The 144179-nt window shown below is 36.4% G+C and overlaps 4 protein-coding genes across 11 annotated transcripts in view; 2 read left to right on the top strand and 2 right to left on the bottom strand.

Annotated features, from left to right (window-relative positions):
- Nucleotides 1-15415, top strand: part of LOC127811500 (probable serine/threonine-protein kinase At1g54610) — a 21771-nt gene extending 6356 nt beyond the window's left edge. Inside the window, exons 4-9 of the mRNA XM_052351423.1 lie at nt 1-300; nt 6073-6300; nt 12935-13035; nt 13495-13609; nt 14130-14609; nt 14793-15415. The exon at nt 1-300 is cut by the window's left edge and continues 18 nt beyond it. Of these exons, the coding sequence (XP_052207383.1) occupies nt 1-300; nt 6073-6300; nt 12935-13035; nt 13495-13609; nt 14130-14609; nt 14793-14996 (1428 nt within the window). The 3' untranslated portion in view covers nt 14997-15415. The remainder of the gene's footprint in view (nt 301-6072; nt 6301-12934; nt 13036-13494; nt 13610-14129; nt 14610-14792) is intronic.
- A 40826-nt stretch (nt 15416-56241) lies between these two features.
- On the top strand, nt 56242-113274 carry LOC127811432 (protein SPA1-RELATED 3-like). Of its 6 annotated transcripts, none has more exons than XM_052351293.1 (8): nt 56246-57843; nt 82092-82249; nt 83869-84835; nt 84939-85085; nt 85219-85512; nt 85647-85706; nt 101274-101359; nt 112554-113273. In XM_052351293.1, exons 1-8 carry the CDS (start codon nt 57028-57030, stop codon nt 112687-112689), a joined length of 2664 nt encoding a protein of 887 aa, XP_052207253.1. In that variant the 5' UTR covers nt 56246-57027; the 3' UTR covers nt 112690-113273. The 6 variants fall into 6 exon arrangements, with proteins under 6 accessions (XP_052207259.1, XP_052207253.1, XP_052207255.1 ...); XM_052351295.1 differs by having other exon boundaries at nt 56247-57780; nt 112554-113274; XM_052351298.1 differs by lacking the exon at nt 112554-113273 and adding an exon at nt 106829-112535 and having other exon boundaries at nt 56247-57843.
- Nucleotides 60233-64856, bottom strand: LOC127811433 (uncharacterized). Its single transcript, XM_052351300.1, has 4 exons — nt 64502-64856; nt 64303-64421; nt 64022-64205; nt 60233-60373 (listed from the first exon to the last, which is right to left on the bottom strand). The coding sequence occupies exons 1-4, from the start codon at nt 64848-64850 to the stop codon at nt 60261-60263; spliced, it is 765 nt and encodes a 254-aa protein (XP_052207260.1). The 5' UTR covers nt 64851-64856; the 3' UTR covers nt 60233-60260.
- A 26720-nt stretch (nt 113275-139994) lies between the features above and the next one.
- Nucleotides 139995-144051, bottom strand: LOC127812262 (beta-glucuronosyltransferase GlcAT14B-like). Of its 3 annotated transcripts, XM_052352652.1 has the most exons (6): nt 143839-144051; nt 143391-143467; nt 142322-143053; nt 142140-142215; nt 141932-142047; nt 139995-140818 (listed from the first exon to the last, which is right to left on the bottom strand). In XM_052352652.1, the coding sequence occupies exons 3-6, from the start codon at nt 142896-142898 to the stop codon at nt 140316-140318; spliced, it is 1272 nt and encodes a 423-aa protein (XP_052208612.1). In that variant the 5' UTR covers nt 142899-143053; nt 143391-143467; nt 143839-144051; the 3' UTR covers nt 139995-140315. The 3 variants fall into 3 exon arrangements, with proteins under 3 accessions (XP_052208612.1, XP_052208611.1, XP_052208610.1); XM_052352651.1 differs by lacking the exon at nt 143391-143467 and having other exon boundaries at nt 143806-144051; XM_052352650.1 differs by lacking the exon at nt 143391-143467.
- Nucleotides 144052-144179: the final 128 nt, after the last annotated feature.

Below are 144179 nucleotides of genomic sequence, written 5' to 3'. Positions count from 1 at the left end.
CAACTTTTATGTGGACTTGATCATTGTCATAATCGCGGTGTTCTCCATCGCGATATAAAAGGCTCCAACCTTCTAATTGACAATAATGGCATTTTGAAGATTGCAGACTTTGGTCTAGCAAGTTTTTATGATCCTCATCAAAGTCAAATCCTGACAAGCCGTGTTGTGACTTTGTGGTACCGACCACCAGAGCTTCTACTTGGTGCTACTCATTATGGGACTGCTGTGGACTTGTGGAGTACTGGTTGCATCCTTGCAGAGTTATATGCCGGCAAGCCTATTATGCCTGGGAGAACAGAGGTATCATTTTATTAGATACAATTCAGTGAAAGATGAATCCTTGATGGCTTTGTCCTGTCTCTAATTTTCTATAAATGCTAATTGGTGCAGCTAATTTGGTAATTTCTCGTCACTGAATACCAGTTCAAAAGAATTGCAAGTTACAACTGTTTATATTGCTTGCAAGCTTCAATTAGATTCTTGGTTTGAAACTAGTGTTAATTGTGTTTGCTTTGTGACATGCAAATAAACAAGGATCGACTTTTATTTCAATGCGTTGTTTTAGTTTGCTCTGAAGCAGAAATGTTTTGGAGCTTTTAGGGAAATGGTAAAAGAATTGGAAGCATTGAGACATTTGGTATTAGAAACTATATTTGTAAAAATGTTGTATAATCTTAATGACTGAATAATGGAATAGTTCTTTTTGAAGTATATATGTCTATCCCCATAAAGGTCTCACAATTATATACTTCAAATGTAAGTTCCACCCATTTAAAAATAATTCTATAGATCACAAGTGCCTACGCATTAAATATGAATAAAATTCCATCTAATTAAAATTTACAAAGATAACAGACATAATTTGTAAGCAAATGCTAACAAATTTCAACGTTTCAGAGGTACTTAGTGAGACATGGTTAATTTGTGTTTTTCCCCCTCAACAACACAGAATAAAATTCAATACTAAGAACCTGTAGTCAAAATTTGTACTTACTTTTGGAATATTGTTCATAGAAATTGTAGATTCTAATTAGTAGTACTGTAGTAGGATAAAAAGAAAAATTAACGATTACATTTATATATAAAGGGACCCACTCGCAATAACAAGGAACGAGAATAAATAATCCCCAATTTATCTTCTATTCTATATTTCTTATCTACTTAACATTTTGTCAACCTTTTTAAGGCACGTCTCAAATTTTTTTTCCTATTCTCAAATATATTCTTGTATTGAATTCGTATCTGTCCTCATATCATAAAAAAACAAGTAATTATTTTGGTGTGTCTTAGGGGCTGTTCAGTTGTTGAAAATGGCCTCAGTTTTCCAAAAAATTACTCCACAGAAAATGGAAAACTAGAAGACTTGTTAAAATACCAAAATTTTTCAAAAGGAAAATGGAGATTTGGAAAAACATGGTTTTCCAAAATTAAACTAAACTTGGAAAGCTACTAAAATGAGTTTTCCTTGTTAATTTGGAGATTTGGAAAGCATGATTTTCCAAAAAAATTCCCCAAATTATCTTCATCTCATTCTCTAACACAAGTTACATAACAAAATTAAAACACCTCTCTTTTTTTTGAACATTTGTTTTGATTTTCTAAATTAGAAATGATTTTCTGTATTTCTAACATTTGAACACATTCTGCAAATTTTCTATGGAAAATGAAAACTAGAGATTTTATAGAAAATTGGAGATAAAAACTGGAAATCATTTTCCACAACTAAACAACCCCTTAATGTTTCCATGTGTCTCAGAATCTTTTGATGGAAATATTGGAATTTAGATTTTCAAGTAAAGTTTTGTTTGTTTCCGCTAAGCAAGTGGAATTGTTCCAGTTGTTCTGATGGAAGCAATATGAAATTTTTTTCCTTGAAAGTAAATTGAAATACTGATCTCTTTATGATTTATGCCACACTTGTGCAAGTTTTATTCACGGTCAACTGCCTGCTTGTGTTTTCTGCTCGGTGATATTAGTTTGTGAACGTTATATATGTTCTTGATAAATGATTTGCTATCACACCGTAATGACAGTGGTATCGCTTTGTTCTGGCTTGAATATGTGATAGATTATCCCACCTACTATACATAGTTTTTTTTTTTAAAATTCTGAATTAGTGTATCCTATATCCAAAGTCAAACCTGTGACTGTTGCATGATAGTATGATACCCAAAAACTGAGGATAGATATGACTTATCAGTCAAGTTCATTTCATCATTTAGTTTTATCTTTTTTTTTTCTAATAAATAAGTCCTTTAAATTTAATATTATGACTTAATCTAAACTGGCCTTTATTTTATGGAGAACATAATTCTCCTATCTGATTCTAGTGGACATATAGAGGGGTTTGCTGTGTGCCTAATCTCTTGCTGTGCAATGACTAATTCTTCTTGGTCTTTTCTTGGATTCAAACAAAACACACACACACACACACACACACGCTGTGTGGGAACACAGACATAGGCATACAAGGAATTTACAATAGGAGGAAAAAAGACTCCTGATAATATATGTGATCTTAGGCTGCAATAGTGGAAGCCATTACCAATTTCTTGTTTATAGTATCATAATAGAGTTTAGAATTGGAAAATGTTAATAATTAAAACCACCTTATTGTTGTACTCATAAAAAAATAAAAATCAGAAGCACCCTTTTCCTTCGGTGCTTGCTGAAGCCTGATATCTAAATATCTTTGATCTGTCAAGTCCAAACTTTTCCTTTTTTGAGAACCAAGTTTTTGTTGGATAAATTATTATGTTTTCCAAAAGAAACTGCCAAAAAATGGGTAATCCTATACAAAGAAAATGAAAACAAATGAAACCAATGTACTTTCAAGGAGAGGCTAGTGAAATGCCTTCAGGTCAGTCTCCTTCCAAAATATCCCAGAAATACAAAAGGGAATTGTTTTGCTCACACAAAGCCTGTTATTTGGGCAAGCTCAACTCCACGACTCCAAAAAAACTGATCAGTGTAGGTGGCATCACCATTGTCATCCACATTTGTGCTCTATTAGCACATGCATGGTAATGAACTTCTGGCAGTGACCTGCAAACTGCCAAGTGGACAATCTTTCTGGAAATATCTGGTGTTGCTGGATGCTGAAACCATTATATCACTTCAGCTAAGCCTCTATTGATGCAACCTGGAAGCAAGAAGAGAAGTATAATTTACTAATATGACTTTCTAGTTCTTCAATCTTTGATGTGAAGTTGGATTCCCGAGGACACCACTGAAGGAAACTGGAAAGAGTGATAAATCCATTTTGTTAACATCCTAACTCCATGGGTGAAATGGCTTAGACCATTTTCAACAATTGATCTCCATAACAAGTATCTAAATACTCCATTTATAGATTCTTTGCCTTTACTCCTTTCAAGGTGTTATAGCAAAATTTAGTGGCCCTTTTATCAAGTAAATACCACAAGGTCTTTGAATTTCATTATTTAAGCTTGGGGAGAAGTTCCTTATTTTGCCTCACTGAAGAATCCCTCAAGACTCTTGACTCTCTATAACACCCCGCTTTTTGATGCTTCATTGCCAAAAAATTAGGGATTTTTTTTTTTTTCAAAAATTGCACCCAAGCCTCAAAAAATACTCCATTTTCACAAAAATCCTATTACCTAGAACTGGCAATTTAAACAAAATCCTAGAAAAATTAAGCAATAAATACAGAGCATAGCACGGAATATAGTCCAAATCAAGCCTAATTGAGATACCCATAACAAAAAATTTGACACTAAATTTAAATAACCAAGTTATTGTTACGCCCCAAATTCAGGTCCAGTCAAATAAATGAAACTAATGGCATTGTGGGAAAATTTAAAGTATGGAAACATAAATACAAAGATTTTATCTCCTACTTGACATTTTATCTTTCCATTTTGATGTGCTCAGATCACTTGTGACATGTTTGAATATGTTGAATTTGGTGATGAACCACCAAGTGACACTTTGGAAATGATTTTTCATGCATATGAACAAATACATGATATGCATAAACTACTTACACCCTTTACGACCAACAAGGTGATAATCGTCGTTTATTATTTATCAATTGAACCTATGCCATTTGGTTTAGGGTGAACTGTCGTCCTTTGATAATAATGTATCCCCTCGTTTATCTGCCAACTCATAAAGTGCAATGATATGGCCATATATGCATGTGTGCGACTAAAACAGGTTTTAATGCAACAATCATAAACTTCACATTTCTGCATAAATTTCAGGGCTAAGTGCAATTTATTCCAATTGAATGGTCTCATGCATAATAAAATGTAAATTGCAGGGTACTGATGCAATTTGACAGAAAATGGAGAGCATATGCATAATAAACAGGACATTATGGGTCTAGGTGCAATAACATGAAAGTTAGGTAGAAGTGTCACCTTATGAAAGTCCCACACTTTTGAAAATTGACACTCACGAACCCTTCTTCTTAGTCAGTGTTCCTTGCCGCCAACCAGCCTTCGACCATGCTGTCACTGTCGTCGCTGCTGTTGTGCTCACTGGACCCATCGTACACCGTCATTGACCGCTGCCCGTCTCCCTGCACCATGGCAAGCAGTTGGGAATAGCACCTTTCATTGTTGTTGCTGCGTTGCAAGTTCGCTGGGGATGACCCTCCGACCATTGCAATCAGCTCCAACCACCTCTCAGATGCCATGCGCTGCCTAAGTGTTGATCGCTACATGCCCGAAAACAGTCGCTGGAGCTTGCTGCTGCTTTGCTGTAGATAACCAATCCATCAGCGACTGGTTTTGCAGCCAAAACCTCTCCAAACTTTCTCAAACTCACTCTCACCTTTTTCTTGCTTTGTGTCAATATCGAAGAAAAGGCTCTGTTATTGTAGCCCAAAGTTGCCATTCTTTTTCAATTTGTTTCCATACATATACATATATACATTGTATACAAACAACAATTCTTGCCAATTCTGGCCGAATTTCTATCTTTTTGATCAAAGGCAATTCTGAAATCTTTCCAAACTGGTTTGATTACTGATTTGGAAGGGTTGTAGAGATTCATGGGGATTTGAGGTGATGTTTCGTGAGTTTTTTGGTCTGTTTTCCAGGTTTGTGTTGCCATTTTTAGCTTCCTGTAATTTCATTGTCGATTATTGGAAATACATGTCGAAATTGTTGGGTTACTCTCTTCCATGTTGTTTGTAAGACTTTGTCAAATGGTTCGATTCAATCCTTGTGTGTTTCAACCAACTTTGGGTTCAAATAACTCTTAATTTGCATGATGATTTCTTGTGAAATTGGGTCCCTTGGATTCATTCCAATCTCATAAATGAAGCCCAATATTGGGCTTGGCCCAATTTGATTTAGTTTGATTGAATTTTGCGCTCAAAGTTAACTCCTTAACTTAGTGAAATTAGCCTATTTTATTAATTTTAACAAATTACACTTAGGCCCAATTCTTCATGAATTCACATTTCAGTCTCTTGGGTTCCTCTGGCAGCCCGATAATTCATCAAATTATTGTTAAGCCACCTTTTGGGTCTAATTTCAATTAATTCAAAAATAATTTTTAATATCCAAAAATCCCTAAATTTTTTGGATTATCTAATACCCCCTTGAAGGAATGTCATCTTCTAAATTTCCTAGGCTTAATTCTTATAGCTTTTTTGTTAAAAATCTGGGGTTTACTCTCCATGCTTCACTGATGAAAATTTGTTTGTTGTTCTTATATATCTTCTATACTCTATTTTATCCTCTATTTTCTTCTGGAGCAGGCCTTATTCCATAATTGGAGGATAATTGAGCTTCTGCTATCATTCTATTTGATGGAAAGTTTATTGGAAACCTATTTTTCCTTTGTTATTTTGACATTGAGATGGATTTTAACAGCTCCTAAAAAGAGAGCCAGACAACCCTCTCTAGTTGAGCATTCCTTTGATAAAACATATAGTTGGCAGTGGGATTCTATTGTTTTGCTATATGGTGTTGCAGAATGCATTTAACACTTGGATGCATTTACCTATCTAGTGCCTACTTCTTTCATTATCCTATCTTTGTTCTTGTCTTTTTAAGAAACTAATGGTGTTTATAAGTTTGTACTCTGTGCTTGTAGGTTGAGCAGTTACATAAAATTTTCAAGCTTTGTGGCTCACCCTCTGAGGAATACTGGAGAAAGTCTAAGTTGCCTCATGCTACCATCTTCAAACCCCAACAACCTTATAAGCGTTGTGTTTTAGAAACATTTAAGGACTTTCCTGCACCAGCGTTAGGGCTTATGGAGATCCTACTTTCGATTGATCCTGCTGATCGTGGATCTGCGGCTTATGCCCTAAAAAATGAGGTATGAATTATGACCTAACTTAAAAAAAGCGATCATCCAGAATTGCATTGAAGATTACCTTTCTATTACAGCTGAGCAATTATATATCTTCCCTATTTGATCCCAGCATCTCTTCCCTTCCTCAGGCCTGAATAGAAATCTGATTTTTTTTATGGAAGATACAATCATATACCATGATGTAATATGAGTTATAAAGGTTTTACCAAGATATGGCCATGTGTAGAGATGATTGTTGGGCTAAAATTCACATAGCTGAATCTAGTGGGATTAAGGCTTGATATGATGATGATGTTATAGAAAATGAAATCAGCAATCTACACAAATCAACCTAGAGTCCTGTCGAATGCGCATAAGTTATTTTGATTACGCTATATATGAATTTTCTTTGTCATGCTTGAAATGACTTTATCCCGTTTTGGATTATTTATGCCTTAGAGATGAAGAAATAGACGTCTGACATAGATATGGATAGAAACACTGAATATTGTGATTTAAGAAAAAAATGATGATATGGGCATGACAGGGATTATGCCGAAAAAGAAAACAATAAAATAATAGTAGTAAAAACTTTTTTATATTTTTTTATTAGCAATGTGTGGTTAAAAAAAATATCTAGACACTAATTCAACATGTAAGATATGATTTAATTCATACATATAGCATCATCTAACACACAAAAGTTACATTATTACATCAATCATATGTAATTCTTGCATGACTGTAAAAACCATTTAAATTTAATTGACAATTAACCATAAAAGTATAGGTTAGTAAGTCAAAGAAGAGCACAGGCCAATCTATCATTAGAATTTATAATCGCCAGCACAAAACACAAAAGCAAGCATTCCCCAACTTCAACTGAAGTTATTGCACTGAACTTTCATGTTGCCTATCATGTAACCATGAAGTATTTGTGTCAAATGCCTATCAGATAACAAATGCTTCCTAGCCTACAGAGCTCTCACTAGATGTCAGAAAATTAATTGGACACTAGCTGGGACTGAACCTCTTAATATGAAAAAGATAGACCTTGCATTCTTGGAAAGTTATAACCGTTAACCTGAAGTCTCCTCCAATCTGTTTTTCATGCATTTACTAAGGTGTAGACAGGGAAGTTTAAGTCAAAAGATTGTCATTATTCTTAAGCAATAAAGAACTGAGGTATTTTTTCTATTTTCTTCTGTCCATGATCAGAGAACATAACCTGCTTGATCTTATGCCCCACATTGTTAGAAACTTGCAGCATGATGGCCATTAATCCGTAGAAACAAAAGAGTAGTTTACCTTTTTGATTTATTTTTCCCCTTAAAAATAAGGCAAATATGGAAGATGAAAACATGAAATGTCATGCAAGGAGCAAATCAAGCAAAGTGAATGGAAGGAGGCCCTCTGAGAAAACACAAGAAGGGAACCATTTACAACACAGAGTCCTAGGACAGAGCAAAAGAACAAGCCAGACACTTGAGAAAAACCGACTTTATGCTCTGGATGAAGAACATCCAGACCAAAACTCTCTTATCAACTAACAGAAGACACAAATATAACTCTTGGGAGCTTCCATTTCTGCTGCAACAACATAATGGTTTAAGTCCTTTTAATAGCTTGTGGGCATGCAACTGACTTATGGTATTATCTCCACTCTCCTTAATGATTGTGTTGATGTTGCTTTTGTCATTTTGAAGGAGCCTAGGATTCCTCTCCTTCCATATGATCAGAGGAGTTGCAACAATGAATTTTTCCATCCTCTTGCCCCTCATATTTTGGCTAGTTCATAGGATATGCCTTGACCATGTTAGTTGAGGATAAAGCACTGCACCTTGCCTCAAGAGCTATGACAATTGAAAAATGAGTGGGTATCAGGGCTTACTGAAATTTAGCTGCGTTTTTGAAACTTTAGTCTTGGTGTACAACTTCTCTTGGAGAAGCAGCCCAAAGACTCAAGGCAAGATAGAAAACTGATTTTGTATCCTGCACCAGCTTGCACTGTTTAAATGCACAAGCCATTTTAAGTTTTCTCTTTTTTAAAGCTTGAACTAATACCAGAGCATTATCTTCCACTATTAACTGCATACATCCTACATAGATATCCAAAGGAATCATAAGTTGAATCTAGATTGCATGAGATGCAGTTATTAACATTCTAATCCACAATGTGCTTAAAAAGTTGAAACTAGATATAATCACTTGTAGGGCATTTCGGAATGCCTATCCCTAATAGCGAAATATCATAATTTGTAACCACTATCTGATCTAAAAACTTAAGATGGTAGATAGAGAGTTAACTTTATCTTTCATATTATTAGTTTTACTCTCAAACACTCCCCCTCACATGTGGATAGGCTTTATTGTATTACTGGTTTGGACACATGTAATTATTTAAATATTAGGTTATCGGTGAGGTTTGAATGCAGGACCTTTGTTTGGTTTGATACCATGTTAAGTTGTTAACCACCATCTCTTCTAAAAGGTTAAGCTAGTAGATAGAGAGTTAATTATCTTTTGTATGATTAGTTTTACCCTCAAACACAAATGACTACTCTCAAATCTAGACCCATTGTATGCTGTGTAGCCTGAGATTTTCTACCAGCACCCAGCCCACCAGCATATTGTCATGACTTAGTTACACCTTTGAGTAACTCTTGCCATGCTTAGCTAGAACCAAGTCCTCTTTGTAGCTAAGTACCTAACCTAATGTGCTTCCTGCTTCACATGCAACTAAGAAAAGAGCTAGCAAGCTAGAGAGAGAAGTGGGCATAACTTGGAGAATGCTTCTATTTCTCTAAGGATTGGAGGATGAATTACAAATGAGGGGAGGGGAGATATATAGTCTACCAGCATCTTAGCTGATGGCTTGATCCAACAGCAAATATCAGCTTCTGAAATTCTCTACCAAAATGTTCTAGATATCTCTTGCTACACGGGGACATTTGGAACCTTATGTGATTGTTTATTTGACAAAATATTTCTAAGAGATTTAGAATGCCCAAGTGTCCATTTGGCATTGTTGTGAAATTTTTGCAGTCATGATAATTACTTTTGTAAAAAGCACCTGTAGAAGAATCACTTTTAAGGAAGAACAGTTTAGTGTTTGATCTGATCATTTGACAAATGCTTTTAATGTTATTATATGTGTTTGGCCAATGATTGAAAAAAGTGATTTTAATAATAAAATTACCAAGAAAGATATTCACAAAAAGTGTTTATGTAATATGAATTGATAAGTAATGTTTGCGATTTTAAATGTTGATTGGAGGTAATTTTGTCTAAAAATAATTATATTTTTTGCTTTTGTTTCACAGAAGAATGTCCCACCATGAAAGCATCCAACCCCAAACGATGATGAGGCCATAAGATTCCTATCTGGCAACTGCATAGACTATTATGTGGACTAGGCGTATCCTGTATTTTCTAGAATGTTGTAGAATGGTCTATAACATTTTCACCTGTTAGAGGGATTTGATTGCCACCCTTCATTGAGGAGGTGGAAGGCCTATATAGGGTGATCTTTTATGTAACTCACTTCATTATCAACAAGTAATACAAGTGCAAGGCTTCTCTCTCTCTCTCTCTCTCCCCCTCTTGTGTTCCCAAGAGCGAAGTTTGACATAGCCATCACTAAGAGGGTGAGAAGTGCTAACTGTCAGCCAGGTTGAGTTGGAAGAGCCAAGGTTGTGACAAGAAGCTCCAAATTTCTATTTCTACTTGACAACAGAAAAATAGTTTTTGCTGTCAGTAAAAACACTTTTGTAATTTTGATCACACCAAAAAACCCACAAGATTGCTTTTATTCTAAAAAAAAAAAAAACTTTTCTGACTTCTCATGAGCACAACCAAACAGTCCCTAAGTGGTGTGTCATAGAGCCCCTTATGTCACATTGTCATCATGCCCGTTGGCACTTGCATGGCTTTTGGCCTCTATATGTCGAGACATGGCACTCTCCCCACCTATTTGTCTGACATTTATATCGTCTTCCTATCTTTGTAGTGTTGAAGGTTTCTAGTGGTGTTGAGTAGTGAGCCTTTACTGGAAAGTGATTCTCCTTGCATTGTAGACTGCCTTGTTTTTCTAGCCTTCTGTTGACGTTTCTTCCTATCCTTGGCCTACCTGTGGACCTCCCTAGTGACATTCTTTGCAGCAAGTCAACTTAGCCTTGTTATCCCGTGGTATGCCTGTCACCTACTAGCTACACCTAGCTTGTTTACTTGCATGCCTTCTTCTTTTGCTTTGATGTCCAAAAACTTGCACGTTGTGGCTGCCCTTGCAGCTCTCTTACTCCATGGTGAATCACCTCATCTAACTCCTTGGTGGAGGCTTTGCACCCAACTTAAGTGTCTTCTTATTGTCCACTTATTTGCTTTGGTGGCACTTGATTAGCTGTTGAACTGTTCTCTCCTCAGGATGGCTTTCTTTTCTTTCACTTTTGGCTAGGTATTTGGGATTATTTTCACTAACAGCAGCACAACCCAATTCTACATCGATAATCTATTTGAGAGGTCTTAAGTATATTATTTAATCTCATGAACTCAATAGTCCTTCAAATAGTACCTTTTGCCCTTGTGGGCACCCATGCTAGCAGATGGCTTGTGGCTCTACTTGTGTCCTTGCCGCTAATCCTTGTCTCCCACACCATTGGCAATACCATACTCTATATGGTGCTTTGACATGAGGTATTGGCAATACCATACTCTCTTGGGCTTAGTGTAGTCTACTAATGGTTTGGCAATGACAAAAGCAAGATCTTGCACTCTACTTTGCCATACCTCATGTCGTGCCCACGACTAATCCATCTATAAAGTTGAAAAGTAGCTTTGTTGAGGGCTCTATTTTGAAGTATGAGTCTGAAGGATGAGAACTCCTTGATGTACTCCCAATAGACCCATTCTATTGTAGGTTTTTCAGTTTCCTTTGCACCAAGACTCTTGAGTTTCCTTTTCAACTCGTCTTACTTGGATGGGGCCACCACTACTAGGCATGTGCCACCATAGCATTGCATCATTAGTTCCACCTTGGTATCTCTCTATCCCACCACAGGACCTCAAGCGAGTGCCTCCTTACCACCCAATTCTTGTGCATCTCATCCAACTGAGTTTAAAACTATTGAGTATTACTATCGCTTTCTCTTGGAAGTTGTACTGTTCTTGATGAGCTTGACAGGTCATCTCTAGCACCAAGCTCCTACACATGCTACTCTATCTCATGCTCTAGAATGTAGGCATGCTCCTTAGCATCTCTCATAGCCACCTCTACCCTCATGATCGTACCTTCTAAAGTCCCTATAACATCTTGGGAGTTATCCTTGCAGCCTTGCCCTTCTCTAATCAAGTGTGGGTGTCCCTCTCCTGTTAAGGTAAGCTCTAGCACCTCGATGGCAGTGGTGTTGTCTAGGTCCAATAATGCACTTTCTTGTAGCTTTGCCCCGCACAGCCAAGCTTTGATAACAATTGTTAAGACCCTATTACTCTCCTAAGTTAGTTGTATGACACTTACCTAGAACTAGGGATGTAAATGGGGCCCTAATTAGCCCCACTTACATGCGTGCTTTAATAAATATTCAAATAAGCCTCATGCTTATATCCCATTTTTATATGCTTGTTTTAATTTTAAATGGGATAATTGGGACCCATTTATACCCCTAGCTAGAACCAAACCTTCTTTGGTGCTAAAGAAGCCTATGGTGAGTGACTATGGAAAGCACAAGAAAGCTAGAGAGTGAAGTAGGCAGAACTTAAAGAATGCTTGTTTCTCAAATGAGTGAAAGGTTCTACAAATAGAGGAAGGGGAAGTTTGTATAGCCTACCACATCTTTAACTAATGATAAGAATCTAATTGATCCAATTATTGATATTGTCTTCTAGAATATTAGAATTCTCTACCAAAATATCCAAGATAATTTCTTGCTACACAAGGACATTAGAACATTGCACGACTCTTCATATGACAAAATATTTCTATAGGATTCTTGAATGCCCAAGTGGTATGCCATGCAAGCTTATGCTGCATCCCTGTCATACCTGTATGGCCTTTAGCCTTTCTGTTTTAGGGCATGATATTGTGCTCCCTCAGGGCACAAAGAGAGAAAAAGGTTATTTGAGAATAAAGGCTGCATGGTTGTAATACATGTTCCTAGATTCAAAGGGACTTTCTTAGTACACTCCCTTTCCCTCATTGGTATTTCCAGGATAACGTTCTGCTACAGAAGCATGGTTGCCTGTGCCAACACATATGGAACTGGCCTTGTAATCAAAGTCGTGTTATCTCTCTTCAAAAGTTTGAGGCTTTCAGCATAATTTATGAACCAGCAATATCTACCATGCATTTGGTGAAGAACTATTATGCATTCTAATGTAAACTGTAGATATGAACTCTAAAGATGTATTTATCAAGGGGAAGAAAAGGTATGTCCTAGAAATAGTTCTAGGATGCTATGAAGTGACTGTTTGTCTAGAGCTCTGAGAGCTTTGCCCTACATTGGAGAATTTTTTTTTTTTACCAAAATATCTCTATTTTAGTCATTTCTGGTTCATATTACTAAATTACAACCACTTTTTCCCTTGACCTGTATTTCTCTCATTGTGAAACTTGTCTGTTTCTTTTTGGGAACTTCTTTGATATGTCTGGGTTTATTTTCTCCAGTTCTTTACAACAAAACCACTGCCTTGTGATCCTTCAAGCTTGCCGAAGTATCCTCCTAGCAAAGAGTTTGACACAAAAGTACGGGATGAAGAAGCTCGAAGGTGCATTTTCTGATTTTAGATTAATCAAAGTATCCTCCAAACCAGCTATACTGCCTGTCACATTATTTGCTATCTTGAGGATTTTTCCTCTTTCTAAATTTCATGCTTTGAACTGTTTTAGTAGCTGTACTGCCTTTTTATGCTAACCTGTTGTCACGGTGTTGAAAACATGGCCACACAACGCTTAGACCATGTATGACATCAGTGCATTAATTTGACAATCACCTCTAAATATCTGTATTATTTCGAAACTAATCATTGCCAGATTATCCTTCTTGGCTACTGATTTATTTTTGGTAATTAAGATTCTTGGATAAAATAGCCTTCATTACACACTATAATCATGAGTTCTTATCTGATTTCTGGTACATCTTATGCTCTGTATTTCCAAGCCCTTTTGCTACAAAGTGAGTAGCCATATTTTCTATATTGACAATTTGTTACTGTTGGAAACTGTAGAAAAGCGGCAGCAGGAAACAAGGGCCACAGGTATGACCACGAAAAGAGAGGAACACAAGAGTCTCGAGCAGTTCCAGCACCAGACGCCAATGCTGAGTTGGCCTCATCCATGCAGGTAAAGTTTTGTCGTCAATGTTAGTGTTCCTCTTGTTATCATCATCATAAGTCATAATTCCATAGTCAGTTTCATAGATTCTAGTTCTCCAATCATCTTTGTCTAGCATCTATGTTGGAAAGACCGGCAATTTTACATTGACTGTTGACTAAATTACACAACCCTCTTCCTTCATTTGAATTTGGGACTGACTATGATGAATAAGAACACCTTTTAACAGTAAAATATTGAGGGAATTACTCATCCATAGGTGAAGTTTTTAGTGTTCCTCTTGTATGTAGATTCTGTTCTTGCTGTTAATACCCTAAAGCATTTTGAGTACTCTGATCTGTGTTTAGACATGAGCACATCCATGCATACTTATTGATACTCGTAGATCCTTGTGACTATGACCAGTACCATCGTGAATGTGTCAGACTCTTCTCTGCCACTCTGCTTACCCACACATTATTCTGTTAAGTTTGAGTATGTTCTACTTTTCTGCTACAAGTATAAATAAAGTGATGCATTATGGTGGCAGAAACGGCAAGGTCATTCCAATTCAATGAGCCGGAGTGAGAAGTTCAACCCTAATCAGGAAGAAGTTGCTTCTGGCTTTCCAATTGACCCTCCTAGACCATCTCAAGCAGTGGAAGAAGCAAGTATGGATCCCCATGGCAATCTTCATAAGAGAGGCTCTCATTCAGGGCCACTGGTTAACCGAGCTGCATGGTTGAAGGCTGGGAAAAACATGGACGAGGCTCCAAAGATTTCAACTGGGGTCGACTTATCAACACTGTCTGGTTTAGTAGCGGCAAGGAGGAGTTTATTGTCTGATGATACAATAGATAAATCTGGAACTTATCGACAAGAAGTTCCGAAATTGATAGGCAGATTCCCTGGGTCCTTCAAGGAAGCTTCTGAATCCTTGATAAAACAGGATCAAAAGATTAACGTGCAGGGTGTAGCGTGTCCCCATCAAAATGAAGAAGGAAGGAAGGCTAGCAAAGATCCTCTTCTTGTAAGTAGTAGCAGAGATGGTTACTGTACAATCATATCACACCTCATTTCCCACAAACACAAACACACGCCAACCAGTCAGTTATGAGAAGTGGGTTGGAAACGAATCCTGAATCGTAATCATAAAGCTCTTGCTTCTACTTTATATTTATTTACTTATTTTTCTTGGTTTGAATTGCTACAGTTTGGTTCTGGATCGAAGGGCAACAAAATTCACTACTCTGGACCACTAGTTCCATCAGGCAAGGTGGATCAGATGCTGAAGGACCACGATCGCCACGTCCAGGAGGCAGTAAGACGAGCACGCCTCGACAAGGCAAGGGCCAGAAAAGGCCAAATGGAGGAGACCCAGTTTTCAACCAATTCATTATTTGTTTCTGGTCGTTGAGCCAGCTTTAGTAAGTCCGCCATCAAGAAGATAAAGCAAGAGAAGCGCCACTTGAGAGCAATCAATAGTGATTTCTCTTGTGAAATGAATTTGGGGTCTTTTTTTGTATAGAGGTTTGATGCACCAAGGAAAGCAGATGGCCAATTTTAGTTAAATCGTATTATATAATAGTTGTCTAGGAAAAACTCTCCTCCTGTCTATCAAAGAGCAACATGGCAAAGTGTATTTATTATGGTTGTACCTACTACTTTGTGGCTACGATTATTGTATGATGGCCCATTCATGTAGAGCTTATAATTTATCCATAAGCTGTAGAGTTATCTCAGACGAGATGCCCATTATTCTATCAAATTGTACCGAGGATACCACTGTTAATTCACTGCAATGGAGATGCCAAGCCTAAAATTAGGTATTTGTTTCGCGCTTTGTTGCTCCACAATTAAGAGTCCTTTTTGTCTACTTTCTGGTGATTAGGGTTGTGCTTTTTTGTTATGATCACGATTGAATCAGGCATAAAATGGACGGGACGGTTCCTTCTTTGACTTCCAAGGCAAATTTGGATCATTCCTTCTACCTATTGCCCGTTTGGGACATGAACCAATAGGAGGTATGATAATCTCATGTTTGGGATATCATATCACGTTCTCGTGGGATTATTTATTCTCATTTTGATGGGGTTAAAAGTGTTGCACTTTATTTTTATCCATGATATTGAAGTTCATTTTATGCCATTTCTTCTCTCTCTCTCTCACCGTCTCAGCCATTCATTACACGTCGACTTGACTTTGACCCATTCAGTTGCTGACGATTCTCACCACTATCTACCAAGGGAGAAACTTCTAGAATTAGGAGTACAACTCTCATGGTAGATGAACAACCACCATAGTCAACAGTGAGTTGGTTGTTGGCGATGTCGGAGTTGCTGGCAAGTCGTAACTCTGACCATATCCTGCAGCGGCAATGGATTGACTTGATGCATGGGTAAAATAGTCATTTAATAATGAAACTTCATTCATATTTCATTTCAATTTATTATTTCACAAATATAGGATGCTATTACTTAAAAGTTATATATTATTTAGGGGCAATGCTATGTTGCCCATTGCGGGGCAACATAGCATTTGCCCGACAGCAAAGGGGGGGCCCGAGCCCCATGCACGTGGGGCCATGTGTAGGCGCGGGTCCCACGTGCATGGGGCCCGTGCCCCCTTCACTGCCAAGCAAATGCTATGTTGCCCGACAGTGGGCAACATAGTAAAGCCCATATTATTTAATCATATAACTATTTTATGCCATCTCTAACTCGAAAATTATACGTTTCATGTAACGTCCCACATTTAGCGATAGGAAGGATCGGAACAACTTACCGCATCGAGCGATAGGAAGAACTAAAACAACTTACCCTGATGGGATTACACGAATTTTCTAAGAGGTCATTATTGAGCTTTCCCAGCTCAAACACGCTTAATCCGGGAGTTTTTTGCCAATATTTAGTTCAAAAGATATTCAGGTAGTGTTGTTTCCTTTCTTACTTATTCTCGATATATACTACCCTTATATGGACTCTTGGGGTATTACATCTCACAAGTTTCCAACTAAAAAATTCAACTCACAAATTAGAGAAAAGGGTTGTCTGGGTGAAAAATGGATTTACAGAGTTTGTAATTTGTTTAAGAAGATTCTCAATAATAGAGAACACACAGTTATATGCTTGTTAGGTATTTCTCTATTAAATCTTTTAACTTTTGCAACAAAATGTCTAAATTGACAAGAAAATGCATGCCTTTACGATGAATAACTACAAAGTAACACTATATACATAGTCCTCGATCATGCACCCTCTGTCTTAGCCTCTTCATGATTGAAGGCGCATGCTAATGCTTTCGGGCAATGATTCCCCCCTTCTCAAAATTCTTTTTGACGTGATGGAATAATGTGGAATTTTTTTTCATGATATTTAAGAGTTTTTGGTATTTGAGGATATTTTATCTAATATAGTGTTGTATATAAGAGTCATGCTACATGTACATCATTTTTGTACATCTTGGGCTACACAAGGTGTATCAATGACAAAAATACCCTGCGTCTTTCCATGCGCCTCACGCGCCTCTATGCGCCTCAGAGAGATTTTTGTCATTGATACACCTTTATGTAGCCCAAGGTGTACACAAAGGTGTACCAATAGCATTTTTCTTTATATAATATAAATATTTGATGTATAACAAAAGATATATATTATATAAAAATTCTCAATGTTGTGCAACATTGTCTTTTGTTTTTGTTTTTAAAGTTTTAGAAGGATAATTAAAAATTAAAAACAAAAACTGTACCACACAGACCCTAATAAAATAATTATTAGATTAGTCAAAGATCTAATAGTAAAAACGCATCTTGCCATCTAAGAGAAACTTCTTTAGTTTTGCCATAGAACCAGAGGCGGATTTATTAGTGACCTGCCCTGTGCTGAAGCCCAGGGCAGCTCACAAGAATTTTTTTTTTATAATGTAAATTTGCTAATTTTTTTGGTAATAGTCCACCCCTAATTTAGCCCACTTTTAATTTTGCCCAGCCCAGCCCATTTTACCTGGCTGGATCCGCCCCTGCATAGAACTAATCCTCATTTTGTTTACAAAAATGCAAGGCTGATACTTTAAGTTGATACTTAGAACACTCAATTCAAACACCCCATTCTTCCTTCTTTTAGTGACCAAACACCCTTAACCTAATTCCCCTAATTACCCCTCCAAATCTACCCAATTTGCAGACCCATGTCTAAGAAATCCTTAACCCACTTTCTTTTGAAAAGCCTAGTCCTCTTTTGCCTTATTGTTGGCTCCCTCACCTTGCAATCAACGAGTCCTCTTCCCCATGCACCCTAGCCCATCGCCGCCCACCGTCTTTGCCTCAACCACCTTGCCTCTTGTCATTGCATTCTCTACACCCCATCTCCAAGGAACCTTTTTTGCTAGAGATAACCAATCATCACTTGAAATCCCTACCTTATCACTGGTGAGTCCTTGTCCCCAAGCACCCCCAATTTTTTGTTCCCAAGTATCTTTGCCACACCCATTTTCTTCCTCATAGTCAGTCACTTCTCATTGTTGATTACTGTGATAATTATGATTCAAATTCTAATTCATCTGTGATTGAATTTTCTAATTTGACCGATATTAATATTTTGAATTTAACTGTGTTTAGGATGTTATATTCGATTTTAACTGGGATTTATCTCTTATGGAGAAATATTCTCTTAGCTTATCTTATCCGAAGGAATATTCTTATGAATCATCTTCTAATCAATATTGAATTTTATGTGTACATTTATAGATGATTTTTAATTTATAAACAGGTGCCCATGTCATTAGAATTAGTGTGTCAATATCACTTTTGTAGTAGTAATATCCGATTAGTGATATTTTATTCTTTTTAGCCATGATTTTTTTCGATTTGGATTTTTCACATAAAATTCTATGTCTGTGTGTGTGGTTGATGGTTTGTTCGTGATTTATTTTCAATCCAAATTCATAACAAACTGGTATTAGAGCCATTGGATCAATATCAATGTTTGGATTTTCCATAGCCAAGTTACAAGTTACCCAACTGCCCTAGGCGTCGTCGCAACCACTATTATCACTGCCGCCACTGCGGTTCGACTGTCGTCACCAGGCCACTGTCATCGTCAACTGAGCACTCTTGTCGTTGTAATCGCCATTGGAGAGCCCAATTCTAGTCATCGATTTCTGCCTCTATTCGACCATTTTTCAAAACCATTGCCAACGGCCTTTGCCTCCCTCACCATCAGTCCATTCATCCCTGTTGCCAACCGCCTTCTACCCCATTAACCGCCTTTGTCTTGCTTCGCAGTAGATCGGATGGCACCCTCCTTCCTAGAGATCGATCGTGCACCCTAACTTGGAAATTGCCTTGCTCCGTGCCTCACCTAGCAATGCATTTCGCCGGCCGCCGTTCTAGCTTCTTTGTCACGATCCATCCTTGCAAGCTTTTTCCATTAAAGAAGCTTTAAGCTTCTCACCCATATCTTGCTTAGATCTAGCCAAATTTGACCTGCCCAGGTACAACCTACTTCAGATCTGTTCAGCAGAAAGTTAACCCATTAAACTAAATCCGACCCCCTTCAAATCTAGTCAGCCAAATTAACAGATCCAAATCTTTTTTTTTTAAACCCAGATTTGGTATTTTTGGTTGGTTTTAATTGGGTTTCTTAGTTATAAATTATTTGATATTATTTGGGGGTTATTTGATGACTATTTTGAAGTACAATATTCCTTTATTGGATGGAAATATTAGATTTTTGCTATGGTAGGTTAATATGCTTGATACAAAAGTTAGCTTAAGAGGGGTGAATTAAACTTTTTTACTCTTTTGTAAAATATGAACTTAAATAAAAGGAATTAAAATAAGAATGTTGTAAATAAAATAACAAGAGCATGACACATAATGTAAAGTGGTTCAACCTCAATTGCTTAATCTACTACCTTAGTTCACAACTAAGGATTTTGCAAATACACTCACGAAGGTATTATATTACTTTGTAGTTTTTATAGGCTCAACAACAAACCTATACAGTTGGCTTTTTACAAAAGGCTTAGCGACAATCATTACCTTTTCACAAGATCTAGCAGAGCCTATCACACTTGACTTTTTACACTTGGCTCAACCAAAACCAATACACTGCATTTATACACTTCATTTTTAAAGGATCAGGCATAACATTTATAGAGTTTAACAAAAGTTGTGAAGGATTTCTCAAGAGAAAAATATAAATGAAACAGTAAGCACTAAAGCTTTTTTTTTTTTTTTTCTTGATAGAGAGAGTTACAAGATATAGAATGAAGAACACTCTTTAAAGAAAGTTCTCAAAGAAAGATTTAAAAGGAAAGCTCGTGAGAAGTAGGAGAATTTGAATAAGATTGCAGAAAGCTTGTTGGAGATAGCTTTAGAGTTTTGTACTTGGTTCTTCTAACCTTTTCCAAGCAGGTTCATCTCCTATTTATAGATTTCCTACATTGAATGTTTGCTGACATGGCAAAATATAATTTGAATATTCAATTTGTCTCACAACTACCACGTTTTGTCTATATAAACATTAAACAATATTTATTAATTCATTCATTCAAGAATGCCCATGTTGTCTGAAATGCATTAAATGAACTAAAAAGTTAAGACTGTTGAGCATTTAATATGTCTAACGACTATATTTTTCAAAGTCTGACAATAGTTACTTGACTAATATAAGAGTTACTTGACTAATATAACATTTACTCAATTGGAATTTTCAAGTAATTGATTATCTAGAGAGCTTACTCGAGTGTGACCAAATCATTACTCGACTTACTCAAAGACCATAGAGACCTTGCATTACTTACTAGTTTACTAGGCTAAGAATACTCGAATAATGCATGAAAATTACTCGAGTACCAACATTAAATACTCGATTGCTTTTAAATTCAGAGACTTAGCTAGAGACAAACCAAACTTTACTTGACTAACATATATTTACTCGATTATCAAAATACATTAGTTGATTGAAAAGTAAGCTTTACTCGATTGAAAATATGCTCAGATTTCATAGCTTTAGAGATACTTAATTTTCAAAAAAGGCTTACTAGAGTGATGAAAGATCATTACTCGATTATAAAAGCACCATACACGATTTAGCTTTAAGAAAATAGAGCATTTGCAAAACATACTCGAGTAGGAACTTATAATAGTAGATTGAATCAATTCAAATACTCGATTGTTTTTGAAAACATACTGAGCAATACTCAATTGATTAAATCAAAAGGTTATTTCATACTTAGTCGATTTTTCATAAATTTTCTCACAAGTTTTACAACATACTAGACTAATACAAAACCATACTCGACTATTTTGAAAGAGATATATGAGCATGGAGTTCTCCAATTTAAGAGAATTATAAAATGTTTTGGAAATTATCAATAAACCAAATTTCTCAATAGCATGCAATTTTAGCATAGATGGATTTAGATGATACACTTTTGGGCTTTGAAAAAATGCCAAAATCATAGAGTACTAAAGAAAAACAACGTAAAGATCCTAAGGCCTTATCTCTGATACATCTGCATTTATCGAATCAAATTTTGCAGAATGTTTTGAAAGAAAAATCGCAGCCGCTCTATGGTTGAAACTAGAACACATGTTTATAATGAAGACCTTGACCAGTAAGTTGCATCTAAAGCAAAAAATATATTCTCATCGAATGGCAGAAGGTGCGTTGATTGAAAGCCATTTAACAGCTTTTAAAGAAATTATTTTTGATTTGGAAAGTATGGAGGTTAAGTATGATGACGAGGATTTAGGTCTAATTTTGTTATATTCTTTACCAACCTCGTATTCAACTTTTAAAAACACCATACTCTATAGTCGTGATACTCTCACCCTAGATAAAGTTTATGATACTTTATTCTCGAAAGAAAAAATTAATAAACAGTTATTGGAGAATTATGAAAATCAAGGAGAGGGTCTGTTGATTAGATGAAGAACACGTGACAGAAATTCTAGTGGTAGAGGGAAAAGTAGATCCAAGTTTAGAAATAAAGAAAAAATATGTAATTATTGTAAGAAGAAAGGACACATAAAGAATGAACGTTATAAGCTACAAAATAAACTTAAGAGACAGGAATCTGATTAGAGAGGGAAATAACCTGAAACCTCATGTGAAACTAATGTTGTTAAAAATAACAATAGTGATAGAGAACTTATGCTGGTAACTAATGAGATCATTAAACCTAGTGAAAATTGGATTCTCAACACAGCATGCATGTTTCATATGTCTCCTAATAGGGATTGATTTTTGATATATAAAACTTTGACTTCTAGTGATGTTAATGGGTAATAATTCTTCTTGTAAAATTACTGGCATTAGAATAGTTAAAATTAAGATGTTTGATGGTATTGCTTGAACTTTAATTGATATAAAAAATGTTCTCGATCTTAAAAGAAATCTTATTTCATTGAGTACTATTGATTTAAATGAGTACAGGTTTATTGGTGAAGGTGGAGTTATTAAAGTTAGTAAAGGTGCTCTCGTTGTAGTGAAAGGTAAAAAAGAGTACAATCGAATGTATATTCTACAGGGTTCTACCATTACAAATGATGTTTCTGTTTCTACTTCTTCTTTATTTGATACCGATATCACTTAGTTATGGCATATGCGTCTTGGACATATGAGTGAAATAGATATGGTTGAATTAAGCAAAAGATGACTTTTTGAATGGTAGAGTACTGGAAAATTGGAGTTCTGTGAGCACTATGAAAGACAATGAGGGCCCAGGCCAAAAATCAACCTTTGGTGGATCAATGCAAGGGTTTTCAGGTTTTAAAACATTTTCAAAACCAAATAGGAAAATTCTATTTGTAGCCACCCATTTTTGCTCTCCACAACCACCTTTCAATATACTTGAAATACCCTTGTTTGAAAACCCATTTTTACCCTCACTATTGCAGCCACTTTCTTCCTCAATGAACTGCCCCCCATCCATACACGGTCGCCGATTCACGCTGGAGATGATGCGACGAAGAACGCCAGATATGATACGACGAAAACAAAAAATGAATGGAAATACAGGAGTAGAAGAACGGTTACATAAACACACACATTTATACACACACACATATATACATATACAGTCACACATACACACATATATACACATATACACACATCCCCGCATACACAAACACACACACACACACACACACATACACGTAGACACACACGCACACACATATACGCACACATACATACATATATATACACATAGACACTGGATAATCGGAGATGGCCGGGGAAGCGGCCATGGCGTTCCCCATACTTGCTGGCAGTAACCCCTTCATGGCCCCTTGAACGACTGCCCCCATCGCAGCCACACCCACACCTACACAACCTCCCTTTAATTTTGTAATATTCTACCTCTTATGAAGCTCGTCTTCATTGTAAACACTGACTGATGATTCGAGTTGTTGGGGTTTGAGGATGTGTTTCAGGGATGACTGTGTGGGGATGGCTGTGGCTATGTGTGATGGTAATAGAAGAGGATATTTTTGAAAAATATTGGCTGTAAAAAGTTATTAACGTGGCTACAAAGATTAAAAGGGGGAAAGTGGGTTTCTACTGGTTGCGAAGAGTAAAAAAACTAACTGCAAATAGAATTTCCCAACCAAATATTATACACAACGAAAGTAAAAAAAAACCCTTGTAACATACGATATTAATCATCCATATGCATCCAAAACTGAAAACCATCCATAGGGGGATAAATGGTATACCTCCATAAAAGTTTCCACTACCAGTTATCCAATGAACCTTATCCTCATTACTTCTGAATCTGCTCCCACGAACTTGGAACTCGGGTGACCAACCCACCTCCTCAAGTGTGGAGGACCTAATTGGTCCACACTTGAGACACCTTAAAACCCTCCATTGAAGTCTTGCTAGGACCTTCTCAATGAAGGTGAACTAAAGCTGTTCTAGGGTTCTGAAAGATTACCCAAGAGGGGGGTGAATTGGGTATTTTGACTATTTTTGTAAATAATGAAAATATCATGAAATATTATGATACAGTAAAGTTATTTGAATTTTTTTTTTCTTAAACTACAAACAAGTGCAGCAGCGAAAAATGCAAGCACACATGTACGCATCATAAATGATTTCTCATAAAAATTCTTTTGAAAGATTTTGATCTTTTGATAAACATATATAAGAGTGTTAGAATGTATTTATTTAAGAAAGCAATTTTATATATATAGAAGAGATAGTTTGAAACATATCAAATTAAATGTTTATATGAGAAATAAGGTTACATAGTTAGATTTTAAAATGCTATTTATGTATGCAATGAAAACTCATGCTTATAACACTTTTATGCAAGACTTAAAACTAAAATTGAAATACTTAAAAAGATAGTTTAGAGAAAGAATGCATGTGTGAAGATAAGAAGCTATATGTTAAATAAGAGAAATAATAAACAATTATGAAGATGAAAGAGAATGCAATTTTTAAGAAGATTCCAACCAAGGCAGCATTGGAATAATAGTTCAAAAGAAATGCAATGAGGTGAGTTGATGCATTAAAAACATTTTATGGGAGATAAGAACAATACATTTAAAGACAAACTATAAAAGCAAGCACCATGAACACAACAATATAGAGTGGTTTGACCAATTGCGTAGTCCACTACCTTAGCTCCTCATTAAGGATTTGAAAACATCCACTAAGGATAGTAGTTTTTACAGATGTAACTATAACCTCCATTTTTATGGGCTAAGTAGAAACCCTCACTTTTACAGGCGAAGCAATAATCTTCACTTTTAATAAGCTAAGTAGGAACCTTCGCTTTTCACAAACTAAGAAGTAACTTCCACTTTTACAGGTTAAGTAGGAACCTCCACTTTTCATAGGGTAAGTAGGAACCTTTACATGAGACTTTTTATGTAACATCCAGGAATTTTGGAGATAAATAATAATTATTGATTCCGGTGCCTGAGGTGATTATTGAATATTTGGGGATTTAAGGGAATAATAATAATAATAATAATAATAATAATAATAATAATAATAATAATAATAATAATAATAATAATAATAATAATAATAATAATAATAATAATAATAATAATAATAAAGTAATAACAATAATAGTAATAATAACTAATAAATAAATTAAATTAATTGAATTCTGGAATGTTTGGGGGTGTAAGTGGAATAAGGGATAAATGAAGTGTGGAGTGTAGGAGTTGGTTTTCGAAAGTTTTGGGGCGTGGGTGCTATTATGGGAAGTGGGTCGTGAGCCTTTTTAAATATATTTGGGTGTATATACATGTTGAAGGGAGCAGCTGGCGCGGGCGGTCAAGCGCAAGGGTGGCCGAGCGAGGAACTCGGGTTCGATTCCGTGGGAGGTTGCGAGCGAGGCTGGGGGATTTTGGCTGATTTTATTTCAGCCTTCAGGTGCAAAAACGACTTCGTTTTGCTAAGGTGGTAGAGGTCACATGGAAATCATTGTGTAACACCTCAATTTTTCTTTGGTATTATAATTATCAAAATATTCGTTTTAAGAAGCCTAATTTAACTGTTGCCAGGTATTGGGAGTCAGTGATGGGTTGCCCGAGAAATCGATGATTTTATCCGAAAAGCCGGGTATGTAGATTTCTTGTTTAAATTACTTTCAATAACTTATGTAAAATTTTTGGGTAAAATTTGGGGATAGTAAATCTTGAGTTAGTCTACATGTAGTTGAAAATGAAAAAGATGTAGGTTGAGAGCTTGGTGGAAAAGTCTAAGCTAAAGAGTAGAATGAGAGATGTGGAAAAGTCTAAGTCAAGAGTAGGAAGGAGAGGTGTGGAAAAGTCAAGCATGAGAAGTTTGAAAAGTCAAAATGGCCAAATGAGGATTGAGGAAGTGGAGTTCTCAAATGGCTTGAGAAGGCAATTGAAGGGAGCTTCTGGAAGCATGAACTTGATGAAGGAAAAGTCAAAACTTAAGGGCCAAGGGAGAGACCATCTAGAATCAAGGATTAGAGGTGATGGTCTCAAATGTAGAATAAATATTAAGTGTTAAAAGAGAGAAAAATTGTGTGGTTGGAAATTAGCCAAAAGAAAAGGGGAATTAGTGGGAAAATATAAAAGGGGAGCAATATGAAAATTTGAGGAAAAATGAAGCATTTGGCAAGGAGTCTCGTAGGTCTCTCTTCTCTCTCAAATCCAACTTTCTTCCTCAAACATCAAGCTTGAAACCAACCCTCTTAAAGCCTTAAAATCATCAAGCATTTGAGAAAAGGTGTAAACAAGGCAAGTTTCTTCTATTTTCTTCCATTTCTAAACATTAAAGTTCTTTTGGGGATTTGGTTTGGGGGTTTTGAGAAGGGAGGTGAGATGTATGTAGAGTTATCGAAAATGAGGGTTTCAAGTGATGGTATAAGTTTTGGAAAGAAACTCAAGGTATTGAGGGGTAAAAGGGTTGTGAGTTGTGATTGTTAAACTTTTGGTTTAAACCCTTTTGGAAGCTTTTCTTGTGACCTACTTGGGGTTTGTTTCACCCCAAACTTCTTAAAGGAATGGTGATGTTTGTTTAAGGTATGCATGGTGAAGATTTTGGCCTCTCCCATGCCACTTTTGCTTTCATTTCTGGTCTTGTAGCTTGAATAGTCAACTTAGCCCAATTTTAGTCGACTAAGTGTGTCTAGTCGACTTAAGAAAGCCTTAGTCAACTTACCATGAGTCGATTATCCAAAAATGTATCCTCTATTCAGTCAACTAATCCAACCTCGGAAGCCCAGTCCAAAAACCAATTCTCAATCCAGTCGCCTAAGCCAACTTAATAGTCGATTAAACCCAACCCTCAGTCGACTCACCTACATCCTTAGTCGACTAATTTGATAAGAATTTAGAAAAAATGTTCTGATTGGTTCCAAATTTAATCTTATCATGAATCCAAGTTTAATCAACCTTCGAATGGGATAAAAGAGGACATTTAGCCTTGCTTGTCAAGAGAAAAAGTTTATGATACCATAATTGTAAACCTTTAACAAGGCATGACTTGAAATGTGTGGTATATGTGCATCATGGGAATGACACGGTGCAAGCATAATGATGTCTATATTGGGCATACGTGAGCATTAATTATGAATTTTTTATTGTTACACGAGCATTCATATATGTGAGCATGAAAGTGATGCACTGCATTGCATGGTACGTTAATGCGCACAAGGTGAATGATTCCGCAGGATATATCCCCCAAAACTAGTAGGCTTATGTTTGACTGGGGTTTTACGCTTTTCGGGTGACGACCGGGGGCGTGCCCATTGGTGACGACCATGGGTAAGATTATGTGGGCCCTGAGATTTGTTACTATTTTGCAAATTGCAGATATTCAAAAGTAGGTCGATATGTATAATTATTTATGTGGGCTGATTGGCCATATGTGTTTACCGGTATATATTTGCATGATGTACGACACATTTATAGCATAATGTTTCATGGGTGGGTGAGTGGAAGTTATGTAAATGATTTGTTCTACCTATATTGATTATCTCCCACCATACCCACTCCATGCCATGTTTCTAGCTATGCTATTTTCATTACTTTATTCTTGCTGAGCCTCGTGGCTCATACTTGTATTTTTTGCCATTCCAGGTAAGGGTAAAGGGATCACTAAGGAGAGTCCTAGTAAGGTTGACGGTTAGATGTGTGTGCCGAGGCATTCTCAGACAAAAGATCATGGGAGTGGATTTTAAGAAGTCAATGTATATTTTACATGTTTTTGCTTCCTTCATGGTGAATGTAATAGTAAAGGAAGGGACAAATGTTTTGGCATGTAATGTAAATACCCTATGTATGTCTTAGGATCTTTAATGAATGAGATTTTGATGTGTTGGCATGTGTGAATGTACATTTTCTTAAGTGTATGAATGTTTAACTTTTTGGCTCTCAAGCCTCTTGTGGTTGCTCTAACACTCCCTTTCTTGATCTTTTCGAGGAGTTGGGTCAGGCGGGGGAGGGGGTGTTACACACTGGTTAGCCATGTGGTAGCCCTTAGACCACCCATTCACCTTGCTCTCTAAGCAGTCGTTTTGTTGCATATTTAAAGACAACATTTGGCCATTTTGGTGCTGAAACAAAGACGAAAAAGGGGAGAAATGAAGGAGGAAGAAGGAGGACACGAGTAGCTTGGGAAGGAAGAAAAATAAAGGAAAAAGTGGGAGGAAAATAAGAGATTTTGGGATTATTCAAAGATTTAAGTGGCTAGGTAAGTGGGTAAAATTATTAGAAGCGTCGTATGTTTAAATTATACGTTTTACATGGTCAGATTTGATGATTATGAGCCACAATCTTATTATTTTTCGTAAAAAAAATTACTTCACATTGGGAGAGTGAGAAAGGCGAGAATCAACCATTTAAAGGCAAGCTCTTAACTATCTTCTCACATTCTTTAATCCCTACACAAGTCTCTGTTATTTTCCATATTTTATTCCCTCCCTTGCCGTGACTCGATTCCAAGCATTAATAATATAAATTCGTGTGGCAACCATTCTAGGACTTGTGCATTATTGATGGGTCTATTGTCGATAGAATAAGTTAAGTAAATGATTCCTTGGTGTTGTTGATTACGTCGATCATAGGGCTTTGTATCGCTCTGCTTTTTAGGAATGATGCCGAACCCGTTGGGGCTAAGTTCTTAGAGAGGTGGTTATGGTCAAATTTATTAGGTTATGTTAAGAGTCTTAATGAGAAGAGTGCAATGTTCAGTAATATGTATATCGAGATAGTTTCCTATGTATGAGAAAAGGCAAGAAGTAGAATGGTATATTGATGTCTATGTTGCTAAGTGCATGAGGAGTCATAGGGAAAGCTTACAAAATGCTAAGTCTAAAGTATATAAGTCTAACGTTATCTATGTGTGTTTAAGGGTGTGGGGTACAAAGCTACTGACTGTTGACCATGGGTCGTGGCAGTCAATGGCTAGATGTATGAGCGCCAGTCATTAGCTATTGTGATAAGCTATAGACGAGTCAGGCGAGTTGGTACTGCTAGTCACCCACCTTGACTTTGTCCATGTCATGATATTGTTGTGATGCATGGGGATTGGGTTGCATTCATTTGGGAGGGACATGTTATGTGTGTGTGGGGACGTATGCACATTGGCATGACCCAGTTAGCTTAACTGCCGACTTGGGTATATTAGATGAGCATATGCATTTAGAACATTTCACCTATGTGTGTTCCTATGTGGGCGTAGCATGGCCTCATGCTTGGTTTATGGGGGCATTGTCATCACGTTTTTGTTATAAAAGCCATTGCATTTCTTATATGTTGCATTGCATAGTGAGAAGGAGTGACTATGAGAGATGAGAGAGGCGTGTAAGACCATGAGGGTGTGACCCACGACAACTACATGTTATGATGATATGTTATGTTTGAGGGCATGAAATGTTAAATGATGTGATAAAGAGGATGTTAAAAGTAATGATATGGTAGCCTATACTAGGTTACTAATAGATTTGTATGTGAGACTTAGGTGCCAATGTGTGTGTCTTATGTGGGCCCTAAGGACCTTTTATGTGCAGTTTACTTTAAGTTCATGCATCTAATACTAATGCACGTACTGTTCATGGCATGTTATGTGGCTGCATTGGTATGAAACACATGTGGTATGGGAAAATCTTTATTGTTAACCTATTGCCATTCCTTCTTATGCTTGCTAAGTCTCGCGACTCATCCTTTGTTTGACCATCATTCCAGGTAAAGGGAAACACCTGAGTTGCCATGTACGTTTCGTGGGGTTGGGTCCAGATCATTAAGCTGCGGTAGCATGTGCAAAGTTCTCCTGAAAGAAGGGTCCTAGGTGTAGTTTTGGTTTGTCAAGTTGATTCCTTTCCGTTTTTAGGAGTGACACATGTTATATGGTCGCAAGTTGTCTTATGATGTATATAGTTGCACAAGGTCTTAACCCGTGTATTCATGTGGCTAGTTATGTAAAGGTGATTATGAAATGTCATGTGATGTAGTCTCCCTTGCCAGATGATGGGTGAGTATTATTCTATATCATTCAAATAATGACCCTTTCACGGATCCTCTATGCTAGCACGAGCTTCGGGAGGTGGGCCGTTATATTTTATTTGTAGGCTAAGCCATAACCACTACATTTTAAAAGATAAGGTGTAACCTTTACAAATTCACAAAATTGTAAAAGAATTTCTCAAGAGAAAATATAAGATGTACAAAGATATCACTTTTCTCTTAAACAAAAGAGAGTTTGAAAGTATGAATGAATGAAACACTCAACTCTCTTTAAAAAATCTAGTTTAGAAAGATATACAAATAATCTCACCAAACAAATGCTTAAGAGTGATTAAAGATAAACTAAATAAGCACTCACTCAAGCATAGAAAAATAGCCTGAAAAGAATTAGGATTGCTGTGATTGGGTTTGCGTTATGTTGTTTGAGCATAAGCACCCACAACAATGTCAATAGCATAGGCTTTTTTGATGGCTCAACAACAACTTGATCATTCACACATCTTGGCCTTATATAGAAGCTTGATGGTCAGATTCAACATTGAGACCTGCACAACTTACAACTTCTTTGATTTGACCATTAATGGTTAAATTAGTTAGAAATATATGCATAATATATATGAGAAGTTTTAAATACTCTTGCATAAATATATTTTAACATTCTTTTTATAAGAGAACACTGTTAGACGACTTGGAATAAAGAAATAAAGTTTTAACGATCAAAACTGTCATCTTTTATCTTTTTGAGTAATGGTTATAAAATTTAAAATCAAATTCCAGTTACTCAACTAAGTCCTAGAGATACTTGACTAATAAAATGCATACTCGATTGGACATTTCTTGTAATCCATTATATATAAGCCTCACTCGAGTAAGACCAAATCATTACTCGACTAACTCACAAGGCACATATACTTTGTATTAAGCACTCGACTACTTGGCTAAGCTCACTCGACTAACATAAGCATATACTCAAGTATAGATAATTAATACTCCATTAAGATTAAGCTCAAAGAATCTACCATATTCTATCCGATCTTTACTTGATTAAAAACATCCTTACTCGATTGACTTTGAAAATATAGAGAGCTTATATGAAATACTCAAGTAGAAAATCTTAATAGTTGATTGAAATAAAGTTTTGCTAAAGCACATAATCGACTTATTTGAAAGCAACATAGAGAAATACTCGACTAGAAATATGCTTAGATTTCACTAGTTATAAAAATTGTAACGCCCTGCATCTTAAACTCATAAAACAATACTAATTACACAACAAAATCGTGAACCAATTACATTCAAACTTTGCCAACGGGAGCAAAGGATTGAACCTAAAAGCTTAACCACAAGCTAAGTAATTAGGGCTTCCACTATATGTTCTTGATACAAGTACATCACAACACACCCTATTGCAAAATAGGAAGCTAAGGACTATACAGGACCTATTTTTCTTACATTGTTCTTGTAATACAACACTTAAAGTACAAAAGTATACAAAGATGGGACACTTTTACAACAGAACTTAAAGAAAGTTAAACTAACCATGGACCACCTCCTTGCCTTTCCTTTGGCTTATCCCTAGGGTACTTGGCATGTTGAATATGCTGATAGTAAGATATGAACATCTTAGTAAGTGACTCAGTAAAGAAAATTCATGCATGTAAATGAAATGCTTAAGTATGTTGTGAAACCTCCCATGTGGTAGAGATGTCGAGGTGTTGTAATCACCCCCGCTGATCCGTCATGTTCAAACTCCTCACATGATGGCTCCTTGATCCAACATGATGGCCCTAACGTCAACTAGCCACACACACCACGGTGATGCATGACAAAGTAAAGAAATATGCTCAGGTAAAGGAAAAGTATGATATGCAAGTTAACACCCTCACCTAAATGAAACCAAAATGACCGAGATGAAGTAAAAGCATGCAAGAACCATTTACTTTGCTAGTTTACCTTGATTGTGCACTGTTCACAATGAGCGGGATTGGGTTTTTACAAAAAACATAGGTTTTTGTAAACCAAACTTTCAATGTTTTTACATAGGGTTGCAGGAAAAAATTAAATGAGCATAATTGGAAAATTACAGGGCAAGGGGATCCCACACGCTCCCTCATACGCCCAAAGAAGACGACCCATGCACTTGTACGCACTACCAGCAGTAGCGCGTGTAGGTGTCTTCTTCGGCGACTATGACGCTGTAACTTCATTTTTTAGCCATATCTCCTTCGTTTTAGCTCCATTTCGACCCTTTTTGAACCTACGAATTCATTTTCCTTCTCTCTACCCGATTATAAGAAAAAATTGGACTTACCTCACTATTTTGTTGATGTTTGGAATGATCTTCGATGGAGGCCTGAACTTTTCGACGAGGCTTTTTCTCCCCCGTTCTTAGTATAATCTTTTCCCTCATTTTTGTAAAATATTTCCTCTCAAATTCCTTACCTTTCTATCTTATTGAATGCCCAAAAAAATCTCTCCCAATAGCCTTTTATTTGTAGACTTCTTCAGTGAATCGGGTTTCGCCATGTGTTGCCTCGAGATAAGAGCCCCATCATGAGTTTTACCCATTTGCGTCACTTGCCCCTTGAGATTAATGCCTCATCATTACTCCCCCAACTGCCCGTTCACCCCGTTTGGTTATTCTAAGAATTTAGTTGTAAGTTTTCAAAGAATTATGCTTTGGCTCAAAACACTTTGCCCTTTATCAATCAAGCCCTTGGATTTGCTTTAAATCTTCCAAATACCATTGGAATAATGGTCTCGTGCATTCATTCCCAAAGTTTTGGGGAATTTACACTTGTTCTCCGAATTTTTTCATCTTCCAAAAATTTCTCTTATACCCCAGGGCCCCTAAATTCAAGAGATACTCTATTTCTTTAAGAACAATATCTTACAAGGATTTTGAGTATTACGAAAATACTCGATTATAGAAATACCATACTCAATTATAGATTTGAAGATATAGATCTTATACAACACAAACTTGAGTAGGTTTTTGAGACACTAGATTTAATCTAAAAAATATACTGAGTAACACTTGATTGATTCAAAAATAATTTTGGATAGAAAATCAGTGTAAAAGCTTTAAAAGAACTTTTGGCTACTTTGCCTTTAAAAGCTTCAAAATACCTATATTGAGTTTAGGAAAAAGGCTTTTAATACATAGTTGATTTTCAAAATATTTTCTTAATCCTTTTACATCAAGCTCGATCATTTCAAAACCATGTTTTTCTATTTTGAAGAATATAATAATATATGAGCATGAAGTTCTTCAATTTAAAGAAGAATATATTTATAATCTTCAAAATCATGCATTTCATCATGCTCGACTTATACAAAATACATTTTGATTATTTTGAAAGATATAACTACATACGAGCATGAAGTTTTGTAGAAAAAAATATTTTATAGAAAAATATTTTGGAAATTATCTATAAATCAAGTTTACTGAAAATATATTTTTCAAGATTATTTTCTCCATAAATTAAAATACAAATTTCTCAACAAGTTCCTTTCGATTGCAACGTGGTTGTCCAACAGCCGGATCTAAATGGGAGAAACAGAAAGAGAAGCTGAGGCTAAGCTTGGAGCAAGAAGAAGTAGAAGCCCTTAGCAATGGTGGAAGGAGAAGAAGTAATGAAGTAGCAAAGCAAGAAAAAGATGACGAAGAAAGGAGTTGCCATGAAGCTCTCGGCCTTCTCTCAAATCCTCTCTCAATTTCTCTTCTGCAATTGAGGCTTTCCGTCCAAGCTTCACATGCCAGCCATCCCTCCAAATCTCTCTCTTATCATTCACTGCATAATAGCATTTAATACTCTGATACGATAAAGTGGGAGAGCAAAAAAGAGGTAAATGATTGACCGCATGATAAAGCGGTCGGCCACTACATGCTCTAGTTGACCGATTCTACAAGCAAGTCTCCAGCTTTTCCATATTGTACTTGGCCCCGTTATTAATACTTAATAGCCTTTCCACTAACTCTTAATAAAACCAAGGCCCCTGTCAACTCTTGATAGTGTGCCCCGCTAACTCTTAGTGGTCTCCCATATCTATAGATCCATATAGCTAACTCTTAGCCGCAAATGGCATCACTAACTCTCAGTGACAAGGAACACATTAACAACAACAGTTCACTAATCTGATACATTACTCAGTATGTGCATGACTTTCTAGGTTCATAGCCATGTAACAATCAGGACACATCAATTCCTTGACACCGACCAAACACTTCGACCTACTAAGAGGATCTCTCCAAAATCCTAGAGCACCCTAAAAGATTATGAGTATCCTCTAGTCAGGATTCAGGACGATTCTGATGGCAATAAAGTCTGAACTTTAGATGAACCTATTAAGACTCTTCGATTACCGTGCACTATAATCCTTTCACTGAATAACATCCCGACCAAGTGAGAGTCATGGATTGATTAAACTCACAAGACTCGATAACTATGCCAGATCCAGTACGGTGTAATCGAGGCAGTATTTCAGAACTCTTTAGATATCAAAAACTCTTTTTGATCACACTCACCCTAGCTAGGGGATTTTCAATCATAACTAACTTAGATCACATAGGATGTTCACCCCCATCTAATGGAGGTTAATGGATTCCATCAGCGAGTATCTGCCTCCATACATTACTACATAGAGACCACAGAGAAAGCTTCCCCACCCCACACCCAATGGTTTTGCTCAATGGAAAATCTCCGACAATAGTGCACAAGAAAACTCTTTTGCTCTTGGTCAAAGGGCTAGATACACAATCGAAAACTAGCAACATATCATTAATCCTCAAAGCAATGTGATCTATCGCAGACGTCACATTCAGTAGATGTTCATCTAACACCCACCCACATGTCTATTATATGCATCCCATGCATTGTGGCATGTGACTCACCACACCATCTCATTAGCATCTCATGCTAAACAATGGTAGCATTCCATGTGCCAATCCATAATCGATAAACCATATTCCCCTTCTGATAAATTTGAGGATTGATAATACCTTTAAGAAATCTTGAACTAAAGATCCTCGCCACATTATTCTTAACACTTAAGAATAGGATCTCTACCAAGAAATCTAGGGACTCAATCATAAAGGAAAGATGGAGAGTTATGAATGAAGATATGACCTTTTATTAATTATCAAGAATACATCATAAGTGTCACTCACATACATCTCATGTAGTGTAAGTCTATCATATAGGGTACTATCACTAACACATTGTGTTTTCGGTAAGCAAAAATGAGTTAGATTTAATAAAGCCATTCACAATACTAAAGGTATAATTGACTATGTCCATTCTGATCTCTGGGGTCCAGCTAGAGTACCTTCTAAAGGTGATGCCAGATACATGTTGACTTTCATAGATGATTTTTCTAAGAAAGTTTGGGTATTCTTTTTGAAACAAAATACTAATGTTTTTTCTACTTTTAGGGAGTGGAAGACTATGATTGAGAAACAAACCAATAAACATATTAAACATCTTCGCATTGATAATGGTTTAGATTTATTTTCACATGAATTTAATGATTTCTATAGGAAAGAAGGAATTCTAAGGCATTTAACAGTTTTAGGTACACCATAGCAAAATGGTGTAGCTAAGTAGATGAACAGAACCTTGATAGAAAAACTATGATGTATTTTGTCTAATTTTGATTTATCTATGTTTTTTTGGGTCAAGCTTGCTTACATGGCATGTTTCCTAGTTAATCGGTCTACTTCGTTCACTATTGATAATTGTTGTACAACCCTAAAAGGATTAGAAGAACCTCTCGTTCTTCTTTTGGGTAAGAAGAACGAGAGGTTCTTTCTGGTGAACTAAAAGAAGATAGCCAAAGGAAGGGATAGATCATCCCCAAAAGACCCTTTCGGGTATCTCCCAAAAGAAATTTAAGGAAATGTATGCCACATACCCCTTTCAAGATTCATGCCCTATAAAATCTAAGCTACAGGAACATAGAGAGGACTTTTTGTGACCACTGGGAAAAAACCACCCTAACTTACCTTTTTTCTTTCCAAACATTTACTACTTTCTTTGAGAATTACCTTCATTCATTTCTGACACTGACTTAAGTATCGGAGGGTCTTCGCGGGTGAGTACTCCTCCGAGCTTTCTAACCTATTTTCACCTTTGTAATTCTTTACAGAAGAATCACACTTTCCCCGAGAGAAATCAGAGCCTATCTTGGGGTACAATTCTTTCAAGACTCAGTTCTTCCAGGACACAGTTCTCTCGAGGCTCAATTCTTTCAAGATTTACCTCTCTCAGGACATAGTTTTTTCGAGACTCAGCTCTCCCAGGACATACCTCTTTTGGGAGCTCAACTCTCTTGGGACACAATTCTTTCAGGAACCCCGATTTTCTCGGGAACAAACCTTTCAGGAAATTCTTTTGGGAAAAAGGTAGCTTTTGGAGATTATTCTTCTCACTCTCTCCACTGTGTGTTATAACCTCACACGGCAGTTTATCCCACTGAGTAAAATTCTAATTGTTGTATTTTTAGTAACAACAATTTGGTGCCGTCTCTAGAAAATGAATAAAAAGCCAACTCTTACATAAGATGCCGAGGGGAACTAGATCAACCAGCTTAGTGAACCCACTTAATCCCACATGAAGGAGCATTGAACTTGAATAAGAGTCATAAAAGATCCCAGTCAAGGACACCCTATTGTAACATCCCGCATTGAGCGATAAGAATTACTGAGACAACTTACATTGATGGGTTTACGCAAACTTCGTAGGAGTTACCCATCCTTAAGCTTCCCTATCTCAAGTACACTTAACCCGAGAGTTCTTTGCCTACATTCAGCCCAAAAGGTATTCAGCTGGTGTTATTTCCTTCCTTACTTATCATCAATATATACTACCCATCTCTGGGCTCTTGGGGTATTACATTCTCCTCCCCTTGAGCACATGACGTCCTCTTCATGCGACCTTATAACTGGTTCCAGGTCTTCTCCCCTTAAGGGGATGCCATCCTAGAAGCCTGCCAGAAGCCGCTCCTTGTATAGGCCCTTAACCCCGGTGCCATTCCTCGCCCTCATCGGACCGTCTTCACCAAGGGTTGGCTCTAATACCATTTGTAACATCCCTCATCGAGTGATAGGAAGGACCGGGATAACTTACTCTGATGGGCCTACGCAAACTTCCCGGGGGTCACCCATCCTTAAGCTTCCCTAGCTCAAGCACACTTAACTTAGGAATTCTTTACCTACATACAGCCCAAAAGGTATCCCAGCTGGTGTTATTTTCTTCCATACTTATCCTCAATATATACTACCCTTCTCTGGGCTCTTGGGGTATTACATTCTCCTCCCCTTGAGCACATAATGTCCTCATTATGCGACCTTACAACTAGTCCCAAGTCTTCTCCCCTTAGGGGGATGCCATCCTAGAAGCCTGTCAGAAGTCGCTCCTTGTACAGGCCCTCGACCATGGTGCCACTCCTCGCCCTCGTTGGACCACCTTCTGCAAAGGTCGGCTCTGATACCACTTGTAACATCCCGCATCGAGCGATAGAAAGGACTGGGACAACTTACTCTGATGAGCCTACGCGAAGCTGCGAATTCTTAGCTCAAGCAAGCTTAACCTGGGAATTTTTTTCCTACATTCAGCTCAAAAGGTATCCAGCTGGTATTATTTCCTTCCTTACTTATCCTTGATATATACTACCTATAATACCCAGTATTTAATATCAAGATTATTTCAAAAATTACGAGGTTAAACTGAAATTTAGCAAAGTTTTGGGCCTACGTGTAATATTCAAAACATGAATGAAAGGCAAAAGTTCCATGTCAAAGCAAGAAAATGAAGGTAAAATTTCCCTAATAAGTGATATTTGAAAAAACCAAGAGAACTGCGAAGGTTTGAGGTCAAAAACACACAATTAGGGGCATCCAGGAAAAAGTATAGATAACGTAAACTACCTGGGGGAGGTTGAATCGATGAGTTTTTCATAAATTCTTGAGGGAAATGAATAAATTGGAATTAGAGGGTAGTATAGGAATAAATGAAAGGTTTAGGGGCATCAAGGAAATGGAAGAAATGCATTTGGAAATTAACTGGGGATGAAAATGCAAAAACCAAAAGTTGGTGGTGTGAATCCGACCGTTTCACATGGCTGCCGGCTAGCCTCCCTGACGCATCAAGAAGCTCGCCTAGAGGCTCGGGGATAGCTTCCAGGTGATGATGAAGTGAGTGGGGCTTGCCATTGGCCGAAAAAAGCTGTCATGGGATCAGTTTTAGTGGCGGAGGTGACCGCCGATATGGCTAAGATTTTTGAAAGCTTTATCTCATGTTTTAAGGCTAGTTGATTGGTTTGGAAGCTAGATTTGGGGCTTAAGGGATAAGAACAAATGAGATTTGGTGGGAATTCATGTCGAAAATGGGTATAAAAAGGGGTAGATGGCCGAGAGTCCAAAAGAAAAATCGGTTGAGATTGCTCTCATTTTAGCTTGAATCGAGCCTTAGGAATAAGGGGCTTTTTTTCATTGAGTTCTGGGGATCATTTCTGGAGAGTTTCAAGGAGTTTCGAGTGAGTTCCTTGGAGTTTTAGAAGCTGGCCAGAAAAACGAGTGCTCACCGGACCGTGACCTGCAATCGTGTCTTAAAACATTTTTCAATGACTTTTTTGACCATCTGAAGGTTCCATCAAGGTCGCCTCGTCAAGTACTTCAAGGCCTTGTAGACGTTTGGGGCATCGGAGACCATTGCCGGTGATCATGGCGGAGAAGACAGCCCGCGCGTGTGCACGCGTGGACTTCAGCCTCACCCACGCACCAGCGCGTGAAGCCCAGGTTTTCTGTGAAATTAATTTTATAATTTTTGTAAAATTATTTTAGGAATGTTTATGCAAAAAATATTTGGAGAAATTAGGTGTTTGGTATTTATTATGATTTTTCAAATAGAATAAATGTTGGAAAAATAGGGAAAATTGAGAAAATTATGGGAAAAATAGAAATATTGAATTCTATAGTCATAATGGTAAATAGGAGACGACTGGACTGTTAAGGAGAAGGATTGCATGATTTTCGAGGTACGACACACTTTTCAAAATGAAAATCGATCTTTTTTGAATTAAGGTGAATGGTTTGATTCTAGTCTTACCCTTGTTTTTGAAGTTTGTTGGTGTGTGTGCAGTGAATTCAGGTGAGCGGTTTTACCCTCCCGAGCTTAGGTTATACGTGAATGAACCAGTTCAAGTGAGCGATTATACCCTCCAGAACTTGGGATGCTATGCATAGGCATTTACTTATGTACTTATGGCATAATTTGCATATTAAACATGTGGTATATTGCATCAACTGTTTTTAACTTGTAAAAGCATCGGTGCATGGCATGTGTTTTTTTTCATATCATTGGGATATTGATTTTCGTGTCGTTATTATGTCCATGGGGGACGGGATGGGGTCTTCTTGAGAATAGGGCAAGGTTAATCCAGTGATTGGGTGACATGGTAGGACACTCGAGGATTAAGTATGTCATGGTAAGGTTAACCCCAAAGGTGTGTGGAATGAATTTTCCACGGGAGGTTGAGTATGCTAGGGAGATTTCTCAAATTAGATGTGTTGCATGTCATTGTGGTCTGTATATACCATACTCGTATGTCTTTCATGCATTCAGTAAACTGTTTCATGCCATCACTTAGATGTTTTATCATCTAATCTAGGTTATGCCCCTAGTACATTCAACGTTCTAGCCAGGGACTACTACGAGGGCGAGGATGTGGCCAGTTGAGGGCCAACGGTGTTTAGTATGATAGTCATTGTATCATTTTGAGGCGATGGTATTTATTTTGGTATATGAATGAACGGTTATATGATAATGTCGTTATCATTTGGTAGTTTTGTAATACGTATTTCAGTGTGGGAACACTTTGTATGAAACTCATGGTAGGCCACGATATTTTGATGTTATTTAATCCGCTGCGTTATACTATGTCTCGTTTAGTTTAAGATTATTAATCTTGTTTGTTAAACAGGTAAAATCGGGGTTCTCGGGATTTTACCTGCATGTGAAGATTGTTCTTGAAATCACTGCGGATGCCGGCCATCGTATGTGTCAGGCATGTTTTCTACATGTGAAGATTGTTCTTGATACACCGCGCATGATGAACTTGGAAAAAAAAAAGAATTCCAGGAATTGCCTTATAATGACATGCCTGGCGAGACGGGGTGTTACAATTGATATCAGAACCCTAGGTTAAAACCCTAGGATGGTTAAGTTAGGGTGTTGAACTTAGCATGGTTAGAACTATTGAAGGAGAACTTAGAATAAGGTTATGGATTCTAAGAGACATATGGAAACTTTAGGAAACACACGTTTGAGGTTTTTGAGTAAAATTTATGTGTTATTAGTAACAATGGTGGATCAAGTGTTGTTATCACACTGGGTGCAAAGGATCGAAACCCAAGGCAATCCGCCAAATGAGGATATGATTGTGTTTCTGAACACAATGTAGGAAATCATTGATGATGTACCTCCAACCTACCGACAATTGATGGATCTGACAGACTACCAGATCGACTACCTAGTCGGTATAATGGTGGGGGAATGGAAGACATATGCCCAGTGGATATGGCAACACTTGGATTTTCTAACCCTAAGCGAATTCTGCGCAAGGATTCGAGATCAGCATGGGGAGTTACAAGGGGAAGCTATGGATGAGGAGGATCAGGAAGATGGCGTTGCAGAGTCCGAAGCAGAAGATGATGTCATCAACATCAGTTCAAGGGCCTTGCTAGGCTGAGTCGAGCCACGGACCACAAATCATTGGCCTGGCATGACCCGTCTGCTATAGTATTGGGCCGGGCCGGGCTAGGTGATGGGTTGGCCGAGTGGGCCCATTGTCTGCCCATCCCATTTGCCAACTCTAACACCCATCAACCTACTTCCAATTTCCCCCACAAATCCATTATGACTATTCAACCCATTTAGTTTTTGACTTTTCCACTGTTTCCTTTTTTATTACTTAGATTTTTCAACACACATAAATTTTCATTTCATTTTGACTTATAACACTTATAAAATTAATGAAAAATGTCCTAGACCCACTAATGCATCATTATAGTTTCTCCCCTCTAATAGAATTTGGTCCTATAAATTCGTACCTGGTCAATCGAATAACTGGGGATAGAGATGCCTCATTTCTTTCTCTCATTCCCATGTAGCATCGTTTGGAGAATGATGCTGCCACTAAACTTTTATGAAAGGGATTATTTGATTTTTTAGCACATTTTCTTTTCGCTCTAAAATATTCATGAGCATCTCTTCATATGATACATCCCCTCCAACCTCAAGATTCTGATAGTCAATGATATACTAAGGGTCTGGCACATATTTCCTCAACATCGACACATGAAATACATTATGGACATCGACTAATTGAGGAGGTAGAGCTAGTCGATAGGCTAAGGATCTTATTCGCTCTAATATCTCAAACGACCCAATATAACGGGGACCAAGCTTCCTTGAAACACCGAATTTGTGTACTCCTTTTACAGGCATTACTCTCAATAGTATATAGTCTCCAACAACTAATTCCAAGTCACGACGTCGTCTATCCGCATAGCTTTTTTGCCTATCCCGGGCCACCTTCATTCGAGCTTTAATAATTCAAATTTTCTATGATGTTTGCTCAATAATTTTCGATCCCAACAACGCACTATCTCCAATCTCCTCCCAACACACAGGCGACCTACACGACCTTCCATAAAGTGCCTAATATGGTGGCATTTCAATGCTAGAATGATAACTATTATTATATGCGAATTCCACCAATGATAAATTATCATCCTAGCTGCCATGAAAATCCAGCACACATGCTCACAGCATATCCTCTAAAGTTTGGATGGTCCTCTTAGTTTACTTGTCAGTCTGTGGATAAAATGCAATACTGAACTTTAATCTAGTCCCCAGGGCACCGTGTAAAGCTACCCAAAAATGAGAAGTAAATCTGGGGTCACGATCCGATACAATGCTCAATGGAATGCCATGCAATGTCACGACCTCCTCAATGTACATCTTTGCCAAGTGATTCAAGGAGATGGTCTTCTTAATTGACAAAAAGTGGGTTGATTACGTCAGCCTATCAACTATCACCCATATAGCATCATGTTCATTTGCCGTTCTAGGCAAGCTCGTCACAAAATCCATAAAAATATGATCCCATTTCCACTTCGAGATCGACAATAACTATAACAAACTAGTAGCCTTCTTGCGTTCCGCTTTAACTTGCTGACACATTAAGCATTGTGAAATAAATTTCGTCACATCTTTTTTCATCCCATCCCACCAGAATTTACGACGAATGTCCTGATACATTTTTATCGTATCGGGATGAAAAATATAGCGCACCTTGTTAGCCTCGGATAAAATCTCCTGCCTTACCCCTCATCATTAGGTACATAAATCCTTCCCTAAAACAACAGCAGGCCATCGCCCCTCTAACTATAACCCAAACGAATGAATTTCTCGATATCTACTAAAACTTATGCCAGTTTTACATCATTTTTCTGTTGGACTCGGATCTAATCAGTTAACTCAGATTGCACCTTCATGTAAGCACAATACACCACATGGCCCTCTTCAAAATTTGAAATAGATAGCTAAGTCATCTGCTCCAGTAGTATCCATTCCTGGGCCATTAAGCTTCTACTGATACTTCCCACCTACTCAATGCATCAGCCACCATATTTTCCTTCTCCGAGTGGTATAAATTTGTACAATCATAATCCTTGAATAATTCCACCCAACACCGCTACCTCATATTTAACTCCTTCTGGGAGAGAAAGTATTTTGAACTCTTATGATCCGTGTAAATCTCCATTTTTTTCCCATATAAGTAGTGTCTCCATATTTTAAGTGTAAATACCATCGCCACTAACTCCAAGTCATGAGTGGGGTAGTTCATCTCATTCTTCTTCAATTTTCTAGAGGCATATGCATTAACACGCCCATCCTACATCAACATGAAAGTAAAGCAAGATCGCTACGGGGTAAGCAGCGTAGTTCAAAAATTTTTGAACCTTACCTCGATCCCGGCGATTGGATCAACGTCTAAATCAAACAATCACATACATAATAAAGTAAATCTAACCTTTAGATTTTTGAGTCGTTTGCGGATTCGAGCTGTCCAAGTATCCGACCTCTAACTTGTGATACGTGGCGCGCATCCATTGGCGAGGAGAGCGGAATGGGAGTGCTAGCTCCTTCTCCTAACAAGGCTTATGAATGGACGAGAAAAGAATCGATTTTCAACTCTTGAAAACCAACAAAATAAAAGGCTTAATTTGGGCATCCCATAAAGGACTATTTATAGAGAAGCAACCTCCTAGGGTTTCCCAAACCCTAATGGACATGGATTGGGCTAGCCCATTAATTTTAGTCCAACTAGAAATTAAAGTGGCCCAAATCTAATTCAAGCCCAAATATTTAATATTTAATATTTAATATTTGGCCCAAATCTAATTTAGCCCAAATATAATATTTATTATTTAATATTTGATCCAAATCTAATTTAGCCCAAATATTTAATTTAATTTAATATTTGGCCCAAATACTTTATTTAGCCCAAGTATTAAATTAAGCCCAAATTATTAAATTAGAAACTTCTTTCTAATTTAATCATTAAATTAGAAACTTCTTTCTAATTTAATCAATTGTTATTTTAGGAAACTCTTTCCTTTATGACGACTCTTCGTCACATTGACGTCAATACGTTTGTTTGTTCTTTTCCCGTGAGAACCTACGACCGCACAATTTCTTGCTGAAGTGTCCCACTTAACCATACGTCCGCTTTCCTGGTTTATGCCAGGGACCGTGCCTATTGCGTATGACTCATTAGGCTCCCAAATATGTTGGCAATGTGTCGGTACGAACACATAAGACAAGATTAGCCTCTAGCAAGGCATCATGCCTATCGAATTATTCAGAAGGATTCATAATCCGCAAATAACCTTTCACGAGCATGGTTACGTTGTAATTCGATCCTCTCGTTAATGTATCCTATGTGATCTCAAGTTGGCAATGTGTTGCTTGATTATGATCACATAAGTCTTTCTTCGGTTATCCGGATATCTTCACTTAATAGAAAGTGAATCAATAACTCCTTATTGATCTCTTTCACCATGACCATGGATTTAAAGTGAATATCCACCGAATGCGCCTTAGATACATCATCTTCTATCAAGGGATAGGCGAGTCCCATCTTGGTTACGCACCCATCTCCATAAGCCTCACGATATGCCCAACGATCGCCCACGTGCAGCCTTTATCTAGGCCCATCGAAACGATGTCAAAGCATATCGGTCTTCTTATGAGATGACCGTGACAACCTCAGGTCCAAGGATTAGTTACACCTATCTCGTATGAGAATTCCATCAACATATAACCAAAATGGATTCTCATGGTGTGTCATGTCCAGTGACATGTTCTCCAACATTGGTCACTTATGTACTTGTCTAGGCATCCCCATGCCTATGGGTGTGAAACTCCCATTGCTATCACATAGCAAAAACATAGCACATACAAGTCTTATCGCAATTGTCAATGTCCATTCTTGACATTGCTACGACTTGGGACCTTTAATGATGTCGAGAAACTGTGATGCATCATCTCACATCTTTATAGATTAATCACAGTATACATCATATGGATTTCTATCTAGTATCATCCGATCATTACATTAATAATAATAAACTAATATAACGACTTCTTGTAGAATTAAATAACTCTTTATTCAATATGAAATATGATTACAAATGTCAGTGTACAATTTGTCCAATCTAATTGGGTCTAGAGCACCTACACTAACACAACACGCATTCCAGTCCAGTATACGAATCACTATAAATGGTAAACTTTTCTCCACTCCTCGAAATAGCCAATATAGGAGTAGTAGTTAGCTTTTGCTTTAATTCCCAAAAGCAATTGTCATAAGCTTCATTCCACTCAAACTTAACTCCCTTTCGCATCAATTTGGTCATGAGTGAGGATAAATGGGTGAAACCTTCTATAAATCTCAAATAGTAACCTATCAGTCCTAGAAAACTCTAGATCCCCGTTACTGTAGTAAGCCTTAGGTAATCAACCACAACTTTTATTTTCTCGGGATCAACTGAAATGCCCTCACCAGAAAGTACATGTCCAAGAAATCCCACTTGCTAAACTTAACATATAGTTGCTTCTCCCTGAGTCTCTGCAAGACTATTTTGAGATGGGCCTCAAGCTCTTCTAAACTTGGAGAGTAAATTAGAATGTCATCAATGAATACAATAACGAAGCAATCTATAAACTCCCTGAAGACCCAATTCATTAAGTCCATGAAGACCGTTGGAGTATTGGTCAACCCAAATGATATGATTACAAATTCAAAGTGTCCATAGCATTTTCGAAAAGATGCCTTCTGAGTATCTTCTTCTTTAACCTGAACTTAGTGGTAGTCAGATTTCAAATCAATCTTAGAAAAGACTGAGGCTTTATGAAGTTGATCTAGTAAATTATCTACACGCAGGAATAGGTACTTGTTCTTCAACGTCACTTGATTCAATTTTCGATAATCAATACATAACCGCAACCACCCATCCTTTTTCAACACAAATAATACTATAGCACCCCAAGGTGAAGCATTAGGATGGATAAATCCCTTATCAATCAACTCTTACAACTAGGTCTTTAACTCATTCAATTCGTTCGGGGCCATTCTATAAGGAGCCTTAGAGATGGGGTAAGTATCCAGCATCAATTCAATCAAAAATTCAATTTCCATTGGGGATGGAAAACTGGGTAATTCCTTTGGAAACACTTCCCGAAAATCCTGAACTACTGGTATCTTTGACAACTCTAACTTGTTCTCTGTGCTCTTGGTCACAAAGGTGAGATATACCTCTCAACCATGGCATATCAATTTCTTCATCTTCATTACCGATATCATAGGGGTTGAGCTCATCGATTTAATACCTTAATACACAATAGTTGATTCCTAAGAAAGCTCAAAATGAATTATCTTTCGACGATAATCGACCTTGGCATAGTGTTGAGACAACTAGTCCATGCCTAGGATAAGGTCGAAGTCTTTTATATCTAACACCACTAAATCACCTGGTAATTCCTTATCATGCACCATAATTTTGCAATCTTTAAATAGTTTACTACCCATCAAGATGACATCTCCCGGCGTGGTTACAACTAAGTAATACGACAATGAAATTCGAGAAACAAGAACACAACATACCATCTGAGGTGCAATAAAGAATGGATGGAACTTGTGTCAAAAAGTACATGCGCATCAATATCATATAAGAAGAGAATACCTTGAATTGTATTTGTAATACCCGAGAATTTTCAAAGGACTTAGAGTAATTTTAACTTGGGTCATAGGTAGAATTTTCAAAAGATTTGGGGCTTAAGTATAATCTCTTACAGATATTAGTATCGAATCGACTATAGGGAGTGCCCTGGAGCCTAGATACCCTAGGACAAAGGTATCTCATTGATGAGCATTTCGAGATAGGATTATGGTATCGAAAGAAATCAGAATCGGGATAGTTGTTGGTACAACTTTGGTTTAGGCTGAAAAATCAAATTGTCTTATGGGACCTCTGGGAAATCAACGGAACCTTGAGAGGGCTTCAATTTTTTGTAAGGATCAACCCTAAGGTGGTTTTGGGATGAAACAATAATCCGATGAAGATGCGGAGGGAAAAATCGTCCTTATCGAGTAGTTATGGAGTTATTAATTTTGCGTTTTCGGTATTGTAATGCAAATTAATTTAAGGTTTCAGGATATAATTGTAATTAGAGATTTTTCCAACTGAAATTAAGAGTAAATTTAGGGGGTTAATGTGAAATTTCCTTTAACTTAGAGTGTAATATATAGTTATATATATATATAAATATTTGTATGTGTATACTTGTGTGCGTGGAGCTTCTGTGAAGCTTCAAGATTGTGCAAAATGGAGGTTCTGTAAGCTTCAAGAATGATCTTCCAAGCTAGATGGCAAGGATGCTTCAAAAAGTGGTGGCAAGGTAAGTTGGAGGCGGTGAAGTCTCTATAAATAGAGGAGATGGACAGATGGAAATGAGGGAGGAAGTGGCCAAGAGTTGCAGCGAGAGAAAGAGTGGCCGAGAGCTTGAGGGATCAAGAGAGAGAGCTGGGAGCAGTGCTGGTGGCCAGAGGTAGCTGCGAGGATGGCTGGAGGCAGCTAGGATGGACTGCAACAGTAAGCGGTAGCCATGGCCGCAAGTTGTTACGACTGGGTAGTGAGCAGGGGTGGCCAGCAACGGCCGCAGCGATGGCGAGCAAGGTGCTGCGGTGACTAGCGGGTTTAGTGGAGGTCCGGAAGGCTGTCGATGTGGGTGAAGGTGGCGACAAAAGGGGTGCGGCGGCTACACATGGTCGTGCACGTAGGGAGGAAGAAACAAAGAAGAAGAAGGAGAAAAAAGAAAAAGAAAAAAAAAAGGAAAAGAAAAGAAGAAAATAGAGGAAAAATAGGGAAAATCTTTCAAAAAATCCTAGAAAATTTTGTGAATTAATTTGGAGCTTGAGGATCATGTCAAAGCCAGGAAATTATTTGAGCACGCATTTCAAAGTCAAGACATGCATACCGAGGAAGCCTATGAGGCTAAGTTAAGGTGAGTGGTTTGATTCAATACTTAGTTTGATTTCGTAAATAATTTTGGCATGTGGTTAGGTAGTTCCAGTGAGTGGTTCTACCTTCCAGAACTTAGACTGATCTTTATGAATGTTTGTCAATTGCTTTTGATTGTCAGCATATTGTGCATATTGAATTTACTATGTATTGCATCAACTGATTATGCTTTGAAAAATACATGGCATGTGAGTCTTTCATGACATTGTTATTTCCGAAATCATGCCGTTATTATGATGTTCGGTGGGACGGGATGGGGTCATCTTGAGAATAGGGCAAGGTTAATCTCAGCTAGGGGTGACGTTGATGTGCACCCAAAGGTTAAGTATGCCATGGCAAGGTTAATTCAATATCGTATGATGTAGAATGTATTCGTATGATGGGAAATGGAATTTTCCTAGGAGATTGTGGATGTCAGGGAGATTTCTCAGGGTTGACGTGTTGTGTCATTTTTACATGCCATACTCATGAACATACATGCATTATGTAAATTGTTTTTATTCCATCACTTAGATGATTTAACATCTAATCTGGGTTATGCCCCTGGACCATTCAAACGTTCTAGACGAGGGTTGCGGTAGGGGCAAGGACATGGTCAGTTAGAGCTGATGGAGTACGGGCAGGACAATCGTAGTTTACTTTTTTAAAGTTATGTAATTCTTGTTTGATGAGAAGACGCTATGTATGAACGATTGTAGTATTTTCTGATATTCAGTAATGTTTTTATCCGCTGCGTAATATTATGCCTTGTTTAACTTAAGTTTATTGACCTTGTTAGTTAAACTGGCATGACTGGGGTTTTTATGGGCTTTCATGAGCATGTGAAGATTGTTCTTGAAAAACACCTCGTGTGTTGTGCTTGTGTATGAAAAATAAGAATCCCCGTTAATCCTTTATAGTGGCATGCTCGGTAAGGCATGGTGTTACAGTATCGTTCCCTCTTTCTGCATCTGTTGTCGTCAATGCAAATACTCTCTCCTGAACATGGGGTTTATCAGTAATAGTTGGATGCTATCGTCAATGCAAATACTCTCCCCTCTTTTGGGATGCCTTTGTTTGACAAATTTGTGATTCCATTTCGTCCTACTTTTCTTATTAATCCCTTTGTCTGACATTTTACACATCTAATGGTGAGTTCTTGGTTAAAAGCAAATATCACTTGGCTTTCTTACTTTCTACTCGGCATTCTCTGTTAACCTTTGGATGTGATATGGAAATGCATTGTTTGCATGGAGATTAGTTACATTCACATGCAATCAGTGCACATACGAATGTGTTTGATCAAATTGAGTTCAGAGATGTTGGGGTGTTTCTTTTTTGTTTTGTTGGCAAGTTTCAAAGTCTCAGCTTCATCTATTTTGGGCCTTCATTTGATGATTTTTATCTTCATGGTCTTACTAACCTTAGCAGCTCCAAGGCAACACTTTTCATTACTATTTGCTCACAGTTGTGATATGTTAGAAATCTACTTGTCCATGAGCCTTCTACAAATATCTCAGTGAGGGAACTAAAAATGTAACGACTCGAATATGGGCCTAGATTATTTTGGTATTTTGGGTATTAATGATATGTGCATGAAATTCTGGTATATTAATTGAAATGGATGTTTTAAGTGTTGTAAGTTAATATATATATGTGTGTGTGTGTGTGTGTGTGTGAATTTGTGATTAATTAAGAAAGGAAAAGAGGAAGGGACCAAATGGGAATATGTATAATGGAGTAAGGGCAAAATAGGAAAAGGAGTTGGTATAAAAAGGGAACTTGAGAGAAGGCCATGCCATTCTCTCTTTCTCCTCTCGTCACTATTTTCTTCTCTCCTTCTCTACATCTAACCCTTTCTTCTTCAATTTGGAGCCTCAAGGGAAGAGTGAAGGTTGGATCTAAGGGGCTTTTAGTGGATATTTGAAGGCTTATCTTCTTCTCCAAACTCTTTCATTTAAGATCAAAGGCAATGTTGCCCAGAAAAATACACAAGAGGGGGGTGAATTGGGTTTTTCAAAAATTAATAATTTTAACTCTTTTGAAAACTCTTAAACTTGTGATCTTAATATGTGGTGATTGCAGTAGGATTGATAACAATAAAATCACACAACTATGAGGAACAAGAGAAATTTATAGAGGTTCGACTCTAAAGAGCCTAATCCTCTCTCTCAAGACTTAGCATGAGGCTCTCAAGACTTAGCTTGAGGTTTTATTAGGGAGAATCAACACTAACTTTTAATTGGAACTAGAACCAATATACAATCATTTGCCTAAGTAAGAACCACTAATACACTACTAGCAAATACAATCTGCTCACACAACAAGTAAGTAAAAATAACAAACTTACAACTAGAGACATTACAAACAAGCCACCACAGTTGAGAATTCCACCAGTCAGCACACTTCCAGCAATTTGAACCTTCTCACACTTATTTGAATGCTCTATCAAGTTTGTTCTTAACCTTGAGCCTCCATACTTACCCTATATATATACATTTTCCAAACAAACTAGGCATTAAAGAAAATGTTAATATGAAGTTTGAAATTCAAAAGTTGTTTAGACTTTCTCAAACAACAAGGGACAACACATGTCTAAAGATAACTCACCTTTAATTCAAAATAAATTTATTTTTTACATGAAAAATCAAGATCTAAAAATTCAAATGTAAGCTTTTGAGATATAAATGATTAAAACAAGGAAACATGTCTAAAAGTAATTCTCATTCAATTCAAAATAAATTTACCTTTTACATGAGAAAGAAATACATTTATCAAGATATGAAAATTCAAATTAAGCTTTTGAGACATAAATGACTAGAACAAGGAAACATGTTTAAAAACAATTCACTTTAATTCAAAATAAATTTACTTTTTGTATGAGAAAGAAATACATTTATCAAGATATGAAAATTCAAATTAAGTTTTTGAGATATAAATGATTAAAATAAGGAAACATGTCTAAAAGCAATTCACCTTTAATTCAAAATAAATTTACTTTTTGCATGAGTAAGAAATTCATTTATCAAGATATGAAAATTCAAACATAAACTTTTGAGACATAAATGATCAAAATAAAGAAACATGTCTAAAGACAATTCACATTTAGTTCAAAATAAATTTACTTTTTGTACCATTTTTAATTCAAAATAAATTTATTTTTTGCATGTGTAAAAAATACATTTATATCATAAAAATATTTTTGTTATCATCAAAATCGTATTTACTTACCCTTGAGATTAACAGGCAAGTTCCCTTCAAACTTCTTTATATGGCAAGCTTCCATTCAAGATCCTTGTTGTGGGAAAATTTAGGGTTTTCTTCTTTCATGAAGTCTTTGAAATGCCCACTTTTGGGTGAAAGTAAGAAAACCCTTCATTTTGGAAGGGTTTTTTGAGAAATCTGGTTGTTTGCGTCTAGTGTATTTTTCTTTGAACTTTCGGTTAACCGTTTGTATCATCAAGAAGGGGACTTGTTTCTCCCCATGTTTTTTAAAAAGAATGATACATTTGTTGTTAGGTTATAGTAGCATGCACAAATTTGGTGAAGTTTGCATTCATTTTTGGGTTTTTCTGAAGCTCTTGGCTTCTACCTGTCAACAACCTTAGGAGGTTGTCGACCATTTTCAAGAAACAATCGATAGATCTCGTGCAGTGGTTGTCAACCGTTAGATACCGAGAGGACATTTTCAAACTGTCGATAGGTTAGTTGAGGCTGTCGATAGTTTTTTCTTGGGGTTTTCAAGTTGTCGACATGCCGGATGAGGCTGTTGATAGTTCCCTTCCAAAACCCTTGAAACTGTTAATCGTTTCTCTTTAACTGTTGACCGATTGTTTCTCTCGTTGCTTGATTTCTTTATTTAGAGCTTCCGACTTGCCCCAAATTAATATGGGAACTTCTAGCAAGCCCTCCAACCTATTCAACTTGTAATTTATTCATGGAGGGTGGGAACTAAGTGTGTGTTCCAAGATTTGTGTATTATTCGATTAATTTTGTGTAAAGGAAGGGATAGGGCTATGGGTGCTACTCTTGCATATAAGCATAACAAGGGGAGATATTTTTATAAATGTCATTGGAATAAGGAGGTGGTAGATGTTTGTGATAATGCATGTTATATACATGGTCATATGTGCGCACAAGTAACCGATTGAGAGATGGGGTGATAAGAGGTAACTAAGGATATCCTATCATGTCGGTGGGCTCGTGCCCAACCGTGGTTAGTATACCAGTGGGTCTATACCCGACCGTGGTTAGCATGCCAGTGGGCTTATGCCCGACCATGGGAGCTATGGCTCGTAATGCCGCCTAGTATGGCCTAGGGCGTGGGTGGATAATTGTAATATCCCAAATTTTCTAAATGACTCAAGAGTAATTTTAACGTGGGCTATAGGTGAAATTATCAAAAGATCAGGGGCTTAGGTATAAATTCTTATAGTTATAACTACCGAATTAACTGTAGAGAATGTCCTGGAGTGTAAAGGTCTAAAGAAAATGGCATGGTCTCGATAAGCATTCTGAGATATGACTTATGGTATCAAAAGAAATCGAATCAGAGATGATTTTCGGTACAACTAAGTTGTAGCCTAAAAGATCGAATGATGATAAGGGGATTTCGAAAAATCCACAAAACCTTGAAGAGGCTCTAATTTTGTGAATAGAAGAACCTTAAGATGGTTTTGGGATGAAACAAAGGTTCTGTGAGGGTGTTGGGATGAAATCGCCATTATCAAGTAAGCTTGGTTTGCATTTTATGTATCATAATGCAAATTAATTTGATGTTTGAGGATGTAATTACAATTATAGAATTACCCAAGAAAAATAAATATGAAATTAGGAGTTCATGTGGTAAAATATGAAAGCTTGAGGACTTGAAATAAGGGCCAAAATGGCATTTGGAAGAAGTTTAGGATATTAGCTTTGAATTTCAAAATTCATTCCATTCTATCTTTGGATTTCAAAATTCAATCCAATATAGCTTTGGATTTCAAGTAACATTCAATTATAGCTTTGAGTCTTTGGAGTCCAAAACTTATCTTAAGACACGTGGCATCACGTGATTAGTTCAAGAAATCTATAAATAAAGGCCATGACTTGTTCTCAAATCATTCCAAGAGAGTTTGAGGATTCAGGCATTCTAAGGTGAGGAGTTTTCTCTTGAGAGAGAGGAGGAAATTCTACAAGAAGAAGGAAATAAATCGGAGGAGAAGCAGGGGAGAATGAGCCTCGTCTGAGTTTTGGGTTTTTGTCAAAGTTCGTCCCAAACAGTCAGAAAAACAGCGAGGTAAGTTCTCTTTTTTTTAATAATCCCATAAAGGGGGAAGATAGGGACTTGTATGTTCAAACATGAGTGGAATTAGAGTTAAAATGAGGGAGATATGATTGAAATACGAAAGTGACGCAGTGTTATCACAGCTACATGTGAAGGTGCGTGGGCTGCCTTCAAAGGGCGCGTGAGGGGCCCATTTTTATCAAAATTTTCTAGTTATGACCCATATTTAATTCCCTTCAATCCTATGTAAAATTTTTGGAGGTTAAGTTTATTGAAACTCGTGTTTTTAAAGAAACTTAGGCCGTTTGCTATGAAACCGTAACTTCCAAAGATAAACCTTCAAGGCTAGTAATATTTCCTAGAAAATTTCAAAAATTCAGGAATGTTATTTTATGAATTGTTATAGTGAAATATTTGAGAAATATTTAGTTTTGATTTATTGAGGGAAAATAGGAAGAAATAGAGAGAAAAATAAAGAAAATGTAAGAAATTATGGAAAAATAGATTTTAATGATTATTTAAATAAATATGATGATTAGGGTGCTTTGAGGCTTAATTTGAAATGACTTGTGTGAATTTTGAGGTTGGCACGCAAATTGAGAGGATGCACGTATTTTGAGGTAAGACGTGAATATCGAGGTATCCGGATAAGCTCGATAAGCTAAGTGGTACTACACAAGTGAATTTAGGTTATGAAAAGGGCTTTTAAGTGATTTGACCCAAAAGTCAACTTTTATGTAAATGATTTTATCATGTTGTCACGTCTTGATGTGAATATGTCATATAGATTGTATCTACATGTATTGATGATGAAATGTGCATATGTTCACGATGATATTATTGATCATGTATCGTGTAAGGGTTTGGGATTATGGACTGGCATCACTACTCTACCAATGGTGCACCCATATACCTCGACCTGAAAATGAGGCCGTAAAGATGGGGAGCATTTGTTGGGTGTGGTCGACTCAAAACGAAATGAAATGGAAAATGACATTTTACGTTTTCCATACATGCACGAAATATGTTTTGTACCCTTAGATGATTCATCATCTAACTTGGGATTTGTCCCTAGAATATTCAAACGTTCCAGATGAAGATTGTAGCAGAAACAAAGATGAATGAGGCATTATATGACACTTAGCAAAGTGCATAATGAATTGAATGTATGTTATGTTTCCCATGTATTTAAGTTCTGTTACTTTGAATTCTGAATGTTTTGAGGAATGATGATGTATAACCTTATTTATAGTTAATGAAAATGTAAGAATTGATTTATGATGGATGTTAAGATGTTAGGTTTGATTCTAGCTTTCGCATTTGATGTTTATGATGATTCTCTTTGAGATAAATGTATGACAATTTTGGGATGCATATGAGAAATGATATAATTTAGCATTAGTTTTGAAAGAAAAATTTATTGTCCCAAAATTATCCTAAGTTATAACACGTCTGAGAAAGTGGTGTGTTACAATAATGGTCCACACTTTATATTGATGTAAAGTTGTTGATGAACTGATGTATAACATGGCATATGAGCATGATTTGCATGATTTTGACTTGATGCTATGATGTTAACCTTTGGGATTCTGCTTGGGCTATGGGATATTCTTTTATTCTTGTTATTGCTTTATCATGCCTCATTCTCTTATGCTTTCATTTGTTAGTTACACTTGCTGAGCTTTGTAGTTTATGTTATTTCCTTGCATGATTACAGGTTCAGGTAAATGAAAGGCAAATGAGGGTGGTGAGTCTAGTCATATCTAAGCGGGGATAGATATGTATACAGAGTCGCTCCAAACTTGAGGTCCTTGAAAGTTGTTTTGAGAGTGAAGGACTGAAAGTTGTTTTGTTGTATTTTATTTTGCCCCTCTCACTTTTTTGTTATGTATGGGCTAATATGCCCAATTAAAAGAATGATGAAATGCTTCATGGTGATGTATATTTTTTTGAAATCTTATAGATGTTATGGGATTTTGTGATTGATGTTTGGATTTTGTTTGTGTACCTTTTTCACGGCGACTCTCTCACGGATATCCTATGCTAGTAGGAGTTTCATGAGACGAGCCATTATAAAAAAAATGATACATGTTTAGAGGACGACATTCCTGATGCTAGTCTTGTAGTCATCGATGCATGGACAAACATTTTAATGTGAATGTCGATGGAGCTTTGAATCTGAAATCTCAAGAGATGGGTTAAGGGTGGTGGTTATTCAAGACTCTTTTTGACCATCTTCGGCTTGCTCTTAGCAAAGTGTGAATTTTGCTACTTGTGTGCATGTTGTTGAGGGCGATGCCATGTTGACACGTAATCAGGATGCTTTGGACCGTCAGTTTACGCATCCTTTGTTGGTGAAGTCAAATTGTCTTGGGTTTGAAGTCGAGGTAAGAAGTCTCATTCACTCTATGGGTATTTCTTGGAAGCAATCTCAAATATGGCGCTTTCAATATCTCCTGATGCTTTTCGTTATGTTCAATATAACCAACTTCATAATTTTCCACATTAAGTCTCCGTTGCAACCCATAGTTCAATTGAGAAATAAAAGAGAAAAAAAAGTTAAAAAGCATACTATAATGAATATATTAGTGTTGATGTGATATTATCACAACTTAATTATATAGAATTATGTATTACAAATATGTATTAATAAATTATATTTTATTTTTATTTATTTATTTTTTATAACATAAAAAACTTGAGAAATCACTAATACACAAATGACTTTTAGTGGCCTATTCCACCCCTTCTAAAACCCATAGCCTGCATGCACTTGATTTAGGTATACAGACAGATTTATCACGAGTCGAAACTTGAGACCTAACTTTTTCAATAAATACAGATAATTGTATAATTCCGTACAACAGTAAAATCAAACTCAAGAATTCGTAGCATCTCAAGTTTTCGAACGGGCATAATGTACTCTCTAAATTATCTTGAGAAATTAAATTATATTTTTAATAAATTTAAAAATTAAAATAGAATTTGTTCTCATCAGTGTTAGAATAATGAAATCATGCAAAATTTATTTTCAACTTTGGACGACTTCGATCATGGCTCGACTTTAATTGACGGCCATACAGTTAACATAACCGTTTGACGTTGGATGTTATAACTACAAATGAATATTCATCATATTAGTTTCCTCATCAATTTTCGCGTTTCAATACGTTTCTTCTTGCTCCTGAGGCCAAGAGTGCATCAGAAACCATGGTAGTTCTGTTCTGTTTGAACAAACAATTTCTAGGGTTTGTTCATTAGCCGAAATGAAGCAACGAATCGGTAAAGAAGAAGACACAACACAAGTTGGGCGAACTGACATTATAAGAATAATCGTGTTGTGTTTCGAATTATGGCAATGCAATCCTTACTGGAGGCAGAAAACGTATCCGAAACCCTGGCGAATCTGTTGTTGCTTGAATGTGCAAGGAATATCTAAGGCATTTTCGTTGGTTGAAGAAGCTGCGAATCGATACTACTACTACTGACGGATTGGCTAATTATTCATTGTTTAATTCGTATCGATTACTTTAATACTTGTTCCAAGTTAGGTGATTAATTTAATACCAGTGGGATTTGTTGACTATTATAATCGCATTCGCTTTAATCTACGCTAACTATGCTGGCCCATTGGAACACGGAGATCCTCTTCATCACGTGTCGCAGTTTCTTTCTTTCTTTTTTTTTTTTTTTTTTTTTGAATCTCCTTTTGAAGGTCCATTGGTTTTTGAATTGTCCACTTTGCCTCTGGTTTCAGAGGAGGTGAGAGGACGAGGTTGCGCCACGTATGTCACCCAGTACAGTGGCGGAACATGTGGGCTGTAAATGGTGAGATGGCGTTTGGTTTTCAAAGAAACAATAAAGTAATTGAGCTTCGAAATTGAAAACCAGTATCAACGGTCTGGGTTTCTTGCTGATTGAGTTTTTTTATGGTTTTCGTTCTCTTTTCTCACTGTTGGAAGAAATTTCTGGGAATTTATTATGAGGCTGAGGTGCTCCCGTTTTGCGGATGCCCATTTTGGGCACCGCTGATGCATGTGTGGCTCAGTTTGCCTATTGACATAGCGAAAACAGTAGAAAGTAGAAAGTTTCTCTCGTTGCGGTATTCGCCGAGTGCCTCGTCCCCATCTAAATCCTTTCACCAATCTCTTCTTCTCTCTACTGTTTGTATGAAACTTCTGTTTACGGCGGTGCATGCGTAAATTTCTGTATGTTTATGTGGATTTGCTTTTTTTAGCGTGATTGTGTTTCTGGGTGATTCGAGTCTCCGTTGCTTGTCTTTTTGATGAGTCACTGGATTCGCTTTAATGGGTTTTGTTGTGTTTCTCTTGTTAATGCTCAAAACTCCGTGACCGGTTCTTGGCAATATGCGTTTACCCAACAGGAAATTGTTTCTAGTTAATGCTATAGCTCCTGAACTTGATGGTTCAATGGTCTATCGCTCTGTTTGTCACTTAGACGTGATTATTTGTTCAAAAAATAACGATGGAGGAAGCGAAGGAATGTGTTAGAACTGGCCAAGGAATTCCTCCATTTCTAGCTTGTGTAAATGTTCTTCTTTACGCGGCTGTAGGAGGATGACAATGGAAAACTCGTCAGAGTCTGGTTGGCAAAGATCTGATAGTTCTAGGGGATTCAATGCTTCTGCAGTTTCTGATAGAAACCCACGTCTGTTCCGTGCTAGTAGAATCAGGTCTTCTAGTGATGCATCACATGATTCTGGGTTTATACCAGGCGGGAAGGAGAGAGAGAGGAATGTGTTTACTAACAGAGATGTCCGTGAAAGATCCACTAGTGTTTCTGCTGTTTGTAAGGATGAGATAGCAGTGCACCCAGTTGTTTGTGGGGTAGATTGGACTGATATTAGCTTGAGGCAATGGCTAGATAACCCGGAACGATCAGTTGATGCTATTGAGTGCTTGCACATATTTACCCAAATAGTACAGATTATTGAACTTGCACATTCAGAAGGAATTGTAGTCCATAATGTGCGGCCTTCCTGCTTTGTGATATCCTCTTTCAACAGTGTCTCTTTTCTTGAATCTTCTTCTTGTTCAGACTCAGGCTCAGATTCCTTGGGGGATGGATCAAACAGCCAAACCGCAGAGTTCAAAGGATCATCTTCTCTTTTGCCCCGTGAATCACATCAACAGAGCAGTCAGTTCAGAAGAGAAAATTCTTTGCATGGGATAAATCCAAGGTCACTCTACCCAACCCGAAATTCATTTGAAGCAGGCAGTGATGTTGAACAAGTGGAGGAAAAGAAGCAGTCCTTTCCAATGAAACAGATATTGCTTTTGGAAAGCAATTGGTACACCAGTCCAGAGGAGGTCGGTGGTGCTCCAAGTTCTTGTGCTTCTGATATTTACCGATTAGGAGTGCTTCTTTTTGAGGTCCGTAATATGATGTTATTCTAAATTCACAATTACTTGAAATGGTCCGTAATATGATGTTATTCTAAATTCACAATTACTTGAAATATATAGCGATCTGCCTTTTGATCATACTTTTCTTTGTTTTGATAATTTTTAACACACACAAAATATATACACACACACAAGAATGACAATAAAATACCATTGAATGGGTATGGCTACAAGGAGTTTAGCATGCAAATTATTTTTATTTGTTATCATATATTTTGCTTGTGGAAGACAATCATAGACAGAAATGGTTGTCAAGGTAAATTTCATATAGCCCACCCCACTTAGTAGGATTAAGGCTTGATATGTTGCTTTTGTTTATATCCAATTTTCCGTAAGGCCATTATATCCTATTAGTTGTTTTTTTACATATCCTAAGACTCCAAGCCATTTTAAATGTGTCTCCTGCATCTTACTGAATTTGTATAGGCAACTCAATCATTGACTTTATTAAGAATAATCTCATTTCTTGATAATTTCTTTCTTATATGGATGCATATCCATCATAATATTTGCAACTTTCACTTATATCTTGCACATATAAGTGTTAACTGCCCAATATTTCATTTCATATAGCAAAAATTCGTCTTTTGGCATATGATAAACTACTCTTTTAACTTTAAAAAAGTTTTTACAATTTCATAAAATACTAAAAGCACTTATTTATTTTACCATCCTACCTTAATCTTTGAACAATGCCCTCAATAATCTCTTTTTCTTTTGGAATAATTGATTGAAGATATTTAAATTGATTTTTTTTTTAGAATAACTTGATGTACAAATTGGTTTATTCCATGTTGTACAAGTTTATTTCACAATATTCACTATGTGAAGGAGCACGATTATGTCGATCATCTTAATTCACTGCCATCTCATAAAACTTTTTCCTATGAAGATGGTGTTGAAATTTTATCTCATCATTCCCTTGCTAGAGGTTTGGATCAGGAAGGGCATCTAGTGTAAAATTTTGCCACATTGTGTTTTTTTGCATGGATTTGTATTGTTAATGTGACTTTTTCAAATCATTTGACATTATAAATGCCATGCCACCATGTTAGGATCTCGGATTTGACAGCATAAATTCTTAGCCAATGGTGAGAATTAGGGCAGACATTGGTGAGAATTCATGCAGAGGATAGGGAGAATTGAGATGAAAATTGAGAGAGAGAGAGAGAGAATTGGTCAACAGATTCAGTAATTCATTTAATGACCTCCAAACCGATTGGTTAGCTTTATATATAGCTAATCAATCAACAGTTACTAATAAGTTATAAGTTGTAACCGATCCTCTACAAAATTAATATGCTATAGCTGTTATGTAAATTAATCTGCTACACCCTACTAAAATCCTAAGAACTTGACATTTTCCTGCCCTTGAAAATTTTCTTGTCCTCAAGAAAAAAGAACTTCTATAAAAGCCTCAGTTAAAGATTGAGTATCATTATAGTAAGCAGCTTTTAGACTCCACAACTTTCAAATCTTAACCTTTTCTGCCTCTTCTATTCCACAACTTGTATGGAGAAGTCTTGAAGAACTTCTGCAATTTATTTCTAGAAGTTAGTTTACAGGCTCCCTTCTCCAAGCTGCCAGTTAGAGTTACCTTCTTTCCTTCCTTTTTGAAAGTAACCTCCAATTTATTGAAGTCAAATATGATTGGATTGAATGTTCTCATCCAATCCACTCATAATACAATATCACATCCACCTAATTTTAATAACTGCAAATCAGTGATAAATTTTACTTCTATTTGCCACAATGACCGACAAAGGGAAAGTATTATTGAACTTACAACACTAGTCCTTGGCATAGTTTTGAAAGGTGAGAGGTGCAGAGAGGCGCAAAGGGTCCTGGAGCCTGAGGCGCGAGGCGCACGAGGCGAGGTGCGCCTTTGCGAAGCGAGGCGCACCTTTTAGAAAAAAAAACTCAAAATATTGTAAAATCATAAACAACTATCAAATTATCAATAATAACACATTGATATCATTCACGATTCATTATCTTCAAATTCTAGACTAACAATATCAAAATTGATTCATTCATCATGCAAATTCTAAACTAGAAATATCATCAAAGTTCAAACTTAAAGTCTCAAACTCAAACAAATACCAATCATAATGCAAAGTTCTAAACAAATGCATAAACACTACAAGTCCACAATCAATATAAAGAAGTTCTAATCAATCATCATCAAGGAGATCATCAACATCAAGGTCAATATCTTCATCATCCCTTTCAATCACCCCTTCATCTTCTTCTTCATCTCTCAATTCTTCTCCCTCTTCCAAGTCTTCATCATCTTTGGTCTCTGCCTCACTTTCCTCCTCTTCTTCAATCTCTTGAGTTACTTGTCGCTTTGAAGTCGAAGCCGAAGTTGAACCTGATTGTGATCAAGTTTGTTTAATTCTAAATTGATAACTAGGCTTTCCAACTCCTGCAGTTGCAGCGACATTACTCCATGTCAACCCATCCCCAACGTCATCTGGAAAAACAATTTCATCATCTTTATCATTCTCCTCATCAAGTTTTCCAGTCAACCATTCATTGCTTTCATCAATATGGGTCAATATGATAGGGTCAATGGTATCACGCATTTGATACCGACGCTTTAATGCTCTATTGTATTTCACAAACACCAAGTCGTTTAAAAGAAGTTGATCAAGCTTGTTTCTCCGTTTAGTATGAAGCTGCAACAATTTATGCAAAAACATACTAAGAATAAGCTACATGAAACAAACCAACTACTAATAAAAATTGTAAGTGTTATATGTACAATGCACTTACATTTTCAAACACACTCCAATTACGTTCACACCTAGATGAATAACAAGTCAAGCTAAGAATTTTAATTGCAAAATTTTGCAACGTCGGTGTTGACATTCCATATGAAGCCCACCATTCAGCTGTCTAATAAAATTCATGGGTTAATTATTATCTATTATCTAAAATGATTATATATATAATGTAATATATATATGTGTGTACCTGGTGATTTCTCAGCTCTCTTTCTAATAGCCATGTAGTTTCCAAAGAACCCATCTGCCTTGCTATACATCGAAAGCTCTGCATCAATTTGGTCTTGAACCTTTACATCTAGATTTAACTTTCTAATGCATTCATATAAGCCAGTCATGATTTCTGGATCTATACATTCAGCCTTGTAGAAATATGTTGGGTTCAAGTACCAACCAGTAGCGTGCAGGGGGCGGTGAAGCTGAACATCCCATCGATTATCAATGATCTAAAAAATGGGTGCATACTTATTTTCATCCCCATTAAAAGAGTTAGCAATCGCTTCTTTGGCCCTATCCATGGCCTCATATATGTATCCCATAGCCGGTTTCTTCTCACCATCCACTAAGCGCAGTACATGCACCATTGGACTAGCCACCTTTAAAGCATATACAACATTGTTCCAAAATGAAGGCATCAAAATCACTTCTACAACCTTTTTAGCCCCCGCTTCTTTTACCCACTTGCTTGTCATTCACTCCTCGGAGGTAAACATCCTTCTAAGGTTGCTTTTCAAACTATGCATCATGTCCAAAGTGATAAAGGCAATTGCAAACCGTGTTTTTGCAGGTCTCAACAACTCTTTCTTGTCAGTAAACCTTCTAAACATGTTTACTAGACCCAAACAAGTATAGATATAGCTATTCACCATAACAGCTCTCTCAAATGTCTTCTTCATATTAGGCAACTTGAAAATATCTTCCAACATTAAATCCAAGTAGTGCGCTGCACATGGTGTCCAAAACAACGTAGGATATTTTGCCTCCAAAAATCTTCCTATTATTATTTAGAGTGAAATTAACAAGATATTAGTAAATAATAAATATCTAATGAATATTCAAATTGTTTTATTTATAAACATAATACAAATTACAAAAAATGAATTTCATACCTGCTAAAACATTCTTTGAAGCACTATCGGTGACCACTTGCACCACATTTCTTACTCCAATCTTTTCCACACATTTACTTAATAACTGAAACATCTTTTCCCCAGTCTTTGAATAGCTAGAACCATCAACAGACTCCAAAAACATACTTCCTTTAGGAGAATTAACTAAAAAGTTAATCAATGTCCTTTCCTTCTTGTCTTTCCAGCCATCTGACAAAATGGAACATCCATATTTGGCCCACGCCTCTTCATGATCTTTCCATCATTTCACGAGTGGCTTCCACCTCTTGTTTGAGAAGGGGAACCCTGACTTCATGGTAACTAGGCGCCTTCACACCTGGACCATACTGACTAACTGCTTCTATAAATACTTTAAAACTGTCATATGTCACTGCATTGAATGGAATGCCTGCATCATACATCCATCGTGCAAAGCTTCTACAAACTCGAGCTCTTTAACTCTTTTTTTGCAAAATCTTTCTCACCCAACCTTGTTTGCTTTCCTTTGCCCTTGCTTTTCAACACATTAACTTCTGGGTCTTTAAGAAAAACATCAAGTGGACCCTTTTGTGTTGGCCCTTTAACACTACCAACACTACCGGTACCGCTTCCATTTCCAGTAGATACATTGGGTCTTTTTCTACTTTGAGGCGGCGACTCATCATCATCATCATACCTTTCACCAAATTGAAGATCATCATCTAACGGTGCCATATTTTACTCATCCTTGTTATTTTTCTTCTTTTGCATGTACCCTCCAATCTCTTCTTTTACTGATGGAGGACATTTTGGACAAGCTTTAGTATTCCTAAAACCACCCACTAGATGTTTCGCCCGAAATATACCACCTTTTGTTACTTTACGACAAAATTTACATGTGCTGGTATTTCTATCATTATGATCAGCTTCAAAATAATTCCATGCTGGGTCAGTTTTGGAAGTGGTTGACGACATTTATTAGGCTGCTGCAACATAATTCCAACTTCCATAAAATTCTCCAATCAACACGAAAACAACAACCATATAAACTATAAAGAGAGAGTAGCAACCAGCAAGAGAAATTAAGCAAGAATGCAAGAAATAATCAAATAAAAAACAAGTAAAGAACTCACAAGATAGGAGGCGAACTCACAAGAAGAGGGGAGGCTGGAATGGAACCGAGATTGGCAGCTACTGCTTAATGACTTGAACTTGAAGAGCAGATGAGAAGAGAGGAGAGGAGAATAGAGGAAGAAGGCGCGGCTGGAGAGGAAATTAACAAGATAGGAGGTGGGCCTGGCTGGAGAGGAAAGGAAGAGGAAGATCAGGCCGAATTGGAGAGGAGATGAGGGGGTCGCGGCTGGAGAAGAGAGGAAGAAGAAGATCGGGCTGAGCTGGAGAAGAGGAAGAGAGGAGGGGGTCGCGGCTGGAGAGGAGAGGAAGAAGAAGATCGGATCGAGCTGGAGAGGAGGAAGAAAAGAGGGGGTCACGGCTGGAGAGGAGAGGAAGAAGAAGATCGGAGAGGCTGGAGAGGATGCGAGCGAGGAAGAAGAAGATCGGGAGAGGCTGGCATAGTTCTGAAAGGCGCGAGGCATAGCGAGGCGCAAAAGGTCCTGGAGCCTGAGGCGCGAGGCGCATGAGGCGAGGCGCGCCTTTGCGAAGCGAGGCGCACCTTTTAGGAAAAAAACTCAAAATCTTGTAAAATCATAAACAACTATCAAATTATCAATAATAACACATTCATATCATTCATGATTTATTATCTTCAAATTCTATAAACTAACAACATCAAAGTTAATTCATTCATCATGCAAATTCTAAACTAGAAACATCATCAAAGTTCAAACTTAAAGTCTCAAACTTTACCAAGTACCAATTATAATGCAAAGTTCTAAACAACACATAAACACTACAAGTCCACAATTAATATAAAGAAGTTTTTTAATCGATCATCATCAAGGAGATCATCAACATCAAGGTCAATATCTTCATCATCCCCTTCAATCACCCCTTCATCTTCTTCTTCATCTCTCAATTCTTCTCCCTCTTCCAAGTCTTCATCATCTTCGGTCCCTGCCTCACTTTCCTCCTCCTCTTCAATCTCCTGAGTTACTCGCCGCTTTGAAGTCGAAGCTGAAGTTGATCCCAATTGTGATCGAGTTTGTTTAGTTCTAAATTGATAACTAGGCTCTCCAACTCCTGCAGCCACAGCAACATTACTCCATGTCAACCCATCCCCAACGTCATCTGGAAAAACAGTTTCATCACCTTTATCATTCTCCTCATCAAGTTTTCCAGTCAACCATTCATTGCTTTCATCAATGTGGGTCAATATGATAGGGTCAATGGTATCACGCATTTGATACCGACGCCTCAATGCTCTATTGTATTTCAAAAACACCAAGTCGTTTAAACGAAGTTGATCAAGCCTGTTTCTCCGTTTAGTATGAAGCTGCAACAATTTATGCAAAAACATACTAAGAATAAGCTACATGAAACAAACCAACTACTAATAAAAATTGTTAGTGTTATATGTACAATGCACTTACATTTTCAAACACACTCCAATTACTTTCACACCCAGATGAACTACAAGTCAAGCTAAGAATTTTAATTGCAAATTTTTGCAACGTGGGTGTTGACATTCCATATGAAGCCCACCATTCAGCTGTCCAACAAAATTCATGGGTTAGTTATTATCTATTATCTAGAATGATTATATATATAATGTAATATATATATATGTACCTGGTGATTTCTCAGCTCTCTTTCTAATAGCCATATAGTTTCCAAAGAATCCATCTGCATTGTTATACATCGAAAGCTCAGCATCAATTTGGTCTTGAACCTTTACATCTGGATTTAACTTTTTAATGCAATCATATAAGCCAATCATGATCTTTGGATCTATACGTTCAGCCTTGTAGAAATATTCTGGGTTCAAGTACCAACCAGCTGCGTGCAAGGGGCGTTGAAGCTGAACATCCCATCGATTATCAATGATTTGAAAAATGGGTGCATACTTATTTTCATCCCCATTAAAAGAGTTAGCAATCGCTTCTTTGGCCCTATCCATGGCCTCATATATGTATCCCATAGCAGGCTTTTTTCTCACCATCCACTAAGCGCAATACAGGCACCAATGGACCAGCCACCTTTAAAGCATATACAACATTGTTCCAAAATGAAGGCATCAAAATCACTTCTACAACCTTTTTAGCCCTTGCTTCTTTTACCCACTTGCTTGTCATCCACTCCTGGGCGGTAAACATCCTTCTAAGGTTGCTTTTCAGACTATGCATCCTGTCCAAAGTGATAAAGGCAGTTGCAAACCGTGTTTTTGCAGGCCTCAACAACTCTTTCTTGTTAGTAAACCTTCTAAGCATGTTTACTAGACCCGAACGAGTATAGATATAGCTATTCACCATAACAGCTCTCTCAAATGTCTTCTTCATATTAGGCAACTTGAAAATATCTTCCAACATTAAATCCAAGCAGTGCGCTGCACATGGTGTCCAAAACAACGTAGGATATTTTGCCTCCAAAAATCTTCCTGTTATTATTTAGAGTGAAATTAACAAGATATTAGTAAATAATAAATATCTAATGAATATTCAAATTGTTCTATTTATAAACATAATACAAATTACAAAAATGAATTTCATACCTGCTAAAACATTCTTTGAAGCACTATCAGTGACCACTTGCACCACATTTCTTACTCCAATCTTTTCCACACATTTACTTAATAATTGAAACATCTTTTCCCAGTCTTTGAATAGCTAGAACCATCAATAGACTCCAAAAACATACTTCCTTTAGGAGAATTGACTAAAAAGTTAATCAATGTCCTTTCCCTCTTGTCTTTCCAGCCATCTGACAAAATGGAACATCCATATTTGGCCCACGCCTCTTCATGATCTTTCATCATTTCAAGAGTGGCTTCCACCTCTTGTTTGAGAAGGGGAACCCTGACTTCATGGTAACTAGGCGACTTCACACCTGGACCATACTGACCAACTGCTTCTATAAATACTTTAAAACTGTCATATGTCACTGCATTGAATGGAATGCCTGCATCATACATCCATCGTGCAAAGCTTCTACAAACTCGAGCTCTTAACTCTTTTTTTGCAAAATCATTCTCACCCAACCTTGTTTGCTTTTCTTTGCCCTTGCTTTTCAACACATTAACTTCTGGGTCTTTAAGAAAAACATCAAGTGGACCCTTTTGTGTTGGCCCTTTAACACTACCAACACTACCGGTACCGCTTCCACTTCCGGTAGATACATTGGGTCTTTTTATACTTTGAGGCAGCGGTTCATCATCATTATCATCATCATACCCTTCACCAAATTGAAGATCATCATCTAACAATGCTATATTTCGCTGATCCCTGTTATTTTTCTTCTTTTGCATGTACTCTCCAATCTCTTCTTTTACTGATGGAGGACATTTTGGACAAGCTTTAGTATTCCTAAAACCGCCCACAAGATGTTGTTTCGCCCGAAATATACCACCTTTTGTTACTCTACGACAAAATTTACATGTGCTGGTATTTCTATCATTATGATTAGCTTCAAAATAATTCCATGCCGGGTCTGTTTTGGATGTGGTTAACGACATTTATTGGGCTGTTGCAACACAGTTCCAACTTCCACAAAATTCTCCTAATGATAGAAATAAACTATAAAGACTTAAAAGAGACATTAGCAACCAACTGCCAGCAAAAGAAATTACGCAAGAGTGCAAGAAATAAACAAATAAAAAACAAGTAAAGAACTTACAAGATAGGAGAAGACTGTGGGCAGCCTTAGCAGCTTCAACTTGAAGAGCAGATGAGAAGAGAGGCGAGGAAGAGAGGAGAAGACCATGGGCAGAGGAGAATAGAGGAAGAGGCTGGAGAGGAAATTAACAAGCTAGGAGGTGGGCGTGGCTGGATAGGAAAGGAAGAGAGGAGGCAGGCGTGGCTGGAGAGGAAAGGAAGAGGAAGATCAAGCCGAACTGGAGAGGAGAGGAAGAGAGGAGGGGGTAACCGTTGGAGAGGAAGAGAGGAGGGGGTTGCGACTGGAGAGGAGAGGAAGAAGAAGATCAGGTCAAGTTGGAGAGGAAGAGAGGAGGGGGTTGCGACTGGAGAGGAGAAGAAGAAGAAGATCGGGCGAGCTGGAGAGGAGAGGAAGAGAGGAGGCAGGCGCGGCTGGGGCTAGAAAGGAAGAGGAAGATCGGGCGAGCTGGAGAGGAAGAGAGGAGGGGGTCGCGGTTGGAGAGGAGAGGAAGAAGAAGATCGGGCGAGCTAGAGAGGAGAGGAAGAGAGGAGGCAGGCGCGGCTGGGGCTAGAGAGGAAGAGGAAGATCGGGCGAGCAGCGAGCTGGAGAGGAGAGGCAAGCGCGGCTGGATGCTAGAGTCGGGAGGAGTGAGGAGCGATTGGGCTGCAAGATTTAGTTAGAAGACCTAAGTTTCATGAGGCGTGCCTAGGCGTGCCTCACGCCCCAACGCCTAGGCGTGCAAGGCGAGGGCCTCGCCAAAACCGCCTCGTCTCGGCCCAGGCGAGGCGCCAAACTGGCGCCTTAAGGTGCCTCGTGCCTAGGCGCACCTTTGATAACTATGGAGGCTGGAGAGGATGCAGGTGAGGAAGAAGAAGATCGGGAGAGGCTGGAGAGGATGTAGGCGCTATTAGATGCTGGAGTCAAGAGGAGTGAGGAGCGATTGGGCTGCCAATTTTAATTAAAAGACCTAAGTTTCATGTGGCGCGCCTCACACCCCAGCGCCTAGGCGTGCAAGGCGAGGGTCTCGCCAAAACCGCCTCGCCTCGACCTAGGCGAGGCGCCAAACTGGCGCCTTAAGGCGCCTTGCGCCTAGGCGCGCCTTTGATAACTATGGTCCTTGGCAGTGTTTTGTCAAGAAAATTGTGTGTATTGCCACTATCAATCAATATCATCAACTTTTTACCTTTTGCTATACCCTCCACCATTATGATTTTTGCAGAAATTTGGATTGTAAAACTCCTTGATTTATTATTTGGATTGAACATATATATATATATATATTACAAATGGTAATTGCTCCTATGAAGACAGTTAAACACAGAAAAAACTGCCTAACTTAGGAAAACAAATAACTATATAATGAATTAATTAAATTATCCCAATTATTTTTTCATATTTGCCTAATTGCTCCTATATTTCTACACAATTTTCTACACACCTCCTCAAGCTGGGCTATAAATATGAAGTAAGCCCAGCTTGGATCTTCACATCTTCAAATTGAGCATTCGGTAGGTAGTCTCCAATAGATCCTTGGTATGTAGGAAATCCACCTTTAATTTTTCTTTTTATGAAGTGCCTATCTATTTAGGTCACTTTGAACATGTTGAGTTGTTGCCAATATCTAGTTAGACGACTAAAATATTGGCTGACTGAGAGGTCTACTTAACAATTCTTTTGTTGTGTCTTTAGTGTCAGAATGCATCTCCCTTGTGGCATCCCAAATTTCTTGTGTCATCTCATGGAGGATGAGTTTTTCTCCAACTTCATTAGTCATGAAATTTGTCAACAATCAATGTCAATCAATTAGAGCTAAATCAGGGCCAGATTCTGTCAATCAGAGCAGTTCAATTACAGCCAGATTCTATCAATCAATCAAAGCAAGAGATTGGGATTGACATCCTTTCCTTTTTCTAGAATAGGAATGTATATATTGCTATATCTTTCTATCTTTGAGTTGTATAGTTTCCAAAATAGATTTAGAAACTTTTTTGTTTAGTTTTTTAGGAGTTTCCTAACTTTGCAGGAAGATTGTTTATATATAGCATGTATCCCATTGATTCGAATAAGATTGAAGAATTATTTTCTCCATCCTTTAACATTGTATCAGAGCTTGGACAATAGTTGCTGCTTCTTTGGGACTATTGTGGTTGTTTTTTCGTCTTTGTTTTGTTCCTTTTTTTGTCTTCAATCTTCATTATCAGACACCATGTCCAACTCTCAAAATACCCAAATCCATGAAGCTGATTTCAGCAGCACCAGCATAACGAAGATTCCGTTTGCTGGAAACAATGGTGGAGGCTTCGGAGGAGACTTACCAAGTTTTCAAGTGGCTTATTGATTAAATGGTAAGAATTACTTGAAATGGTCTCAATTAATCCGTACGTTCCTAAAAGGGAAAGGGAAACTAAGCCATTTGGAAGGGACCAGTCCTAAAGATGGAGATTCAATGTTTGTAGCATGGGACGAAGAGGATTCTCTAGTGATGTCATGGCTATGGAATTCCATGACCCCTGAAATTAGTGACACGGTGATGCTTTTAACAACAACCAAAGAAATTTGGGAAGCGATCAAACTTACCTACTCTAAGGTTTGAGATGCATCTCAAATCTACGAAATCGGGACAAAAGTGGCAGCCTCAAAACAAGGCACCAGATCTGTCACAGAGTATGCAAATTTACTGCAAACTTTGTGGTAAGAACTGGACCATTATCAGTGCTTAAAGATGAAATGGAGTGAAGATGCAGCCTTACACAAGAAGTTTGTGGAGAAAGAGCGGACATATGATCTCCTAGCCAGCCTAAACATGGAGTTCGATGCAGTAAGGGTGCAAATCCTTGGCAAGGAGGATTTTCCTTCTTTAAATGAGGTTATCTCTATTGTTCATGTAGAAGAAGGAAGAAGGGGTGTCATGTTGGAGACTACCTCAGTGGAGGCATCAACCTTGGTTTCTTTGAAAACTAATGGTCAAGGTAAGGGAAGAGAGGAAAAGAAGGCTACAGATAGAGATACTCTATGGTGTACCTACTGTAAGAAACCGAGGCATACCATAGAGAAATGTTGGAAGCTTCATGGAAAGCCTTCCAAAGGTGGATCACTAAAGAATCAAGGCCAAGTGTACATGGCCAACAACCATCAGCAACCGGATCAGAAGGGATCCGAATAAGGAGACACCCTAGAACTTAACCAAGGCAGAAATTGAAAAGTTAAAGAACTTCTTAGAATCTCTCGAAAAAGGGACTGCAAAAGGGGGTGCCTGCTCTCTTGCTCTCACAGGTATCTCTTCTAATTCTTTTGCTCTATATGCTTCAGAAAAAAATCATTCTACCTCTTGGAACTTAACTTTGGAGCTAGGATCATAAAACCCCTTTCTCTCATCACTTTGTTACCTATAGCTCTTGTCCTAATTCTAGAAAAATCACCCTAGTAGATGATTCTTTAACCACTCTTGCAGGCCAAGGAGATGTTCTTCTTAATAAACATCTCTAAAAAATGTGCTCCATGTTCCTAAGTTATTCACTAACCTAATCTCTATTCAAAAACTTATATTGAATACTAATTGTAGTGTTATTTTTTATTCAACTCATTGTGAGATACAAGAGCAGGGCACGAGGAAGAGGATTGGGCTTGCTAAGGCTAGGGCTGGGCTATTTTACCTTGAGGGACCGAGTGAACAAGATGAACAAGGGAAGATTCCTCTTGTGTCATGCTTGGCTCAGTCCAACAAGGATCTAATGTGGTTGCACCATTATAGATCTGGTCATCCTTCTTTTCTTACTCTTAAAATGGTGTTTCCAGAATCGTCTAAGGGTTTAAATGTCAATAGTTTCCATTATGCCGTGTGTGAGTTTTCCAAACATAAAAGAGTTTCTTTTGTTTCATCTAATAAAAGGACTAGTTCTTCGTTTACCTTAATTCACAGTGATATTTGGGATCCCTCATCATTTCCTAATATTTATGAGGCAAAGTGGTTTGTTATTTTTGTTGATGATTGCACTAGAATAACATGGCTATATCTTTCGAAAACTAAAACTGAAGTTAGTAGTATTTTTCCTGCATTCTACTTCTACAATATGATTAAAAAAACAGTTTGGGATAGGTTTTAAAAGGGTTAGATCGGACAATGCCAAGGATTTCTTCAACCAATCCCTATCTGTTTTTTTCCAACCGAAGGGTATTATCCATGAATCATCTTGCCCTTACACTCCTCAACAAAATGGAGTGACCGGGAGGAAAATTCGGCATCTACTTGCTGTTATTTGAGCACTCTTATTCCACCATAATGTTCCCAAACATTATTGGGGAGAAGCAACCCTAACAACTACCTTTCTTATCAATAGGCTTCCCTCTCAAATCCTTGGATCTTACAGCCCAATTTAGCTGTTAACCAAATCCTTTCCTGATTGTCATGCGTCTAGTCCAGGGTTGAAACCCAAAGAGTTCAGGTGTATCTCATTTGTCCATATTCCCACTATTAGTAGGGGTAAGTTGGATCCTCGAGCTTTAAAGTGCATATTTCTTGGATACTCATCTACTCGAAAGGGCTATCGGTGTTATCATCCTCCTACCAAGAAGTACTATGTGTCAGCCGATGTTACCTTTGTAGAAGAAGACTCTTATTTTAGTAAGTCTCAGTCTTCGGATCAAAGTCAGTCTCCTATTCCTATTGGTCATGATCTGCCATTTTTTTCTCTCCTAGCCACTGGTCTAAAGGATTCACTGGGCATAACATTAGAGGAGCCTGTTCCAAGTACTCCTTAGCCAATACAGGTATACTCAAGGAAAAAAAAATCGACCTCTAGGCCTATGCAAGTCACAACACCTGCGTCAAACCCTACTTTTGTAGCTGACAGCACCAACAACCACCAACCCACCTTGTACATCATCAGGTAACCCCATTGTTGAGTCCTTCATACTTGATGATGATAACTCTACTGCAATTGTTAACCCTACACCCGAACTAGCACCCTCTGACAATGACCTTGACTGGCCTATTACCCTTAGGAAGGGTACTAGAGCTTGCACTCAACACCCCTTACATTTGTTCCTATCATATTCCAAATTGTCATCCCCTCATAAAGCCTTTCTTACCAACCTTTATACCATCCCTATTCCAAAAACCTTTTTTGAAGCGATAGGGAACAAGCATTGGAGAGATGCTATGGAAGCTGAAATGGAAGCCCTAGAGAAAAATCAGACATGGGAACTTGTTCCATTGCCCAAAGGGAAACATCTAGTAGGCTGCCGATGGGTATACACAGTTAAGTATAAGTCTGATGGATCTTTAGATCGCTACAAGGCCCCAGCTCGTAGCTAAAAGGTATACTCAATTGTATGGAGTAGATTATTTAGACACTTTTGCCCCTGTTGCTTAGTTGAATATAGTCTGATTTCTTCTATCCTTAGCTGCTAACCTAGGCTGGCAATTGCATTAGTATGATGTCAAGAATGCATTTCTGCATGGGGATCTTGAAGAAGAGGTTTACATGGATCTACCGCCTGGTTATGATTAGCCAAACCAAGACAAGGTGGTGTGTAAGCTTAATAAAGCCTTATATGGCTTAAAATAGTCACTGCGGGCATGGTTTGAAAGGTTCACATGGGTAATGCTTGGCCAAGGCTATAGGCAAAGTCAAGGAGATCATACTCTCTTTGTTCACCTCTCGACCACAGGGGGAGTAACCATACTTATTGTTTATGTTGATGATATCGTCGTTATGGGCAATGATGAGGAAAGCATGCATAGACTAAGAGAATGCTTAATCAGTGAGTTTGAAATCAAAGATTTGGGACCATTGAAATATTTTTTGGGCATAAAAGTGGCACATTCAACAGAAGGTATTTTCATTTCTCAACAGAAATATATCATAGACCTTCTAACTGAAACAGGAATGCTAGGGTGCAAGGCATTGGATGCTCCCATTGAGCCCAATCATAAGTTGGGAGAAGTTCTAGAAGATGGTGTGGTTGACAAAGGATCATATCAAAGGCCGGTTGGAAAGTTCATTTATATAGCTCATACTCGGTCAGACATACCTTATGCCATGGGTATAGTTAGTCAGTTCATGCACAACCCTAGAGAGCATCACTTAAAGGCAGTCTATCAGATACTTCACTATTTAAAGGGTACCCCTGGGAAATGTCTTTTGTTTAAAAGGGTCAGACCTATGACCCTTGAGGCTTACACGAATGTTGATTATACAAGATCTGTTGTGGATAGAAGATCTACCTCGGGTTATTGCACTTTTCTAGGAGGCAATCTTGTAACATGGAGGAGTAAGAAACAAAATGTGGTGACTCAGTCAAGTGTAGAAGCTGAGTTTCGGTCTATGGCCTTAGGAGTGTGTGAATTGTTGTGGCTAAAAATCTTGTTGGATGATCTAAAAGTCCAATGGCAGGTTCCTATGAGGCTTTACTATGATAAATCAGCAATAAGTATTACTCACAATCCAGTTCAACATGACAAAACCAAACATGTTGAAGTGGATAGACATTTCATTAAGGAAAAATTGGATAAAGGGTTGATTTGTACTCCATATGTCTCCTCAAATGATCAATTGGTGGACGTCCTAACAAAGGGATTACCTTCAGCAGTGTTTCAAAGGTTTGTATGCAAGATTGGAATGGATGATATCCACTCACAATCTTAAGGAGGAGTGTAACAATTAGTGTCAATCAATCAGAGCCAAATTAGAGCCAGATTCTATCAATCAATCAAAGCAAGAGATTGGGATTGACATCCTTTCCTTTTTCTAGAATAGGAATGTATATATTGCTATATCTTTCTATCTTTGAGTTGTATCCTAAGTTGTATAGTTTCCAAAATAGATTTAGAAACTTTCTTGTTTAGTTTTTTAGGAGTTTCCTAACTTAGCAGGAAGATTGTTTATATATGCATGTATCCCATTGATTTGAATAAGATTGAAGAATTATTTTCTCCATCCTTTAAGAAAATTGACAAACCATGACATTACCATATTGTGTTCTTCCTTCCATGTCTTGTACTTCGAATTTGTTGAATTCGATTTAGGGGCTTTACCATTAAGATAGTTATTTTTTCCTCTACTGCTTATGAACATTAGAATCGAATGTCCATTAGAACTAGGAACGGTGGGAACTTGAGAGGAAGAAGTAGAGACAATTGTGGTGAAGGATGCCATTGGGACGATGGAGGAATTTTGTAATAAAAAATGCTTTGATACCATGAAGAAGTTTGGACTATAAAACTCCTTGATCTATGATTCGTATTGCGCGCGCACACACACACACACACATATATAACATATATATATATATTACAAATGATAACTGCCCTATAGAGAGTTAAACACAAAAAAAATTGTCTAATTTAGGAAAATAAATAACTATATAATAAATCAATTAAACTGTCCCTATTATTTTGCCTAATTGCCTAACTATTTCTATATTTCTGCACATGGTTTTCTATATAATAAATCAATTAAACTGTCCCTTTTAAAGCATGTGATGAAATTTTCCCCATTTTCTCCACATTTATAACAGAGTCCCAACTGCCTCCTTTGTTTTGAACTAGCAGCTTTTGTCATATTAGGTTGATAGGAAGATAATGGATCTTAGGGAGGTTTTCGCAAGAAATTCCCCTTATTGGTTCCAGAATTGAAGTTCCTTGTAACCAATAAAATTTGTGCTTCACCTGACCCAATTCCTTTATGCAGAATTATGTGCTTCTTCATCAGAGCTTCTACTATAAGCTCTTGTAATCTTGCATTTTCAGCTGCCTGTTTTACCCTTTTTGGCTGCAACATCTTAACTGTTGGCCTCAACTCCTCACTCAAGCCACTAATGAAGCTTGAGACAAAGTAGACCTCAGTTAGGTAGGGGTTGAGATTAAGCATCAAGGATTTTAACTCCTCAAACTTAATCTATTAGGCCTAAACAGAATTCTCTTGCCTCTACTTATTAAATTCCTCTAGCACATTAGTCATGTTCTTATCACCGAATTTCTCACAAAAATCTTCCACAAATTTTGTCCATTGACAGTTCTTTCTTAACCGGATCCAACCTTGGAACCAAGCATTAGCAGCATCGTTCAAATAAGCAGAGGCTAAGGTGACTGCTGATCCGGTATGTTATAGAGAGTAAAATGTTTTTGACATTGCCTCACACACCGCCTGGGGTTTTGGCAGTCAAACAAAGGGATTTCCAACTTAGGCATTGGAAAGTAAGGCTGATTTGTTGCAGCCTGTACCTCCTGCCTTCTCTCAATCACATTCTTTCCAACTACCGCTGTTCTACCTCAAATTTAGAAGTTCTAGCTGTTCTATGGATCAGTCCATTTCCTGTAGGAGTGGATATGATCTTTCTTTAGGAGGAAAATCAGAAGGAAGACTTACTTTAGGCAGTTGTGAGAACAACATAAAATCCATCTAACCTTCTTGCTAAGCTATCCATAAATGTCTCAAACTTCCGATCCAATGAAAGGTTTCTGCTGGATCCAGATTCCAAAGAATTCACTCGAGCTTGCAGATCTGAAATTGTCACATTCACCTGCTGTAACTGAGATTCGAATTGCTTCATGCGTGTACCATTAGCCATGGTGGAATTTGCACTAGCAGATGAAATCGATGGCCTAGGAGATGCTTTGATACCAATTTGTTAGGATCTCGGATCAGACAGTATAAATTCTCAGCCAATGGCGAGAATTAGGGCAGACAGTGGTGATAATTAAGGCAGAGAATAGGGAGAATTGAGAGGAAAATTGAGAGAGAGAGAACAGAAAGAGGCGAGAGAGAGAGAGAAAGATCGGGAGAGAGAATTGGTGAGAGAATTGAGAAACTGAAATTTAGTAATTCATTCAATGACCTCCAAATAGATTGGTTACCTTTATATTTAGCTAATCAACCAACAGTTACAAATTAGTTACAAGTTGTAACCGATCCTTTACAGAATTAATATGCTACAGCTGTTATGCAAATTAAACTACTACAACCTACTGAAATCCCAAGAACTTGACACACCAACTCGAACTTGGTTAGGATAAGGTGCAATGGACAATGATGATGAACTTGATGTTCAAGTCTCACCACACTATTATCTATATTTCTAACTTTACTAAGTTTATATTCTAATATTCAGTTTTTGACCTGTTTAAATTAAAGTTATTGGATTTTAAGGTGTCACTACATAACTCATGTCTGGTATTCATGTCTTCTTTTATCTTTCAACTATAATTGAAGAAGTCTCAGTATCTTCTTCATAAGTCCTAACACATGTATCTACTCTATACTGTAAAACCCTCCATGAGACTTACTTTGTTCTAGGCTTTTTGCAGATCTGTAAACACCATATTTAAATCATGTTGTTTATCTATAGACCTTCCCATCAGACACCTTAGCATACAGATAACTAATATTGTTGACCTATTTGGCTTGGAACCAAATTAATTTTTAGAGTTCGTAGTTTCTCTTCTTAATGTTCGCTTAATCACCCTTTTCCAAAGTTTATTGTGTGACTAATTAGCTTGATTCTTTTGTAATTTTTAAATTTAGAGCTGTCAGGACCCAAGGGTTTTACTAGGGTTAAAATAGTAATTAGCCTATTTTACATTTTACTTGTATTTTTCTCTAGTTGCATTTTTTTGTTAGTTTGTTATTTTTTGTAGAGTAGCTATATAAAGCTACTTAAGACTGTTTGTAGGACATGTTTTGAACGATAATTGAATTCAGTCATTTCCCTATCATCAATTCTCTCTCAATTTCCCTCTGAACTCTCTCAATTCCTCTGATTTCTCTCTAATCTCCCCCTCCTTGCTATTCTGTTTGTAATCCTTCCCCATTTCTTGTTGCATTTCCCTCCTTTTCAGTCTAATTCCCCCTCAATTTCTTCCAATTTCGTATCAAAACCCTAGGTACATGACATGAGCATCTGCTTTGTTCTTATAAATGGGCACTAGAGAGCTCTTACTCCATTTATCAATCTTCTTTCAGTATTTAAAAGTTGTTGAAATATCCGAGATAACCGAAGATAACAACCAGCCGAGATCAAGATCAAGATAGTCCTAAGTGATAGATTGTTTGATTGTTTATATTTGTTTAGATTATTGTTTCAGTTTTTACTTTTATATTTATCTTTGTGTTTTTATCTTCTTGTTGTATTTAAATTAATGTAATCTAGTCCTAAAATATAGGAGAATTCTTAGGAACCTCTTGTATAAATTTTATCATTGACATCAATAAAATCATAAGGAATACCGGTTCCTTTTCTCAACATGGTATTAGAGTTTGCTGATCCAAGCCTATTCTTCTCATAATCAGTGCTTGCCGATCCAAGCCAATCCTGTTTTTCAGTGCTTGCTGATCCAAGCTTGCTCTTCTAGTAATCAGTGCCTTCATTGCTTGTGCCCTAATAGCACCTGTTCTTTCTTGAGTTCCAACCATCTACACCTTTCATCCTTCTGTTCTTCCTTCACAAACATGTCAGAAACATCAGCAAATCCATCGTCTTCACCAACTATCATCACTGGAGAAACAACTGCGGTGGATCAACCTTCTTTTACTGGCGAACTACCAAATATTCACCAATCCTACCGGCTAGATGGTAAGAATTTTCTTCAATGGTCGCAGCTAATCAAAACCCTTCTTAAAGGCCGAGGAAAGAGCACCCACCTAACTGGGAATCCTCCACCAGAAACTGATCCAAGCTTCAATGCATGGGATGTGGAAGACTCCCGCGTCATGTCGTGGCTATGGAGCACAATACAACCAGATATCAGTAGGAACTTTATGTTCCTTAGTACTGCTAGAGCAGTTTGGGAGACTGTTTATCAGTCTTACTCAAAGGCCAAGGATGCATCTGTGATCTTTGATGTCAAAACAAAAATCAATGGTTCAAAGCAAGGCCAGCTAACAATCACAGAGTATTATCATCTGATGCTAGGCCTATGGTTAGAGCTTGATCAATACCAAGCTATAAAGATGGTGTGCCAAGCGAATACTGCTACTCTCAATCAAATTCTTGAAAGAGACCAGTTAGTAGAGTTCCTAGCCGGCTTAAATCCCGAGTTCGATCAAGTACGGGTTCAAATTCTTGGTAAGGATAAATTACCTAGCCTAAATGAGGTATTTGCTATTGTTAGAAGTGAAGAAAATAGGAGAGGAGCCATGCTTGGTGGATCCAATATGGAAGGATCAGCACTCCTTTCCAGCAACAAATCATGGAAGCAGTCAACAAACCGAAATAAGTCCGGACGAGAAGGGCAGTGGTGCACCTTCTGTAATAAGCCGAGGCATACTAAGGAGACCTGCTTCAAGTTGCATGGAAAGGAAGCAGTCCTCAATAAACTTGGTGGATTCAAGAATATAAGGACTCAAGGTCCTCCACAAAACTACCCTCAAAGCTACCTTTCAAACAAAGAACAAGAGGGAGAAGCAGAAAAAGAAGAGAGGCAGGGTGTTGGAACTAGTATGGACTTCAATCAGCTCAATAAAGAAGAAATTCATAAGCTGAAGGAATTTCTAAGAACCATTCAAGATGGAGGAGCATCTTGCTCTATGGCTCAACAAGGTAAACAAATCTGTTTTACTCCTTTTTTAGCCTCCAAAACTGGTAGGAATAACACATGGATCTTGGATTCAGGGGCTACTAACCATATGACACCCAATTTTCAATTTTTTGATACTTATGAGCCTTTTACATCATCCAAACAGATCACTATTGTCGATGGAACCACAATTCCCATTAAAGGAAAAGGAAAAGTTATCTTTGGTCCAAATTTGTCAATAAATCCAGTACTTTATGTACCAGATTTAACTCTTAGCCTTATTTCCATAAAACAACTCACTCAAGACCTCAATTGCAATGCTGTTTTCTCTCCATATGTGTGTAAATTTCAGGACATGGACATGGGGAGGACGATTGGTGTGGCTAAAGAACAACATGGGCTGTATATCTTGCAAGGGAGGAGCACTAAGCCTAAAGATTAGTTGCATGCAGCCTACTCAACCCAAAAAACAGCCTCTGACCGAGCTGCTATTTGGCTTGATCATCTTCGACTAGGTCATCCTCCTTTTAGTTTAGTGAAGGAAATGTTTCCTACTTTGTTTAAAACTCTTAATCCTAGTAATTTTCAGTGTGATGTGTGTGTTATGGCCAAACATCATAGAACCTCTTATTCAATTAGCAATAAACTATCATCTAGACCTTTTGCTTTGATTCATTCAGATGTTTGGGGTCCTTCAAGAATTTTAAATCAGTTAGGGGCCAAGTGGTTCATCTCATTCATAGATGATTGTACTAGAATGTGTTGGGTTTTCCTATTAAAGGATAAAGCTAGTATTGGGATTGTTCTCCCTTACTTTTGCAAAATGGTTCACACACAATTTGGAACTCAAATTAAAAAATTTAGGACAGATAATGCAAGAGATTATTTCAATGCTCATTTACATCTCTTCTTCCAAAATGAAGGAATTGTCCATGAATCTTCATGCATCAACACTCCACAACAAAATGGAGTGGCCGAGAGGAAGATGAGGCATCTTTTGAATGTCACTCGAGCCCTTCTTCATTATCATAATATTCCTAAATATCTATGGGGGGAGGCAGTCTTGACAGCCACTTATGTCATTAATAGGGTCCCATCCAAGATTCTTGACAATCAAAGTCCTTTCCAAAGTCTAACCAAATTCTTCCCAGATCTGAAACTGCATTCTCCATTGCCTCTCAAAGTTTTTGGATGTGTATGTTTTGTTCACATACCTAAGGTCCACCGAGACAAGTTAGATCCTAGAGCAAAAAGATGTGTCTTCATAGGGTATTCTCCAACCCAAAAAGGATACAAGTGTTATGATCCTATCTCCCGAAAAGTCTATATTTCTAAGGATGTCACCTTCATTGAGTCCCAATCCTTTTTTGATTCTCAGCCTAAGGGGGAGTATACTCAACCAAAAAATATGGATAATTTCTTTCCAGATTTTCTTCCAGAACCCCCTACTTCAATTAATGATTCTGTCCCTAAGTCTTTCCCATCAAATAACACTGAATCAACAAACCAGCAGCTAACTTCTACCAACAGATACAAAGGCTCACCCTATGTGTACAAGAGACGACAACCTAATGATGATCTTCAGCCCACACCAGGTGCAGCCCCTAATCCAAGACTGGCAGAGCACATATATGAAGAACAAAACATCATCCAAACAGAATCAGAATTCCCTGATCTAGACCTGCCTATTGCCCTCCGAAAAGGAGTCCGAACATGCACCAAACATCCCGTAGCAAATTTTCTATCCTACCATTGCCTTTCTCCTATCTACAGAAGCTTCCTAACAACCCTAGATGCTAGTGTTATTCCAAAATCAGTGGAGGAGGCACTAAAGGATCCACATTGGAAAGAAGCCATGTTAGAAGAGATGAGGGCCTTGCACAAGAATCAAACTTGGGAGGAGGTGACTCAACCCAAGGGAATTAAACCAGTGGGCTGCAGATGGGTCTTTAATTTAAAATACAAAGCTGATGGTACTCTTGAGAGATACAAGGTAAGGCTAGTGGCCAAGGGTTATACACAATCCTATGGGATTGATTATCTTGAGACCTTTGCCCCAGTAGCAAAAATGACAACAGTTCGAGTTCTCATCTCATTAGCAGCAAATTTGGGGTGGAAACTACAACAACTAAATGTTAAAAATGCATTCTTGCATGGGGATTTAGAGGAAGAAGTATTTATGGAATTACCTCTTGGATTTTCTCATAACAAAGAAGGGCAAGTGTGTAGATTGAAGAAAGCATTATATGGACTTAAACAGTCTCCACGAGCATGGTTTGGGCAATTTTCTACAGCAATGCATAAAATGGGATACTGGCAAAGCCGAGGGGACCACACCCTCTTCCTCAAACACACGAAAGATAAGATAACTACTCTATTAGTTTATGTTGATGACATTGTTGTGACAGGAAATGATGAAGCTGAGCAAGAAGGCCTAAAACGAAATCTTGCTAAGGAATTTGAGATTAAAGACCTTGGAAGGCTAAAGTATTTCTTAGGCATTGAGGTGGCCTATTCTCAAAAAGGAATCTACCTATCTCAGCGTAAGTACACTCTTGACTTATTGACTGAGACTGGCTTGCTAGGAGGAAAGGGAGCTCAGATTCCAGTAGATCCAAACATCAAGCTACGAGAAAATTACTCTGGAGAGGCAATAGATAAAGGGCAATTCCAAAGGTTGGTAGGGAAACTGATATATCTCTCATATACTAGGCCGGACATAGCATTTGGAGTAAGCCTAGTAAGTCAATTCATGCACAGCCCCAATGAGGAACACATGAATGCAGTGAAGAAAATTCTTCATTATTTAAAAGCTACACCAGGCAAAGGCATTCTTTTTGCACCGAGAGCAGGTCTAAAAATTCAAGAGTACACAGATGCTGATTATGGAGGTTCTTTGGTTGATAGACGGTCAACAACTGGGTACTGCATGTTCCTAGGAGGAAATTTGGTGTCTTGGAGGAGTAAGAAACAAGGAGTAGTAGCACGGTCAAGTGCTGAGGCAGAATTCAGAGCTATGGCTCTTGGTGTGTGTGAACTCTTGTGGCTGAAAATTATCCTAGAAGATTTAAAGATTCAAATACCATATCTACTTGAGCTTCTATCCGACAATCAATCAGCAATCAATATTGCTCATAATCTAGTACAACACGACCGAACCAAGCACATTGAGATCAACAAGCATTTCATTAAAGAAAAACTAGAATCCAAGTTACTACAAATTTCTTATGTTTCAACTAATAAACAGGTGGCAGATCTTCTTACTAAAGGATTGCCTATTAGGAAATTTGAGGAACTAGTAAGCAAGCTGGGAATGGAAGACATCCACTCACCAGTTTGAGGGGGAGTGTTGAAATATCCGAGATAACCGAAGATAACAACCAGCCAAGATCAAGATCAAGATAGTCCTAAGTGATAGATTGTTTGATTGTTTAGATTTGTTTAGATTATTGTTTCAGTTTTTACTTTTATATTTATCTTTGTGTTTTTATCTTCTTGTTGTATTTAAATTAATGTAATCTAGTCCTAGATAGAAGGAATGTAATCTAGTCCTAAAATATAGGAGAATTCTTAGGAACCTCTTGTATAAATTTTATCATTGACATCAATAAAATCATAAGGAATACCGGTTCCTTTTCTCAACAAAAGTCATATTCAGTAGTTTTTTTAAATTATATAATGCCTTCTTATTTTATGGATTTTCATGCTTCTATAAAGATTTATTTGAATTCTAACTACTACATCATTCTTCATCTCTTTTAATGGCTAGCTTCACTGCTTTTAAGCAGATGCATTGAATCTCGTTTAGCAAAATCCTCCTTTCATATCTTCTTGATAGAAGCTCCCTCATTTAATAGCACTTCTTGATCTCTGTTTTTTTCTCTCTTTTTCAGCCGGCTTGTATGTATCTTTTTTTTCATCTTTTATGTGAAGTAATTGTTAAAATTTTTTATGAACTTTTTATCTTGCTTTAGTAAGTGCCTTCCTACACATAATATAGATTACTCTAGTTATATTTTCCCTTCTTAAGTGGTGTAATGTTTTATTTATGACCAGCTATTCTGCACGTTTAGCTCATCTGAAGAAAAGAGCTCAACTATGTCTAGCCTGAGGCATCGTGTTCTTCCACCTCAGTTGCTATTGAAGTGGCCCAAAGAAGCTTCATTTTGTTTATGGTTACTACATCCCGACCCAAGTAGCCGGCCAAAAATGAGGTATCATCTCGACACATACAATTCTCTCCCCTTCTATCTTTATGCATTTATTTGCTCTTGGTTCTCTTCGAAGGATTACAAGTTGTTCTTGTTGTTGAGAGTAAAATAGTAATATAAACTAAGGAAAATTAATAATACGATCATAATATATATATATATAAATAAAAGTATCTGGCTCTCTTTGTAAGCTTAAAAGTTAAATTAGTTTATAGATAACAATTTATATAGTATTAGAGCAAGCAAAATTTTTGTCAAACCTCAGTGCCAAGCACAATATTTAAATAGTTGCACGTGTTTATCATAGTTATTTTGTAAAGTTTGACCATACGTGAGAGAGTGCATTGGCCTTTGTGATGTGATGCTAGGGCATTGACTCAATGTAGAAAATTAAAACTTTGGGGATCATCATTCAAAACATCTAGATTGTTGAACTCCAATGTACTTTTTTTTTTTTTTTTTCTATTTGCTGAATACCTTCAACTTACACTGAAAGTGGCTATTGTTAAACTTTTAACTTCATTCTTCCAATTAGTAGCCAAATCCTATAGATGCAGCAACTGAATTGTTTGATGTGTTCATACTTTAGAACATTATTTAATGTGTGAAACCCTATCTTTTGTTTCAAATAGGATGCATTTTATGTGACAATTTCAACTTTCTCTGATCCTGGTCATACCCATTTCCATATGATTTATATGTACTTGTGATCAAACATGTGAAATTAATAATGCTATTCCCCATTTTGGCTCCCCCCACCTCCATGCACATTCTTGAATTCCTAAACTCCATCTCTTTCTTCTGGATTACTAAGCAACATATTTAGTGTGTGGATCTAGTTGTGTATCCATACTGTTCGTGACATGTTATGCAGTGTAACATGAGTTGAGATGTAGATCTTCAGAAATAAGTTCGTGTTGATATTGTGGGGCTTTCTTGTTTAATGGCTTTTAGGAGAAAACAAAAAAGGAAGCACCAGTAAACTTGTTAAAAAGGCATAAAGATCAATCCTGAAGGATGCCATCCTACTCTAACACCAACCTGTTATCTCTTCCCTCCTGCATGAACTTGCCACATGCCATTCTCCTTATAGATTATTTTTCTATGGAAATTAGAGCTATTGCATTCATGGGGGACTTATCTTATTCTCATTGTGACAAACATTATGCCAGTTCATTGTTTGCAAGTCTGGGATGGAAATGCGAACTATTTTATCTGTAACCTTAAGAGATCTGTAGTACATTTTTGCCAGAAGACTGTTATTACCACCCCCCCCCCCCCCCCCCCCCCCCAAAAAAAAAAAAAAAAAAAAAAAAGAGAGAGAGAGAGAAGATGAAAGCTCTTGCTTGGTTAAATAATTCATGCACAATATGCCACAATGACATCCTTTAGCTTGTTCAATGCAATATGTGCATCACTTCATCTGTCTTATGTGCGGTCTTTGAAAATGATGTACAAGATTGAGTTGTTTGTTGGATATATATATGTTGTGAGACCGAAATGATATTTTTCTGTAAACTAATTCTCTCAGTTCAGTTGAAATTTTTTATTAATTAGCATGTTACATATATATTGGGTTTGGCTTTTTCCCTTACAATCATATTTTCATGCATTTGTAACAGTGATCTGTTGCAAAGCGAGTTTCTTAATGAACCAAGAAACAACATTGAGGAACGTCAAGCAGCAATAGATCTTCGGGAGAGAATAGAGGAACAGGAGCTGTTGTTGGAATTTCTTACGCTAATACAACAAAGAAAACAGGTTGCTGCAGATAATTTGCAAGATACTATTTCATTTATTTCTTCTGATATAGAAGAAGCGTCAAAGAAGCAATCAGTTATTTGCAAAAAAGGAAGGTTGTGTCCAGAAGTGGGCAGGGATCCTTCTTCCGGTGCCCCTTTGATGGAAGCTGTTGAAAATGAAGATTCTGGTTGCTCAGGGTCTAGAAAAAGATACAGACAGGGACTTCACAGTTATAATGCAGAAGAAGCTGATGATCCACTACTTGAAGATCAGAGTTCAAAGGCAAGTGCTGGGAATCAAGGATGTATTCTCGTGAAAAGTTGTCGATTGATGAAAAATTTTAAGAAACTAGAAACAGCTTATTTTTTGACAAGACGCAGGGCTATTAAACAATCAGGGAAATCATCAGCTTGTCATCCTCCAATAAGTGCAATTGGTAGAGGGTCCATTACTTCAAATGAGAGAAATTCCAACAACAATTTTCCCTGGAATGTTCAAAGCAGTGAAGAAAGACAAAGTGGGTGGATAAATTCATTCTTTGAGGGGTTGTGCAAGTATCTTTCTCTCAGTAAATTACAAGTTAAGGCAGACTTGAAGCAAGGTGATCTTATAAATTCATCCAACCTAGTATGTTCTCTGAGTTTCGATCGAGATGGAGAACTTTTTGCAACGGCTGGCGTAAATAAAAAAATCAAAATATTCGAGTATCACAGAATTCTAAATGAAGATCGTGATATACATTATCCTGTAGTTGAATTAGCTAGTAGGTCAAAGCTGAGCAGTATATGTTGGAATAGTTATATCAAAAGCCAGATTGCATCAAGCAACTTTGAAGGTGTGGTGCAGGTACGTCACGCCTTGTTATCTCACTGAGACACCTATATGCTTTTCGTAACTTATGATGATAACAAGTAGTTTAGCAATAAGTTGTTGGGCATGATATCTACAGGTATGGGATGTTACTCGAAGTCAAGTATATATGGAAATGAGAGAACATGAAAGGCGTGTGTGGTCTGTTGATTTCTCATTAGCAGATCCCATGATGTTGGCCAGCGGGAGCGATGATGGTTCTGTTAAACTCTGGAATATCAATCAGGCAATTCTACTTTTGCATTTGGTGGATGTCAGCTTTGAAACTACACGTACTGCAGTCATCTAGTTACATTACTGCATATATTTTTTTCTGGATGTATAATAAGTTGTTTATCGTACTTGGGTTGGTACTGCAGGGGGTAAGTGTTGGTACGGTTAGAACAAAGGCCAATGTCTGCTGTGTTCAGTTTCCCATTAATTCGGGTTGTTCCCTTGCATTTGGATCAGCCGATCATAGGATTTATTACTATGATCTGCGAAACTTGAAAGCTCCACTTTGTACATTGACTGGACACAACAAAACTGTGAGTTATGTCAAGTTCATAGATTCAACGAATCTTGTTTCTGCTTCAACAGATAACACAATAAAGCTTTGGGATTTATCCACATGCACATCCCAAATATCATTCACAGGCCACACAAATGTGAAGGTATTTTTAATTTATCATGTTCATAGACACTACTGTAACCACTATTCATTTATGAATTTACATGCATCAATGCCTTGTGGGGATCTGTTTATCTTTGACATCTCTGTAATAAGAATGCGTGTTACTTGTTTCAGAATTTTGTTGGATTATCTGTATCTGATGGATATATAGCCACAGGTTCTGAAACAAATGAGGTTCGTCATCTATCACTTAGCATTTTTGTTGAATATGCAGTCAAGAAATTACTTTTGATAAAGTTACTGAGTTTTGATGGTATTTGGTGTAATAAAAATTGTTTCCTGCTCTTCTTTTTGTTGAATCTGATTAAAATGGTGTCTAAAGCTCAATCTAAGACCAGGGTTAGTGAAAGAAAGGTTGCCATTTGCTAAGACCAATACTGATGACCTACACAACTATGGTATCTCTCTCCCCGGCCTTGGCTCCTTGTTATATACCAGGAGGGACATTACTGGCTGCGAATCTAGCTGCTATCTTCAAAAGAGGCCTTCAATGGTGCTAGAGTTGCCTTGAAACTAACCTGGTCATTCAGCTGCCTGAGCTTGCCTGATGAAGTGCATTCATCTAAAGGAATCCTTAAGTTAAGATTGATGATAATAGAAAACAAAATAATAAGAAAACTTGGAAGAGGATTCTACTTTGTTACATATCCAATGAAATTGTGTGTAGGTGTTTATATACAGATTTGTACAAAACAAATTAGGAAAACAACAAATAAGGAAATATTATATACATGAATACACCAACAACATACCAGACCTTAAACATCACTAGGTGGGTTTGGCTATATGGATTCTAGATCATCAATCATCTCTATCTATGACCATACCTTCTGTGAGGTCATTAGAACTCATGTCATGCCTAAGAGTTTACCACCAAGTGTTTTTAGGTCTTCCTCTACCTCTTTTATTACAATTTTCTTTTCATTCCTCAACTATCCTCACATAAGCATCTATAGGTCTTCTTCACACAACCAAAAATATTCTATGGATATTCCTAATTATTCTAACAACTTTGAACTGGGTCTTGTTTAAGACACACACAATTGAGGTTAACTTGCTAACATGTCTCAATTAGGGGCTCATGATTATTAAAATTTAAACATAACTTGTTAATAGTTTTGTAACCCCACCTAGTGGGATTAAGATTTGTGATTGTTGTTGAAGATATCTCAGTCCTTTGGTCTCTTGGACCCATAATGGAGTGTAAGTTCTCATTGTCTAGAAAGAGGCGATGGCTTTTAACTTTTTGTGTTGTTCTTAGTTTCAGTTTTTATTTTTAAAATTAAAAAGTATGTTTCTTTTGAGTTTTTTGTTGTTCTTAGTTTTCAGTTTTTATTTTTTAAAATTAAAAAGTATGTTTCTTTTCCAAAAAAAGTTTAACACTTTTTATTTTTTTTGGCCAACACAGAAACACCTTTGGGTGTTTCCTTGTTGTCATCATTTTCTTGTACTTCCCTTTTCAATTTTTGGCCAAGACATCAAAGCTTCTCTCTCCCGATGCATCTCCTTCTCTAGAAATAGCTATGTTGGTTGTCAGTCATTGATCTTCTTTTGTTTCCTTATTTTTTTCTGATCATTATCACACTAGGCGGCTAACCATTCTTTTGGCAAACCTTTGTGGGCTGTGGAGAAGAAAAAGAAGGGTCCAACCTAGTGAATTTGCTGGCCAAAAAAGAAGAAAGAAGAAAAAAAGGAACCATGAACAATCCAATGGATTTGCCAACCAAAAAAGAGGAAACTAAAGGAGAATAAAGTCCAAAAGTTTAAGGGTGTTTCTGTTAATATGAATTGAACTATAACTGTAGAAAAAAGGAGAAAGGGAAGCGGTATTCCTATATATTTTATTGATACGAATGAAAAATATTTATACAAGAGTTTCCTAAAAATTCTCTTAGATTTTAGAGATTACATTCCTATTTTATAGGACTAGATTACAATAGAGAAAAATACAAATAAACCTAATCAAGAAAGGAATAAGATACAGTACAAGATAAATAAAAAGGAATAAGATAAAGTACAAGAGAGATAAAATACAAGATAAATAAGGAGAATATGTTTTATCACTCCCCCTGAAGCTGGGGAATGGATATCAACCATCCATAGCTTGCACACCAAGTCTTCAAATCATTTAGGAGGGAGTCCTTTGGTTAAACAATCAGCCAGCTATTCTTCCGAAGACACATACGGAATGCAAATCAATCTGGCTTCTAATTTTTCCTTAATAAAATGTTTATCTATCTCCACATGTTTGGTGCAATCATGCTGCACAGGATTATGTGCTATATTTATAGCTGACTTATTATCACAGCACAATTTGATTGGCTCATGGCTGAAAATCCTCAAATCTTCCAAAATAATTCGCAACCACAACAACTCATATAGGCCCATTGCTAGTGCTCGAAATTCGGCTTCAGCACTTGATCGTGCTACTACCCCTTGTTTTTTACTCCAAGAAACTAAATTTCCACCTAAGAAGACACAATAACCTATGGTAGAGCGTTTATCAACCAAAGACCCTCCATAGTCTACATCAGTGTATCCTGTTGTATCCAAATCTATCCCTGCTTTAAATAAGATTCCTTTATTCGGAGTTGTCTTTAAATAGCATAGAATTCGTCGTACAGCTTGCATATGATCTTCTGTAGGATAATGCATGAACTGACTAACCAAACTTACTGCGAAGGCAATATCTAGCCTGGTGTGAGATAAGTAGATTAGTCTGCCAACCAATCTTTGATACCTCCCTTTATCCACCGGTTGACCTTTATCACATAGTTTAACATTAAATTCCACCGGAATACTTGCACCTTTGCCACCTAGCAAACTTGTCTCATGCAATAAATCAAGAATATATTTTCTTTGGGATAAGAAGATACCTGCTTTAGAATAAGCTACCTCTATGCCCAAAAAATACTTCAAAATGCCAAGATCTTTAATTTCAAAAGTCTTGGACAGATTATCCTCAAGTTGTACCTACTCCTCATAGTCATTTCCAGTGATAATAATATCATCCACATAAATCAAAAGAGCAGTTACCCTTCCCCCATAGGAATGCTTAAAGAAAATAGTATGATCACCCCTACATTGAGAATAACTCATACGCCTCATAGCTTTAGAAAAACGATCAAACCAGGCCCTGGGAGACTGTTTAAGGCCATAAAGAGCTTTCTTTAATTTGCATACCTGTCCGAACAACCCTTTATCAAAGCTAGGAGGGGGTTCCATGAACACCTCTTCTTCCAAATCTCCATGCAAGAAAGCATTCTTTACATCAAATTGGTGCAACTTCCAGCCATAGTGCGTTGTTAGGGCTAATAGGATACGCACAGTTGACATTTTGGCTACCGGAGCCAAAGTTTCTAAGTAATCAATACCATAAGTTTGTATCCCTTAGCAACTAGCCTTGTCTTATACCTTTCTAGGGACTCATTTGCATTATATTTGAGGTTAAAAACCCACTGGCAGCCCACGGGCTTGACTCCCTTTGGCTTAGGGACAATGTCTCGTGTCTGATCTCCTCCTGCATTGCTTGAACCCAATTATGATCTTGGAAAGCCTCATTAACTGTCTTAGGAATAGGAATTATGTAAGGAAGTCAGAAAGGCTTTATGATTTGGAGATAAGCGGGGATAGGACATATAATTGGCCAAAGGGTGTTGGGTGCAGCTTCTAATCTCTTTGTGAAGAGCAATTGGAAGATCAAGATCATTAGTAATTGATGCAGGCCATGAATTAGATGTAGCAGAATTAGGTTGAGAATCAGAGGGACAATGGCATGAGGTTTCATTACCTGGATTAGAAGAGGAAACTGGTGTTGGAAGAGGTTCTAGAATGGGCTGCTGTTGTTGTGTTCTCCTCTTAAATACATAGGGAGATCCTTTGAATCGAATTGGAGTGAATGGCAACTGTTCTTCTGGAGGTTTCAGTTGGTTCTGTTCATCTAAGGAAGAGTTAGATGGAGCATGAATTTGCAAATCATGAGAGGTTTCCAAAATGGGAAGATCATTATTTATATCAGCCCAAGATATATGTGTATCTTGAATATCAGCACTAGGAGGACCAAAGAATTTCTAATTTTCAACAAATGTAGCATCTTTGGTCACATAAAATTTTCTAGTAGCAGCCTAGCAGGGTGATAACACTTGTACCCTTTTTAAGTGGGCAAATAACGAAGAAACACACATTTGAGGGCTCGAGGGTCCAGTTTATCCCTATGATATTTGGATATATGGACAAAAGTAACACAACCAATGACTCTCAAAGGAAGAGGAGTATGAGAAAACACTGCTGGAAAATAGGAGGACAAGCATTGAATTGGGCTTTGGTGTTTTACAAGAGTAGAAGGAACTCGATTAATTAGGTAGGCAGCGGTCAAAATTGCCTCCCCTCAGAAAGACTTAGGGACAGAATGATGTAGTAAGAGAGTTTTAGTAACATTGAGAAAATGTCTCATTTTTCTTTTTGCTGCACCATTCTATTGAGGAGTATCAACACATGAAGACTCATGAATTATACCTTCTTCCTGGGCATTATTAGCTCGGAATTTTTTAATTTGAGACCCAAATTGAGTAGATATCATCTTATAGGAAATAGACAAGATAGAACTAATAGCGGCCTTATTCTTTAAGAGATAAACCCAAATTGTTCTTGTACAATCATCAATAAAGGTAATAAACCACCTAGCCCAAGAACAATTAGGAATTTTAGATAGTCTCCACACATCCGAATGAATCAAAGTAAATGGAAGAGAGGATAAATTGTTACTCACAGGATATGAAACTCTATGATGTTTAGAAAGTTCACACACATCACAATGAAGATTAGAAATGCCCAAATTTCTAAGCACAGTTGGAAACATAGACTGCATAGTACTAATGGCAAGGTGCCCTAAACGACAATGTTGAAACCAAAAATCATGGATCGAAACAGCTGGCTGAAAAGGAATCGAAGAAGCTGAAGATGGCTGAGAAGAGTGAGCTGAAGGTTTCTCCCTCTTAAGAACAGCATTGCATGTCTTCAGAAAATACAACCCATTCCATTCCTCACCAACTCCAATCTTCTTCCCCATGTCCAGTGCCTGAAATTCACATTTGTTTGGGAAAAAGACAACACAACAATTTAGATCCTTGGTTAGCTTATGAACAGAAATCAAGTTGCTAGAAAGATTTGGGACATGAAGAACATGCTACATAGGCAATGAGAAATTGAGATTTACATTACCATGTCCAGTTATAGGAATTGTATTACCATTGGCCACCGTTATCTTTTTGGAGTTACTTAGTGGGGTATAGGAATCGAAGACATTTATATCAAAGGTCATATGATTAGTAGCCCCCGAATCCAGAATCTATAGATTATTCCTAATAGTATGTGAGGCAATACTAGATTCAGAATTCAAGTAAATACCTGTTTGGGCCATGAAACAAGAACCACCTTGAATAGTCTTTAGGAAGCTTTTAAGCTTTCTGATTTCTTTAGCATTAAGCTATTCAGTCATGATAAATGAATCGGCTGTAACTGAATCTGTCTTCTCTAATGCAGTCTCTTCCTCCTTGGCAGCTTGATAGGCTTGAACTTATTGTCGAGGCTGAAAATTCTGAAGATTCTTCATCCCTCCTACCTTATTCAGTATCGCTTATTTCCCATGGAGTCTAAAACAGGTTTCCCTGGTATACCTGGGCTTCTTACGAAAAGAACCCCATAAACCATCTTTATTTTGAGCTTTAGGATTAAAAACATTCCCACCTTGTGACCTAAACTGAGAAGCATCTTTCTTGTTAGTTGCCATTTCAAATCTCTCAAGAGAAATCTCATTTAGCATAGCTATTCTCCTATACTCCTCACTATGAACAATAGCAAAGACTTCATTTAAAGAAAGAATTTTGTCTTCCCCTAGGACTTGCACCCTTACTTGATCAAAATCAGCATTAAGGCTTGCTAAAAATTCGACTACCCTATCTCTTTCAAATATTGCAGTTATGGTGGCTGCATCTTCACTACATTTCATCTTGATATCTTGATAATGATCTAACTCAAGCCAATATTCATTCATTTTATTATAGTACTTGGTGACAGTTAGAGAACCTTGTTTAGTACTACTTATTTTCATCTTGATATCAAAAATAACCAAGGCATCTTGCACTTTAGAATAAGTACACTTTGCAGTATCCCAAATCTCCTTAGCCATAGACAAGAACATGCAATTTTTACTTACCTCAAGGTGCATTGAGCCCCACAGCCAAGACATTATCAAGCAATCCTCTACTTCCCATGCAGCAAAATTAGGGTCTTTAGCATCTAGACTAGGCTCGGTCAAATTGGCCATCTTTCCTCTTCCTTTCAAGAAAGTCCGCACAAGCTGCGCCCATTGTAAATAGTTCCTTCCATCAAGCCTATAAGACTAATGTAACCCTGGAAGGTCATTGTTAGACAAACTCCCTATTGGCATTTTAGATGAAGCACCATTCTTTGTCTCAAAAGTGTCTATCATGGTGAAGACTCAGGTGGTATCAGAGTTGACCCTTGGAGAAGGCGGTCCGATGAGGGCATTTGAGACAGCAACGGAAGGAAGAAACACCCAGCAACGGAAGATTTTGACACTAGGGATGGGCTAGAACGATGTTGGAGAGAAGATCTGGAGCAACTGGAGGCAAAAGGGTTGCAGACGCTCCTTCATGCGTCGGCGCATGGGGTTGGAGGCAAACTGTTGGCGGCGCGTGGGGGCACACGTGGACTCCGATGGCAATGGTTCTCCGGTGGTTGGCCGTTCTGACGACGGCAAACTCGATGGTGGTGGCGGTGCTGGAAGGCAATGGCCGGACAAAGGTGTTCCAACGCGAACAGTGATGGTGCAATGAAGGCACTTGAACAGAATGAAGTGGCTGTGCATTGAAGGCACTAGGGTTTACTGTATTAGCCTATTAACGAGACTCTGATACCATGTAAAAAAATGAGAAAAGGGAAGTAGTATTCCCGTATATTTTATTGATATGAATGAAAAATATTTATACAAGAGTTTCCTAAGAATTCTCCTAGATTTTAGAGATTACATTCCTATTTTATAGGACTAGATTACAATAGAGAAAAATACAAATAAACTTAATCAAGAAATGAATAAAATAAAGTACAAGATAGATAAAAAAAGGAATAAGATAAAGTAAAAGATAGATAAAATACAAGATAAATAAGGAGAATATATTTTATCAATAACGTATATTTAATCACCAAATAAAATTTGTAAATTTTTATTGAATGATATGTTCATTTTTATTTTCAGAATTGTGAAAAAAGATATTAGCCTTCATTTTCTTTCTTTCTTTTTAACAGAATGAAAAATGAACTCAAAGTTGAAAGTGAACATACAAAAACCAACAACAAACTCAAACAAACCATTATTGAGTGCTCAAAGCTTGTCTTTTGATTTTACTTATTAGTTCATTATAGTGGCTTGACTTCTTGTTTGATTTCCATTAAAAATTTAACTCATTTATGAATGGTTTTTATTTAAGCAATCTGTTGTTTCCTTAATACATGGATCTAAATGAGGATATGACAAAAGACAGAAATACATGGAAGTCTAGAATTCATGTAACCAACCCCACATAGTGGGATAAAGGCTGGATATGTTGTTGTTGTTGTTGTTGTAATCTGTTGTTTCCTTTATGGCCACAGTATGTCTTTAGAAAGGTCTGTGGAGTTGTGCTTATCAGGGTAGCTAAAAAAAAAAAAAAGCAATGCCATTAGAATTGCTTGTAGAAATACTTGTTCTCATGTCCATAAGAAGTTCAGATTGAGAACTAAGATTACAGAAAATACTTTCATGAGCTAAAGAGGCATGTGTAAACCCTAAATTTTTATAGAAAATTTGGAAAGTTAAGCTTAAGAACATTTCATAAAATTTCAAGGACAAATTTTTTTTGAGGGGTATTTGATGTAATATATGAAAAATTTAGGAATTTTGTATTAAAAATTATTTTAGTTAATTAGGCCTTAAAAGGGGCTTAGCAATAATTTGGCAAATTATTGGGCTTCAAGAGGAATCTAGGAGAACTAAACATGAATTCATGAATAATTGCGCTCAAGTGTAATTCGTTAAAAATTATAAAATGGGCCAATCTCACTAATTTATGAAACTTTGAGAGCAAAATGCAAAAAAATCAAAGTAAATTGGGTCAAGCCTAATACTAGCCTTTGTAGACAAGATTAAGATGAACTAGTGGGACCCAATTTCGTTTGATGTCATTGAGTAGATTAAAATTTATTATAACCCAAAGTTAGTCAAAACACATAATGGGTTGGTTGGGTAGCTTACTTTGAACTTGACAAAAGTTCGAACGGTTTAGGGTTAAGACAAAGATGGGCATCAAAGTATGCATAACTGTGAATAGGACACAGCCTTAGGAAGTAATCAAGCTTAAAAGATAGTAGAAAAAAATGCACACACACAACATATAGTTTGGGTAGTCCACTTTGGACTCAAATTCTAAACAAACGGCTTCGAATTGGATTGAACTGTTTGTGGGTCTTATAGAAGGCGTGGAAGAGAGAAACCTAGCATTTTCAATGACCGATGATAGAGATATGGAAGGTCGAAAATGGCAAACAAACTGGAAATCAAATCGAAAAACCTAGGAAACACCGCCCCAAATCTCCTTGATACTCCACAAATCTTTCCAAATCATAGCTCAAACTAGTTTTAGGACGTTCCTCAACATTACCATTGACTAAGAGGATTGAGAATCAACAAGAATTCGAAAGGAAATCAAATGGCTCGTGTATGGTAAGAAATCGACAAGCCAAGAAAGACAAGTTTGTGCTATAGAAAGGAGGTGTTAATGCTTGTTTTTGAGCACCACAACGAACAAAGGAGCAAGAGGGAGAGAAAGGGAGTGATATGGGGGAGTTTTGGTGGCTAGAGTTGCAGTTTCCAATGAAGGTAATGGCGATCGACGAGTTTGGGTGGCGAGATTTCGACAGTTTCAAGTGAAATAGGGTGGGTGGTAGTGGTCAGTGGTGGATTGTAGTGTTGGATGGAAGTTATAGTGATGGTCAGATGAGCCTCGCCAATGATGAGGTGTTGATTGGAGAAGATAAGGGGTGCAACTGTAATTTTTCAAAGTTTCCAAACTTTTTGAGGTGACACTTTTGCAACTAAAATTTTTGGTTCTTGCACTCACACCATATAGTTCAATATATATTATGGATATGCCTTCCGATTTCGTTCAAATTGCATCAAACCTTGTAAATTACATTATGCTTATGACTGTTAAATTTGCATAAATGGCACTATTACCTTGAAATTTATGTATTTTGTAGTATGATGGTGAAAATTTTTGTTTATTGCATTAAAACTCGTTTTGAATGGCATACATGCATATATGGTCATATCATCGCCCCTTATGACTTGGTGGATAAACAAAGATGTACATTGTTATCAATGGGTGATTGACATTTCACCTTGAACCAAACGCTATGGTGTTCAATTGATAAGCAATAAACAATGATTAGCACCTTGTTTGTCATAATGGGTGTAAGAAATTTATGCATAACATGTATTTATTCATATACACAAAAATCATTTTGGGAATGTCACTAGGTGGTTTATCACCTAATTTGGCATATTCAAACATGCTAGGTGATTTGAGTAATTTAAGGGAGAGAAAAGATGGTTGATTAGAAAATAATCTTTCTCATTTCGTACTTAGAATATTTTCTCGTTGTAATCTTTAGTTTCCTTAAATTTCTAAACTCAATATGAGAGATGTAATGACTCTTTAATTGATGCTTTAATTTTTCAATATTATATCTTGATAAGGGATGATGTAGACTAAGTTTCATGTAGAACTCTACTTAGTTGCCTTAATTCTTGTTTGTTATGTTTGAAATGCTATGGCACACACCAAGAGGGGGGGGGGGGGGGGTGAATTGGTATATAAAAATTATTTTCCCTTAAAAAAATTCTTTTGATGAAAATGAGATGTCGTCTATGAAGACCACGGCTTCGTTAAACCTCAAGACCTTGAAATGGCACGATGAGGTATCAACTGTATGAAGACAATCTCGTCTTGACAATGAAGAACAAAAGAATGAAAGATATGAAACCTTTTTCATTGAGAGGTTAAATATACGAATCAAGTGAGGAATATGAAGATGCTTGGAAAGATAGATAAACAAGAGCATAAGCAAAAGATGGACACAAGGATTTATAGTGGTTCGGCTTAAGCCAAGCCTAATCCACTACCTTAGCTTCTCACTAAGGATTTTGCAAATAATTCACTAAAACCTCATATCACTTCGGATAGGCCCTCTAGCACCAAGTTAGGAAATACAACCTCTTGCTTGAAAAGCAAGCCCTCTAGCAATACAACTTAGGAAAAACAAGAAAGATACAAAAGAGAGTTTCTAAGAGTATACACTCTTAGTTACAATGTCTCTCAATAAAGATACAAGGCTTGAAGTAAATAATTACAAATGAAGATTAAAGCCTTGAAGAGAAAAATTGAAGCACAAATGCAAATCGAGAAGTATGAAATAATCCTTAAGCTCACTTCACTTCATTCCTATCCATTAGCCTTCTCAAGTTCATCGATGACTTGTATTTATAAGCATCTCAAGAGATCTAAGAGAAAACTAGCCATTTGTGACCATTGAGATTTGAAAAACTAGCTGTTTGAGGCTTTCTGCGAACAAATATGTCAACAAATGAGGTGGGTTAGTCGACAATTGCTAATTAAAATAAAGACATAGTCAACAGACACAGGGATATAGTCGACAGATGCAATTTATCTATTCTGTTAGTTGACAAAGTGGAAAGCTTAGTCGACAGATTGAGGCCAATATAAATACCTACACACTATTAGTCAACAGAAGTAAGGAGATAGTCGACAGATGAAGAAGTTTAGTCGACAGCTGCAATGACTCTAGTCGATAGATGAAGAGAAATTTCAATCCAATACATTACAACATAAAGTAAATGTCCTCATTTTCTTTAATTTATATTTTACCTTCCATTTACTTTAATACATAAATGTAAATAAGAAAGTACCCCCTATTTGGATTCAATAAAAATATCCAAAAAATCAAAATCCATAACCATAAGAAAATAGAATTTTGGTTTTAGTACAAACTCGGGATTTAGCAAGTTTATCACTCTCAAAATACATACATTCTATTTATTGAAAAATTCATTAAAAATCGTTTTAACACTAATGGATATTAGCTGTCAAAATACCAGGAGATAGTTTTTCAAAAAGAAAACATTTTCAAAAATATGCTCTAGTTGGTCTTCTTCCTTAGAATAATTTTAGCTTTATCTTGACTAACGATTTCAAGGCTAATTTTGAAAATCACTTTAGGACATTCATTTAAATCTTAATACTTGTTTTTGCAAATCTCCATATGTATAGGAATGAAATTAATTTAGTTTTCATTTAAACAAAATAATACTTGATATTGAAATTGATTTATGTTAAAAACCATAAGCTTGACCTCATGACTTAGGAATAAAACAAAGTATTCTTTTTCATCATCAAAACTAAGTATAAGGGTAAAACATCATTGTTAATACGCTAAAAGGAGAATTCATGAAAATTGGTGGGTGTAAATGTAATTTAAAAAAAAATTCCTAGATTTCTAAGCCAACAATATTGCGAGGCTTTACAACATGAAAATTGATCGAGGGTTTTGTTTGATTCTCTTCATGAGTTAAGTTTGAATGAGACATAATAAATAGAAGAATTGCAGACAAATAATGCATATATTTTGAAGTCCTGCCCTATGGATAACAAAAGGTTAGTTGATTGGTGAAACTAGCTTCATATGGGCGTCACAAGCAATGATATTGTGATTTTTTTTTAGGGAGTAAGAGATTAGCTTCCATCTTAAAAAGTTGCAAGAGAATAACTCTTATATAATGTGCTACCAAGCGATTATGCTTAGAATGGTTATTGATGACGTTGAATTCAATTAGCAATTGAATTTATATGACTTGTACAAGACTTAGATTGCTAACCACTCCGAGTTGGATCTGATTGCCCTACATAGGAAAAAACAATGACTACCTTAGGGCTTGCCAAGATCGCCACTTTGATGCTTAAGTTAGTGAAAGGTTAAATAAAGATTTGAGAGCTATTAGAATTTGATGATCATTCCTTTGTGTTAGGAACCCTAATGTTCTATAAAGGGATTCCTCCTTATTTTTCCTTTGTGTTAGGAACCCTAGTTGTTTGGGTTGTACCCTATAAATTGGCTTGGCACTAACCAAACACTGCCTTAGGACTGATATATAAGAAACTAATAGTGTAATGAGAAGTATCGAGAAATTCTATCCAATTTCAAATCTCTCTCTCAATTTCTCTCCCTCCCAAATCTTCTTTCTCTCTCGTTCTCCCTCCAGTTCTTCTTATCTCCCTCCATTCTTCTCTCATTTCTCACCCCAAATTCTATTCTGATTCTCATCAATAGAAGAGAATTGGTCTGTCAGGTTCAAGACCCTGACAAAGTGGTATCAAAGTGACTATTCCTTGGCTATGAGTTCGGCAATTGTTGTGATGATCACTTGGTGATTGTTGGGGTGATCTATTGAAGCGAGGCAAGCTGTGGTGAATAGTGGGTTTAGTCCTAGCGATACAAGGCGGTTCCTAGTTCCCTTGTTTGAGAGGTTTAGCCATGACCGATGGTACACAGATGAAGAATTTCGAGTCACAACTGCAACAAACGAACTTGACCGTGATCGACCTTCAATTGTGCATGAACTCATTGGAAGCTGGGTCCAACAGGAATTACAAAGCAATCCTTGTGATGGACCAAAAAATTGAAAGGGTGGATCGGAGGGTTGAATCAATTTAAGTAACAATGGAGGCTTGTCACACAAGTTTGATAGCTTGCTTCATGATGATGTTTGCGAGGCAACAAGAAGTATCTTTGCCAATTTTCCTCCTAGAGAACGGACTGATCCAATTCTTCTGGGATTCAAACCAGCTTTTCCTAGGATAGCTGGTTCTATAGAATTGGAGGTGGAACCAGCCCCAATCAGAGAAAAGATGGAGGAGAGGACTGTCAGAAGGCGATGGGAAGTACTGGCCACTCAAAACCCGCCATACATCCCGATGTTGAAGTTGGATATTCCGATGTTCGAAGGGCAAAATCCAAGATGGTGGATAAGGCGCTATGAGAAGCTATTTTCATTGTATCATATACCCGAGTAGCAAAACCCACTTCTGCCAAGGTGGCTGCCATGCTTGATTGGCCTAAACTCACTTCTGTTAAGGCTGTGAGAGAGTTTTTGGGGCTCACTAGTTACTACAGGAGGTTTGTCAAACACTATGGAATCATTAGTATGCCCCTAATAGATTTATTGAAGTAGGTTAACTTCTATTGGAATGCATAAGTGGAGAATGCTTTAGTTAAACTCAAACAGGCCATGTGTGAAGCCCCGGTGTTGGCTCTATCAAATTTCAGAAAATCGTTCGTGTTAAAAACTGATGCCAGTAATTATGGAGTAGGGGCTATTTTGATGCAGGAAGGACATCATATTGCCTTTCTAAGCCAAGCCTTGGCTCCAAAATACCCCAGGGTTAAGTGTCTATGACAAGGAGTTGCTGACTGTGCTCATAGTGGTTGACAAGTAGAGGTATTATCTCAAAGGGAATCAATTCGTTATCCAGACTAATCATGAGAGTTTGAAGTACGTGTTGCAACAAAAATTACAAACTCAGCTCCAAGGGAAGGGGATGACCAGGCTGTTGGGTTTAGACTACACCATCCAATTTAGAAAAAGAAGAGATAACCTTGTTGCGAATGCCATGCCCGATGCTTTGAAAATGGAACAATTTCTGCCGTCACTACTATCATTCCAGATTGGTTACAGGAGGTTACAACCGGCTATGAGAAGGCAACTTGGACTAAGGAACTGTTGGAGCAGTTGGTTATTGATCCATCCAGCAGACCAAGATATACAACAACTGTTGGAAGAAGAAAGAGATAAGGAAGAGGCCGAAAGGATAAGGGTCGAAAGTGTGAAAAGATCATAGCAAATTAATCTAACAGATAAAGAAGAATAAGGATAAAAGCAATCTTGGAATCAGTTAAGGATATCCAAGTCATACTAATCCAAATCTATAAATTAGATTAGTTAAAAGAAGTTGTTATCCCATTCCTGTAAAATAGGAGAGTTTGTAGGATATTTTTTAGATGTTTCTGTCTTTAAGTCTTCCTAAATCAGCAAAATCAATATGGTGGAATAGTGCACAATTCCCTTAAATTATTCTTGCATGGTATTAGAGCCACATTCTTGTGGCACCTGATGTCTTGTTTCCTACTGCATAAAGGAGTCTTAAGTTTACGGTATGGTTGAAAAGAAATCGTTTAGTGAGACTTCTACCACTAATCCTCCTCCTCTAATGAAGGATACTCAAGTTCCAATTGTTCCAACAGCCTTTGAAAGCCACTCTCTTCAGATCACTCAACACAAGCTGAATGGAACGAATTTCAAGGAATGGTCCTAATTAGTCTTACTAGTAGTTCAAGGAAAGGGAAAGGTAGGCTATCTAATAGGTGCAATTTTAAAGTCGAGCCTTGAGTCATCAGCTTATGGCATATGGGAGGTTGAAAATGCCATTGTTATGGCTTGGTTGGTAAATTCAATGGAACCAAAGATTGGAAGCACCTACTTATTCTACAAGATAGCTAGTGAAATATGGAAGGCAGTCCAAGAAATCTTTTTAGACCTAGAGAATACAACCCAATGTTTCCAGATTTGGTCTCTCATTCGAATCACAAGGCAAGGTATTAATTCAGTTATTGAGTACTAGAGTACCCTAACAAAATTGTGGCAAGAGATGGGTTTTTTTTATGAGATTACGTGGGAGTGTTCTGTGGATGGAAGGAAATATGACAAGATGGTGGAAAAAGAGAGAGTTTTTGACTTCCTATATCGCCTAAACCCGAAACTAGATGAAGTAAGAGGCCAATTACTTGGGACAAAGCCTTTTCCAACCATAAGAGAGGTCTTTGTAGAAGTAAGACGACAAGAAAGCAGGAAGAAGGTGATGCTATCTGATTTAAGGCACTCCAACAATGAGGTCTATAATCCAACCTCAACTCTGAATATTTCCTGAGGGAAAATACCTACCATAGCTAAAGGAGAGTCCCAAAAGGAGAAACAGTGGTGTGACCACTGCAATAGGCCTTACCACACTAGGAAAACTTGCTGGAAGATTCATGGAAAGCCAGCAAACTGGAAGCTAAGGAATCAAAGGAAGGGAGGATAATCTACATACATGGTAGAGGTTGAAAGGGGAAATCCAACCAACTTCACCTTAACAGTAGATTAGTTACAGGCTTTACAACAGCTATTAAGCCAAACTAAGGTGATTAAGGCTGAAAATTTAGACACCTCTAATCTAGTGGTATCCCTAGCAAAGCAAGGTAATGCTAAATACTCTTTTATCTCTCAAATTCTCTACAAGCTGTTGGATCATAGACACTAAAGCATCAGATCACATGATAGGTTCTCTTAATATGTTGTCCAATTATGAACCTTGTGATCGAGATATTGTTGTTTTTATGGTTGATGGAACATCATCTTTTGCAAAAGGAAAAGAGATAGCTTGTATAGTAGGATTAACTCTAAAATCAGTGCTATATGTACCTGATTTAAAGTATAATATGTTATCAGTTAGTAAATTAACCAAGGAAAAGGGTTGTTGGGTGACATTCTTTCAATCTTATTGTGTTTTCCAGGACTTGTTCTCAGGGAAGATTGGCAATGCTAAGGAGAAAGGAGGACTCTATCAAACTCCAAGACTTGATCATTCTACTGCATTTAGGTCACTTATTCAATCTTCTTTATCTACTATTTCAGGATTAGAAATAATGCTATGGCATCAACATTTAGGACATCCTAGTTTTAAGTATCTTAGAATTATGTATCCTTCTCTTTCTAGCAATAAAATCCAAGATTTCCATTGCGAACTTTGTATTCTTTCAAAACAAACCAAAAGCCCTCATCCTAACCGTACCTATAAACCTTTTCATTTGGTTCATAGTGACATTTAAACCGGCCAAAACTCCCAATCTCACTAATACTTGATGGTTCATCGCTTTCATAGATGACCATACAAGGATTAGTTGGGTCTCCCTAATGAAAGACAAATCTGAAACCTATCTTGTTTTCAAAAGGTTTCATCAAATGGTGCAAAATGTCTTTCAAACATCAATTCATGTGTTGAGGATTGATAATGGCATAGAATATTTTTCAAATGAGTTTAATTAGTACCTAATTGAGCATGGTATCATTCACTAAAACTCATGTCCTTACAGCCCCCAACAAAATGGAATAGCTGGAAAAAAAAAAAAAAGAACAGCCATCTCCTTAAGACAGCAAGGGCCCTAATGTTTCTCTCGCTTAGTCCCAAATTCTTATTGGGGAGAAGCTATACTGACATCTGCTTATTTCATCAACTGTCTTCCCTAAAAAATTCTAAAGTTTAAGACTCCCCTAAATGTCTTGCTTGAATCTTTCTCTCATCATACTTGAGTCTTAAACTCCCTTGCTCCTAAGGTGTTTGGATGTACTGTTTTTGTGCACAAGAACGAACCCATTCAATCCAAACTAGATCCTAAAGCATTAAAGTGCATATTTGTTGGCTACTCTCTCAGTAAGGATATAAATGCTACAATCCTATTACCCGAAAATTCATTATGTCTTATGATATCTCTTTTATCAAGAATCAATCATTCTTTCAGAAACATCTTCAGCAAGAGAATATCACTGAAACATAACACCATTGGGACCCAATGATGCCTACTCCAATTTGTTCCACTTCCTTACCTACACCTATTCCTAATTCTGAACCATCTCAACCGATACCTAAATGTTGTCAAGCACCTATTTCTCCTATCCAAAGCCATCAAGGGGGAGAGAATAAGGAAAACCAAATTCAGGAGGATGATTAGGTTCAAAGTAAACCACCATTGATGTTTATTCAAGGAGGCCTCGTAACCCTTAGCCAACCATATTATCTGAACTGAGGATAAGTCCAGAAAAGGAAACTACAAGAGATGATGAGGCTCCTAATAGGGTGGAAGACAAAGGAGGGAATGTTTTGTATGATTTAGATGTCCCAATTGCTCTAAGGAAAGGGGTAAGATCTTGTACTCAACACCTCATTTCAAATTTTCTAGGATACTCAAAATTATCTCCTCTGTTCAGATCTTTCACAGTCAGTATTGATGATGTGGTTATTCCTAGAGGCATTTATCATGCACCACAAGAAGAGAAGTGGAAGGCAATAGTCATGGCAGAAATGCAAGCCCTAGAGAAAAATGATACTTGGGAAATAGTGAGGCTGCCAAATGGGAAGAAGCAAGTGGGTGTTCATCGTAAAGTACAAATCAGATTAAATTATTGACAGGTACAAGGCAAGACTTGTAACTCAAGGTTTTACTCAAACTCAAGGCCTTGACTATGAGGAAACATTTCCACAATGGCTAAGTTTAACTCTATTCAGGTATTATTATCATTGGCAGTGAACTTAGGCTGGAGACTACATCAACTAGACATAAAAAAATGCCTGCTTAAATGGTGAGCTGGAGGAAGAAATTTACATGTGAATACCACCTGGATTTGAGAGAGATGGATGACACAAGAGGAAAAGTATGCAAGTTGAAAAAGTCTTTATATGGCCTCAAGCAATCTCCTAGGGCATGGTTTAAGAGATTTAGTGATACTCTAAACCAGCTTGGATACAAGCAAGGGCAGGCATATCACATTCTCTTTACAAAGATGGAAGCTGATGTAAGAAGGACTATCCTAATAGTCTATGTAGATGACACAATCATCACCGGAGATAAAACCCAAGAGATTGAGAAATTGAAACATCAACTAAAGGAAGCATTTGAAGTAAAAAAATTGGGAGAATTGAGATATTTCTTAGGCCTAGAAGTTGCTAGAAGCAAGGAGGGTATCTTCATATCACAGAGAAAATACACCCTAGACTTGCTAAAAGAAACAGGCAAGCTCAGGTGCAAACCTGTAAGTACTCCTTTAGAGCCCAAGTGGAAGAATAAAGAAGAAACTAATTAAGAGTATCAAGTTGACAGAGGGAGATTTCAGCGCTTAGTTAGGAAGTTAATCTACCTATCTCACACAAGGCCAAATATTACATATATTGTAAGCATAATCAGTCAATTTATGCACTCTTCAACTAAAAGACATCTTGAAGTTGCCTACCATATCCTCGGGTATCTAAAAGGAACACCCGGGAAGGGGTTGATGTTCAAGAAGAGCAAAGAAAGAGGAATCAGGAGTTATGCAGATGCGGATTAAGCAAGATCCATTAAGGATAGCAAATCCACATCAAGGTATTGCACCAAGCTATGGGGGGACTTGGTCACATGGAGAAGCAAAAAACAGCAGGTGGTTGTTTGCAGCAGTGCAAAGACTGAATACAAAGCCATTTCACAGTGCATTTCTGAGGTAATTTGGATAGAAAGATAGATGGAAGATATTTCTATGCCCGTGTCCTCTCCTAAACTACTCTACAGCAATAGAAAATCAGTTATAAGCATAGTAAACAGTCTGGTATAACATGACAGGATGAAACATGTTAGGATTGATAGCCATTTTGTCAACGGAGAGATAGAAGGAGGAGACATAAGTCTTACTTATGTTTCTACTGAAGATCAAGAAGCAAACATCTTGACCAAGGCTATGCAAAAACAGGGATTTGAAGCTCTTAGAGGCAAACTAGAAATGATCAATATCTATTCACCAGCTTGAGGGGGAATGTTAGAAGAAGAAAGAGATAAGGAAGAGGTCAAAAGGAAAAGGGTTGAAAGTGTGAGAAGATCACAACAATTTAATCTAACAGATAAAGAAGAATAAGGATAAAAGCAATATTGGAATCAACTAAGGATATCCAAGTCATGCTAATCCAAATCTGTAAATTAGATTAGTTAAAAGAAGTTGTTATCCCATTCCTATAAAATAGGAGAGTTTATAGGTGTTTTTTGTATTTAAGTCTTCCTAAATCAATTAAATCTTTTGACTAACACCTTGATCACCTTAGGACTATATTTGAAGTCCTTGGATTCAATCAAATGTTTGTTAAAAAGTTCAAATGTACTTTTGCAAAGGATCATGTGGAATATTTGGGGAAAGGTGTTGGTATTGATCCAAGGAAGATTGCACCAAGTCACTACGGGTTTCTTGGGATTAGTAGGCTACTATAGGAGGTTTATTAAACATTATGGGTTGGTAAGTAAACCTCTGACCGAGTTACTTAAAAAAAGGGATCTCACTGGAATCCTCAAGCAGAAGCAGCTTTGCTTGTTGAAAAAGATCATGACACATGCAGCTGTTTTGGCTTTGCCAAACTTTGCAAAGCCTTTCATTCTAGAAACAGATGCTAGTAACAAGGGTGTGGGGATAGTCTTGATGCAGGAAGATAAACCTTTGGCTTTTATTCATCAAGCTTTTAGCCCAAAACATCTAAGGCTTGGTGTTTATTGTCGTGAATCAAGGCTTTGATTATATTTGTGATTGATCAATATTCTGTAGATTTAAAAGTTGTAATTAGAATGCAATTATATCTATGTTACTATAAATAGGAGATTACCCAATTGGGACATTTGTTTCCATAGTTAGGTAGGCATCTTATGTGTATATATGTATCTACCAGTTCAATGAGAATTATTGTCATATTTTTCCACATGGTATCAGAGTCTAAGAAACCCTAGGACTCTCTTTTTCGAGCCTTCCATCGCTGACTATCCTTCTACTGCTATCGTCAGCCTACCACCAGTAGCCTTCATGGTTGCCCAACCTTACCTGCTACTACAACCATCACTAGCAGCCTTTATTGCTACTATAGTATCTTATTTATCATTCTTTTCTTAGCCTTTCCCATTAACCTGAAATGTTGGCCACCACTGATAAAGTTAGTTCCCATGACACGAGAAACACCGACACCCTTGTTGCTTCAACCGTCAGGAGAACTGCAGCAAATCAATGCTGCTTATCAGTTGGATGGGAGAAATTATCTTAAATGGTCCTAGTTGATTCGAACCATTTTGAAAGGGAAAGGGAAGATTAGCCAAATTATAGGGATTGGACCAAAGAAGGAAGATCCAGCCTATACAACATGGGATGAAGAAAATTCCATGATCATTGCATGGTTGTGGAGTTCGATGGCAGCTGAAATCAGTGACACTTGCATGTTTCTGTCAACAACAAAGAAGGTCCGGGAGTCTATCCAACAAACCTACTCGAAGGTTAAAGATGCAGCCTAAATCTACGAATTGAAGACCAAAATAGCTATAGCGAAGCAAGGAAACAAAATTGTCACCGAGTATGCCAATTTCCTAAAGGGACTCTGGCAAGAGATGGATCACTACCGAGTAATTGAGATGAAGAACAGTAATGATGCAGCCACCTTGAAAGCTTTCATAGACAAAGATTGCACCTACGATTTTCTTGCAGGCCTCAATGTGGAGTATGATTAGGTGAGGGTTCAAATCTTAGGCAAAGATGACTTACCTTTACTTAATGAAATGATTTTGATTATTCTAGTCGAGGAAAGCATACGGGGTGTCATGTTAGACCAAAAACTAGTTAAGGCTCAGCAATGGTGGCAAATGGAAGAAGTCGTGGGTTTAAGGACCAACTGATTGGAGAGAATGGAAAAATAGGTCTCAAATCCACGGGCAGTGACCCTATGAGAATATGTGGTGTACTTTTTGCAAGAAACCAAAGCATACTAGGGAGATGTGTTGGAAGCTGCATGGGGAAATAGAGGTGGACAACAGCATCATCGAAGCCAAGGGCAAGTCAATATGGCAACCCCACAAGGAGAAGAACAATCCCAGAACCAAAGGAATTCAACATGGAGGAGATTGAAATGTTGTGGTACTTCCTAAGTACTCTTGATAAACCCTCATCTTCAGGTACCTGCTCATTGCTACACTCGAGTAAACCTTCAATTTCCCATGCTTTAAATGCCTCTAATACATCCTTTAAAGACTTATGGATTGTTGACTCCAAAACCACTGACCATATGACTCCATCCTGAATTTTTCACTCATACTCACCCTATTCTAGCAATCAAAAAGTTGCTACCGCTGATGGTTCTTTGATCACAATAGCTAGAATAGGAGAGATTAAAATTAGTCCTTCCCCGGCCCTTAAAAATGTCCTTCATGTGCCTAAATTGTCCACCAACCTTTTCTTCGTATCAAAACTATCCTATGATGTCAATTGCAAAGTAATTTTTCTCCCTTCTTGCTGTTGGTTTCAGGACAAAAACTCAGGACTGATGATTGGACATGCTAAGGAACGGGATGGCTTATACTATCTTGAGAAATCTGAAAAAGTACCAGTTGGCAGGTGGAATCAGCCCTTAACATGCCTTTTAGAACCACATATGCCCCCCAAGGACACCATTTGGCTGCATCATTATAAGCTGGGACATCCTGCTTTTTCCACTCTTAAAATCCTGTTTCCTTCTTTGTTTAAAAATCTCAATATTAGACAGTTTCATTGTGATGTAAGTGAGTTTGCCAAACATAGACATATTGTTTTTTCTACTAGTAATAACGAATGTCATACTGCTTTTGAATTGATTCATAGTGATATATGGGGATCCATCAATCATTCCAAATGTTTCTAGGGTGCGTTGGTTTGTTTTGTTTATTAATGGTTGCACAAGGGTTATATGGTGATATTCTCCCCAATTTCTTTTCTATGTTAATGCTTAGTTTCATATGCATTTGAACCGCAATTCTTTCTTCCTCAATCAATTTGGGGCACAAATCAAACGGTTTAGGTCAAACAATGTGAGGGATTATTTCAACCAAACCCTTCCACCTATTTCCTTCAACGGAAAGTTATTCATGAGTCCTCATGTGTTTCTACCCCTTAACAGAATGGGATTGCAGAACGAAAAAACAACCATCTCCTAGATACTACTAGGGCATTGATGTTTCACAAAAGTGTGCCTAAACAATTTTGGGGAGAAGCTGTCCTCACAGCCACTCATGTCATCAACTGATTACCCTCCTAAGTGTTACATTTTCAAACTCTAATGTCCGTTTTATCCCACTTCTATTATGCTCTTCCTACCATGAATCAGCTTAATCCTAAGGTATTCAAGTGTATTTCATTTGTTCACGTTCATAGCCCTCATCGGGGGAAGTTGGATCCTAGAGCTCTTAAATGTGTCTGTGTGGGTTATTCTTCTACACAAAAAGGGTACAAGTGTTCTCATTCTCCAACTAAAAAAATTTGATTTCTGTGGATATTACCTTTGTTAAGACTGAAACCTATTTTACTCACCATTCTCTTCAGAGAGAGACATCAAGTATGAAGATAAGGATGAGTTGTTCCTTCCTAACTTACTACCAGCTCCTAAACCTTTGCTCGACCAACTTGCATTTGAACCTCCTCCTGACCTTCTGCTCGAACCTGCACTTGACTCTACTCCACCAACTCATGAACCTAAATCCTCCCTCTAACCTAGTCTCCAAATTGCAGAGGAAGAGACCACCATTGACAAATGTTTTTTCCAAATTTACTCAAGAAAGAATAATCTAGAACCTGAACCAAGGCTGCACCTATTATCAGCTCCAACATTTGGAAATGAGGTAACCTCTATTGGCTCACCTTCTATTGTTGATTCTATGGCTAATATTAACCTGCCTATAGCACTAAGGAAATGAATTAGAGACTGCACAAAATATCCCTTATATCCACTTTCTCACTTTGTATCCTTTAAAAAATGCTCTCCATCTCATAGAAGCTTTCTTACAAACATACATACTGCATCCATTCCTACCACATTATTAGAGGCTTTCAATTGTGAAAATTGGAGGAATGCCATGAATGTTGAAATGCAAGCCCTAGAGAAGAAGAATATATGGGAGATTATGGATTTCCCAAAAGGGAAGAAACCTGTTGGGTGCAAATGGGTCTTCACAATCAAGTATAAAGCAGATGGGACACTTGAACGATGCAAAGTTAGGTTGGTAGCTAAATGTTACACCCAAACATATGGAATAGACTACTAAGAAACCTTTGCCTCAATAGCCAAGATGAACACAGTGAGAATTCTCTTATTCCTAGAAGCTAACTATGATTGGCATTTACTACAGTTTGATATGAAGAATGTTTTCTTGTACGGAGACCTTAAGTAGGAAATTTACATGGACATACCCTTAGGGTTCAATAGAAACGGACTTGGGACTAAGGTTTGTAGACTCCAAAAGACACTATATGGCCTAAAATAGTTACCTAGAGTTTGGTTCAAGGGATTTTCCAAAGTAATGTAGGCCATGGGTTACAAACCGAGCCAAGGAGACCACACTCTATTCATAAAGCACTCAGGTTCAGGTTCAGTCACAGCTTTTATTATTATGTTGATGACATTATAGTGACAGGAAATGATGAAAAGGAGAGGCAGAACTTCGACAAATGTTTGATTGAGGAGTTTGAGATCAAAGAATTAGGGAATTTGAAGTATTTCCTGGATATTGAAGTGGCACGATCTAAATAGGGGATATTTATATCTCAACACAAGTATGCCCTTGATCTTTTGCGAGACACAAGGAAAATGGCTTGCAAACAATCCAACATTCTAATTAACCCTAATCACAAACTTGGTAAAGCTAAGGGAGATAGAGACACAGACAAAGAGGCATATTAGAGGTTGGCCAGCATGCTAATTTACTTATCTCACACACGACCGGATATAGCCTATACCGTTAGTATAGTGAGTCAATTCATGCACAAACCCAAAGAACTTCACTTGCAAGCAGTCTACAGAATCTTGCATTACCTCAAGGGTACTCTAGGAAAGGGAACTTTATTCAAAAAGGGGGGCAAACTCATCCTAGAGGCCTACACTGATGCAAATTATGCATACTCAGTGGTTGATAGAAGGTCTACCATGGGATATTGTATTTTCTTGGGTGGAAACTTGGTTACTTGGAGGAGCAAGAAGCAACTTGTTATGGATAGGTCAAGTGCAAAATCAAAATTCCAGGCAATGGCACAAGGGATATGTGAACTGTTATGGTTAAAGATTATTCTAGAAGATCTAGGACTCAAGTGGGATGGCCCTATGAAGCTATATTATGACAATAAGTTGGCCATTAGCATTGCACACAATCCTGTGTAACATGATCGAACAAAACACATTGAGGTGGATCAACATTTTATTAAAAAGAAATTGGATAATGGTTTTATCTACACACCTTATATACCAAGTGAATCACAACTACCTGATGTTCTAACCAGGGGACTTAATAGTTAGGTCTTTCACAAGCTTACAGGCAAGCTGGGAATGTACAATGTCTATTCACCAGTTTTTGAGGGAGTGTCGTGAATCATGGCTTTGATTATATATGAGATTAGTCAATATTCTGTAGGTTTAAAAGCTATAATTAGAATGTGATTATATCTATGCTATTGTAAATAGGAGATTACCCAATTAAGAGATTTATCTTCATAGTTAGGTAAGCATCCTATGTGTATATATGTATCCACCAGTTCAATGAGAATTATTGCCATATTTTTCCACACCTATGATAAAGAGTTAATAACGGTGTTGGTGGTTGTGGAAAAGTGGCAACATTACTTAGAAGGCAATCAATTCATCATTAGAACTGATCATGAAAGCCTGAAATTTCTACTACAACGACAGTTGCATACACAGCTGCAACGAAAAGGAATGTCAAAGTTATTGGGGCTCGATTACATTATTCAATACCATGAATGAAAAGAAACTATGGCAGCTAATGCATTATCTAGAATATTTGAGGAAGGAAATTGTGCTGCCATCACTTTAGTGGTATCTAACTGGCTGCAAGAGGTGACTTCTAGTTATGGAATCGCTACTTGGACACAAGATCTTAACTGTCTATTGGCCCGAACAGCAAACCTAGTTATACTTTGAACAATAGCTTACTTCGATTTCGAGAAAAAATTGTGGTGGGAGATGATGACTCACTGAAAACTCAAATATTACAGTCATTGCATGATTCACCTATGGGTGGTCATTCAGGAATTCAATCCACCTATCATAAGGTCAAGTAGTTATTCTATTGGCCCAAACTTGAAGACTAACTGATTATGTGCTGGCTTGTGTCATCTGCCAGAATTGTAAACACAAAAATGTGACTACACCTGGTTTATTATAGCCACTAGCAATTTCAAGTCAAGCTTGAACAAGTATTTATATGGATGGGTCATGCTATTTGTACATCATTTATGTACACCTTGGGCTACACATAGCACATAAATGACATAAATAGCTCACCTCACTGCGTCTCACCGCCTTAGGTGAGGGCATTTTAGACATTGGTACATCATTATGTAGCCCAAGGTGTACACAATGATGTACCAATAGTATTTTCCTTCTATGGATTTTATAGGAAGATTGCCTATTTGAAGGGAAGGATGTGATTATGGTGGTGGTGGATAGGTTTACAAAATTTGCTCACTTCTTGAGTATTTCTCATCTTTTCACTGCCCAAGAAGTAGCAAGGATCTTTTGGAATCAGTGGTAAAGCTACATGGTGTTCGTCAAACAGAGACAAGATATTTACTAGTTATTCTAGTAGGAATTGTTCAAAAACCTAGGTACCAATCTGCATATGTCTACAACTTATCATCTTGAAACAAATGGGCAGACTAAAAGGGTAAACCAGCGTGTGGAGGGTTATATAAGATGTGTTAGCTTTTTGAAACCAAAGAGTTGGCATGGTTGGTTGGCTTTTGCTCAATGGTAGTACAATGCTAGCTATCACAGCTCATTGAAAATGTCACCCCTTGAAGCTTTTTTTGGGTTCAAACCACCACCACATCTCCCTATTACTATAGATTCCACTTCTTCAATAGCAGTTGTGGATCAATATTTAAAGGATCTCCAAGATTTGCTGCAGCTCTTTAAAAGAGAACTAGCTATTACCCAAAACATAATGATGTAGTATGTTGATAAGAGCTGGAGTGAAAGAAATTTTTTTGTAGGTCATAAGGTTTATCTTTGAATCAACCATCACCATCAGAAATCCTTTTCTCACTATCCCTTTTTGAAGCTGAGTCCAAAGTATTTTGGCCCATTTCCTGTCCTTGCTAAGGTAGGACCTGTTGCTTATTGCCTGCAGCTCCTTCCTGACACCATCATGCATCCAGTTTTCCATGTTTTGTTATTGAAGAAATCAATTGGATTGTTTAACCAGCACAGTCCTACTTTACCTGCACTAACTTCTAATGGGGATGTCAAGATGGAACCCTCGATAATTTTGGATAAACGAGTTATACACAGGAATTAAGTTTCCCTTATTCAAGTCCTCGTTCAATGGTCCCATTTGCACCCAGATAACAACACTTGGAATATCTGCCAAATCTCTTAGCTCAATTTCCTCGAGTTGCTCAACCTCTTTGATTTTTTAAAGGACAAGAAAATTTTGAAGGGAAGGGAAATGCCATGATCAGAGAATTAGGAGATAAGTAGAAAGCAGTAGTTGAGTGCAATTGAGTTGTTATTTTCACAGTTGCAGTAGTGGCTACAATATAGCCAAATAATTGATGTAAATACCAAAACTGCTATAAATAACTGCCTGTAAATACCAAGTAACTGTTGTGGACAGCCATATATAAAGCTATGCCACTTTGTACCAGGATTATGAAGGAATTAATTGAAGTTCTCTCATTTTCTCTCTATCCATTCATTGTTTCCCCTTTTTCTTCTCTCTGTTGTCTCCCTAAGTTCTGTCTTTTCTCTCGCTTTCTTCTTTCTCAACTATCAACTAGAAATCCTAGATTTGAAACCTAGGGTCTTGACCAGAAGTTTTAGATTGGGAATTAATTTTGTTTGGTTTGATTTTGTTTAAATTCGAAAAAATTTTATATTGTGCATACAGTTTGAGTATAATTGCCACTGTTCCATTGACTGGTACGCATTCAAAGTTACTTTCCTCTGTGTGTGTGTGTGTGTGTCAAATAATTTAGTTCTCATTGTACAGGTTTATGTCTACCATAAAGCATTCCCGATGCCCGCATCATCATTCAAATTCGGCAGCACAGATCCGTTTTCAGGGGATGATGATGCTCCACAGTTCATCTCATCTGTATGTTGGCGTGGTCAGACGTCTTCCTTAGTCGCAGCAAATTCCACCGGGAATATCAAACTCTTGGAGATGGTTTGATTCAGTTATATCCTCAGGAGGCGTTCCAAGTTTTGATCATAAACAAGAAAGGGAGAAAGTAAATCTTCAGGAGCATGAGATACCAAGAAATGATACAGGCTGGAGGTTTGTTTGCTCTTTCCTGGAATTTGGATTGCTGACAGCTGCTTCATATAAGGTTATATCAACAAAACAAATTTTGACATTCGAATATAGCCGACCCAGCTAACAAGAAAATGGAGAATGATCGATTTCGAATCAATGGAATGTAGTGTGGATATGAATGAATTCATATGGGAAAGGAAAGGAAAGATGGTGAAAATCTGTTGTATACTGTGTAATGGTGCGGATGAGATGATAGTAATTTGAAATGATAAATGTACTTCAAATTCGATTGCCTTTTTTGTATATCTTTGGTGGTGTGTGTGAAAGGTTTATCCAACGAATTATGGGCTTTGTTTAGTCCCCCTAAGAAGTTCGGCCTGGTTGTGTTTTTAGTCTCTCTTTTCAGTGTTTAATGTAAATTTATATTTTCATAAAGAGATTACTTTATATATTTCTTTAACTATTATATCTTGCAATTAATTTTTGAAAACCATCTATGTTCCTAATTTGTATGGGACACTGATAATTTTGCCTTGCAAGTGGGTTGGATCCATTTGTTTGAAGTAACAGATTTAGATTTTGAAACTCTAGACAATAGTTCTACTCAAACCCCCTTATGATTAATGAAATTAGTTGTATATTTTACATGAATAGGTGCTTAAAATTTCCGAAAATGTATTTATAATTTTATAAAAAAAAAATTCATTAATTTTATGTTTAATGTAAAAAAAAAAAAAGTGTGAATAAAAAGCATTACTAATATAAGCATATGATAAAAGGCCCAAAGAAGCTCACAACTAACTGTTGTCAGTCGTGTCGTCGAACGAGCTGACATTAGCTCCAGGGTGGTTTGCAAGTCTCTCCTTGAAAGTAGGATAGTCCCTAGCGGTGGGTCCCACGCTGGCAATTGCTCTCCTAGAGGGTGGGGGACCCAACTGTGGCACTACCAACAATTTGGAGTGCGATTTTGTTCACCCCCTTTAACGAGGGTGAACATAACTCCCACTGATTTGGGAGTTATTTTTAACAGAGGGGTAGTTATTTTTAGCTACCCCTCTGTTAAAAATAAACCCCAAATTAGTGGGGGTTATGTTCACCCTCGTTAAAGGGGGTGAACAAAATCGCACTCACAATTTGGGAAGCAGGACACGTTGACTAGGCCCCGCCCCAAAAAGCCCCCCACAGCTTGAGGCATGTACAATCGCAATCCCACCCTAAACCACCACCATCTCCCCCTGTCTTGCTAAATTGGGAGCAACAGCATACAAGTAATATTGACTAGGAGGATATAAGACGAGAACAGTACAAGAAAGGTATACGCACCACCGAAAATCAACCGAAGCTCTCTCTCTCTCAAATTTGAATCCCCTAACCACTCTCACTTGTTGACTCACATATCAGTGGCTTTCTTTCTCAGCAGTAGTCCTCACTCTTCTTTATTCTTTTTTTATAGACGAACCGATGCACTCAAGAGAGTTTGTGACTACCATTGCACCAAATCCTGCAAATTAATTAGTAACCAACCATAACGCCATCTATAGTATATATTATATACACACATTGTCCCAAAACCCTCTATACCCAAGTAGTGTATAATATAAAGTGTTATTACTTCATACAAAATTAATCTTTTTTATTTGCAATTTGAAAATTCAAGGGGCTAAAGCTGAAACAACTACTTTCAAAGTAATAGAAAGAAAAATTGAAAAACAAAAAAATGATCTAACATACTACAAACCATCTAAACAACACTTAGCTCAATACGAAAAAATGGATCGTAGATTACCTCCCGCCATTGTCATCCTTTCACGTTATGGTTCATTTCTATTGGTTTTGGCACTTCCAAACTCTTAGAACATCTTGAATGATGGTGTATGATGAAGAGAAAAATGATGTTTGAGCTTAGGGATCAAACATGTGATTTATGCAACCTCCTTCCATTAAGAACGTCAATCGGTTACCACATTTATAGCCCAATCAAGCCTAATCAATGAGGAAACATAACTAGCACAATAATGGGAAACATTTAGACCATAATCAATCAAGGAATGGTTACATTCTCCCACTTGGTCCATACATTTAGCCTAATGCCTTAACTTAATCTCATTGATTGTCTTTTCTTAAGAAAAAAATACATGAATCATGGTGGTAAGTCCTACGAGTATTATCTTCCATATATTACAATGTATTTAGTTTCTCAAGAACTATACTTTATGTGGCAACGTTACTTAATGAACTAACCATATGTTTATTCTTGATTCTATACAGATATGTTTTCTAAAATAAACTAAGGCGCACATGAATATGAGAAAACATCACAATAAATAAGAGTTCCATTCAAGTATCAAATGTATACAATTAAATAGTAGAACCAAGTCCCATTTTATTTACATGATCCTTGAATTTCAATGGTGGCATGCCCTTGGTCAAAGAATCAGCAATCATCAACTCAATACTGACGTGCTCAATGACCACTTTCTTTTCTTGAACACGTTCCCTTATGGATAAGTACTTAATGTCGATATATTTACTTTAACTTCCACTTTTAATGTTCTTAGCCATAAAGACAACAGCTAAATTTTCATAGTAAATTCTCAATGGCTTAGAAATGGAATCCATAAATTTAAGCCCAGATATGAAACTCTTAATCCATATACCGTGTGAAGTAGCCTAAAAGCAAGAGACAAACTCGACTTCTATAGTGGAAGTATCAGTCAAGGTTTGCTTGACATTCCTCCATGATATAGCTCCACCGGTCATCATGAAAATGTACCCTGATGTTGATTTGCATGAATCAATGCAGCCAGCAAAGTCAGAATTTGAGTAGCCAATTACTTCAAGATCATCCATCTGCCTATACATAAGTCTTTAGCTCTTGGTCCCTTGAAAGTATTTCATTACTTTCTTTGCAGCTCTCCAGTGGTCCATACCTGGATTACTCTGATATCATCTTAATATTCCTATAACAAATGCAATGTCAGGCCTTGTGTAAACTTGAGTATACATCAGGCTTCCAATAGTAGAAGCATATGGAATGTTCTTCATTTGTTCCCTTTCAAAATCATTTTTCAAGTATTGGTTCAAATTGAACCTATCACCCTTCACAATGGGAGTTACACTTGGTAATCAACCCCTTCATCCAAAATCTCTCTAAAACTTTATTAATATAGGTTTCCTAAGACAAATTGTAACATCTCACATCAAGCAATATGAATGATCGGATCAACTTACCCTGATGGGCCTACGCGAACTTCTTAGGGGTCATCCATCTTGAGCTACCCTAGCTCAAGCACTCTTAACCAAAGAGTTCTTTATCCACATTCAGCCCAAAAGGTATCCAGCTGGTGTTGTTTCCTTCCTTACTATCCTCGATATATATACTAGTTTCTCTAGAGTCTTTTCTTGGACCTAACATTGGGCTCTCGTGGTATCACATTCCCCTCTCCCTGAGCACATGACATCCTCGTCATGTGACCTTACAACTGGTCCCAGATCTTTTCCCCTTTGGGCGCTACCATCTTAGAAGCTTGCCAAGAGCTGCTCCTTGTTCAGGCACTCGCGTCCCAACTCCACTCCCCGCCCTCATCAGACTGCCTTCTTCAAGGGTCAACTTTGATACCACTTGTAACATCCTTCATCGAGTGATAGAAAGGACTGGATCAACTTACCCTGATGGGCCTACGCGAACTTTCCAAGGGTCACCCATCCTTGAGCTGCCTATGCGAAATTCCTAGGGGTCACCCATCCTTGTGAGCCCTGAGAAGTTCGCGAAAGCCTATCAGGATAAGTTGATCTGATCATTTCTATCGCTCGATGCGGGATATTACACAAACCCAAGATGCCTCAAAATCTGTCTCTATGGATCTTAATGCCACTGACATAAGATGCCTCACCCATATCCTTTATATCAAAATTTTTAGAGATGAACTATTTTACCTCATGTAGCAAACCCTTATCATTGGTTGCAAGAAAAATGTCATTTATGCATAAAACAAGAAAACAAATATTACTCCCATTGACCTTTTGGTATATACATTGATCTATGGGGTTCTCAACAAATCCGAATGAAGAAATTACTCCATGGAATTTAAAATACCATTAATAGGACGCTTGTTTTACATCGTATATGGATTTATTAATCTTGCGAACCAAATGCTCACCATCACTAGAAGTGAATCATTTAGGTTGTTTAATATAAACCTCTGCCTCTAGATCTCTATTGAGTAAAGCCGTTTTCACATCCATTTGTTGCAACTCAAGGTGAAAATGGGCGACTAATGCCAAAATAATGCGCAAGGAATCTTTCTTAGATGTAGGAGAAAAGGTCTTCGTGTACTCAATTTCTTTCTTCTAAGTGAATCCCTTAGCAATGAGTCTTGCCTTATATCTCTCAATATTGCCTAAAGAGCCTTTCTTAGTCTTAAAGACCCATTTATAGCCAATGGCTTTTGCACCATGAGATAACTCAACAAAATCCTAGACTTCATTTCTCTTCATAGAACTCATCTCTTCCTTCAGGGCATTATACCATAATTCTGACTCTTTGTAACTCATGGTTTGTGAAAATGACTCACGATCATTTCCGACTTCAATGCTGTAGTCAGATTCTTGTAGGTACATTGTATAATCACTAGGAGTTGTTGACCTCTTAGTTATAGTGGATCTCTTTAATGTTGTATCAACATCTTCTCGAGAAGCTCGTGGTTCAACCAGCTGTTCAGGAGGTGCTATTAATTCCTGAACTACTTGATCCATTGGAATGTTGTCAACAACTTGTGACACTTTATTGATTGGTTGTTCAACATCAGTTGGTACTTGAGGGGTGCTATGAACTATAATCAATCTATCACTTGAGGTGAAAGGTTGAGATTTTGAATGATCATGTTCAGGACCTTTATTCCTTATTTGATCGTTGCCACTGATCAAGTCATTCTCAAGAAAAACTTGGTATTTCTTGATTCCACAATCCTATTGCTGTGAGATGGATAATAAAATTTATATCATTTAGACCTTTCGGTATATCCAACGAAAAACCCACTAATGTTTCTTGGGTCCAACTTCTTCTCTTATGGATTATAAATTCTCATTTTAGACGGGCATCCCCAAATGCGTATATGTCGCAAACTTGGTTTCCAACCCTTCCATAATTCAAATGGCATCTTTGGAACAACCTTGGTTGGAACCCAATTTAATATATACACGGTCGTCTTTAATGCTTCAGTCAACAAGGATTTATGAAGATTGGAGCTACTAATCATACTTTGCACTATGTCCAATAATGTTTGATTTCTTTTCTCTGCCACGTCATTTTAGTCTGGTGAACCAAGCATGGTGTATTGAGCAATTATTCCATGCTTTTGAAGAAACTTAACAAACGAACAAGATGCTTGTCCATCATCAATGTATCTACCATAATACTCTTTACTTCTATCTAATCTCACGATTTTTATTTATTTCCCACATTATTTCTTTACTTTAGCCTTAAAGATCTTAAAGGCATCTAATGTTTCTCTTTTGTTATGAAGCAAGTAGAGATGCATATATCGTGAGTAATCATCAATAAATATGATGAAATATTTTTGACCATGTGAGTCCATGTCTGGACTACATATATTAGTATATATGATTTCTAATATGTCTGACTCTATTGGCACCTTTCTTGGACTTGTTGGTTTGTTTTTCCTTAATGCAATCCACACATGTTTCAAAATCAATAAAATCTAGAGTACTAAGTACCTCATCATTCACTAAACTTTTAATTCTTTCTATGGAGATATGCCCTAATCTCTAGTACCATAATGTAAAGGACTCATCGTTAATAATACATTATTTAGTACCGGTATGAATATGCATTGAACTATAACTGTCATTGTCTTATAAATTAATATTATAAAGACCATCAAACAAAATACCATTCCTAACACAATCAAAATTATAAAACAAACTGAATGATGTGTGAAAATTTTAAGAAATATCCGAAAGGTAAAAGTCTAGAAACTAAAATCAAGTTTCATAAAAAACTTGGAACATAGAAGGTCCTATCCAATTTTAAAACAAAACCACTACTTAAAGTTAAAACAAATGTCCCTATAGCCTCCATATGTGAGCCCATCTTGTTCCCAGATAAGATACTCTGCTCACTTCCCATTGGCTTCCTTAGGTTTTTCATACCTTGCAAGGAGTTTGCGATATGGATTGTAGAACTAGAGTTAATCCAATAGGTGTTAATATCAACATTAACTATATTAGATTCATAACAAACAAACGAGATTGGAATGCCTTTATCCTCGAGACATTTCTTGAATTTAGCACAGTCCTTCTTCATGTGTCCATTTTTTCTTACAAAAGAAACACTTAGACTCTTTCTTGATATCAACCTGGGATGGTATTTTACCTTTCCCCTTCTGATTGGCTTGAGAATTTCTTTTCTTGCGTGTTGTAGTTAGCATTGCACTTTCACTATGCTCCATCACAAGCCTCATTTCTTCTTGAACACACTCATTAATTCATTGATTGACCATTTATCCTTATGTGTGTTGTACGAGATTTTGAATGGCACATACTATGCTGGGAGAGTGTTCAGGATATAGTGCACCAAAAAGGAATCAGACATCGTAACTTTGAGTTTCTAAAGTTGAGATGCAATGTCCCTCATATGCATAATGTGCTCAAGGATAAGAAATCCATGATTAGGATGCTTGCCAATGCCTTATCTAAAGCAATGAATTGATCATCAATTGCTTTCATCAAGTCTCAAACATTTTCATGCTAATTGACGAAACCACGTATGCTAGTAGAAATTTTAATCTTAATAAACATCACACTGAGGCGATTAAATCATTCTTATCGTTCATAAAGTATGATGTCCATTGTAGTGCTGGTATCAGTGATTATTGATGGCTCGTCTTTCCTAATAGCATAATTAATATCCATCCACCCTAGATGGAGAAGAATTATCTCCTTTTATATCTTATAGTTATCACCTTTTAGTTTAGAAATATCACAACAAATATTAGAAAAATAGCAGGTTGTGAAGCTGCATAAATATTATAAATGCTTATGTCAAAATTTGAGGTCTAATTGAATAAATTGTATATTTTACCAATGTAAATCATACATGAATGAATCTAATGACATAAAAATTGCATGTGGGCTAAATTTTTAATTCAACCAGATTCATATGTTCCTTATGATAGAATTATCAAATTATGTACTAATTCATAATTCTTGTGGGAATATTATGAAAATAATTTGATATTTTATCCTAATTAATTATATAAATATAATAAAAGTTCATGTGGTATAAAATTTATTATACTAAGTATAATTAACTACAATTAATGTCTATGATTCTTTATGTGATCCTAAACAAATGTAATATATAATTTTATTTAATTAAAGATATTGTGGCTAATTTTTAATTAATTAAAATTATATAGATCACTAGACATTTAAATATTACTGCATACAACTAAGTTTTATGCGAATAATCCTATAATATTGCACAATATGTTATCAAACAGTAAACATAAACACAGTATTGCATAATTAAATCATAATATTATGCACATATTATTTAATTTTATTCTAATAAACTTATCCTACATATTGCATAAATTAATATGGACAGAACAAATTAAAATTAACTCATGCAAATAAGTTAGAGTAAATAATCACAAAAGTAGGCCCAATAATGGGTTAAACATGGGCAGGTCCAATAACAAGCCCAATAATAGGTTAAAATATGCAAGCCCAATAATGTGTTAAAACACTACATGACCCATGAAACGCTAACAATTTTTAAGAATTGAGTCGTCTTCAACCTCCAGTTGGGTCATTTTGACGTGATTCAACTCATTAAGAAAATCCGATTAAATCTTATGATTCTGGCCATTAAATCTGATGATTTAAATCGTAGAATACTCAAAAAAAAAAATTTCTTAAAGATTTCTAAACACAAATTAAAAAAATACTTCAGAAATGCATAGATCAAATCAAAACTTCATCAAATATTCTTTCTAATTTTTTTTTTCAAAATATTGAAAATGTCAAGGTAGAGGAAAACCTTGCTCTGATACCAATCTAACATGGTACAAACTATCTAAACAACACTTAGATCAATGAGAAAAAATGGATCATAGATTACCTCCCTCTATTGTCGTCCTTTCATGTTTTGGTTCATTTTTGTTGGTTTTGGCACTTCCAAACTCTTAGACCACCCTGAATGATGGTGTATGATGAAGAGAAAAAGGATGTTTGAGCTTAAGTACCAAACTTGGGATTTATGCAATGTCCTTCCATTAAAAATGTCAATCTATTACCAGATTTATAGCCCAATCAAGCCTAATCAATGCGGAAACATAACTGACACAATAATGGGAAACGTTTGGGCCATAATCAATTAAGGAATTGTTACAAAAACAATTTGAGTTGTAGAGTTAGAGTTTAAAAAAGGACCTCTTACTTCTTATCTCATTCAAAATCATGCATGAGACTTTCATCTCACACGGCTCCTAAGTGATATAAGAAAGAACTCATTTCTTCTTTGGATTTCTAAAAAGAATTACTACTCCTTAACTTTTCTAAGAATTCTTCATTAGTGGTTGTGAATGACTAATTTTTTCAATCTATTCAACTTTGGTTCCAAAGGAGCAAGTTAGAAAGATTGAGAAATAGAACTATCAATAGACATGAGAGGATCATATTAGGGTGATCCTTTTGTTGGTGGATGCTCCTATTATACTCGTTGTTTCTTAAGTGATGAGAATCATGGAGGAATTAGACATTAGACAGAGATTATTATGAATTTTTGAATTTGAGAGATCCCTTTCTTCAATTTTGTTCTTCAATGAACAAAACTTCGAACTTATCAAAGGAATGATTCCTTTGTGGCGTTCAAAACCCGAACTTATCAAAGATGTGGGCAGTCTTTGTGGTGTTCAACAATTCTTGATTTTTGTTTATGCATAATCAACGGGTCTAGATTTTAATATAGTCTAGGTTCTTGGTTCATAAATCAACAGGTCGGGAATTCTTTTCCTTCTATCCGATTTTGGCTTTTCTAGAGTTCGTTTCAATCTTTTGTGGGTTCCTTTGGCCTTATCTCATCGTGGGTTCACATCATTAAGGATGAAAACCAACTACGTAGCATCTACATGGAAAATTCAAGTATTGTATCTATCATTAGTTTGATCCTTTATAGGAACTACCTTAAGCTCTCTTTTTCCAATGGATTGTCATTATTACCCCTAACCAAGTAGTAGGTTATTCACTCCTCAATTTCACCTCATGTCTTTGCCCAAGCAAGAATAGTGGACCAACTTTACTAATAGTAAAAAAAAAAATAGAGATAGTTTTAGAAAATGTTGGAATAGTGGGAAAGGAAGAGAAAAACTGGATGTGATTTTGAGATATGCATTAACTTTCTTTAAGGTGTAATTTTCTCCATTAATGTTGTTGCAAGGTTAATAGAAAATCATCTAAAAAATACAACAAAATCATAGAACTTGTAGCAAACAAAATCGAAAGTTCTCTCTCATAATTTTTCTTGAAAACTATGTGTTTGAATAGGTAGAGAGAAGAAGAGTAAAAAACAAAATTACTTTGTGAATGATTTCAATTCTATTTATGGTATTCCATGAATTACAAAACATAACCATTCCAAAAGAATACATCTCTTGAAACGTGTCATTAAGAAAGAACACATCCTTAGGAAAAGATCGTGTCTCTTTGGAAAATTGCATAACCATTGAAAAAGATCATGCCATTTTAGGGTGGACATGTCTTCAAGAACAGTTATAACTTTTCTAAGAAAACATAACTCTTAAAACTAAAATGAACCTCACTTTAAAATTAACATAACATGCCTTTTAAATTTAAACAAAGGGACATGTCTCTTGGAAACACTAGTATATGTCTCTCCATCCTTATAATATTACAATCTAACCATAAAACAGCCATCGAAGCCCTCATCAAGACCATCTAGAGGCCATCAGGGCCTCACCCCAAAGATGTCTCCAAGATCTCTGGCTTCTCTATGCATGCACCTCTTTGGAAAAGTCTCCCGGCTTGATTGTGGGTCCTACATGATCGTCTATAAATATTAGCCTTTTTGAAGGCAAATGGACATTTTTAACATTCTTCGGTCTCTCTTTAGAACCCATCTGGAATGCCCTTAACTATTCTTCGGGACTTACGAGAGACATTACACCACATACATACATACATACATACATACATTGGAAACTTACATACTTGTACATTTCTCATACTTCTCGGACTATTGTCTAACTTAGACATCGGAGGGCTTGCATGGGAAAGTCTCCTTCGTGCCTTTTTTATGTCCTTTATGTTCGCAGGCTAAGGTAAAGGATCCTCGAAGGCTCATCTCCCCCAAAGACTCTTTGAGGCATCCCTTCGTCGTCACCTCGAAGACCCCATCCAGGAAAGTTGTCCCAAAGGCCCCAAAGACCCCTTCGATGCCCCACTTGTTTTGGCCTTCTAGGACTGTAGCTTCAACTCTATTCAAACCTGGTTGATCTCGCCGGCAACATCTCAAACCCTCAACTCCGTTGAAGGACTTAATAAATGTAATTGTTTTAGTTTGGCAACAACACATAGACACAAGGATGAGGGATTAAGATTGTGAGAGAGCGAAAAAAAGATCACGAAGAGGAGTCGGGGAAGAGAGAAAGAGCGAGAGAGAGACTTTGTAAAGAGATTAAACATACCAGTTGTCGGTATCATCAATAGAAGGGGCATGTCAAAACAACCATACACAGTTTAATTTGAATCAAGAGAATTCTAATCAAATATGTGACATGTGGAATGATCCTAAATATCATGTGCATACACACAATTTTTTACTTTTTTATTATTATTTCTATCATATGATCTTCTTATTATTTCTATTTTCTGTTTAATATAAAACAAAAATATGCTACAAACTTAAATAGCTATAGCAAAGTGGCTGGCTTAGGCACACAAATAAGGGTCGAGCATTTGTAGCAAATCGTTATAAGATAATTAATAGTTTTATATTGTTAATAATTCATTTGCTATTCGTCATTAAACAATACTAATTAAACATAAATACACAATGAAATGGGAATCAAAAGCTTGATATATAGGATGGAGTTTTTTAACTAACCCATTATTCAGAATAGAAGAATGGGATACCCTTGAAGCTAAAACAACATATGTAATCTTCTTAGCATTTTTTTATTAGCTATTTTTCTTTGTTTCTTTGTTAGCATAATTATCACTATTTCCAAGTTTTGCTAATGGTTGTCTTGCTTTTTTTGAGTTATTTTGATAATTTAATACTTATTTTTTGTTTTAGTGGAATCAAATGATAGAATTTCAATATCTCAACCCATTAAAGAAAGGTGATGATTCTCAAACTGTATATAGATGATATAGTGGTTATTGTTTTGGGGAGAAGATGAAGATATATATGTTAAAGATGGGTCAAAGCTTACTAATGTTAAAGCTTCACAATCACAAAAACCTGATTTGGAGGAATCCCCGAAGAAGGAACAAGATGAGTTGGAGGTGTTTAAATCGGATCATGTTAAAATTGAAGCTAAGTTACAATCTATGACAGAACAACAAACTCTATTTCATCAAGCATTGTTAGATTGATTCTAAATTCGCTTGCCACCATTTTTCTTTTTAGGTTAGAAGAAACTTTATTGTTTAGAATGTACAAATTAAAATGATTTTTTAATTAATAATATCTTTTTAATGTGTCATTTTTTTGTTTTGTAATTGCAAGATCTAATGACTCAAATATGGCATCATCTCAAGTTTGATCGGAGACTTATTTGAGAGAGATATCATTGCTATAAATTTCTTTTTTTTTATATTTATTTGATTGTAAACTTATTGTGACCAATTTGTGATAGATGGTTTAAGGAGTTTTATCTTGTTATTTATTTGGATCATATTTAAGTTTTTGTCATTAATTACCATAAACAATGACAATTGATATTTAATAGCAGTATTAGTGATGCATTAGTTTTTGTAGTCAATTGTATTAATCGTACTATGAATAGATGATATTATATTGTTGTCACAAATGTTGTCTTAGCATGGCATTATTTGTTTTGTCACAATAAGCACAACTTTCAACGACATTATACATTGTCACAAATAATATTAAAACTGTTACAAATTTTACAAGCAACTAATTAATATTATAAAACTATTTAAAATATATGACATTTTACAATTATCATAAATTATTAAATTAGAGAAAATTGTGGGATTTTATGTTCGTCATGGATTATTAAATGAATTAAATTTGTGACATTTTAAAATTATCACAAATTAAATTTTATCATGACATAATTCATTTGTCACAATAATGACATTTCTAATGACAAGATATATATGCCACAAATAACTTACAATTGTCACAAATTCTTTGCACAATTAGTATTTTACATGACAAAAATACACCATTTTGTGACAATGTATTTGTCACCAACTAGTGTTATTTTTGTGGCCCATATAATTTTGTCACCTTTATTACCAAATCCTTTAAGGTTCTGGTAATGAATCTTCCATATTCGTGACAAATTAATACAATATTGTGACAAATATAAAGCCTCCAAGTTAGCAATTTTGTGATAACCCATCAATTTGTGATGAATAATAAGCACTAAATCACTTCTTTTGTGACAATTTATGATGTGTAGTGGAAAAATAAACAAGCATTTGGTGACAAAATATGTTACGCAAAAGGAAATAATGGTGACAAAAACGTATTTTGTCATCTTTTCTAAAGATATTTGTGACCAAACTTCAATATCTTTGGATGAAAAGGGTATTTTTTTTTTTTTTTTTTGTGATGTTTGTAGTTGTCACTGATAAACAAATTTCTTATAGTGTTTGTTATGATTTTTTAGTGAAAACATATTTTAGAATTACCAAAAAATAGTTTTTTTTGGTATTTTTAATTTTCTTGGGCCTTGTGGGCCCATTATGAGTAGTTTTTGTGCTTTATTTAATTTTGGGCTACGTGGGTCTATCTTCTAAGCATGAATTAATCCCTTAATTTTGAAAGTTATTTAATTATAATTAATTAATGAATTGTAATTCTTTGTTAATTATATTTTTAAATTCTAAAATTATCAATGTTTCACCTATGTATGTGTACAAATTTTCTTCTAGAATTTCTTTAATTAATCATAAGTACTTAAATATAATTCGTTGTGAATTATATTTCAAAATCCTTAATTAGAGTATGAATTTTTTCACCTATGTGTATGAATTATTCTTTGGAATTTATTTATTTATTTATTTGTGGTTAATTAATTTTCTTCGAATTCATTTAAAAATAAATAAATTCTAGAAATATGAATGTTCTTGTGTCACATTCATAGTTCATGCTAAATGTGTTTGCATGACTATTTATAGTCCTTTTTTGGACCCATGAGAATATTTGGGATATGTAAATTTGCTTCAAAATAATAATTAAGATAGAATATCATATTATGTATAATGGGTGATGATGATGAGCTTAGTGATTTGTTAATCTTATTATGCATAGTAGAATATTTTTTGACTTAATTATCTTGAGTATAACATGTGTGTAAAAATGTCTCATATTTCTTCAAGCAATCATGGTTTCTAAAATTGTTAGTGGTAAAAATGCTTGACTAAATAAAATTCAAAATATTCTCACTATGGAGGAAACTTTGAACATCATGGACATTACAATGACTAAGCCTCAAGAAGAAGGTGTTCCTATAGTAATGTGGGGCACACTTAAAACAAAAAAGTGTTGTAGTTATAAAGGAAAAGGCTACTTTGCTCAAGAGTGTTCTAAGTTGAAAAAGTCAGTGACATTTCCTTCTTGTTCCTATGGATTCATTTTCTCACATGCATTAGTTGCATATTTATCATTTCCAAATTGTATAATTGATACGGGAGCAATGACACACATAGTTAAAGATAAGATAGATTCGTAATTTTTTATCGAGTGCCTATAGGGACACAATGTGTTATGCTTGGGAATGGCATGATAGAAGATGTACTAGGAGCTGGGTTGCATCAACGGACATTGTGAAATGGAAGAGTGTTACTATTAGATGATGTGTTATATGCTCCTAGAGTTTGGTGTAATATATTATCCATTGTAGTCATGTTAGGGCTTCTTTTTTTTTTTTTTTTTTCTTTACTTCAAAGGTAGTTTTTTGGAAATCCATTATCTAGATAATTTATTTAGACTTGGATACATGGTAGATAGTTTCTTTAAATTGGATTTAGGTGATCATCCTTCTACTTTAGTATCATTTTCTTCTTCTATTAGTAATGATAATTGTGATGTATAGTAGGCGAGACTTGGTCATACTAACAAAGAAAGGACGGATAGGCTAGATTGTTGTTGTTTTGAGGTTGCAATAGAAAACAAAGACAATTTTGAAGGAAAGAAATATGAAGATTAAAGAAAAGAACACCGGAGATTATGTTGAAGGAGATATATTTTATTAAACTCTGAACTTACATTAAAAAAACTTAAAAATTAATGACCACTAAGATCATGGTCTTAAAAATAAGCCCTCATCACATATGATTAATCATAAAATAACAAACTCCTAAACACTAAGAAACAATATTTTGAAATATTCAAAACATGACAACATGGCAGCATCTCTAAACACATCAGCTAACACTTCTCCTTGCTTTAAAGACTGCAAACACCAAGTTTCAATCTCAAAAACTTGAACTTGCTAACTGATAATGGTTTAGTAAAAACATCAGCTATTTGCTCATCTATTCTGCAATAAACCAGAGTTACAACACCATTCTTCTGCACTTCCCTCAAGAAAAATAGCTCAATGTTGAAACGTTTATTTTTTCCATGAAAAACTAGATTGTGAGAAATAGTGTAACATCCCGCATCGAGTGTAATACCCCAAGAGAGCCCAGAGAAGGGTAGTATATATCGAGGATAAGCAAGGAAGGAAAGAACACCAGCTGGATACCTTTTGGGCTGAATGTAGACAAAGAACTCCGGGGTTAAGCGTGCTTAAGTTAGGGTAGCTCAAGAATGGGTGACCCCCTGGGAAGTTCATGTAAGCCCATCAGGATAAGTTGTTTTGATCCTTCCTATCACTCAATGTGGGATGTTACAAATAGCTATTGCAACTTAATTATCAACAAAGATCTTAGTGTCTTCTTTCTGCTTAAGATGAAGATCACTCGATATCTTCCTCAGCCACAAAGCTTGATTTACAGCAACAATTGCAGCAATAAACTCTACTTCAGCAGAAGATTGAGCTATTGTTTCTTGTTTTTTAAAACTCCATGAAAAAACTCCTGATCCAAAACTAAAACAGTATCCTGTGGTACTTTTCATGTCATTAATGGATCCTGCCCAATCACTATAAAAAAAAAACAAATAGATTAAATTCATTTCTTTTCTTGAACTGGATGCTCAAGTTGATTATGCCTTTGATGTATCTAACCACCCTCTTAGCTGCCTTTAAGTGCATTTCACTTGCACAGTGCATGAATCGAGATAATATACTCATACCAATTAAGACATCAGGTATTGTTGTTGTAAGATACATCGGGCACCCAATCAAACTTCTAAAGTGTGCCTCATCCACTTTTTCAGTTCCATCTCCCTTGCTTAACTTTTCCTTTTGATTCATAGGAGTGCTCATTGACTTGCATTCTTCCATATGAAACTTCTTGAGAATTTCCTTGGAATATTTCTTTTAACTAATGAAAATTTCATCTTGACTCTACTTGATCTCTATTCTGAGAAAGTATGTCATCAATCCAAGATCAGTCATCTCAAATACTTTCATCATTTCCATCTTAAATTCATCAATCAAAGATGCAGGGTTTCCAGTCACCAAAAAATCATCTACATAAAGAGAAATAACAAGAATATCAACCTCACAGTGCTTGACATAAAGAGTGGATTTAGATAGGCTTTCTACGAAGCCTAAACTTAGCAAGTGATCATCAATTCTGTTGTACCAGGCTCTTGGAGTTTACTTCAATCCATAGAGAGCCTTCTTGAGGAGACAAACTTTGTCTTCTTCTTTCTACACAAAATCTTTTGGTTGCTCAACATAGATTTTTTCTTACAAGAAACCATTTTAAAACTGCTGATTTTACATCCAATTGGTACACTTTCTAGCCTTTTGTGCTGTAACAACAAGTAGCAACCTAATAGTGTCAAGTCTAACTACTAGTGCAAATGTGTCTGAATAGTCTAAACCAAAATTTTGAGCATATCCTTTAACAAGCAGCCTAACTTTGTGTTTTTTGATGGATCCATCAGCATTGAGCTTGGTTTTGAACACCCATTTGACCCCCAATGACTTTTCTATCTTAAGGTCTATCAACAAGCTTCCAGGTCTAAGGTTTTTTTTAATCATGAACAGCTATTCCTGCATTACAACTATCCACCTTTGATCATTCTTTGCATCCTCATATCCTGCAAGTTCACATACAACAATGTTGCACCTTTGATAGATATCAGATAGCAACTCAATGCCTCTAACAAGAGAACCATCCCCAAGATCATTTTACCTCTCATTCTGATTTCTCTTTGAATTTTCCCAGTTCCACTGCTCATTCTCCATGAAATGCACATCTCTAATTATCACCACGTTTCTTGTTTCTGGCTAAAATACTTTATAAGTTTTGGATATTGTACTGTAACCCACAAATATGTCAGGAATAACTTTTTTTATCAAGCTTATCTCGCGTAACCTAAGGCACATATAGGTAAAGCATAAGCAACCAAAAACTTTAAGAAATTTCAATGAAGGTTTATACCCATGCCATGCCTCAAATGGTGTCTGATCCTTCACTGCGTTTGTGGGTAGTCTGTTTTGAAGAAAAATAGCAGTGTTTGATGCCTCTGCCCAAAATTTCTTTGGGAGTTCTTTCTCGTGTAGCATACACCTAGTCATCTCCATGATGAATTGATTCCTCCTTTCATTGACTCCATTTTGTTGTGAAGTGTAGGGAGCAATTAATGATGTTCAATCCCAGCTTCTTCACAAAACAAATTGAATTGTTCTGAGGTGTATTCTTTGCCATTATAAACCTCAGAACCTATATTTTGCAGCCACTTTGATTCTCCACATCTGATTTAAACTTCTAGAACACAACAACAACTTCTAACTTGAATTTTAAAATGAAAATCCAACACATTCTGGTTAGATCATTAATGAAAATAATATAATAAAGGCTACCCTTGAGAGAAGGTGTTCTTTGAGGTCCTACCAAGTCTATGTGAATCAGTTGCAATTTTTGAATGGCTCTCCAAGACATTTTAGGAAATGGCAGCTTGGTTTGCTTGCCAAACTGGCATGCTTGGCAACTTGGTAGGTGCTCTTCTAGAGGTGGTAAATCCTACACAAACTGTTTTCTTTGCATGTACAACATACCTATGTCATGAAAATGGCCAAGCCTCTTGTGCCAAACTTGTGTTGTGCTTTCTAAAATGGGGAAGGCACCCTGTTTTTACTCCATTGGATCTAGAAAGAAGCTCTTGCCTCTCATTCTGACTTTGAACATTTCTTGACCAGCTGCATCTTTGATCAAGCAATGTCTGTCTTCAAAAATCACTTTCAAGCCCTTCTCTATCAACTAACCAACACTTAACAATTTTTTTTTTATCAATTTCTAGCACATATAAGACATCAAAAATGGTTTTTGTACCTAAGAAGCTTTAAATAGTTATAGTACCTTTTCCTTTGATAACAATGTGATCACAATTTCCAATTCTGACTTTTGTGATTGTAGTGCTCTCCAATTCTTTGAACAGTTCCTCATCATAAGTCATATGATTAGTATAACCACTATCAATGAGCCAACTTTCACTTGAACTGTTACTTACAAAGAATGTTGCTACAAAGAAATGATCTTCAACCTCTTGATCTGTAACCTAGTCTTCAACTTCCTACTATTGAGCTTTTCCTTTGCAAATCATAGCTTCATGTCCAAGTTGGTTACATTTGCTTTATTTTGCATCAGGTCTCCTCCAACATTTAAAAGGGGGATAACCCTTTCTACCACAATATTGGCATGGAGGATGATTTCCCTTCGTACCTTCAGTCATGTTCTTGTTGTTGTTTGCTATAACATCACCACTTGTAGTAAAATTCTTCTTGTTCTTCTTCTTTCTCATTTTCCCTTCTTCTTGATGCTTGACTGGCAGTGCTTCTTCAATGACACCTCTTTGTCTCATGATCCTTCTATGTTCTTGTGCTTGTAAAGCATTTAAGAGCTCTGCTAAGGTAATCTTGGACAGATCCTTGGTGTTCTCCAAGGTTGTAATGGTTGCCTCAAATTTTTCAAGCACCGTTACTAGGATTTTTTCAACAATCCTCAAGTCATGTAAATCAGACCCAAACAGTCTTACCTTATTGGCAATGATTAGAAGTTTGTCAAAATACTCTTTAATGGCTTTCGATTCCTTCATTTTCTACAGTTCAAAATCTCTAATCAAATTCAGCACTTGCATCCCTTTGATCCTCTCATTTCCTTCATACTTTGTTTTGAGACAATCTCAAATTGCTTTTGTTGATTTGAGTGGCATGACACGGGTAAAGATAGTTGATGAGACAACAACAAACAAATAGGCCTTTTCTTTTAACTTCCTCATTTTTCTGTCCTTGTGATTCTTGATCTGGGCCATTGTGGGGTTGTCTGGCAGAGAAAGAACTTTGTAATCCTCTTCTACAGCTTCCCAAATATCCATTGCATCCAGGTAGGTCTCCATTCTCATAACTCAAATCTGATAATTTTCTCTGTCAAACACTAGAGGAGCAATCTATGAAAAACTGCCTTCTACATCCATGTCGTCCACTTGAATTCAATATCAAACTCTCACAGGTTCCCTAAGAAGAAAACTTTGATACCAATTGTTGTTGTTTTGAGGTTGTAACAAAAAACAAAGACAATTTTAAAGGAAAAAAAAATGAAGATTAAAGAAAATAACCCTAGAGATTATGTCAAAGGAGATATATTTTATTAAACTCTGAACTTACATTAAAAAGACTTGAAAATTAATAACTAACCACTAAGATCATGATCCTAAAAATAAGCCCTAATCACATATGATTAATCAAAAAATAAAAAACTCCTAAACAATAGGAAACAATATTTTGAAATATTCAAAACATGATAACTTGGCAGCAATTCTAAACACATCAGCTAACATAGATAGAGAAAGTCTTTTGAGATCTCTCAATAAAGTAAAGGTTACTGAGTGTGAGCCATAAGGTGAATAAGGACTTCCAACTGTATGAGTTACAAGAGGAAATGACAAGAATAGTAGGAGTGTACCAAGAATAGTGGGAGTGCACTTGCAAGTAGGAGCGAATAACTAGACATTGGTATAAAGGATCAAACACTTCAACAAAGTCAAGGTGAGAATATTCCTCGATGTCACTTTGATGATGTTAAGGGAAAAAATCTTGTATGTGTTGAGTCAAATATGAATGATCCAACTTATTTGAAAGAAACACTTGATTCTCCAAATCAAGATAAATGGTTAGCCTTTATGGAGGAAGAGATAACATCAATAGCTAAAAACAAAGTGTGGGATCATGTCGATCTTTTTCCTAATAGAAAAGTGATTGGCAACAAGTGTGTCTTGAAATTCAAGTGTAAGGCGGGTGGATTAATCGACATGTACAAGAGTCATTTAATTGCGAAAAGATATACCCAAATAAAGGGTATAGACCATGAGGAGAAGTTTCTCCAATAGTCTAGTGTTGGATTCCATTTGAATGATTTTGTCCATTATAACTCAATTAGACCTTGAGTTATTCTAAATTACTATCAAGACAACTTTTCTTAATGAAGAGCTAGATGAGGAGATATGCATGGATAAACCTATCTGATTTGTAGCCAAAAAGGTTTGTCACCTTAAAAGATTCATTATAGTCTCAAACAATCATCTAGGAATGGTTTCTAATCCTATCCTTATATGTTGATATTACATCCTATTAGTTGGAGACAATTTGGAGATAATCAATACGACTAAGCAACTTATGTGAACACAACTTAGGAGAAGAAAGTTATGTGTTTGAGATTAAGATCTTGAAAGATCAATCTAAAAAACTCTTGGGATTTGTCACAAGAGACCTACATGAACATAAATCAAAGATAATTGATACTTCTATTGAGAAAGGTCACAGTTTGAGTCTTAGCTAATGCCCTAAAACAGAAGAACAAAGAGAAACAATGGTGAAGAAACCATATGCTAGTGTAATTGGGAGCTTAATGTACCTTATGTTATGTACTCATCCCAATATATGCTTGCACTATTGGTTTAAAAAGTATGTTTGGGAGTAATCCAGGTGAAAAGCACTAGATGATGGTGAATGAGTCTTTAGGTATCTTCGTGATATCTCTAACCTTGCTTTGGTGTTTCGAGGTGGTAACTTGCAACTGCAAGGTTATGGTGATATTGATTTTTCCAGAGACATTGTTCACCCTTAGAAGTGGTTTCTTTTCATGGAGCAACAAGAAGTAAGATTGTGTGACATAATCCACCATAGAAGCTGAGTGTGTGGCATGTTCAACAACAAGACAAGAAATAGTTTAATGGAGTACATTTCTATAAGAGCTTGGGATCACAACTCAAGCTAATGAGCTTGCTAAGAACTTCAGATTTGCAGCAATAATATGGCTACTACACTATTTTTTCAAAGACCCCAAATTTCGTAAAAAAGAAAACACATATGAAAAAGATACATTCAAAGATAAAACAAGAAAAGTGTTGTGATCTTGAGACATATTCTTACCACTAAAATGGTGGTTGATCCATTAACTAAGCCACTTAGTAGGAATATTTTTGAAATTCATGTTAGACGCATAAGTTTTGAGTTTATGTAAGATCACATGTTAAACATTTAATGTTGCATGTTGATAGGTATTTGTTATCTACTTGAGGATATTTATTATCTATTCTATGGATATTTGTTATCTATTCATAATTAATAAATAACTCTTTTTAAATTTTGAGCTTTAAATTTAATCACGATTGTGACACATATTTTCTTAGTATGTCACTAGGCTTTGATTGGTCATCTCACACGAACAATCACCTTTAACACTTGGGTAATGTGTAGAATGAGACCAAGTATGACTTTATTTCTGTGATGGTTGGTGTAAGTTCTTGGATGTATAAAAAGCAGTTTGAGGATATGTGTATGTCACCTTAGTTCGTCTAGCATAAGACTTCTTGAGAGGAGTGGATATGAATTCTATCTCAAGATTCATACCAAGCCTATTTATAGCTAGATTTGAATGCTCATGTGTTGAGTTAATTGGCATTTTATGGCAACTAGACTAGCATTTGTATGATGTTGAGAGTGATATCTCTTGATTAGTGGGAGCTTTGTTGTAGCATGTATAGATACAACATGTGCTTCTTGTCAACAGACTTGGGGAAGTGATAAGAGAGTTCCCTCTTTATCACTATACGAGACCATAAAACCATATGCCTTTTGCCTACTTTAAATTAAGGCTTGATTTCACTACTTTAGTATGTCATCCAATAGCCAAAGATACATGGCTATGTGGGCAATGTCTAGGGAAGTGGTCAAGCCGATAGATGGATTAATTTGGATTTTAGAAAAACTTATCTAAATTCACATCATGTGAATTTTGTAGCTCATTACCTAGGTGATTATCCTTTTATGTGATAATCATAAGTATAAAAGTTTGGAGTGGTGATCAAATATTGTTTACAGTTAGTCTCTTGCGGGTTTGAAAGCATTTGATTGATGTGACAAAGAGTATCTAAGACATAAAAGATAATTATCCTTCTTGCAAGTTGTACGTTTTTAGGTAGTTATTTGATATAGTACTTCATTCCATTATATATTGTCAATGTTGCACGCCTCATTTCCTTTATATGCAGATTGAGTAGAGAGATTTATTTGTCCCATGTGTACAAGTGTGAGATGATAACATTTGGTTATGTACCAAATTGCATTCCCATAGAATAAGATATATGTTGTGGAACATGGGTTATAAAGAAGTGGAAATTGCAAAAAATAACCCCCCATAAATACAAAATTCGTTTTTATCCCCCTTTTGACAAAAAAAATGTTTTTATCCCCTATAAACAAATAGTTACAAAAAATAGTCACTTTACCACTTTTGACCCCAATCTTTAACTTTTCAACTCCCCACTTTAATTGAAAATTAAGAATAAAAATAAAGACAATAAATTACCAAACTACCCTTAATACAAAACAAACAAAAGGGTTGAATTTCTATTTTATTCCACAGGCAAACCTGAGAAACCTCTCATAATTATAATAATAAATTTTTAATTATTAAAATATTATTATTATTTCTCAATACTAATTCTTATTTTTTAATAATTTAATAACTGGGTGAGTCTTGAACCCACGGTAGGTCACCCATCTCTTTTTTATTATTAAATATATATGTATTATTACATATAAATAAAATTAATTAAATAATAATAATTAAAAATTTTAAATATATATGTATTATTAAATAAATAACTGAAAAATTGTTATTCAATGATTATTATTTTATTTTTCAATTGTATGCAAATCATAATTATAATAATAAATTTTCAACAATTAAATTATTACTATTTTCTAATAAATACTATTATTTTTAATAATTATTTTTTTAATAATTTAATAACTAGTTGGGTCTCGAACCCACGCTCGGTTCCTCCCTTCATTTTTTTATTATTAAATATATATATAATAATATTACATATATAATAAATAAAATGGATTAAATAAAAATAATTAAAAAATTGAAATATATATGTATTATTAAATAATTGAAATTTTTTTATTCAATTATTATTATTTTATTTTTCAATTATAATAATAATTGTAAATCATAATTATAATAATAATTGTTGAACTATTAAATTATTATTATGTTTCAATAATAATTATTATTTTTTATAATTTAATAACTAGATAACCGGGTTTGTTTGCCCACAAAACCCGATTTTTTATGAAAATAATTTTTTTAATCTTTTTTTTTCTTTTTTTGGCCATGGGATTTTTCCAAGTTATCCAATAGTCTCAAAAATAAATTATTGTTTAAAAATTATACTTTTATTTTTGGGTAAATTTTATAATCATTATATCAATTTAATCCAATGTTGTTAGTAGTTAGAACACTTAATCATGTATTGGTTGTGTTTTATTATAATTCAATTGTTGTTTATTGTGAATTATAAATTCAATTAAGTCAAAAAATGTAAAAAGACATTAGTTTTTATTGGGTAACTTTGAAAAATCCAATGGCCCAAAATAAAAAATAAAAAATAAAAAATTTTATTTTTATTAAAAAATCAGGTTTTGTAGGCCACAAAACCCAGAGCCAGGTTTTGTGGCCCCACAAAATCCGATTTGTTTATTAAAATAGTTTTTTTGATCTTTTTTTTTTTCTTTTCTTGGCCATGGGATTTTTTCAAATTATCCAATAGTCCCAAAAATAAATTATTGTTTAAAAATTATACTTATATTTTTGGATAAATTTTATAATCATTACATCAATTTAATACAATGTTGTTAGTAGTTAGAACGATTAATCATGTATTGGTTGTGTTTTATTATCATTCCATTGTTGTTTATTATGAATTATAAATTCAATTAAGCCAAAAAATGTAAAAAGACATCATTTTCTATTGGGTAACTTTAAAAAATTTCATGCCCCCCCCTCTAAAAAAAAAAAGAGATCAAAAAATCTATTTTTATTAAAAAATCAGGTTTCGTGGGTGTGGCCAAACAAAACCCGATTTTTTTATTAAAATTATTTTTTTGATCTTTTTTTTTTATTTTCTTAGCCATGGGATTTTTTCAAGTTATCCAATAGTTCCAAAAATAAATTATTGTTTAAAAATTATACTTGTATTTTTGGGTAAATTTTATAATCATTACATCAATTTAATCCAATGTTGTTAGTAGTTAGAACACTTAATCATGTATTGGTTGTGTTTTATTATCATTCCATTGTTGTTTATTGTGAATTATAAATTCAATTAAGCCAAAAAAATGTAAAAAGACATCATTTTCTATTGGGTAATTTTGAAAAATCCAATGGCTCAAAAAAAAAGGATCAAAATATTTATTTTTATTAAAAAATCAGGTTTTGTGGGCCACAAAACCCAATTTTTTTATTAAAATGGTTTTTTTGATCCTTTTTTCTTCTTTTCTTGTCCATGGGATTTTTCCAAGTTATCCAATAGTCCCAACAATAAATTATTGTTTAAAAATTATAATTTTATTTTTGGATAAATTTTATAATCATTACATCAATTTAATCAAATGTTGTTAGTAGTTAGAACATTTAATCATGTATTAGTTGTGTTTTATTATCATTGCATTGTTGTTTATTGTGAATTATAAACTCAATTAAGCCAAAAAAATGTAAAAAGACATCATTTTTTATTGGGTAACTTTGAAAAATCCAATGGCCCAAAAAAAAGATCAAAAAATCTATTTTTATTAAAAAATCAGGTTTTGTGAGCCACAAAACCCGGAGCTGGGTTTTATGGCCCCACAAAACCAGATTTTTTTTATTAAAATGGTTTTTTGTATCCTTTTTTTTCTTTTTTTGGCCATGGGATTTTTCCAAGTTATCCAATAGTCCCAAAAATAAATTATTGTTTAAAAATTATACTTTTATTTTTGGATAAATTTTATAATCATTACATCAATTTAATCCAATGTTGTTAGTAGTTAGAACACTTAATTATGTATTGGTTGTGTTTTATTATCATTCCATTGTTGTTTATTATGAATTATAAATTTAATTAAGTCAAAAAATGTAAAAAGATATCATTTTCTATTGGGTAACTTTGAAAATCCCATGGCAAAAAAAAAAAAAAAAATCAAAAAATCCATTTTTATTAAAAAAATCAAGTTTTGTGGGCCACGAAACCCAGAGCCGGGTTATGTGGCCCCACAATACTCGATGACGTTGTACAGTTTTGAAAAAATTATTTTTTCATGAAAATCAATATAGATTTGGAATGATATCTATCAAAATATGTTATATTCACAACCACAATCATACTACACAGCTTTTATAAGCAATGTGATCACAAAACAAAACAAATAGAAATGAAATCAATCCTTAGAGATTCAGTCAATGAAATTGTTTGTTGGAGAGAAAGAATCTTGTTGAATGGAATTTCAATGAGGTCGTCGTGATTGGTGAAGATTGTTAAATGACTCAACAAGCAAAAAAATTGAATGTATGATGAATGACTAAGTTTGGATGGTTTGACAATGGAGAGAAAGAGAGTAACGTGAATGTTGGAAGATAAGAGATAAGAGAAAGACAATATGAAAAAGACGAGTATTTTGGTAAATGAAGATAAGGATAATGTGGGCTTTCCAATTTAAAACCTCATTAAGAGTATTTTAGGCATCTCACATAAAAGTGACTATAGAGTGCAATTAGTTTGTTTGATTTGTCAAAAACGTTTTTTTACTAAAAAAATGGTTAAAAATAATTTTTTAAATTTCTTTTAAGTTATTTATGAATTTCTCCTATAAAGAATCCGAACCTATTTGTGACTAGATTCAAAGTCATGTATATCAAAAGTGATAAATACTTGTTTCTCAATCATAGAAAAACTTTTATTAAAAGGTGGGTTTTTCCCTATAAATACACATTGAGGCGTGTCATATAAAACACACAAAAATATACAAAAATAGATATTCTCTCTCGTTGTCTCTCTAAGACCAATCACCACGAAGGATCCTGTAACTTTAGACATAGACTTCAAGGGGGACTCTAATAGCCTTCCTCTAATGTTCATGATCATTTAGGATTGTCAAGCAACAAGATCCACTTTCACTTTGGGTTCTTGGATTTGTCTCTCAATGTCACTCGTTAAGCCCTCATTAAATTCCGACAATTTTGATACAAGAACTTGTAATTCATGCACTTCAAACAAAATACATTTGGTATTAATCATAATAAATTCAAAAAATTACATGATCAAGAACTTATTTGTGTCATGCTTTTCTACATTATACTTGGTTTTCAATGTTCCTCAATTCTCTCTTGGACACATAAAGATTATCCAATAATGTTGTCCTCGACAAAGCACTTCATCTTTTTCTCTTTTTCATGTGCATTTTCCAAACTTCTTCACTTTCATTATTTGATCTTGGATACTTGAATCAAGAATGTAGGAACTCTTCGATGTGGTAAGCAATAACATAATCTCATATTTCCAACGAGAATACTTTGTGCCATGAATCAATTCAACTTGGCATCTTGATTTAAGACTTTGAATACAGCCTCACAACTTGACTCCATTGAAAAGAAATCTCACTCCTTAAAATTGTTGGAACAATGGGTAAGTGTCAAACTTGATGTGATTTTGAGACGTATATTCATTTCTTTAAGGTGAAATTTGCCTCAACTTTGCTCCAAGGCTAATAACAAATGGCTTCTAGGAAATGACAAAATCTTAAGAGCTTGCAACCAACAGAATTGAAAGTTCTTCTTCAGAATTTCTCTTGAAAACTAAGTATTTGAATAGATGGACAGAAGAAGAGTAAAAAGAAAAAAATTACTTTGTAAATGATGCCAAATTTTATTTATAAGGTTCAAGAGTTACAAAACATAACTATTCCAAAAGAACACCTCTTTGAAACATGTCTTTGAGAAAGAACACGTGCTTTAGAAAAGATTGTGTCTCTCTTTGAAGAACGACACACCCATTAGAAAGATCATATCTTTTAGGATAAACATGCCTTCAAGAAATATAAATACAATAAATATATTTTAAAAACAACAAATCTTTTAAATCTAAAGTAAATGTCTCTTTAAATTTAACAAAACATGTCTTTTAAATTTAAGCCAAAAGATATGTCCCTTGAAATCACTAATATAATATTCGCTAAAACACTATACCCTCAACCCTCAACTTTAAAAATACTAATATAATATTCACCAACTCCATCCCTATAAAATTACAATCTAACCATAAACTCTAACAAAAACTAAATTCTTTAAAAGTTCATCCTGACTACTACACCTTGTGCCTCTATGTGAAGAAACCTTGATTTAGAAAGTAAATATATTGCCTTGAATACTGTCCCAATTGAAAATTACATTTCACCAGAATCAGTCTTATGAACTTGCAAGAAGCCAATGTTAAGATATAAATTTGCATAACACAGAGAGAACCAAGCCAAAGAATTATCTGAACCGTATGTATGGATCATAACAAGAAGAAACTACAGAAGCCTTATTAATTTGATAGACTAGATCAGAGAAAATAATGGTACCATTATCCCCACCCCGCTCAAATCTGTATATTTAAAAAAAAAAAAAAAAAGAAAACAAACAAACAAAAAAATATCTAATAGTTCCTATCAACTCTTCAGCTTGTGATTGCACTTGCTATTGTGCATTAGCCTTTCTCCACCCCCCCGGCAGCAATGGTCCAACAAAGTCTAATTACAATGGTTTTAACTAACTATTGCACTGGTTTTGACCAGACTTGGCTGCAGTAAGTAATTTATCTATGAGATTACGAAGCCTTCGAGCTCCAACACCTGGTTTAAGGTTTTCAGGATCCCGAACTCTCGAACACCGGGGCTTACCAGCACACCAACCACCAGGTGTAAAGCTTCCATTTCTCCGACGGAGGTATTCCCTGTCAATCTTATCCAGCACAGGATCGTCTTTCTTAAACTTACGTGCAAAGGCAGCGCCACTAGAAATCATGTTGGCAGTGTCGTTAACAGTGAGGGAGAGCGGGTGCTGTTTTGGGGGGTTATCCCAAGCGATGTAGTGCATATCATGGTTGACTGCAGTGCGCACATACTCCGGGACATTGCATACGACTGTCTGAAAGTATCCTTCAGGAGACGACAAGAAATTTGTGTAGTACATAAGTAGGGTTCTAGGAAGGTTATCCCAACCCCATATCATATATTCCACAAATGATCGCGACAGAATCATCCATGCTGAACCTGAAACACATATAGATGGTAGCATTTTATAATGACAGAATTTCAGAAATAGATTAGATTCAGGTGCAGGCGGCAGGGAAATGAAAGCAGGCGATGTGTGTAATTCCAATTGTTCAGTTTTTTCTTTTATTCCTTTTTTTTTTTTTTTGGCTGTCAATTGCTCTGTTTTCACTCATACACTAGATATATGTACTGTTTGTTTAATTTATATCTACTCTAAGGTCTTATTCCAATTTAGGTTGGCTGAAGATCCAATGTCTTACATATCATGGTCCCATTAACATGTTTCATGTTTTAACTATAAAAGTGACAGAAACCTGAAGATCTAAAATTTACTCTGTTCAAACAGAATTAGAGTTGCAATAGAAACACTATGAATTAGGACTACGATATGTGGAATTAATTAACTTAAAGAAGTCCATACACCATAACATCTTCAGGCATTGAATGAATGAAATGCCAAGAGTAAAATTATGACCAAGTGCATTGCTACAAATCAATATTTCCAACTGGCAGGTAGGATAGAGAAAGGCTGCCAGCAAGAACTTTGAAACAGCCTTGTGAAGTCACACATTGACTCGAGCCAACTTTGCTCAATGTGATTCCCAGAAGTGTCAGGTAGATCTGATTTCACTGTAAACGGGGTACGCAGAATGTTTTGAAGGAAGCACACACATAAGACACTTTCAATCTCCACATTAATTTTGGGACAAAATCAACTTGCACTAATAATTGAAAATTAAGCAGACAGGCATTAGATGTGGAGTTTCAAGATTCATTCCATTATGATATTGTGGTTTCCTAGATTCATATGCGACTCCCAGAAGTGTCAACAATATGTCTGATTTGTCCAGAAAAGCCAAAAAGAGCTATGTAGAAGTTTGAGGAACACACACAGATGCTTGCAATATTCACATAATTCTAGCACAAAAATCAACTTACATGATTTATTGAAAATTACGCTAACATATACATAGCGATGCAAATTTCAAAGTTCAATCCATTTTGATATAGCGGTTGTTCTACATTACATCACTAAAGAAGCACAAAATTCAATTCCTATGGCTATTAAATAAGAAGCAGCATAAAATAAGTAGAAGTAAATATACCAACCAGTGAACAATTTAAAAGATGTTGGTAAAGTTCTATCTGGTGTGACCCAAAATAAATCTTGCTTTTTTGAATGGTAAAGTCCGGGATCTACAATCAAAGGCATTGCTCTCAGGTTCCTGAAAATAGAATGAAATACATCAGTATAAAATCTTGACAGTTTTATAACATAAGTAGAGAGAAGGCATAAATAAGGGGAGGGCAAGCTTACTCCTTCCAACCTAGATTGTTTGTGTGCTCAATGAAATTCCAGTTTCGATCTAATTCGGAAAAAGTGTAAAGAAGATCTGAACAAAACGACCAAAATGTATCAAACAGCTTCAGAGGAAAATAAAAGACCTCTCAACTAATTACGTTTATAATAGAAACACACTTTAGAATTGAGAGACTCACCATCTTGCGTAACCAGAGGATAATCTGAAGCACTGAGGTTAATAAACCAATCCCAATCCTTACTTCTCTTCAGAAGAATGGCACAAGCATGAAGAGTATTGGCCACCATGGTGGGTCCTCTATAAGTAACCATATTAGCTTTCGTAACCATGTAAACATTCCCAACCTTGGCAAAAACTGGGTCTTTCTCAACTCGATCTGCAAGCTCCAGTCTCTCCTCTATAGATGATTCCAGGTCCAGATGCAAAACATATTGATTCAATGGATGATAAAGTGCTCGAAGAGTCCTCCAAAGCTTGTCCAAATCACCTTTTGACCCAGAAACCAGGTAACCGAAGCGAGCAATAGATGGCTTTGGAGCAGGAGTTGGACTATTGACAACCTTGGTCTCAGCAAAAACTGGGCTTGTTTGATTCCGCAAACTATTAGGTGGGAAAATAGAGATGATCGAATTGATTCTCCGTAATGATGAAATAAGGCCCATGTTGAATGAGGTTACCATAAGGAAAACACAAAAAAGGGAGCTTATAGCGAGAGGAAGAACCCATTTCTTCTTCTCTATGTTCATAGATCCCATAGCCAAACCCTTTTCTGGATTACACCAATATAATCACATCCAGTTTTCCACAATCCTCAGTTCATCACCCTATAAATTGGTATTGGTATCGGTAGTCACTAATCTTTCAAGCACAGATCAAACACATTCTTCAAATGGATTCCACAATTAGTACTCTGCGCATGGTTTGAATATATCAAAGAATAAGAATTCATTCATATTATAAAAAATCAATAAACAACTGTGAAGAAATCAAGGTTTGTAAACTGCCAGCTAAAGTATTCAAATTAAGATAAAATACGACAAAATAAATTATAAAAACATACGTGCGCGCGCGTGCATGTGTGTATGCGCGTACATATATTTATACACACACACACACACACACACACGCACGAGAGAGAGAGAGAGAGAAACCAACAATTAGGAGGAGCCAAGAATGTTGCATCAAGGAAATCGAAAACAAGGCCCAGATGGGATGAAACAAGCTAAACAGCTAGATTAATGTTCAACCTCGAGGAGCTAAGATTCATCTACTAGGCATTTGTCTCTCCTCAAAATAATAGATTTGCAGCAAAGCAGAGCCAAATCTGAGGAAATGACAGATGAATTACGATATTGGAAACCCTAATGTGCAACAAATTCAACCACCGAATCAGACCATTTACCAGCCAATTCCATCAAACATACAAACCAAACCGACTGCCCAAACAAAAGGAACACAGGCACACACACGCACTCACACAATTAAAGGGAAAAAAATTCAGATACAAATCAAAGCCTTAAATCATAAACAAGAGTTAACGTGGATTTAACCAGATAATTATTCCGAAACAGCGATTGCATAATGAGTTCCTGTAATGATTACGAGATCAAAGCTCAAAAACAACGAAAAATCAGGCACCAGTCAATGAAATCGAAGAATTACAATCTCCTACAAACAGTGATCCGTAATGATTACATGCGCATACGGGCGTAAACAGAGATTCTGATGAGAGAAGGAGAAGAAGCCTTGCGCGGGGATGCAGATTCAGGTCAGAGAGAGAGAGAGAGATCGAGGGAGAAAAATTGTGAGACAGAGAAAGAGAGCTTGTGAGGGAAACACTCCCTTGAAGAGAGAGAAAGAGAAAGATACGGTATGTGCTTCGTCCTTCGTGTGTCTGTTTGTCGCTGATTATTATTATTATTTATTAATCTCTCTCTCTCTCTATATATATATATATATATAAGTCTGGGGACTTCTGTTCTCCTGCTACAGTTTTTCAGGGAAAGGGAACGTACATGGCATCATCAATCACATCA

This window comes from Diospyros lotus, chromosome 10 (genome assembly GCF_014633365.1).
Source record: "Diospyros lotus cultivar Yz01 chromosome 10, ASM1463336v1, whole genome shotgun sequence".
NCBI lineage: Eukaryota > Viridiplantae > Streptophyta > Magnoliopsida > Ericales > Ebenaceae > Diospyros > Diospyros lotus.
Note: the sequence above shows the minus strand (reverse complement) of the source record. Positions and strands in the feature narration are given on the sequence as shown.

Excerpts from the sequence above, each read along its gene's own strand:
- LOC127811432 (XM_052351293.1), top strand. The coding sequence starts at position 57,028 with ATGACAATGGAAAACTCGTCAGAGTCTGGTTGGCAAAGATCTGATAGT. Across the intron at positions 57,844-82,091 it reads TAGGAGTGCTTCTTTTTGAG|CTATTCTGCACGTTTAGCTC; the intron begins GTCCGTAATATG and ends ATTTATGACCAG. Across the intron at positions 84,836-84,938 it reads ACTTTGAAGGTGTGGTGCAG|GTATGGGATGTTACTCGAAG; the intron begins GTACGTCACGCC and ends TGATATCTACAG.
- LOC127811433 (XM_052351300.1), bottom strand. The coding sequence starts at position 64,850 with ATGGGATACATATATGAGGCCATGGATAGGGCCAAAGAAGCGATTGCT. Across the intron at positions 64,206-64,302 it reads ATTGGAGTGTGTTTGAAAAT|CTTCATACTAAACGGAGAAA; the intron begins GTAAGTGCATTG and ends AAATTGTTGCAG. Across the intron at positions 60,374-64,021 it reads TGATGAGGAGAATGATAAAG|ATGATGAAATTGTTTTTCCA; the intron begins GTGATGAAACTG and ends AGAATGATAAAG.
- LOC127812262 (XM_052352651.1), bottom strand. The coding sequence starts at position 142,898 with ATGGGATCTATGAACATAGAGAAGAAGAAATGGGTTCTTCCTCTCGCT. Across the intron at positions 142,216-142,321 it reads TCCTCTGGTTACGCAAGATG|ATCTTCTTTACACTTTTTCC; the intron begins GTGAGTCTCTCA and ends CGTTTTGTTCAG. Across the intron at positions 142,048-142,139 it reads AACAATCTAGGTTGGAAGGA|GAACCTGAGAGCAATGCCTT; the intron begins GTAAGCTTGCCC and ends TTCTATTTTCAG.